The sequence below is a fragment of the Myotis myotis genome, unplaced genomic scaffold (genome assembly GCF_014108235.1).
Source record: "Myotis myotis isolate mMyoMyo1 unplaced genomic scaffold, mMyoMyo1.p scaffold_m19_p_2, whole genome shotgun sequence".
Taxonomy (NCBI): Eukaryota; Metazoa; Chordata; class Mammalia; order Chiroptera; family Vespertilionidae; genus Myotis; species Myotis myotis.
Genome location: NW_023416324.1, coordinates 99,371,504 through 99,515,682, shown reverse-complemented (window position 1 = coordinate 99,515,682; position 144,179 = coordinate 99,371,504). Strand labels below are relative to the sequence as shown.

Below are 144,179 nucleotides of genomic sequence, written 5' to 3'. Positions count from 1 at the left end.
ATAGATGGTCTAATACAGATGGTCAACAGGTACATGAAAAGATGCTCAACATTACTAATCATCAGAGAAAGACAAATCATAACCACAATGAGATACTACCTCACACCTGTCAGAATGGCTATCACCAATAATTCAATAAAAAACAAGTGCTGGCAAGGATGTGGAGAAAAGGGATCCTTCGTTCACTGCTGGTGGGAATTCAGACTGGTGCAGCCACTATGGAAGACAGTACGGAGTTTCCTCAAAAAATTAAAAATGTAACTCCCATTTGACCCAGTAATCCCACTTCTAGGAATATATACCAAGAAATCAGAAACACCAATCAGAAAGAACATATACACTCCTGTGTTCACAGCAGCACAATTTACAATAGCTAAGATTTGGAACCAACCTAAGTGCCAATCAGCAGATGAGTGGATAAAAAAACTGTGGTACATCTACACAATGGAATACTATGCCGCTGTAAAAAAAAGAAGGAACTCTTATCATTTGCAACAGCATGGATGGACCTGGAGAGCATTATGCTAAGCAAAATAAGGCAGTCAGAGAAAGACAAATATTACATGATCTCACTCATTTATAGAATATAATGTACAACATAAACTTATGAACAAAAATAGAGCCAGAGGAAAAAAATATTTTATAATATAATAAAAGTAATCCTGATATTTGCAGATTTTTAATATTTCCTACAACTTTTGTGATATTATACTATGTTAGTACAGTTTGGTAATATTATTATATTTAAAATCATTTTTCTTGCAATGTTAATGTTTATTGCATGTAACATTATTATATTTAAAATCATTTTTCTTGAAATATTACTGTTTATTGCATGTAACATTATTATATTTAAAATTGTTTTTCTTGAAATATTAATGTTTGTTGCATGTAAATGGCTAATTATTTTGTATCTACAATTTGGTAATAGATTTATTTTGTATATTGTAAATAAATAAATAAATAAAAACTGAAACTGTTGTATGACTCAGCAATTCCACTTCTAGGTATATATTCAAAGAAACCTGAAACACTAATTGGAAAGAATATATGTTCTTTCAAAACTTCATGTTCCTTGCAGCATTATTTATAAAAGTCGAGATATATGGAAGCAATCTAAGTGCCCATCACTAGATGAGTGAATAAAAATGTTGTGACACATATATAAATGGAATATTACTTGGCCATAAAAAAGAATGAAATCTTACCCTTTGCAACAACATAGATAGGCCTAGGACAGCGGTTCTCAACCTGTGGGTCACGACCCCTTTGGGGGTCGAACGACCCTTTCACAGGGGTTGCCTAAGACCATCGGAAAACAAATATAATTACATATTGTTTTTGTGATTAATCACTATACTTTAATTATGCTCAATTTGTAACAATGAAATTGGGGGTCACCACAACATGAGGAACTGTATTAAAGGGTCGCGGCATTAGGAAGGCTGAGAACCACTGGCCTAGAAGGTATTTGCTAAGTGAAATAAGTCTGACAGAGAAAGACAAATACCATATGATTTCATTTATATGTGGAATCTAAAATAATAAAATAAATGAATAAACAAAGTAAATAAACTCATAGACACAGAGAATTAACTAATGGATGCCAGAAGGGAGGGAGTGAGTGGCTGGATGAAAAAGTGAAGGGATTAAGGAGTACAAAGTGGCAGTCACAAAACAGTCATGGGATGTACTAGTAAAGTACAGCACAGGGAATATACTCAATAATATTGTAATAACGATCTATTAGGGTTATCGAGGGATCACTTCGTAAGTTGCATAAATGTCTAAACACTATGCTGTACACCTGAAACTGATATAATATTGAATGTCCACTGTAATTGAAAGGAAAAATTTTAAGGATATTTGCTGAACCATTACCTGTAATAATAAAAAATGATAAGGAGATTAACTGCCCAACCACAGGAAATTGTTTATCTCGCCTATGGTGTGTGAGAGTATCAGGCAGCTGCTGCACATGGTGTCTGTGGGTGCGGGATTGAAGATACAATAGTAGGTGAACAAGCAGAGAAATCTGACATGCCGATAGAAAAAAATCATGTTTAGAGCATAATAAATGGAAGACATGTGTCAAAATTTTCACTCTGGACTTGGGGAAGTACTTTTGGTTTTCATTTTCTTCTTGATGGTTTTTACCTATTTTCTGTAATGAGTTCTTCCCTGAATTATAATTATAAAAATAAAAGGTGTCTTTACCTAGTGTGATGGAGATAGGTGTGGCCAGCAGATGAGGCTGTTCAGAACACCGGCCTCCTTGCGCCTCCTGGTGGCATAAGCATAGGCAGGACAGCTCCGTGGCAGGAAGTGCCATACCTCCTGCTGTGGCCACTGGCCCAGTTGCTGATTGTTAGCTAGTGAGGGGATTTTCACTTAGATAACCTTTAGGCTACCCCAAACAATGCAGCAATGCTCTTTTATCTCTTGCTATAAGGCAGTGTGGAGTAAGGCGTGTGATCCATTGGAACAGTAATGGCCAGTCCCAGGGCTACACCCTGTGTGGTCCCTGCCCACCCCAGCCTGGGGCTCTCCTATGAGGACATTAGCAAAGGTCATGCAAGCAGAAGTTGAGAAGTTTTGCATCTTAGCATTTGCCTTCTCTAGCTGCTGGCACCTAGTCTGCTGCCTGGGGACACAGCTCCTGCATGGAGGACCTCAGAGGCCAGCGGCAGAACTGCCTAACTGAGCTCACACTGCAGACTCGTGAGCAGATACATGCGTTTGGAGTGGTTTGTTATGGAGCAGTAGACAACTGAGTGGAAAATCTCAGCTTGACCCAAGTCCAGCCACTAGCTAGTGTGTGTATGCAGCTTCACTTGCTGAGCCTGTTCCCGCGTGAGAGCCCAGGCCCCAGGTGTGCACGGAGCAGCTGAGTGCCGTCTCACTTAGAAGGCAGGAGCCAGCCCCAGACCCTGGAGGGTGAAGACCTGCAGTGTCCCGCCCCGCCCTACCTGCCAGCCCCCATCCCTCTGCTGGCCAGCAGCAGGAATGAAACAGCACTAGCGGGCAGAGCTGGGAGCCATAGCCACTTACAGATGCTGGCTCAGCAGAAACCACTGTGGTTAGAGCAGTTAGGGCTGTGAGGTGCAAACAGAAAACTTGAAACGAGTTAATCTCAGCTGAATGGGAGCTTACATCCAGTCCCTGAGGCATTAGCCATATGTGGGTGACATCTATGCTTGCCAGCCCTTCTGGCATGTGCCCAGGCTGCTCAGGGAGACTGGAGGGCCAAGTGGCAGCCCCCATGGCTTCCAACCCCAGGTGAGCATGGGCACTGGGGAGGACAGGAGGCCCCGTGGAGGAGGCAACCACAGCTTCTACCCCACAGGTTACTCTAAAGCAGCGGTTCTCAACCTGTGGGTCGCGACCCCTTTGGGGGTCAAACGACCTTTTCACAGGGGTCGCCTAAGACCATTGGAAAACACATATATAATTACATATTATTTTTGTGATTAATCACTATGCTTTAATTATGTTCAATTTGTAACAATGAAAATATATCCTGCATATCAGATATTTACATTATGATTCATAACAGTAGCAAAATTACAGTTATGAAGTAGCAACGAAAATAATTTTATGGTTGGGGGTCGCCACAACATGAGGAACTGTATTAAAGGGTCACAGCATTAGGAAGGTTGAGAACCACTGCTCTAAAGAGTTAATGAGTTGATAGCTGTAAGGTGCCTGGCATGGAGAAAGCAGCAAATAGGGCAAATCAATACTGGGCGTCTAAATAGCACACTTCCTAGGAGACTTCCTGTGGTGTGGTCTGCGGCCCTGAGGGGCACAGGAGTGGGCAGTCGGTGCCATTCTGTGGACCAGGTCCCCTCCTGAGATAGGCCCTGCCCCTGCTAGTTCCAGAGGACCTATCAGGCTATGTCCATGCGGCTGAGTGCCCTCACACCTGTCCATATTCCCTCAGCACCTCGCCTGGGAACTCTGCTGTGTTGTCTGCCTCCCTGTCCCCACTTGCTCATGACACCTCCCAGGAGACATTTTCTGATCAAGATGCTGAGGAATCCCCTCCCCAGAGAAGAATGAAATGACACAATGGCCTCGAGCCATGTCCCAGCCACTTGGAGGGAGAACCCCAGGCCTCACCAGGTAGCCCCCGCTGTGGGCCTCCTCATTCCTGCATCAGAAACACTCTCCTAAGCCCCCACCAGCGGGGAGCATGCCCCCCAGCTGCCCCACCTTTCTGTGTAGCTCTCAGATCCCCAGCATGTGCACACACCAGCAGTGACACTGCCTGGCCATGTGGGTCTTCCAGCCTGGGCAGCTCCCCCAGGGCCTTTCCAAAGGTCTGCTCACTTCCGCCCAGACACTGGCTTCCGTCACTCACTGAATTCATAGCCCTCCCACCTCCAGCTCTGGGTAGTCTGGGACCACCTCAGGTCAATCCTGAGAAATGCCCTTTTAAGATGGCAAAGTGCAATAATGAGGCCCTATCCTCTCCTGCCCAGATAGTCACATGAGGCAGAAAGGATGCTACCCATGCGCCTGGAGTGAGGCTTGTGCGGATCCAATCTCTTGACGCTAGGAGGTGGCATTCTCACCAGCCCCTAACAGTTTCTCTCTCCTTTACTGCTCATCTCACCAGGCCTGGCCTCCCTGGCCCACCCAGGCCCTGGGAGCAGTGCATTTAGGCCAGCTGTAGAGTGACAAGTGCATGCTGGCAACAGCGCTGGACCTATGCAGCCCCCGAGGTGCAGGCTCCTAAAGAAGCACAGGGCTCTTGGCATGGGCACATCATCATCTGCAGTGGTCTGAGGGAGGAGCATCCTTGGGGAAGCCTTGGCCACCTGCCAGGATAGCTCAGGGCAGCCTGCTCAGGGCCCAGAAGCCCTGGAATGCCATGGAGAAAGGTCACGTGACCCACTGGCCACTGCTCCTATCTTAGTATGAAAAGGGGACACCCCTTCTAAAGCCTCAGTGCTCTTCCTCCCCACCTGCCTTGGGCACTAGCCACACTCTCAGGTTCAAGACTACAGTCCTGCCCCTGTCACTGGCTCTGCTTTCCCTTTAAGGCTCAGCTCTCTGGAGTCTCGCTGGTCTTCTCTCTAGTGAAGCAGATGGGGGCAGGTGGGCATTTGCTGCTATTGCTGATTTTATCAGCTCACCCAGGAGCCCCGGCATCACCAGTCCCAAATCTTGCCCTGCTGGTGGGTCCGTGTCCCGCCCTGTGTCACACTCTGCTCACAGGTCGCAGGGTCATACATGTCCATCAGAAAAGTGATGCCTATGAACCCAGCCTCTGAGTCCACTGCCAGTCATGGCCCGAGCCTCTGGCAGCCAGGAAACCAGGGGAGAACAAAATTGAACTTGGTTATGTCTCTTTCCAGATCTCAGGTCCCTTCCTTCACTCCTCACGAGGCTTCATCTGCCATCCTCTGACCTCAAATTCAAGGCACAGGTTTTCTTTTCTTGAGTTTAGACCTTCAGGTGGCCTCCTGCAGGCTTTGTGGTCTTGAGCATGTCACCAGCCTCTGAGCTACCTTCAGCTGGTCTTTAAGTGAGGACGATGCAGTAATGCCTGCTCTCTGGGGTGGAAGGGTGGAAGAAATGTGCAGTGTCTGGCATAGAGCCTGACATAGGGGTGATTCCTCTCCAAATGCACCCTTTCTCTCACCTTTTCTGGGGACCCACACCTAGGTGCCTGTCACTCCTGGTGAACTCCCATTCAACCCTCCGGTCTCAACTAAAATGTCACTTCTCAAGCCCTACCTGCTGGCTTCCATGCTCACAGAGCCTGGTGTCTGCTTCAGGCAGCAGTGTTGGCCTCCCACTGCACTGACCCAGGGCAGGGTTAGACATCAGTGTTCATGAGCTACTTCTCCACACTTCCCTTAAGTTTCAAATCAGTACAGTGCTTGCCACCAAATTGACACTCAACAAATTTCAGTTGAAAAGTTAAATGTCTTAATTTGGTTTAAAGAAATAACAGATTTGCCGTAGCCGGTTTGGCTCAGTGGATAGAGCGTCGGCCTGCAGACTCAGGGGTCCCAGGTTCGATTCCGGTCAAGGGCATGTACCTTGGTTAAAGGCACATCCCCAGTAGGAGGTGTGCAGGAGGCAGCTGATCGATGTTTCTCTCTCATCGATGTTTCTAACTCTATCTCTCTCCCTTCCTCTCTGTAAAAAAAATCAATAAAATATATTTAAAAAAAAGAGAAGGAAATAATAGATTTTCATAACAGCTATACATAGAGGACCTACCACCCCACACATATTCATACACACTCCTACAAATGTTTACATACATACACATGCAATACCTCATACAAGCTCACACATTCTAGGTTCACTTAAGTGCTGAGCCCACTCAGCCAGCATTTATGGATTGACCCATTAAGTCTGACAGGTCCTAAGCAGCAGAGAAAGGCTGAGCAGCCGTCACAGATTGGAGGAAACGAAGAGGCACAACAGATACAAAGTGGGGACCTGGGCAGGAAAGTGGATGTTTGTTTTCTAACATTTTTCTACTCCCCATAGACAAAGGGCAAAATTAACACAAGGCTGATTAGAATCATATCAGTGTTAGTTTTCTGATTGAGACCATCGTACTCATGCTGTGTGAGATGTCAACATTAAGGGCAGCTGGGTGAAAGGTATAGTGAACCCTGTATTATTTTGCAACTTCTTTATTAAGTCTAAAATTATCTCAAACTAAAAGATTTTTGAAAGAAGAAAAAAAAAAAACAGACTTGGCTGACAGGCTGTCTTCTTAGCAAGTTTACTTTCCAATTGATTCCTTTATAAAGGCCTCAAGCCCTCACAGTACAAGGAGGGGCTGGGCCAAGCCAGTGCCTAATTCTTGTTTGTGGAATAGCCTCCAGCTGTCTGCTAAGAGCAAGAAGGAGAAAAGAGGGTCGAACCCTCGAGACAGCGGTGGTCAGAAATGGCTTCTCAGAAAAGACTCTGGAAGAGGGGAAAGGAATTCTGGGCCTGCAAGACCAGCACCTCCACATCCTTCCCACAACTCCTCCCAGTGCAACATCCACGCCTTGCCTGACCTCTTCCTAGCCAGCCAGGTAGTGTGTGGACAGAGGCAGAGAGCAGGGAACAGAGCCACTCTTCAACCGGGATCTCTGTGAGTTTGGCAGAACTACCTGTATCTTTGGACTCAGAGCTTGCTCCTTGGATATCAGTGCTATTAGTCTCTCCCTATCTCTCTCTGTCTCTCTCTCCCTGTCTCTCTCTGTCTCTGTCTCTCTCTCTATTGAAAGCTTTGATCCTCACACATGTCTTCTGATGTGCAAATCTCCCACTCTGCAGCCAGGCTTCACCTCTAATGTCAGTGAAATGCGAAAATTAAACTGGAATGCATGGTTTTTGAAAAATCAGACAGAGGGCGAAAAACCAGGACTACAGGCTTTATTAGAGGAGAAGCACCTGCCGGGCTGCCTCACAAGGGGAGGACAGCACGTGCAGGGGTGGGCACGCCTTTTGAGGGGCGGAATGGGAAGGGTTAGGGGGCTTAGTGTACTCGGCGCACACTGATTGGTGGCTTACTGCATTGTCCATATAGGACAAGGGCTTAGGGTATTTGGCAGGTGTGGATTGGTGGTCCAATGTATAGTCCATATAAGGTACCTGGTTAGTCACTCACGTATTTCTGGGCTGTAGGTTACATCATACCCTGCCCACCATTTGGGGGAAGGGAGGATCTATCAGTTTTTCCTTTGGATGCAAAGGTGATTTCCCGGGTTCCTGTCCAGGTGGATTCAAAGAAGGAAGCCACAGATAAAAGGTGGTATAGGAAAAGGTGGAAATTTATTGGGAAACAAGCACACACTCCCACGTGGGGAAGGAGAGAGAGACCCACCAAGTCCCTCTTTCTTAGGTTTATAAAGGCAGCAGTTCTTTGTGTTCGAATATCCCCTCTGATTGGTCACTATAGCAGCTTCGGAACTCGAACCTCACGTGGGGTTCCCTTTTTTTTCTCCTGTTTTTTCTACTTCTTGTGGCCTTCCTCTTTATTCTGTGAATGTGTGGCTTCCTCTCCCTTTATTCTGTAAATGTACACCCTTTGGCAGCTCCAAGACCTCTTATTCTGTGAATGTTTCTCTTCTGGCAGCTCTCAGCTTCGCAGCTCTGCGGTTTTGCCCCATGGGCCCCCTAATTCCTAAAACTCTCTAAACCTGCCTATTTTACCCCTAAAAACTCCTTTCATCAGCTCTTTCAAAGAGCAGAGATGCAGGCACAACAAGGCTCAGTCCTGGCTGCTTCTCTCTTCTAGCCAGTGTGGTGCTGAGCACTTAGAAGGGAAGGAGGAGGGCAGACCCTGAAACACTGAGTTGTTAAAATCATGGCAAACCCAATACTTGACCTGAACCCAGCCTTTTAATGTGCCTCTTAAATATGCATCATGGCCCTAATAAATGTAAATCAGTCTGGAAATGACTTTTCAACTGTTCATGATTGATTTATACTTTTTTCCAATTATTTCATTGAGGGACCTAGATTTTAACCAAAGGCTTCAGAATCATCTATGGGGCCAAGTCAAATCACTGTCAACCTGACGTCTTTGGTTTATGGTGGCATACCACAGGACCTCGCCTATAATTTAGAAGAAGCCATCGCAGCATAAATATCATATCTATCAATTACCTAAAGCTTAGTAGGACAAGTAGATAAAACAGATGTCATACTACCTCAAGGGAAGAGATTAATGCACCAACTAAAGAATTATAAAACTTTATAGATAGGATTCAGCAGTTTATTGCACTTAACGAAAGATGATTTGCAGAGTGACTGGGGTTGCTCCAAAATGATGATATGGCATCAGCAAACGCAAAACTGCCTATGTGGTATAGGTAGAGGGTCCCACTGCACTCTATGCTGGCCACCTGCCCATGGGAAGCCCCCTAAGGAGGCTGGCATGGTGGAGGGGTGGGAACCGCCAAAGAACATGCAGCTGTGCAGCCTGCAGAAGGATTAGTGGTGCCACAGCTGTGTCCTCGGGGCTCAGCAGCTGGGACTGCTTCAGACCATCGGGAGGGACCCCAGGCTGAAGAGACAGAGTGTGCAAAGGAGATGGGTGTCCTTTCAGGTTATCTTATGGGCTTTGAAATTATCTATTCATACAAACATTCAAGTTGCATCAACCAAGCAAATTGTAAAAGAGCTGCTTTATACTTTATATTTTCAAAACCCTAGGACCTTTTGTTCCAATGAAATCTTAGCTGGAAGCCTAACATATAAATCAGATGAAAGAAGACTTCTTTAAACAGGGGTGAGGGCCCAGAAACCCACTCATATGGGCATCCTCTGTAACCTGTGAGGAAAGCATGTGCCGGAAGCCAGTTCCAGCATGTCAGCAGGGCTGAATCATCTGGAAATGGCTGAGGGCAGTTCCCCAAACCTGAAAAGGATGCATAAAATGATTGCTTGCTGCCAGATAGCTGAGGGCATTTCAATCTACATGTTATTGCCTCCTACTGGCCAAAAACCTGAATAGCTATAGGCAGTTTTTCCCCAATCTGACAATGGATTCTGTATAGTAGCCCTACCCTTTGATATGTATATCTACCTTGCTTTAGGACAAAGTGTGTTAATAAAGAGCTAGGAGACCTGAACAATGAGAACTTATTTCCTTTATCTAAGTCTTCTCTGACTCCCCATAATGCCTTCCAAAATTATGTTTTGTCTCTGTGCTCTTATTTAATTTACACTCAGCCCTTCTCCATATTCCTGAACCCTTCTGGATGCTGGATTAAGACCACCGGCAGGCATGTAGGACAGTTCCAAATCCCTGGATAGAAGAGGCAGCCCATGTGCACCTGGCTCTGTTCATGTCTACTGGGCAACCAGAACACTTCTGTCATCTGACAATTTTGTAACAAATGATAAACTCTCAGCAATGTTGTGGTGTGAGGTTATAACAACACTCCTGGAGGATATTGTAAGGATGTTTAGCCTGAAAAATATGATCCAAAGCTAAGTTCAATAGTTCATCTATCACACTCAATGCCTGCATTTTATGTTCAGCATAGATCACGTTTCCATAATATCTCAGAATTTAATTTTGGGCTAAATCTTTTAGGTTTACTCATTCCTCTCTCCTCTTACTCAGGATCAGGCATGAGACCATCGAGGGATTTTTCTGTACAGCTGTTTCTCAGCCATAAGACAAGTTGGGATGCACCATCCCAAAACAACTCTCTGCCACCTCCTGGAAAGCTCACTTACTGTGGATATTACCTGGTGAGCAGGGCTTTGTGGAGGTAAGTTCACTCCTGCAGCCCATCGAAAAAGTGTCTTCTCTCTTACCAGGCAGAAGAGTGTTGTCTGTGTGACATGGACTGTTACCATTCTCCCCTTCTTCCACAGAAACAGAAATGTTATCTAAATACATGATGGCTCCGCTAAATGCATTTCCAAGATGCCCTGCAGCCAGCCTGGCCATGAGGGAAACTAGGTGGAAAACACGTGCACTTCCTCCATTTCTGCAAGCTGGAGCATGGGTGTGCAGGAAGCCACCTCTGGCTTCAAACACAGAAGAAAACCATACAGCCAGCAGAAAAGTGGGAAGGAGGGAGCTCTGGCCCCGTCTAGCTGCCATGGATGCCTACCGTGTATTACAGGAGAGATAATAAACTTCTATGTAGTTAAGCCCCTTGAACTCTGAGTATCCTCCTACAGTGGTCCAGCCCTTTTCCTCTTCCACCCACATTTCCACCATCGCCACTAGACTTCCCTCTAACCTGAGCTTCTATGAACAGTCACCTCTTCTTGGATCACAGCTAGAACTTGAGCAGATATTCCTGAGTGACTGACTTCTGCTTCTGGACATAATGATAAAACAGGAATTGGATTTACCCTTCCACCTACATAACTAGAAAACCAGACAAATTATAACTCATTAGAACACAGATATCATAGAACAGTGATTCCTGAGAAAAGGGAACCAAATGAGGCATATTACTTTGCTAGGATTATCATAACAAAGTACCATAGACTGGGTGGCTTAAGCAACTGATTTATTTTCTCATAGTTCTGGAATCTAAAAGCCTGAGATCAAGAAGTTGGCAGGTTAGTTTCTTCTGAGGCCTCTCCTCTTGGCTTGCAGATGGTTATCCTCTTTCAGTGCCTTCACGTGGCTTCCCTTTGTGTGTCTGCATCCTAAGCTCTTCTTATAAGGACACCAGTCATATTAGATTAGGGCCCACCTTAGTTACCTCATTCAACCTTAATAACCTCTTTAAAAGCCCTATACCAAATACAGTTGCATTCTGAGGTACCTGAGGTTAAGAATTCGACATATGAAAGGGGGAAAACATAAAGTGAGCTTAGCAAGTGCCCAAGTCACTGCCTAGAGAGTTTCTAGGATTCAGTACAAGGAAGGGAACCCAACAGAACCTTTGGACTTATTGGGTTATGGAGACAGAGGACTAGGCAAGTAGAATTTGTGAGACAGAGTGGAGACTCACAGAATAAGGAAGCTCTGAAGATCTGCAGAGGGGCCCCTTAAACCCTCACTCGAGTACAAAGCTGCACAAGGATGTGAAGAAACAAACAAGCTGGGGAAAGAACAGTCATCAGGGAGTGCATAAGCAATCCTCAGAATTGACACGGGACCAGGAGTGGCTTGTGCTCCACGAGCAAGAAAGAGTGACCTCCTTACAGAAAAAGCAGTTAAACCCCTCAGTAGGGTGTGGTCTCAGTAAGGAGACTAAATAAGCTCCAGAATAAATCTGTCTGACAAAATTCAAACACAAGTTTCAAAAAAATTAAACTGATTCCAAGAAATGTAACTGCATCTAGAAGAAAGGCAAACCTATTTGAAAAGATGCAACAAACTCTAGTACTCCATTTATAACAATGTAAATTCCTGGGATCCGATAAAGAATCACCAATCATACAGAAATGTAGCAATATAGGATTGAATCAATAGAAAAGTCAATCAATAGAAACAGACCAACAGAGAAACAGTTAAAGAGTTAGTAGACAAAACATTAAAACTACTGTCATAATATAGGCCATAACTTTCTAAAGGTAGAGAAAACCATGAAAATAATGGAAAAAGAACTAAAAGAATTGTAAAACACACAAATTTAACTTATAGAGATGAAAAATACAATATCTGAAATGAAAAATACCCTTTGTGCTCCTAACAGTAGATCAGGTGATTTATAATAAAAGATTAATGAACTTAAAGACAAAGCAGTAGAAACTATCTAAAATGAAACAAAGAAGAACAGAGAATATTAAGAGAGCATCAGTGGGTTATGGGATGATATCAGTTGGCTTAACATACATGTAAATAAAGTCTTAGAAAATAAGGAAAGTGGACAGAAAAAGATTTTGAAGAAATAATGACCAAACTTTTCCCAATTTTGATGAAAGCTATAAATGCAGTGATACAAGAGGCTCAATGAGTCCCAAGCAGAGAGAACATGAAAATACACACACACACACACACACACACACACACACACACACACATCATGCACACACACCATATACCAGTATACACAAATCATAATCAAACTCCTGAAAACCAGTGACAAAGACAAAAGTTAAAAGCCATATGAGAAAAAAAGCATATTAAGAGAGAAGATCTAAATTAAGAATGAGAGAAGACATCTCATCAAGAACAATGCAAGTCACAAGACAATAACACCTTTTGAAGTATTAAATGACAAAAAACATGTCGACTTAAATTTCCAAGGCAGTGAATATATCTTTCAAAACTAAAAGCCAAATAAAGACATTGAGACAAACAAAAGCTGAAAATATTTATTGCTAGCATAATTTAACAAGAATATTAAAGAAAGTTCTTCAAGCATAAGAAAAAATATATCTAAGGGGAATTCAAATCTATACAAAGTAATAAAGAGCACTGGAAATGGAAAATATATGAATAGCATAAAATATTGTTTTTCTCTACTTTAAAAATCACTATGTGATATTAAATTGTTTAAAGCAAAATAAAAATATATGGTGGACTCGTGAGTAGGTAAATATCATGTTTACCTTTTTCCATAACCACATCAAAATCACAACTAAATTATAGAACAACCACTCTTGAGAACCACCTGAAGACTGAACTCCTATAACTAAGGTGACAAAGAAGAAGGCACATCAAGACTGGTCGGAGGGCAGAGATGCAAAATGGGCTGGTCTCCCATCCATGATGGGGCAGTTAAGAATTGGGAGGGTTATATCAGCTGCAGAGGTCCTGCTGAGGGAGGCATAAGAAGTCCCAGTCCCACACTGGGCTCCCCAGCCCAGAACATCAATGCCAGAAAGAGGAGTTCCCACACAGCTAGCTGTGAAAATCAGCAGAGACTCAGTGTGGGTGAGATGGAGGGCTGCTGTAGGCATTCTCTTAAAGGCCTGAACACAGATTCACTTCCTCACAAACACTCACCCTGGAGAAGGGACAGCAGCTCAAAAAGTGCCAGGGACATATGGGAGGAACTGAATTGTCTGGCTTCAGGGCAAGGGCTGAAGGGGCAACTCTCTCTGGATTAAAGAGCAGCAGGGTACCACTGTTGCTTTGTTGAGCCCTCACCCCAACCCAGCCTGCAGGAGCAGGCCAGTGCTATATCTGACTCTCCATTAACCTCAATAACACTGCTTTAACCCCACCCTGGTGATTCTCTGAGACACAGCCCCACCAACTTGTGTGCCACCCTAACCTTCATCAGAGGCTGGTCCTCACAAGTGGCCAGCCTTGGTCTATGCTGTGGACTGTCCTAAAATCTGTTGAAGGTCCACTACTCCAAACAAGCAGTGGCTGGCCTAGGTGTTCCCTGTATCCAAGCACAACACTAGTGGCAGCCAGCCTCAGTTCATAACCACTCCCAGGCATATCCACTCCCAATACAGGCAACTAACCACGGCAGATCACTTGGTGGCTAATACCAGGTGGCCCCTAGCCAGACACAGGTAGCAGTTTACCTTGGCCTGCACTGGAACCCCTCCTACCAGGCATCAGAACACCTGGTGGTTGGCTTCAGACATCAAAAGAACATGACCCAGTTAGCACACAAATGACAAAGGGTAGACTTGGAAGACACCAGTGGTCCACTAAAATGAAACCAGCTCCATGGCATCAGCCCACAAACAACATCCCACCCACTGTGGTCACAGCCAGTCCTTACAGTCAGTCAGCCTGAGGGCAAATCTATCCCACTGAAATGACAACAGCAATCAAGGCTCAAATATAATAGGTGGGTACACATGATCCACACAAGGGACACCCCTGATGCATCCAACTCAGATTATCAGGGAGACTATGCCACTGGGCCCCACAGGACACCTACTATATAAGATCACACTTCTAAGATTAGGGGACATAGCAGATCTATCTAATACATAGACACAAACACAGGGAGACAGCCAAAATGAGAAGAAGAAAAAAAACATGTCCCTAATGAAAGAACAGGAGAATATCCCAGAAAAAATAACTAAATGAAATGAAGGCAAACAATCTACCAGAAGCAGAGTTCAGAACACTGATTATAAGGATGCTCAATGAACTTAGGAAAAGAATAGATGAACTCACTGAGAACTTCAAGAAAGAGATAGAAAACAAAAAGAAGATAGAAAACATGAAAAATAACCAATCAGAAATAAAAAATACAATATCTGAAATGAAGAATACATTAGATGGAATTAACAGCAAACTAGCTAAAGCAGAGGTTTGAATCAGTAATTAGGAAGACAATGTAGTGGAAAACACCCAATCAGAACAATAAAAAAAATTTTTTTGAAAGGATAGTTTATGGGGGCACTGGGACAACATGAAACATAACATCATTTTCATCATACAAGTATCAAAAGAAGAGAAAGAGCAAAGGGTTGAAACCTATTTAGAGAAATAATGACTGAGAACTTCCCTAACCTAGTGAAGGAAATAGACTTACAAGTTCAGGAAGCACAGAGTGTCCCAAACAAGATGAACCCAAAGAGGTCCACACTAAGACACATCATAATTAAAATGGTGAAGGTTAAAAACAAAGAGAGAATCTTAAAAGAAAGGCAATTAGTTACATACAAGGGAGTACCCATAAGACTGTCAGCTGATTTCTGACAAAATATTCAAAGTGGTAAAAAGCAAGAAGCTATAATTGAGATTACTCTATCCAGTAAGGCAATCTACATATATAAAAGCTAAGCAACCAGACGACGGAACAACTGGAATGACCAGAACGACCGGTCACTATGATGTGCACTGCGGCAGCCAACTGGCCTGATCAGGGCCATGATCAGGCCCCCCTAACCTCCTGTGGCTCCTCCCTCAGGCTGGCCCAGCCCCCAAAGCCCCTCCCCCCAGCCGGCTCCACCTCCGATCGGCCTCCACCAACCCCCGATCAGGGGCGGGGCAGCCGGCCAACTGCCCATGGCCTTTCCCCAAGCCAGCCCCACCACAATCAGCCCCCATCCGGGCAGGTGGCCGGACTCACCCATGCATGAATTTGTGTACTGGGCCTCTAGTCATTTAATATTAAAGGAGATATAAAGAGTTTCCCAAACCAAAAAAAGAAACAACAACTGAAGAAGTTCATCACCACCAAACCAGTATTACAAGTAATGTTTTTAAAAATGTCTTTAAGAAGAAGAAGAGAAAACCAATATGATGGTGTAGATAAATGCCTGTACTCACCACCTCCCACAACCACATCAAAATTACAACTAAAATACTGAACAATCATTATTTAGAACTGATTGAAAGCTGGCTAAATGGAAGTCCTACAACTAGAAAAGTAAAGAAGAAGCCACACTGAGACTGGTAGGAGGGGTGGAGACATGGAACAGGCTGGTCCGACACCCTTGTGTGGTGTGCTTTTAATCGGGAGGGAGATCATCTCTGCAGAGGCTGCCTATGAGGAGCAAGAGGTCCCAGCCCTACATCAGACCCCTAGACCAGGATTCCAGAGCTGGGAAGAGAAGTCCCCACAAATACGGGCTGTAAAAACCAGTGGGGATTGTGGCTGAGGGACAGAGAAGCTGCTGGTCCCAGGTGTTCCATTTAAAGGGCCAGAGCACAAACTTACTCAGACTCCCAGCACTGGGCAGCTTTGGGGGACCCAGACACATATGGAGAGGAACTGGATTGTCTGGCATCTGGGTAGGAACTCGGGGACAGCTTTCTCTCAGACAGGGGTGTTTGCAGGGGTCATTGTTTCTATACTGGGACCTCCCCTGTCGTAGGGCTAACTGGCAGCCATATCTGAATCTCCATCACTCTGGAGCACACTGTTTGCTCCACCATGGAGATTCCCTGAGAATCTACCCCATCCAATTTACAGACCCACCCAAGCTTATTTGCAGCAGCATTTCCATATGAATGGCCTATATGGGCTCAGGCTTCAGACTTTTATAAAATCTCTCAAACAAGCTGCAGCTCATGACAGTGAGCCACAAACCTATCAACTAGAGGACCAAGACCAGCACTAGCACCAACCTGCCTTGCTTTATAGCTGGGCCTCACTTGGGCACCTTGAAGCCCAATAAATATAGAAAACAGTGGCCATCTGCAAAATCCCTCTGGGGCTGCTGTGGGGTGACCACAGGCAGTGGCTGACTTTGCACCTCCCTGGAGACCTTGGAGCCAGTGCACCCAGTGGACAGCTTCAGACCATACCAGATGATAACTCTACACATCCACAAGCAACATACTCAAGGGGCAGACTCAGTGAGCACCAAAGCCCCACTGAAGGAAGTCCTGCTCCATAGGGGTGTTTCCTGTATAGCAGTTCTTCCACTATAGTTGCAGTTGGTCCTCACAGCCAATTGTCCTGAAGGTCAACTCCTTCCAGTGACGCCAACAGCAATCAAGGCTCAACCACAAGACTGTGCACACAGACCACACAAAGGCATACCTAGAGTGCCCAGTTCAGGTTACTGGGGAGGCTGAGCCACTGGGCCCTACAGAAAACCTACTACACAAGGTCACTCTACCAATTCAAGGAGACATAGCAGCTCTATCCAATACACAGAAACAAATACAGGGAGGCAGCCAAAATGTGCAGTTCAAAACCATGGTTATAAGGTTACTCAAGGATCTTCATGAGACTTTCAAGGATCTTAGTGAGAATGTCAAAGACATGAAAAAGAACCAGTAAAAATTAATCATACACTAACTGAAATGCAGAGTTATTTATAAGGGATTCAACAGTAGAGTAGTAGATTCTGATAATCAAATCAATGATTTGTAATATGAGGAAGCAAAAAACACCCAATCAGAACAGCAAAAAGAAAAACAAACCCCCAAATATGAAGATAGGATAAGGAACTTCTGGGACAACTTCAAGCATACCAACATTTGCATTATGGGGGTGCCAAAAGGAGAAGAGAGAGAGCAAGATATTGAAAACCTATTTGAAGAAATAATGACAGGAAACTTCCACTACTGGGTGAAAGAAATAGACTTACAAGTCCAGGAAGCACAGAGAGGCCCAAACAAGAGGAACCCAAAAAGGCCCACGCCAAGACACATCATAATTAAAATGCCAAGTGTTAAAGACAAAGAGAGAATCTTAAAAGCAGCAAGAGAAAAGCAATTAGTTACCTACAAGGGAACACCCATATGAATTGTCAGCTGATTTCTCAACAGAAACTATGCAGGCCAGAAGGGAGTGGCAAGAAATATTGAAAGTATTGAATAGTAAGGACCTACAACCACAGTTACTCTCTCCAGCAAAGCTATCATTTAGAATTGAAGGTCGGATAACGAGCTTCACAAACAAGGCAAAGCTAAAGGAGTTCACCACCAAACCAGTATTATATAAAATGTTGAGGGGTATTCTTTGAGAAGAAGAAGAAGGAGAAGGAGAAGGAGAAGGAGGAGGAGAAGGAGGAGGAGGAGGAGGAGGAGGAGGAGGAGGAGGAGGAGGAGGAGGACGGAGGAGGAGGAGGAGGAGGAGGAGGAGGAGGAGGAGGAGGAGGAGGAGGAGGAGAAGGAGAAGGCGAAGGAGAAGGAGAAGGAGAAGGAGAAGGAGAAGGAGAAGGAGAAGGAGAAGGAGAAGGAGAAGGAGAAGGAGAAGATGAAAAAGAAGAGGAAGAAGAAATAAAAATATGAATAATAAAATGGCAACAGATACATACTATCAACAATTAAATCTAAAAATCAAAATAAATGAACAAGAAATCTAATGAACAAAGTAAACTGGTGAATAAAATAGAATCAGAGGCATAGAAGCATGGAATATGCTGATGAATCTCAGAGGGAAGGAGAAAGTGAGGGGTGGCAGGAAGAGATTAATCAAATATCTTACCTATGGACAGATAGTAGGTTGGTAAAGACCTGGGGCAGAGCAGGAGCCAGGTGGAGCGGGGGAATAGGGGAAAAGGGGGGTAAGGGATAACTGTAATATGCTCAACAATAAAAATGTAAAAAAAAGAAGATGGAAAAATTAAAAGGATGATTAAGAAAATATCACATTGAAAAAAATTCTCACAAACAAAGGCAAACAAACACATAATAGAAGCAATAGATCAACCAATAACAAAGCTAGTACACAGGTTAAAAGGCAAAATTAGGAAGATCATATGTAATTACAACAGTAAATTAAGGAATATACACACACAAAAATAATAATAAAAAATAAAACAAAAAAAAAAACAAAGAAAAACAAAACAAAACAAAGGATTAAAGATAATGACCAAAACATAAATGTGGATGGGAAGAGTAAAACCATCAATTAAAAATAGACTGCTATAAATATAGGTTGGTATATTCTACGCACATGGTAACCACAAAACAAAAAGAGATATACAAGAAATAAAGAGAAATGAATACAAAAGAACATTATAGAGAGTCATCAACATATGAGAGAGCAAGAGAATAAGAAAGGAACAGAGAACTCCAAATCAATCAGAAAACAATTAATAAATGGCAATAACTCAATACTTATAAAAATTACTTTAAATGTCAGTTGATTAAATAATCCAATCAAAAGATGAATACATGAAGAAGATGTGGTACCTATATACAATGGAATATTACTCATACATAAAAAAGAATGAAATCTTACAACATGGGTGAACCTAGAAAGTATTACGCTAAGTGAAATAAGTTAGACAGAAAAAGACAAATACCATATGATTTCATTTATGTATGGAATCTAAAAAGCACATAAAATAAATGAAAAAGCAAAACAGGAGCAAACTCAAATATTCCGAGAACAGACTGATAATTGTCATATGTGCGGGGGTTAGAGGGTGGATGAAAAAGGTGAAGGGATAGGAAGTACAAATTGGTAGTTACAGAACAGTCAGGGAGATGTAAAGTACAGCATAGTGAATATAGTCAGTAATATTGTAATAGTATGTATAGTGTCAGGTGGGTTAAAGGCTTATTGGGGGAATCACTTTGTAAGTTATATAAATGTCTACACCTGAAACTAATATAATATTAAATGCCAACTGTAATTAAAAATTTTAAAAAATGTTGTGTGCTTTACATCATATGGAGAAGTAAATGTATGAAAACAATAACACAAAGGCAGAGAAAGATAAAATGGATGTATACTATAGTAAAATGCATAGAAAATGTGTGAAGTGGTAAAATATAAAATGGAAGCACACTATGACAAGGTGCTTGAAAAACATGTGAATTGATAAAACATTTATCTTTAATATTGTGATAATTTAGTTATTAATTATAATTAAAGATATATTTTAAACTCTAAAGTAATCACAAAATTTTAAAACAAAGAGGTATGCTTCTTAAGCCAAAAAGGGAAATAAAATGGAAACATGAAAAATAACAAATTTTAAGAAATTGGGAGAAAAGAGAAACAATGAGTAAATGAACATCTACCCTCCCCTCCCCCCAAAAAAAGAAAACATGGCAAGAATATAGATTTAACCCACTTGCATTACTGTAAATGATCAAAACTCTCCAATATTAATAGGCAAAATTAGTCATATTGGATTTTAAAAGTAACATTTAATTATATGCTGTCTACTGAAAAACTACTTTAAACATAAGGACACAGATAGATTGAAAGCAACAGGATGGAAAATACATCATAAAAGTGAATAAAGAGAAAGCTAACATGGCTATAATAATGTAAGACAAAGTAGATTTCAGAACAAGGAATTTTTTTCAGGGATAAATGGGGTCATTTTTTTAAATGATAAAGGAGCCAATTCACAAAAGAACTTACCAATCTTAAGTGTATGTGCACCTATAACTGACCTAACAACTGAGTTTCAAAATACATGAAGCAAAAATCGACAGAACTAAAGAGAGACCCACAGATCCATAGATATTAAGTGGACAAATTTACTACTGTAATTGGAAATTTCAACAATGATCTCTAGGTAATTGATAGAACAAGTAGACAGAAAATCTATACATACATAGAAAACTTAATCAATCATATCTAATTGACACTCCAAACAACAAGAGCAGAATATACATTCTTTTCAAATGCACACAGACATTCACCAAGATAGACGTGTTTTGTTTTGTTTTTACCATAAAACAAGCCTCAATTACATAAAGTATGTTCTCTGACTGCAATAATCTTAAATTAGCAACCAATACTGAAAAGGTATCTGGGAAATTCCTAAATATTCAGAAATTAAACAACACACTTGTAAAAAACCCTATAGCTCAAAAATACTTAAACAAATTTACAATTTTTAACTTAATAAACACAAATGCACAAAAAATTTTTGTTAGATTCAGCAAAAACAATGGTTAGAAGGAATTTCATAGAATTAAACACTAGTTATAGAAAAGAAAATTCTCACATTAATGATCCAAGTTTCTACCTTAACAAACTAGAAAAACAGGAGCAAATAAATCCAAAGTTTGCAGAAAGAAATAAATAATAAAGATAAAAGCAGAAATCAGTAAAATAAAATGTGAAAATCAATAAAACCAAAAGATGTTTCTTTGAAGAGAAAGCCAGATTAAGGAGGGGAAAAAAGAGTACACAAACTATCAGTATCAGAAATTAAGTGAAGACTTTCTCATAGATCCCACTAGTATTAAAAGAATAATAATAAAGTACCCTATCTAACAAAAGAGAAAAATGGTAATTAGCTGTACCTCCACTACCCTTCCCATTGGCTAATCAGGGTGATATGCAAATTAACTGCCAGCCAAAACGGCGGCCGGCAGCCAGGCAGCTTGAAACTAACATGAGGCTTGCTTGCTTCAGTGACAGAGGACCCCAACGTTCCCTGCCTGCCACTGCCGGCCTCTGAGCTTGCAGTTTGAAACATTGTTACAAATATAGAAGCTAAACAAAACCCCAGGAACCTGCTTTCAGCCAGCCGGGATCTCAGAGCTGGAGTTGAAACAGTGTTTCAATTATAGGACCCAAACAAACCAACCACCTGCTTTCAGCAGCCAAGCCTCAGAGCTAAAGCTGGCCCAGAATAAAAAAAAAAAAGGAAAAAAAGGAGTGGTTGGGAGCTTCAGTCACCCGCCAGCCTGAAAACAGCCCTCAGCCCCTCACCCAGACTGGCCAGGAACCCCAGTGGGGACCCCCACCCTGAAGGGTGTGTGACCAGCTGCAAACAGCCATCATCCCCTCACCCAGGCTGGCCAGGCACCCCAGTGGGGACCCCACCCTGATCCAGGACACCCTTCAGGGCAAACCAGCCGGCCCCCACCCGTGCACCAGGCCTCTATCCTATATAGTAGAAGGGTAATATGCCTCCCAGCACCAGGATCAGCCGAGCCGTGAGGCCTCCCGGCACCAGGATCAGCATGACAGGGGGCAGCGCCCAAACCCCCTGATCACCCTGTGGCTCTGTGTGTGACAGGTGGCAGGGCCACAACCTCCCTATCCACCCTGCTCTGTTCGTGATAGGGGAAGGTGCCCCAACCCCCTGATCAGCCCTGCTCTGTGCCTGATAGGGGGGAGCTCTCCAACCCCCTGATCACCCTGTGGCTCTGTGTGTGACAGGGTGTAGCACCCCAACCCCCTGATCGGCCCTGCTCTTTGTGTGACAGGGTATGGCACCTCAAACCTCCCTCCCCCCCCCATGGACCCTGCTCTGTGTGTGACGGGGTAGAACCATAACCTCCCTATCATCCCTGCCCTGAGTGTGACAGTGGCGGCGCCCCAACCCCCTGATCGGGCCTGCTCTGTGGGCGATAGAGGGCGGCGCCTCGACCCCCTCTCCCCCCATGGGCCCTGCTCTGTGTGTGATGGGGTAGAGCCATAAACTCCCCATCGGCCCTGCCCTGAGTGTGACAGGGTGCGGCGCCCCAACCCCCTGATCCGCCCTGCTCTGTGCATGACAGGGGGCGGCGCCCCAACTCCCCAATCAGCCCTGCTCTGAGCCCGACCAGGGACCAGGGGCTGCACCTAGGGATTGGGCCTGCCCTCTGCCACCCGGGAGCAGGCCTAAGCCAGCAGGTCGTTATCTCCCAAGGGGTCCCAGACTGCGAAAGGGCACAGGCAGGGCTGAGGAACCCCCCCTCCCCCAAGTGCACAAATTTTTATATACCGGGCCTCTAGTTATAAATAAAAATTGATGCCAACAAATTTCATAACTTAGATTAAATTTACAACTGTTGTGAAAGACACAAAATACTATACATCACTCAAGAAGAAATAGCAAAACTGCATAGAGATATCTACTTAAAAATTGGATCCACAATTTACAACCTTCATTAAAAAAAGTATTGGCTTCACTGGTTAATTTTATCAAACATCTAAGAGAACACCACCAATTTTAAACAGACTCTTCCAAAAATATTAAAAAGGAGGGGTTTTTTTCCAACTCATATTATGAGGCTAGCATAACACTGATACCAAAACCAAACAAAGACTTTGGGGGGAAAAATAAAGCTATGGACTGATATCCCTAAGGAACACAGATGCAAAAATTATTCTTTTAACTTAGTGAAACAAATACAGCCAAGTATAAAAAGAATAGTGTATCATGATCAGGTGGTGTTTATCCTAGGAATGCAGGGTTTGGCATTCAAAAAGCAATGTTAGTCACCATGTAATAAATCAATATTCACCACATAAGAAACAGTAGGTGTGAGTGACCTCAGCATCGCAGCAGCATAGGACAGTCCTCCTTTTTGTCCCCCCCTTTAGAAAATAAAGTAAACATCCACCCATGAACATAAACCCCTTGTGGAGTGTGGGACCCAGAACATATGCTAAGGACCGAGGTGGCGGGGGAGGTGTCTCCCAACCTGTGTGCATGGTAATAGGCAGACAGGCCTTGGTATGGACTGCAAAATCAGAGGAGCCAGCAAACGTACCTAAACCCCTCTCCCCACTGTTGTGGAAAAAACCTGGAGAATGCTCACCTGCTCACCTGGGCAGATAACCAGAAATGAAAGAGAATTTGCAGAAGTCCAGCCTTCCAGAGGGGATATTCCAACATGCCAATGGAGAAAAAAGCTATACTGATAGCTATAGTTGCTTGATAAGAAAATTTTTCTTAGCCCTAGCCAGTTTGCTCAGTGGATAGAGTGTTGACCTAGGGACTGAAGGGTCCCGGGTTTGATTCAGGTCAAGGGTATGTATCTCAGTTGCAGGCTGTGTGCAGGAGGCAACAATGGATGTGTCTCTCTCACATTGATGTTTCTGTCTCTCCCTTGCCCTTCCACTCCCTCTAAAAATCAATGGAAATATATCCTCTGGTGAGGATAAAAAAAAAACAACTGTCCACCACGCCCCACCTCTCCCCTCAGCCAAAGCAATGCTGCACCCCCAACTCAGACTCTGAAGGTGGGGGGAGGGGGGAGGGAGAAGGGGAGGAGAGGGAGTGCCTGGCTTCCTTAGTGGGGCTGAAAGCAGCTGGAGAAACCTCTTTCTCTCCAACAGCACGGAAGAGTACTGAGGTGGGGCTTCCAGGACTGGGGAAGGTGCTCAGGACTTCAGTAGGAAGTCTGATCAGGGTGCTCTGGGAGTCCCTCACCCTGGAATCTATCTATTCGCCAGGTCTGCAGGCACCACCAGCACCTAAAATGCTTAACCAAATCTCCCACCACTCTGCAGCTGGCTCCTTGTATGCCCTCCCAAGTACAGTGGCAACAGCGAGTACAATAAATAAATGCTATCAGAAAAACAAACCAGGATCTCTGGGCTAGGGAGAAACCACAAAATTAGGTTCTAGTGCCACCATCTGGAAAATGCGGAAGGTGGGGAAAAAATCCCATCTGAAGGCAACTAGAGAGATCAACCAAAGGACTTGTATGCATGCATATAAGCCTAACCAATGGACACAGACACCAGGGGGGTGAGGGTAGGAGTGGGGGTGGAGTGGGGTGGGAAGGCAATGGGGGGATAAGGACACATATGTAATACCTTAATCAATAAAGAAAAAACCCCCACAAAAACAGTAAAAAGAAAAAAAAAGATTTAAGGAGGTGACTGCTACTTCAAATGAAACAGCAACAATGTAAAATCAAGGACGTTTTGTTACCAAAACTTGTGACCAAAGTTCTTACCAAAAGGAAACATTTCTCCAATAATCAAGCTCAGAGCATTTTGCAATGTGGCTGCTAATTCAAAATACATGTTTTGAAGAAACTCAGTGAGTTAAAAAACACACACACACACACAACTCAGACAGCTCATTGAGATTAGGAAGAAGAGAAGAAGACATGTGAACAAAATGAGATATTTATCAAAGTGATAGAAATCATAAAAAGGAACCAAACAGAAATTCTGGAGCTGAAGAATTCAACAGATGAAATTTTTAAAATGCCATAGACAGCATGTGGGGGAGAGTAAAGCAAGTGGAAGACAGAATGTATGAGCTGAAGAACAAAATTTTGAAGTAACCCAGTTAGAGCAAAACAAAGAAAGACAGGATGTAAAAGAATGAAGAAAGCCTTATGTGGTCTATGGAATTTCAGCAAAAGAACAAATATGAGAATAATCTAGTTCCACAAGGAGAAGACAGAAGGCATGATAGAGAAAGAACTTACATCCAAATCAGAAAGAAAAGAGTAACACTGCCATTGCTTGTAGATGATATGATTTTATTTATAGAAAAGTGTGAAGATTCAACCAAAACACTGTTGGAACTAATAGACAAATTCAGTAAAGTTGCAACATGTATATCAATATACAGAAGTCAGTTTTTTTTCTATACACTAACAAAGAAACAGCTAAAAAAGAAATTTAAAAAAACAATCCCACTCACAATAGCATCAAAAACAACAAGTACTAAGAATAAATGTAACAAAAAAAGTGAAAGAGGGGGAATTGAATGAAGTTGGCGGGAGGAGGAATCTAATGGTAGTCAGATGGTACAAACTTCTTGTTATAAGATAAAGAAGTACTGGGGATGAAAGTGCAGATGATGCTAAGAGTAAATCCTAAGAATTCTCATCACAAGGAAAAAAACTTTTTTCCCCTTTTCTTATTTTATATCTCTATGATATAATACATGTCAACTAAACTTATTGTGGTAATCATTTTACAATATATGAAAAATCAAGTCATTATACTATACACCTTAAACTTACACAGTGCTATATGTATAAGTTTATGTCTCAGTAAAACTGGAAAAAACTGAAAGATCTAAACAATAAAAACTACAAGTCTTTCATGAAGAAATTAAAGATACAAACAAGTAGGAATTTATTTCATAGTCATAGGTCAGAAGAATTGTTAAAATATTTATACTACTTAAAGCTATCTATAGATTCAATGAATCCCTATCAAAATTCCAATGGCATTTGTTCACATAAATAGAAAAAATATCCTAAAATTTGTATGGAGCCAGAAAAGGCCTTCCATAACTAAAGCAACCATGAAAAGGAGAAAAGCTGAGGGCATCCACACGTTCTGATTTTAAACTATATTATGAAGTTATGGTAATTAAAACAGTATGGTACTGGCACAAAAATACACACATAGATCAATAGAACAAAATAGAGAGCCCATAAATAAATCCCTGTATACATAGTGAGCTAATATTTGAGAAGGGAGCCAAGAACACTCAGTGGGGAAAGAACAGATGGTGTTGGGAAAACCAGATAATCACATGAAGAAAAATAAAATTGAATGCCTATCTTACACCAATCACTAAAATTAACTTGAAATGTATTAAAGACTTAAACATAAGACTTGATACCATAAAACACGTAGAAGAAAACATAGTGAGGAAGCTCTTTGATATCAGTGTAGACAATGTTGTTGTTTTTGTTTATTTTATATGACACCAAAGCACAAGCAACAAAAGCAAATATCACCAGTGGGACATCAAACTAAAACACTTCGGGATAGTAAATAACCAACCCCCCAACATGAAAAAACAACCTATAGAATGGGAGAAAATATTTGCAAACCATATATTGTCTAAGAGGTTAATATCCAAAGTAGATCAATAACTCATACAATTCAATAACAAAAAACAAACAATCTAATTACAATATGGGAAGCATAGCTAAATAGACATTTTTTAAAGAAAACATACGGATGACCAACAGGACATGAAAAAATGCTCAACATCACTAATCATCAGGGAAATGCAAAGCAGAACCATGAAATATCACTGCACACCTATTAGAATGGTTGCTATGAAGAAGACAGGATTGCGTGCTGGTAGTGAGGATGTGGAGAAAAGGAACATTTATGTACTGTGGTTGGGAATGTAAATTGGCTTATTCACTATGAAAAATAATGTGGGCATTCCTCAAAAAATTAAAAATAGAACTACCATATGACCCAGCAGTTCTGCTGGGCATCTAGTCAAAGGCAGTGAAAGGAGGATATTCCCATGTTTACTGCAGCACTGTTCACAGTAGCCATGATATGGAAACAGCCTGTGTGTCAATGCATAGATGGATAAAGGAAATGTAATGCGCTGGCGTGCACACACACACACACACACACACACACACACACTGAATATTATCCAGTCATGAGAAAGAGGAAATTCTGCCACTTGCAACAACATGGATAGACCTTTTGAGCAGTAAGCTAATTGAGATAAGTCAGACATTGAAGGAGAAATCCTGCATGACACCGTTTACATGTGGAATCTAAAAAAGCCGAAGTCCCAGAAACAGAAAGTAGAGTGGTAGTTACCAGGGGCTGGGGGTTAGGGGAATTGGAAATACATTGTTTTAGGGTACAACTAGCAACTAATAGACAAATAAAATTTTGAAGCCTGATGCACAGCATAGAGATTGTAGAGAACAGTACTGTATAACAAACTTCAAACTTGCTAAGAGACCAGATCTTAACTGTTCACACCACAAAAAAAAAAAAAGTGAACGTGATCGGGGTGTTAGGGAACCTGAAGTGACCATTGCATTGCAGCAACTAAGTGTGCCAAATCAGCACGCTGTGCTCCTTAATCTTACACGATGCTATATGTTCATTATCTCGAAATAAAAATAAACTTTAAGAAAAGTAACTAGAAAAGACAAAAGCATATGGTCATTTCAAGAGACACAGAGAAAGCATTTGACAAAAATCCAGCATCCATTCTTAACTAAAAACAAAACTAACTCAAAAGCTAGGACAGAAGGGAAGTTCCTCACCCCAGGGCCTCCGTGAAAACCCCAGTGTAGACGTACCAGAGAAAAGCGAAGGCTTCTCCCCGGGGAACCAAGCAAGGGCTCTGCTCACCACCCTCTCCACACTGTCCTGGGTGTCCTCACAGGCCTTGAAGAGAAGGGAAAGGCAGGCCATGGAGGACAACGAGCCCTGACACGCTCTGCCCCATGTGGGCCTTGACGTGGGCGAGGCCCGCTGCAGCCCATCTGGTCATCCTGCCACCATCTCAGGGCACCAGTCACCCGGCCTCTGCCCCTTCCGGCTGGCTGTGTCTGTTCACTCCGCAAACGCCCGCTGCCAGGAGTGACCCCTGGGATGGAGGTGCACGTGGTCCGCAAGGCCCCTGCCCCAGCGGGCCGTCTGCAGACACACGGTCCCGGCCGGAACACACGGGCACGTGAGAAAGCCCCCACTGCCAGAGGCCGGGGGCGGGAGAGCTACTTCCCGGGGGACCGAAGAGCACACGCGTCCCTGGGGGAGCCCACGGCACAGGGGACGGCGGACTGGCTGCAGTCACTGTCAGCACCGTGGTTTGAAGCGAGGGCCTGTGATCAGGTCACTGTGGCTGCTGTGAGGACGGGGTCAGCGGAGGGCAGGGGAGCAGAGAGGCTGCTCAGGGCCGTGGAGGACGGACGACAAAGTGTCCACGCCGCCACACTCCTCTGCCTGCATCTCCTCCTCTGACCCTCTGAGGTGGGCTTCCGTCCTTGGGCCCGGCTGGCCAGACTTGCTGTGGCCACGGCAGTGCAGTGCGAGTGATGGCTGGCCAGGGGACGCCTTGCACCCTTCATCTGAGAACAAGCACAGGCTCTCCTGTGGGTGTGCCCTGCTCCTTGGAGCAGCTGATTGCAGCCTGGCCCTGAACAGCAGGTCTAGCCCATCTGAGAACTTGTAGGAAATAACACATACATCGTGCTGCTGTACACATTTTGGGGATGCCTTATGACTAGTAACAGCTAGCTGATAATCACTGACTCCTGTCTCTTCCTGTCATAGCCAAGATTCCTAGGAAAGTCCTTCTTTCCCCTGTGCACTCAGCGCCCCCACCCCCAACTGAGTCGTCTCCTGCCCCTCCTTCCTCCAGTGGAACCACTGTCTCACTTATGTCTCTGGTGACCAGTGACATTATTCTTGAGAAATCCAAGCTCTACACATCTTTCTGTTACCCTGGATTCATTCTTAACATGAGTCCTGTCTTGTCTGCTCTGCCTCTTCTCTCCAGATGCCCCTGTCTTGGCTTTCCTCCTCCCTCCCTGGCTGTCCCTTCTGTCCTGTTGCAGGCTCCTCTCCCCTGGCCTGTCCCTATATATTTTTTTCCTCTGAATTCGGTGGGGGCACTTTTCCTCTCTTCACATGTGTGCCCAGTGATCTCACACTCTCCTGGGCCCCGAGCCCATTTGCACATAATATTGACCCCTCTGAACCCCGCGCTGGCCTCCCCAGTCATTGCCTCTTCATTCCACCATCTGCCCCTGCCCCTGGCTACCCTGCCCAGGTCATAGCACAACCATATACCCAGATGAACAAGCCAGAGGTGCCCTCCTACCCATCACTCCAACATCCTACCAGGCCCATCCCACAGTCCTGTCTCCCCAGGACCTAATATGTCTCCTATCCTCACTCTCCTGAGCCCAGCCCACATCATTTCCATTGCCTCGAGCCCTCCACCAAGCTCCCCAACCTTCCCCCTCCCAACTCCTACCTGCAATTCAATCCACTTTTATAGGGTGCCACAGGGACTTATTCCCAAAACATAGATGTGATGATGTCATACCCTTATTGCAACTCTTTAATGGTTTCCCATCACCTTCGAGTGAAGTCCAAAACCTTTCACACCAGGTACAAGGCCTTCCTGCCCCAGCTTTCCTTGCACCCCAGCCTCACCCAGGTCAGAGCCTGGAGTTTGTGCTCCTGGTCACTGTGCTCTGCCTGCAGCACAGCTCCCACTCTCTTCTGGCTGACGGGCACTCTTCAGGCCTCACACAGACCTCCATTCCCCTGGAAAGTTTGCTTGAGGCCCCAGCGCTCCAGGCTGGGTATGCCATCCTGAGCCCCAACAGAGCCTGCGGCAGGAAGCCTGCACTGTGCCTGCTGGATTAGGCTAGTATTTTAGGTTTTTTTGTTTAGGATTTTTGCATCATTTCCTGCATAATCACCCTTTCTTAGAATGTCCTAGTTAGGCTTTTAAATGAAAGTTATACTGGCTTTGTAAAATGAGTTTGGAGTGTTTCCTTTACCTATTATTCTTGGGGAATGTTTTCCATTGCTGCTGTAACAAATGACCACAAACGTAGTGGTAAGAACAATACAAATGTATTCATCTTATAATTTTGGTGGACAGAAGTCTCCCTTTGGTCTCATCAGGCTTCTTTCCTTCTGGAGATTCCAGCAGAGAACCCATTTCCTGCCTTTTCCAGGTTCTGGAGGCTTCCCCACACCCCCTATCCCGCCCCCTCCCCTGCACTCTCTGGCTGGTGGCCCCACCTCCATTGTCTTGTCCACAGAGTTGCATCTCTGATTCTGCTTCTGTCTCATTTTCCTCTGACCGCAGTGGGAAAGCTCTTAGCTTTTAAGGACCTAAATATTAGACTGGGCCCACCTAGGATCGCCTTCCCATCGCAAGGCTGTAACCTAAACCACATCTATAGAGTATCTTTTGCAAGGTAAGGCAACCTATCCATAGGTTCCAGGGATTAGGGAATGGGCATCTTGAGGTGAGGGCATTGTCTTACCTAAAACAGGGAAATTTTATGAAATGAACAGCTTTCTTTTTTAAATGTCTGGTAAGATTCTGGGAGAGTTATCACAGCCTAAGGAAATTTTAATTATGGGTTGCCTTTTATTATGACACTAGAGGCCTGGTGCACGAAAGTCATGCACTGGGGGAAGGGGGTGTCCCTCAGCCCAGCCTGTACCCTCTCCAATCTGGGACCCCTCGGCCTGTGGGATCAGGCCTAAACCAGCAGTTGGACATCCCTCTCACAATCCGGCACTACTGGCTCCCAACTGCTCGCCTGCCTGCCTGCGTGATCACCCCCTAACCACTCCCCTGCCAGCCTGATTGCCCCCAACTGCCCTCCCCTGCTGGCCTTCTGTGGCAGCCATCTTGTGATGACATGGGCACAGCCATCTTATGATGACATGGTGGCAGCCATCTTGTGATGACATGGGCGTGGTCATCTTGTGACCACATGGGGGTGGCCATCTTGTGATGACATGGCTGCAGCCATCTTGTGCGAGGGCATGATGGTCAATTTGCATATTACCGCTTTATTATATAGGCTTTTCCATTAACTCTTATAACAGTAAGTCAATTTTTAAATTGAATTTATCATTTCTTCTATATTTTCAAATGTTTTGACAATTTAATGTCTACAAAATCTGTAGTGATTTTTTTCATTTCCATTATTTTGGCCTTTTAACTTTTACTTTTTATTTTTGAGGTATAATTTACATTTAGTAAAAAAATTTCTATGTGTAGTTACTTAAGTTTTCAGAAATGTATGTAGCCAGGTAACCACCACCACAGTAGATATGAGATATTTTCACCCCCCAAAGCTTTCCTTGAGTGCTTTTCAAGTCCATGTGCCCTGCCCCTCCACAGGCCTGGCAATCATAGCCGATTTCTATCCCTCTAGTTTCACTTTGACAAAAATGTCACCTGAGGAGGAGTCATAGGCTATAGCTTTCTGCATCTGGCTTGACTTAGCATGCTACTTTTGGACTTATTCATGTTCTGCATGTATCAGTAGTTTGTCCATTGTATGATGAACTACAACTTGTTTATTCGTTCATCAGTTGATGGACATTTGGGTTGTTTCAAGTTAGGCAGAGTATGAAAAATATCTGCTATAAACATTTAAGTACAGGTCTTTGAATGGAGAGATATTTTCAGTTATCTTCAATGCACTTTTAGGACTATAATTGCTGGACTGTATGGCATCATAGGCAGAACAATGGCCCTAAAGGTCTTCATCTCTGGACCCTTTGAATGTTAGGTTACACGGAAAGGGGAATTAAGGTTGCTAACCAGCAGGCAGGGGAATGATGCTGGTGGGCCCAGTAAGTGGGGGAGCAAGGAAGAGGAGAAAGTCAGACTGAGACATTGCTGGCTTTGAAAGGGGGTCCAAACATTTTTGAGAACAGTGGCTTTGTAGTATAGCTTGATATCTGGTATAGTGATCCCTCCAAAACTGTTCTTCTTTCTCAAGATTGCTGCAGCTATTCAGGGTCGTTTTATTGCAGATGAATTTTTTGAGAGCTTGTTCTAGGTCTTTGAAGTATGTGGTTGGTATTTTAATGGGGATTGCATTGAATTTATGGATTTCTTTGTGTAGTATGGACATTTTAATGATGTTGATTCTACAAACCCATGAACATGGTATATTCTTCCATTTGTTCATTTCTTTCTCTATCTCTTTTTTCAGCGTCCTGAAGTTTTCTAAGTACAGGTCCTTATCTCCTTGGTTAAATTTATTCCTAGGTATCTTAATTTTTTGTTGCAATGGTAAATGGGATTGTTGTTTTGGTTTCTCTTTCTGTGAGTTCATTATTGGTGTATAGAAAAGCCATAGAATTCTGGGTGTTATTTTTGTATCCTGCTACATTGCCAAATTCATTTATTAAGCCTAGTAGTTTTTTGATAGAGTCTTTGGGGTTTTCTATGTACAATATCATGTCATCTGCGAATAAGGACAGTTTTATTTCTTCTTTTCCAATTTGGATGCCTTTTATTTCTTCTTCTTGTCTGATTGCAATGGCTAGTACTTCCAGTACTATTTCAAACAGGAGTCGTGAGAGTAGGCATGCCTGTCTTGTTCCTGTTCTTAGGGGAAATGGCTTTAGTTTTTGCCCATTGAGTATGATGTTGGCTGTGGTTTTGTCATATATGGCTTTTATTATGTTGAGGTATGATCCTTCTATTCCAACCTTGCTGAGAGTTTTATCAAGAAAGGGTGTTGGATTTTGTCAAAAAAAATTTTTTTTCTGCATCAATGGATATGATTATATGATTTTATCCTCAGTTCATTTATGTGCTGTATCACATTTATTGATTTGCGGATATTGTACCATCCTTGCATCCCCAGAATAAACCCACCTTCATCATGGTGTATGATCTTTCAAATGTAATGCTGGATTCAATTTACTAGAATTTGTTGAGAATTTTGGCGTCTATGTTCATGAGGGATAATGGGCTGAAATTCTCTTTCTTTGTATTGCCTTTATCCACTTTTGGGATTGGGGTAATGATGGATTCACAGAAAGAGCTTGGCAGAAGAACAGACATATAGACCAGTGGAACAGACAGAGAACCCAGAAATCAACCGGAACCAATATGCTCAATTAATATTTGACAAAGGAGGCAAGATCACACAATGGAGTCAAGACAGTCTCTTCAATAAATGGTGCTGGGAAAATTGGTCAGATACATGCAAAAAAAATGAAACTAGATCACCAACTCACACCATACACAAAAATAAACTCAAAATGGATAAAGGACTTAAATGTAAGATGGGAAATCATAAAAAGCTTAGAAGACCCCATAGGCAGCAAAATATCAGACATATGTCATAGCTATATCTTTACCGATACAGCTCCTAGGGTAATGGAAACTAAGGAGAAAATAAACAAATGGGACTACATCAAAATAAAAAGTTTATGCACAGCAAAAGAAGCCATCCACAAAACAACAAGAAAGCCCACTGTATGGGAGAACATATTTGCAAATGTTATCTCCGATAAGGTTTTAATCTCCAAAATTTATAGGGAACTCATGTAACTTAGCAAAAGGAAGATAAACAATCCAGTCAAAAAATGGGCAAAGGACCTCAATAGACACTTTTCGAAAGAGGACATATAGAAAGCCAAGAGACATATGAAAACATGCTCAAAATCACTAATCATCCAAGAGATGCAAATCAAAACAACAATGAGGTACCATCTCACACCTGCCAGAAAAAGTGCTGGAGAGTATGTGGAGAAAGAGGAACCCTCCTTCATTGCTGGTGGGAATGCAGACTGGTGCAGCCACTGTGGAGAAAGTATGGCATTTACTCAAAAAATTAAAAATGGAACTGCCATTTGACCCAGTAATACCACTTCTAGGATTATATCCCAAGAAAACAGAAACACCAATCAGAAAGGATATATGCACCCCTATATTCATAGAAGCATAATTTACAATAGCTAAGATTTGGAAATAGCTTAAATGCCCATCAGCAGATGAGTGGATTAGAAAACTGTGGTACATCTACACAATGGAATACTACACTGCTGTAAAAGAGAAGGGATTCTTACCATTTGCAACAGCATGGATGGAACTGGAGAGCATTATGCTAAGTGAAACAAGCCAGTCAGTGAAAGAAAAATATCACATGATCTCACTCATTTATGGAATATAAAGAACATTATAAACTGATGAACAAAAATAGATACAGAGGCAAAGAATCATCCAACAGACTGTCAAAATACAGCGGGAAGGCTGGGGAGGGTTAAGAGGGGTAAGAGATCAACTGAAGGACTTGTATGCAGGCATATAAGCATAACCAATGGACACAAGACACTGGAGGGCTGGGGTGAGGGCATGTGCTGGGGGGCCTAGGGAGGCCAGGGGGAGATCAATGGGGGAAAAAAGGAGACATATGTACTACTATTTGTAATACTTTAAACATTAAAATAAAATTTAAAAATTTTTTAAAAAAGAAAATGGACTCCAGGTCAGGAGCCAAGGAATATGGGTAGCTCCCAGAAGCTGGAAAACGCCAAGAGGGAGTCTCCCCTCTAACACAGCCCTGTCCACGCCTTGATTTTAGCCCTGTGAGAATCATGTTAACTTTCTGACTCACAAAACTATAAGAATTTGTCTTATTTTAAGCCATGTAGTTTGTGATAAATTTGTTAGAGCAGCTGTAGAAAATTAACACATATGGTAAGGATAAGAAACTGCCACAGTGGTCGAATCACTTTGCATTCCTAGTTAACATAAGAACTGTACATAGACCACTGGATCTGCCCCTCTCCCAATTGACAGGCCACTAGTGTTGCATTTTAGTTCTTTATCTATTTCTAACCATGAGTCATATTCATTGTTTTACAGTCATTCATTTAGATTTATCCACGTAATGACCACTTCCATTACTATATATTCCTTTCTGCATCATTAATTTTTTTAACACAACTTATGGTATTTTCTCATATACTCAGTGTTAAGAACTACTGGCCTAGACTGCAGTCTCTCATGAGTCACTTGCTCCCTGTAGTTTCTCTTCCAATACATCTTTCCCATGAGCTCTGGAGAAATAGCTGACCATGTGAGGTGTAACTTTCCATGGCTCCTACTGCCTGGTGGATTGGTCTTATAAAGTCTTTCCTGACTTGTTTCCCATCTCACTCTAAAAACCTCACCTTCCTCCTACCCCACATTTCCCCTATACTCTTTATTCATATCTGGCTACCTTCCGGAGTACACAGATTTTATCAAAAACATGTTATTCCTTGTGCCTGGATTAACTTCCTCCATTCCTACATTTGAAAAACTACTTCCAATGTTTTAGGACCCAGTCATTTCCCCAGATGCTTTCTGTGCTGAGGTAGAGGCAGGAGCCCTCAGAGTGTGCTCTATGGCAGATTTGCTCTGCCTTGTTACTACTGTTGCTCCACAAGGGCATGGAGAGCCTCCCAGCCCAAGAGGAACATGGGGACTAAATTGAGCCCATCTTCAAAATGGAGATAATAATAATGCCTGTATCACCTTCTCCTTTGTGTTATTTTGAAGCTGAAATCACAGCCTGTGAGCTTTAAAATCCAGGGCAGTGTGTACAAAGATTAGAGGTTGATAGTGAGAAGCAACTCTGTTTCACATGTCTTATGGGAAAATATAAATAAAACATGTCTAGCTTTATTTTGTTTCCAGGAAATTCATCAATTTAAGCATCAGTAGATGGTAACTCACTTTGTAAGGAGATTTTGAACATTACAGTGCAATTGTTTTAAACTTTTTTTCTTTGTAGTTTAACTCTTTTATATATATACTAGAGGCCCGGTGCACAAAAATTTGTGCACTGGCGGGGGGAGGGAGGTGTCTCTCAGCCCCACTTGTGCCCTCTCACAGTCTGGGACCCCTCGGGAGATAACAACCTGATGGCTTAGGCCCGCTCCCGGGTGGCAGAGGGCAGGCCTAATCCCTAGGTGCAGCCCCTGGTCGGTCTCAGAGCAGGGCCGATTGGGGAGTTGGGGCGCCGCTCCCTGTAATGCACAGAGCAGGGCAGATCGGGAGGTTGTGATGCCACCCCCAGTCATGCTCAGGGTAGGGCCGATTGGGGGGTTGGGGCACCGCCCCCTGCCACACTCAAGGCAGGGTTGATGGGGAGGTTGCAGCGCCACCCACTGTCATGCACAGAGCAGGGCCGATCAGGGGGTTGGGGCGCTGCCCCCTGTCACGCGCAGAGCAGGGCCGATCAGGGGGGTTGGGGTTCCGTACCCTGTCACACACAGAGCAGGGTGGAGCAGGGGGTTGGGGCGCCGCCCCCTGTCACTCACAGAGCAGGGCCCATCAGGGGGGTTGGGGCTCCGTACCCTGTCACACTCAGGGCAGGGCTGATGGGGAGGTTGCGGCTCCACCCCATCACACACAGAGCAGGGCCCATGGGGGGGTTGGGGCACCACACCCTGTCACACACAGAGCAGGGCTGATCAGGGGGTTGGGGAGCTCCCCCTATCAGGCACAGAGCAGGGCCGATCAGGGGGTTGGGGCGCCTTCCCCTGTCAAGAACAGAGCAGGGTGGATAGGGAGGTTGTGGCCCCGCCCCCCATCACACACAGAGCCGCAGGGCAATCAGGGGGTTTGGGTGCTGCCCCCTATCACGCAGCTCCAGGGGCCAGGAGGCCTCACAGCTCAGCTGATCCCGGTGCTAGGCGGCCTTGCTGCTCTGCTGATCCCAGTGCTGGGAGGCCTGGCGGCTCCGCTTGACACAGGGTCAGTGAGGCCTCGCTGCTCTCCTGATCCCGGTGCTAGGAAGCCTTGCTGCTCTGCTGATCCCGGAGCTGGGAGGCCTCGCTGCTCAGCTGATCCCGGTGCTAGCAGGCCTCGCTGCTCCGCTGATCCCGGTGCTGGGAGGCCTCGCAGCTCTGCTTGACACAGGGGCAGTGAGGCCTTGCTGCTCTGCTGATCCCTGTGCTTGGAGGCCTCGCTGCTCTGCTGATCCCGGTGCCAGGAGGCCTCGCTGCTCCGCTGATCCCGGGGTGTGAGGCCTCACGGCCCCGCTGATCCTGGTGCTGGGAGGCATATTACCCTTTTACTAAATAGGATAGAGGCCTAGTGCACAGATGGGGGCCGGATGGTTTTCCCTGAAGGGTGTCCTGGATCAGGGTGGGAGTCCCGCTTGAGTGCCTGGCCAGCCTGGATGAGGGGATGGTGGCTGTTTGCAGCTGGTCACATCCCCTTCAGGGTGGGGGTCCCCACTGTGGTGCCTGGCCAGTCTGGGTGAGGAGCTGAAGGCCGTTTTCAGGCTGGTGGGTGACTGAAGCTCCCAACCTTTTTTTCTTTTTTCTTTTTATTCTGGGATTTATTTACCTTCTATGGCTGTTACTGGAACTGAGAGCCGGCTTTAGCTCTGAGGTTCAGCTCCAGCTCTGAGACCTCGGCTGCTGAAAGCAGGTATCTGGTTTGTTTGGGTTCTATAATTGAAACACTGTTGCAACTCCAGCTCGGCAGGCTGGCTGAAAGCATGGGGTTTGTTTAGCTTCTATAATTGAAACACTGTTGCAACTCCAGCTCTGAGGCCTGGCTGGCTGAAAGCAGGTTTCTGGGGATTGTTTAGCTTCTATAATTACAACATAGTTGCTTAGAGTGCAGCTCAGAGCTGTGCGGCGGCAGGCGGGGATCCTTGGCTTCCTCCATCACTGGAGGAAGCAAGCCTCCTGTTAGCTTCATCTGCCTGGCTGCCGGCCGCCATCTTGGTTGGCAGTTAATTTGCATATCGCCCTGATTAGCCAATGGGAAGCATGTTGGAGGTACGGTTAATTACCATGTTTGTCTATTATTAGATTGGATACACTAGAGGCCTGGTGCATCCAATTCATGCACAGGGGGCAGGTGGGTGATGGCTTAGGCCTGCTCCCTGTGGTTCTCTGCTGTCTGCAGGGCCTGCTTGGCCGCTCCTGGGTCGCCATTGGTGACGGCCAAGCAGGCCCGCTCTCAGTGGCCGCCCCCCGGGACCGGAGGACTCCAGCAGGGCTGAGAAGACTGGGCGCTGCCATCTTTGTGTGAGAGTGATGGTTAATTTGCATATTACTCTTTTATTAGATAGGACTAGTGGCCCAGTGCATGAAATTCACGCACATTAAAAGGGAGTAAATTAGAGGAAATATTTTAATGTTGCTATTTGCCCTTTCTCTGTAATAGAAATGTCAGAGATGAAAGAAAATTAGTAAAAATATATATGAAAATCTTCATCCTGTCTGGAACACGCTGCCAGACCCAGAGTCAGGTCTCCGCCCACCCGTGTGCACTTTGAAATTGCGCAAGACCCATAACCGGCTAGCCCCACCCCCATTGGGTGAGACCCAGACCTGGCCAGCCCCACCCCCGTCAAGGCCCGCTGGGTAGGGGGTACAGCCTCAGGGCCCCTGGCGCACCCTCAGGTCCCCTGACCTGGTGCCGGGGCAGGGGTCATGGCCTGAGGTCCCCCAGCCTGGTGCCAGGCGGGGGAGCGCAGACTCAGGTCCCCCGCCCCAGTGCCACGCAGCCTCAGGTCCCTGCTGATTGCTTGTTGTGGCTCATTACGGGAACCTCACCTCCAATGTGGGTGCAGCCATCTTGTTACGGGAACCCTGCCTCCGCTGTGGGTGCAGCCATCTTGTGATGGCTTGACAGAGGGTCAATTTGCCTATTACCTCTTTATCATATAGGAGGCCTGGTGCACAAAATTCATGCATGGGGGGGCCCCTCAGCCTAGCCTGCACCCTCTCCAATCGGGACTCCTTGGGAGATGTCCAATTGCTGGTTTAGGCCCGAGCCATGTGGGATTGGTCCTAAACCAGCAGTCGACATCTCTCTCATAATCCTGGACTGCTGGCTCCTAATCGCTCACTTGCCTGCCTGCCTGGTCGCCCCTAACTGTCCCCCCCGCCCCCACCAGCCTGATCACCCCTCACTGCCTCTGCGTGCTGGCCTGATCACCCCTAAGTGACCCCCTGCCAGCCTGGTTGCCCCTAACTGGTCGCCCCTAACTGCTCCCCTCTGCCGGCCAGGTTGCCCCCAACTGCATTCTCCCTGCTGGCCTGGTCACCCCTAACTGTACCCCCCCTGCTGGCCTGATCTCCCCTCACTGCCTCTGTGTGTTGCCCTGGTTGCCCTCTACTACCCCCCACTGCTGGCCTGGTTGCCCCTAACAGCCGCCTCCCCCCGCCAGCCTGGTTGCCTCCAACTGCCCCCCTGCTGGCCTGGTCGCCCCACACAGTCTACTTGTTCAGTCATTTGGTCGTCCCTCACTAACCCCCATGCCAGCCTGGTTGCCCCATGCAGCCTACTTGTTCAGTTATTTGGTTGTCCCTCGGGCTGGCCCTGGGTGGCTGGGCAACTAGCATCTGAGGCTTGCCTGAGCCTTGGGCTGGCCCTGGGCAGCTGCGGGGTTGGGGGGACTGGGCGCCGCCATCTTGTGGCTGTGGGCACCGCCATATTTGAGGGTGTGGCAGTCAATTAGAATATTCCCTCCTTATTGGCTGTGGGTGCCACCATCTTTGTGATGGCATGAGGGTCAATTAGCATATTCCCTCTTTATTATAATGCATTCGGGGGTTCCCCTTAGCCTGACCTGCGCCCTCTCGCAGTCTGGGAGCCCTTGGGGGATGTCCAGCTGCCGGCTTAGGCCCTCTCCCCATGGCCAGCAGTCAGACATCCTTAGCAGTGCCATGGAGGCATGAGGCTCCCCCCACTGCCACTGTGCTTTCCAGAGCCCAGCTTTTGGCTGAGCGGTGCTCCCCCTGTGGGAGCACCAGAGGGAAGCTTCTGCGTTGAGCGTTTGCCCCCTGGTGGTCAGTGCGTGTGACAGTGACCAGTTGTCCTGCTGTTCAGTCGATTCACATATTAGCCTTTTATTATATAGGATTTTTAATAGATTTCAGAGAGGAAGGGAGAGGGAAAGTGAGACAGAAACACCAATGATGAGAGAGAATCATTGATCAGCTGCCTCCTGCACACCCCTACTGGGGATCAAGCCCATAACTGGAGCATGTGCCCTTGATCAACCTGGGACCCTTCAGTCTGCAGGCTTATGCTCTAGCCCCTGAGCCAAACCAGCTAGGGCTGTAGTGTTAACTCTTTTAAAATAAAGTCGTATACAAAATCCCGAATGGATGGACTACATTAACATTCACATGGTGTCTGAGCACACGTCTTCTTGACAGCGAGGCTTGAGTGAGCCCCCTGCTAAGTGAGAATCGCAGGCAGCTTTCTACAACCTTTTTAACTGGAAACTCAAATGACTTCGAACATGTCAACCTCCAATCTGGCATTTAAAAGGAACTTCATATGAGTTTAGGACAGCTGTTTCATACAGTTTAATATGATATGACTACAAATAACCAGCATGCACACCACATCCCCGAGCTTCGGGGATACATCCTCCTTTGCTCACACTGGGTGCTGTGGCATTGGCTGGGCTCTGTACAACAGGTCACTTGCCTGCAGGGACGCCCCCGCCTCTCCTGCTCTCACCTTCCAGAACTTGAACATTATTTATCCTGAGAAGAAGTTCAGAGCTTTTTCTGTGATAATTACTTTACTACAGTTGAAAAAGGCTGAGAGATATTTGTGAATTTCAAATATAAAAATGGGAAGTAAAGTATTTGTCCAGATAAATTGTGCTAAAAAAATGAAAGGTTTTATTTGCAACTTATACAACTTCATAAAAAAAGCACTGTTCAGAATCTAACATAGGCTAACTTAAACATTTTGTTGCCTGAAAAATACTGGTAATATACTTGTTTTAAAATAGTTCAGACATACAATTAAATGAACTTTGATAAAATGTTTCTTAAGATGACAGCTTGTAAACAGAAAAATTAATGTAATTTAAACACATTTTAGTAAATATGCAGATATATTTTATTTGTCAAGAGTAAATGTCAGTTTTATTTAGAATATTTAGGTACAAAAAATAAAAAATTATATACCTATGACTGTTAAGAAAAAGTTAATTGTTCTGAGACTACTACTAAGGCACTGATATGAATTATCTAAATGTTTATATCTTTAATATTCAGATGCTCATAGCTATTTTCTTAGAAATATTTTTAGTAAGGTAATCCAATCTTATTTTTCCCTTGGAAGACAGTTTTAAGCAACAAATATGTAATACATCCTAATAAAAATACTGTGATAACACCGATTCAAAAGTACTTATCACTAGAAAAAGGGTTTATATACGTGGGTGTTTTTACTTTTAAACTTTTTTTTTCATCATCATACATCAGCCACAAGAAAGTGTACTGAAGCATGGAAGACCATCGTATTATATAAAATTTTATACAAAAGCTTAGGATCATGTTACTAACTGGATAATTATATCAAAAATTAAAAAGTTCTATAAAACTATTGAGAGGTTAGAGTTTTAGGTACATAATACATTTTAAAACATATTCTCAAAATTTTACCGTTAGTGCACAAAACACAAGCTTCACCTTAGAACGCAAATGCAGTCAGCCTGATGTGAGCGAGCTCTCTGCCAGGGCAGTGGCAGCGGCGCTCTGCAGAGACAGGAAGTCGGCAGCAGAGGCAATGATCTCGATCCATCACAAACCAGCAGCTTAAGACTTCACAGCAGTGGATGCATAAGTTCTATCACCCACTCTGCTTATGTATTGACCTCATACTTGAAAGTATTTTTCCATAAAAGACAGTAACTGTGGCCATTTGCCAGATATAAAATAACTGATACAGCAAATAAATTGAGCAAGAAAATCACAGCATATTTCTAACTTTTTAATAACTTCTGCTTGTGATGACCTTCTGTGATCTGGAACCTTTGTTTTACATAAAATTGGGGCTGAAAAAAAGAGAGAGAAAAAACTTTTGATTGGTACAAATATAAAATCAACTAAGAAATAAAAATTATTAGAATCAATGGTTTTACAAAGCTTTTCCAGAAAGAGCAAATATACATCTAATGTCTATAGGATATCTAGTTATGGAACTTTGGAAAGAAAGGGAAAAAAAAACCCCACCAAAATTTATTTTCTTCTGGACGAATTCTGAAACTATGGGCTTGGACCTGATTTTGTCATCAACAGCTCATACCAACGATTCTCAAGTGGAGCAGGGTGATAATTTCCACAAGGTAAGTGTAAACTGTCTTTCATATATGAAATAAATATGGGGGAATCCAATTTTAGTAACACTGGATTAAGATAAAAAGATAAGTAAAAGGTCCCAGAGCTTTGTAATAAAAAGCAAATTATATTTATAGTTTGTCTTTTAAAATTCAGTGCTTGAATAAACATAGCTATTATTCATCATATTATGCTTGCTATGGACCAGGCACTGTGCTAGGCTCTGGGGATGGATACATCCATGAACAAAATAGATCCATGCCCTCATGGAGCCAATGTTAAAAGTTCATACATGAGAATTCTTCTTTCTTCCCCCCAAAGCAATAATATCCACAGGTCAATTAAATATACCAAAACCCTGTGGATTACTTCTCCACGGTTCAAAAATAGAAAGCTAGCATGGATTAGCATCGTTTTCCTAACTATTCTCAAGTGGAGTTACAATGATCTGAAAATGCTGGGTTTGAAATCAGACCTGGTTTTGAAATCAACAATGGAAGGGTTGCTCTGTAAGGACGTAAGGAGGACAGATGCTGCTAGAGCAGCGACAATTGGAGAAACCGAGGCAAAGACCACAATGGAGAATTTGCAACAGCACAAACAGGCAAACTGACAAGGACATATTAAGTGGGAGAAATAAAATGAAGGACACAAAGTACAAAAGAGGAATAAAACCTTATTTTCTAAAACTTTGGTAGTTTCGATTGTGACACATACCCCAACCTATAAGCCTTGAGAATATCATCCAAATGCTACTCATGCCGCCCCATTGTACTGGGACCCTCTCTACCTTCCTCTGCATCATTGCGTCCACCATTGGTTTCATAAGCTCTGACATCAAAGCACAGGAGTTCACATCGATAGCCTGGTTCCCTTATTAAAATAAAAATTCTCACAAAATCATTATCAGTAGTATTTATTAAAATAAAGTGAACCTAAGAATTAGTATTTTTAAATCAAATATTATTTGACATCTTTGATTCCACAAGAAAGCATACAGCTTCCAATTAGATAAGAAATTTAACATAACTAATGGTAGGTCAGCAGTGTATTAGAGCCACAGGCTTGGCTATAAAATAAGAGCAGCCGACTTTTCCCCCCAAGTAATTGATGTATTTTACATTGTGATGTGTTTTTATTTCATTCATTCTTTCATTTTGCCAAATATTTAATGAGCACCTAATATATGCCAGGTGCTATTGTAGATGCTAGGGAAGCAGCAGTGAACAACAAGCTGACCACAGGAGGCAGGCAAGGAAAAGGAAACAGACAGAAGCACAATAAAGATCAAAGAGGGCAATGAGAGGGAGAGGGAAGGGGCGAGGCTACCCGAGGTGGGTGGTTGGAAATGGCTTACTTCTTACGGTCTTTGTCCTTCTTCAGGTTGCTGCCCATAAAGGTCTGGTTCTGGTATATCTCGGAGGTAGCTTTCTTTTTAGAGAAAGAGATTATTTCTTCTTCCAAAAGTCTTCTCTTCTCCTCAAGCTTCATTCTCTCTTCTTGGTGAACTCTTTTGAGGTGCTCGAATTTGGCCTGCAGCTGGGAAACAAGGTACAGCTCTTAGCAGTGACACAGAATGGCTGCAGCTGGGCAGGGGTGTCCTCCCACTTAGAGCGCACTTATATTTCATGCTAATGAACACAACAACTGCACAAGCCAGCAGCTGCACAGGGGTGTCCTCCTGCTTAGAACACACTGCTAATTCACGCTAATGGACACAACATCTGCACAAGCCAGCAGCTGCACAGGGGTGTCCTCCTGCTTAGAGCACACTGCTAATTCATGCTAATGGACACAACATCTGCACAAGCCAGCAGCTGTGCAGGGCTGTTCTCCTGCTTAGAACACACTGCTAATTCACGCTAATGGACACAACATCTGCACAAGCCAGCAGCTGCACAGGGGTGTCCTCCTGCTTAGAGCACACTGCTAATTCACGCTAATGGACACAACATCTGCACAAGCCAGCAGCTGCGCAGGGGTGTTCTCCTGCCTAAAGCACACTGCTAATTCACGCTAATGAACACAGCATCTGCGTAAGCTGCCTCGTGGCTCAAGTTCGTGCTTCAGAAAAAATTTAATTATGAATTTGCCTTAGCAACTTTAATTTTAAATAAGTTCCCATGCAAAAAAAAAAATGCATGAACAAAATATAATGAAAAACCATAGCCTCAGGAACAAACCTGTTTTTAAAACACGACCTTTTCTTGAAGTTTTTATTTTCTTGCTCTAGTTTCTCCACAAAGCCTCTTCAATTAGATTTTCTAAAATCTATGCTTAATAAAGGCAAAGAACACAAATTACAGAAGCAAGTTATAAAAAAGGAAAAAGAAACCCTTATTTTCCAAATTAAGTTATCATTTGTAGTGAGGAAGCTGTTAAAAGTTATACTGAAAAATCTATTTGGGAAGTTAAGTGTCAACTGTCAATTAAAATCAAGAACCTTAAAAATTGATTCTATTTTTCCACAGTCACTGACCTTCTTGAAATTTAAACTAAATCAAGAAACCCTAAATTCAGAGAAATAATACTAACTGTAGTATGTACCCCATAATGGAAAAACATAGTCTGTATCTAATAGAAATAAAGTAAAACCATAAATTTATGTTGAATAACTCAATGCAGCCATGAAAACGAGTTTTACAAAAGTTTGTAACATTATAACATGAGGTTTCCCTGGTTAATTGGTGTTAATCTGAAAACAAATCTGGGCACTTCAGTAGACTCCATATGAATCCGCTGTGTGCCGTGTATATAAGCACAACATTCTAAATCTTGATTTAAAAAAAAAAAGATACCTTTTCTTTTCTGATCTCCTACCCTGGTTAAACAAATGTTAAATTAGTCTTTTTAGTTTTAGGCAGCAACCTAGCATTCAATGAAAAGTAAAACTTGGCTTCCAAAAAGATGGCATATAATAGCTGAGGAAATAGAAATACGCTACTAGTAACCAGAGGCTGAGGGTAGAAACTGGAGAGAGCTAAACCCCACCCTAATAAACAGTAAATGTCCCATATATGGAGCAGTGTGTCCTGAGCCAGAAAACCTGATGGAGGCCTGAGACGAAGGTGGGAGAAGCTGAAATAGGTGAGTGACCTGCTGCCTTAGATCCTTTCTGAGGGGGCCATTTCAGAGAAGCACAGTACTTGGTGCTGGCTTATTAAATGGTTTCTGCTTCTATAAAAAGATGTGTGTGAGAGTGCACATGTGTTTACAGGGCGGAACTCATCCAGCTGTCACTCCCATCAGTGGTATAAAGTCTACAGCTCTCTGAGCACATGTGCGTCCCTTGTAAATATGGGAGAGGAGCGGCGTGGAGGCTGAAACAGACACTGAGGCTACAGGGGCAGATCTGTATTCTTGTGAATAGAGACAGAGAACTGATTACTTAAATGGGTTCTTTATAAGCCTACAGAAATATCTCTAAAGGTTTATATATAGAGTGCTTCATATATTTCATTCCTGAGGTTGATAAAAATTCCAGGAAAACTGTAACAAGAAAAATGTTTTAAATGGGGGAGTGGGAAAGGTGTGAATGGGAACATTATTCATATTATGTGGCATTCACAGCTTTGATAGCAACAATCTATTCCATGTACATGAAGCACTCACTCATGGTTCCATTAGTCACTGCAACAGGCATTTATTCAAACGTACTTTCAAATACTAATAAAAAAGTTAAAAACAGTACACCTTTTGTGCTCCTGATAACTACTCACCAATGCTCTTAAAACTATCACCAATATGGTACATTGCTGTATCTTTTGTCAACATTATTTCTAAGAATGTCATACATTCTGATGTTCAATGATCCTTTTAAACTTATCAATTTTTAGAAACAAATGCTAAAGACAGCATTCCTCTTTGATTGAACTAGATCAGTGATGGCGAACCTATGACACACGTATCAGAGGTGACATGCGAACTCATTTTTTTTATTTTTCTTTGTTAAATGGCATTTAAATATATAAAATAAATATCAAAAATATACATCTTTGTTTTACTATGGTTGCAAATATCAAACAATTTCTATATGTGACACGGCACCAGAGTTAAGTGTTTTCCAAAATGCTGACATGCCGAGCTCAAAAGGTTCGCCATCACTGAACTAGATTATCTTTACTGTGAGTTTTGTGCCTCCCAGTGGCCTTTTTGTAATGACTGCCTGGAAGGCGAGATGCCTGTGCTCACTGAGAAGTCACCTTGGGCCTCAGTTCTCGGCTGCACCTATGGTGAACCCCTCCTTCCTGCCCTGTATTATAAGTCTTCTTCCTGTATTCTCATGTTCTGTATTTTTACTGGAGCTGTATTTTTACTGGAAATCATATAGAAGACTTTTGAAAATAAGGCCTAAATTAAATGAAATATTAACGACAGAGTAGACATATATAAAATGGGGAAGTAGTAATGATGTAATGATGGTTATGTGCTTTATTGGAGGGATAAATAAAAACTGTACTTTTTTTGTAGTAGGGGAAAAAGAATGGGAAATCGTATAATACATAACATGCCTCACTAGTACATTCAGAATGATGTAATAAAGATGTAAGTAAGACAACATTCAGACATTATCTTGAGATAACATTTGTTCTGTGCATCTCCCTACTCTAGTTGTCTATTTAATGTTCACAACATTTTCAATTAATTATATAATAAAATTGTTTTATACAAAATATAAATTAAGAGGTATTTGTTTTATAACATTGGCAAGGATATTTTAAATAACAAGGTCTCCTAATATGGAATTAAGTAATGTTTTGGGATACCAAAATTATCTTTTTGTTGGTGACTGCCAGTATCTTATTGACATAACTAACTTTAAAATGTTGGCAGTCAAGTATTGGGATCAAATATCCCAGTTTACCCTGAAGAGACTTGGTTTACATCTACTTATTGCCCCAGTGTAATTATTAATAAGCCTCCTTTCCCTCTAAAACCATTGTAATTAAGGCAATAACGTATCCTGTCTTCCTCAGCCCTGGAGTAGATGATTCTAGTCTCACGGAGTAATGATGATTGACTAGACGCCCTTCTTCAGCAAACTGACCGTAACTCTGTCAAGTATCAATAACAGTGGCTTAACAGCATGAAAAGTGGTCATGAAACAAGCAGGCCAGTAATCTACTGTCTCTAAAACTACATAATTAAAAGTTTAGAACTCCTGTGACAACTGATTGTTGGTGCTTTAGTTTCAAATTAACTTCGTTTGTTTAATACATACTCTTAAGCATTTGAATCATAAAAATAAAACTCTACAAAGCACCTACTAACAAACAGTATTCCTCTTTTTCTTTCAATCATTTAGTCACCTGAATTTTTAACATCCTTTTAAATAATAAACATTTAAGCAAAATATTTTTATGTGGAATTTTAAAAATTAAAACTTATCTATACACCACTTCTACAACTTTTCTCCTCACTGGAGAGACAAGGAATCCTAATCTATGAGAAACTCTTGGAAGAATTTCACTCCACTACCACCTTAAAGACTAATCCACTGATTAAAAGAAACACCAGCATCCTTATTTCCTACTCATCACAACTCCTTCCTCCTCAATATTTGTATTTTAAAATACCTACAAAGTAGGGACTAGTTTAAAAGAGAACAAGAAACTAAAGAAACAGAACACCCAAATGCAATGAGACCTGTGATTTAATTCTGGTTCAAAAACAAAAATCACCAAACAAAAAGAAATAATAATAGACAATCTTGAGACAACTGGGGAAATTTGAATATGGATTAGCGATTAGGCGAGATTATGGCATTCCCATTAATATTCTTAGGTGTAAATTGGTACTATGGTTATGAAGAAAAATACACCTAAGCTTTAGAGATGCACACTGGTGTGTCTAGAGATAAAGTGCCATGATGTCTCAACCAGCGTTCAGATGACCGGGAAAAATACACCTGCATGTACATACACATAGATACCCGCATACACACACATGCGCAACATACGCACATGTAAAATAAAAATGGCAAAATGTTCCCTACTAAATCTAGGTGTGGGAGGGACACAGGTGTACTCTGGATTCACTTTTTTATTATCTGAAATTTTTCAAAAGACCAAAATTCAAATTATAAGTAGGATATATTAGATTATTTTACCAAACCATTTACTATTTAAACATCAAGTACTGTAAGTGTACCTGACATAATAAATTTGTAAAATTAATTATAAATAACTCTTCAGGGACTCTTGTGTTATCAAGATCACTTGTATTAACATTTTTGTCTTCTAGAAATTTTTTTGCAGCTCACCCTTTTTGAGCCTCATTTGAAAATGCGGCCATTTACTTAAAAGTAGCCATTGCAATTAGGTCTACAGATCTATAGAAAATAGCTTAACAAATAAAATTAAAATTGTTGCTTGAAGAATGAGAAGCAAACAGAACTAAAGGAATTCACTGCTGATGTTTAGCTGTGCCAAAGGTCATTTAGACCAAAGGTCATCTAAACTCTCAAAAAGGGCTTTAGCAAGCCAGAGCTACACATTTCTGGCTCCTGGTTAAGATACTTAAAATACTTCTTAGTAAACTGGTGCATTACAAGTTCTTGATAAGCCACTTCTAAAGGATGACCATTTGCTCATAATGGCCAAAATTGATTTCAGACTACAATTTTTTAAAAGACTAGGTGCATAAAATAGCTAGTTTTTAAAGAATAATAAGTAGTCTCCAAATGCATCTCAACTAAATTGAGATAAATCCCCCAAATTAATAGGACACCTAAAAAAATGCAAATCCCAACAAACTAGTGTACTTGCCTCTCTTTCAGCTTCTTTTAGTATGGCTTCTTTCTCCTTCACCCGGTGCACAAACATCTGCTTCATTTCATCTTCCTTCCTCTGACGTTCCCCATAAATTTCGTGTCTTTTGGCTTCATAGGTCTCTTGAAGACTAAAAAGTTTTTATAGTAATCTGATGTTAAAAATGTGGTGTAACAAACTTGCAAAAATTCAAATATCTCAGGTTAAGTCTCATAACTATAACATGTGCCAATATCCTCCCACATACAGCAACCTGAAACATGAGATTTCCCATAGCAGGAAACATACAAAGCCATAGTGCTACAGCTAACAGAGAGCACTAAGAGTTTGAAAACTGATTTATCAAATCCTTCACAGTAAGTACTCACATTTTACCTCAAAGGAATTCCTTTCAATCTTTGCTAATTGGCATTATTGTGTCTGGAGACCTCCAAGTCCTGACATCATCTCTGACTCTTCCCTTGTTCTTATCTCCATATCTGATCACCAAGGCCTGTGAACCTGAAACATCATCTAAATCTAGTCTTCTTTTGATTTCTACAGTTTTCCTGTTACAGGCCAACTTGATCTCTGTGATTTTCTGTCTTCACTACTACAATAATATCCTAATTGATCTCTGCATTTTTAGTTCTCCTTTCTTGAACTTAGTTCTTCTTGCCACTCCCAAGATTTTTCACCAAAACCACAGAGCTCACTACCTTTTCCTCTGCATTAGAGTTTATCTACAGAATAAAGTCCCACCTCCTCAGAGAGCACTTAAGGAACTTCACAATGTGACCTAATTCCACCTTCCCAGATTCATTTCTTCCAAACAAACCCAAACCCCCTTAGGTCCCAGCCATACTGGCCTATTCACTCCCTAAAGCATGCTACATGCTTCAATCTGCCGCACCTCAGCTTGCACCTCCTCTGCTTCCGATGCTATTGCCCCCTCCTCTACCCAGCTCTTCCTTAAGGCCAAATTCAAATGCAACTTCCACTCTTAAAGTCTTCTCTGATCTTCCCATTTGGAACTAGCTGTCCCTTCCAAGCATTCCCATGGTATTGTGTTCACACCTCTTCCCTGTCATTAATAGCCACCTGCCTCTCCTCTAACAGACAGACCATCTTTATATTTGTAACCCCATTCTGCAGCAGAGCTCTCTAGACATTTCAGTGTGTTCGTAAATGTTCATTTAATGACAGAAATTGTCAGGATGTTGAGCCAAATTTAACCGAGCAGAGCAAGGACTGTCCAAAAAAAGTATGATAAATTGCCCTGGCCGGTGTGGCTCAGTAGTTGGAGCATCAGCCTGTGCACAGGTTTTGGGTTTGAATCCCAGTCAAGGGCACAGACCTGGGTTGCAGGTTCAATCCTGGCCCCAGTTAGGGCTCCTACGGAGGCACCCAATTGATGTTTCTCTCTCTTTCTCTTTCCTCCTCCCACCTTCTTTTCCACTCTCTCTAAAAAGCAATGGGGGGAAATGTGATAAATTAAGAAATTTTAGGAAAAGAACCCAAGTCAGTACTTCCGGAAGGAGCAAGCATGTTTAGGCCCTATGCAGTATAACTCTATACAGCTGGGGTTTTGTTTGTTTGTTTTTAAACTTTTACAAATTGATTTTAGAAAGCAAGGGAGAGAGAATCATTGCACATCGGGAGGACACTCTTTTTTTTTTTAAATAAACACTCTTCATGGTTAAAGAAAAAAAAAAAGAAAAGAAATTTTACCAATTTAAAATACTATAACTGGAGAAGTAAATATTTTAAGTATAGAATTCTATAAGTTTAAGGAAAAATAAAGAAATGTTGCATAGTAGTTACCATGGCTGCCAGTGAATGTGTGGTACACATAACAGGCATTCCAAGGAAGACCACATCCTGAACACTGTCTGATAGCCTGGATGGACCCAGAGAACACCATGCTCAGTGAAATAAGCCAGTCAGAGAACGACAAATACCATGTGGTTTCACTCATATGTGGAATCCAAAGAACAAAATAAACTAATAAACAAAATAGAAACAGACTCAGATAGAGACTGACAGCTGTCAGATGGGACGGGGAGGCAGGGCTAGGTGAAAAAGGTGAAGGGATTAAGCAACAACAACAACAAACACAGACAACACTATGGTGATTGCCAAGGGAAAGGGGGAATGTGGGGAGATGGGAGAGGGTAAAGGAAAGGAGGATAAATAGTGACGGAGGAAAGACTTTGGGTGGAAAACACACAATACAATATACAGATGATGTATTATAGAATTGTACACCTGAAAACTACATAATTTTATTAACCAATGTTACCCCAGTAAATTCAATAAAAATCAAAGAAAGAGTAAAGCTTATAAATGTACAAAATGCTCTGGATAATCATATACGTACTTCAAATTCAAGGAGGCATGCTGAAATTAACTTTAACTAAAAGCATTTTAGTTTTTAACAGGTTTCTTGTTTTTCTGTATTTGTTCTGGTAGTATTTTAAAGAAGCCTCTAAATCTATCAGGTTACTTTCACCATTTTCAGAAACCTCACCACATTCTGCTGGTCTTACGCTGGGCTGGTAGCCTTTAATGACAAACTTGGTTTAAATAATGTCTTGAATTCATAGCAAATGTAAGTTTTTAAAAATTCTTCTTAATCTACTTATATAAGCACTTGGAGTTGCTTAGGAGGAAAATAAATCTACCCAGTAAAAAGACCTAACATCTGTTGATTAGTTGTTAGCAGTGAGTTACTTTCTGGGTTCCTTTCAGTAATTCCATGGCAACTAAGGGCAACCGGGAAGAACATGCATTAATACTCTGCTTTACAGGTAAGAAAACTAAAGAGAGGTACAGTAATCTGCTCAAAGTAACACAGTTGGGATACGAGCCAGAGCCAACCTGCTCGAAAGCCATCCTAACCACCATGACAGACTACGCTGAAGTCTTAGCAAAAAGATTACAGAGATGGGTGCTCTACATTTCCACCTCACCACAGCGCTTTCCCAATGGACAATCAATACTAACAATAGCCTAGGTGGTCATCACACCCTGACGCATCACGCCCTAACGTCGTCCGTCACAAGATGGCCATCACAGATGGCCGTGCACATAGCAGAGGCGGGGCCTGGTGGAGGAGGCGAGTCGCAGCAGAGAAGGGCAGCTGTGGGCAATCAGGTCGGCAGGGGAGGACAGTTCAGGGTGATCAGGTCAGCAGGGGAGGGCAGCCGTGGGCAATCAATCAGGCCGGCAGGGGAGGACAGTTGGGAGCAATCAGGCCAGCAGGGGAGGTGAGCTGGTGGCGATCAGGCCAGCCAGGGAGGGCAGTTGGGGGCAATCTGGTCGGCAGGGGAGGTCAGTTCGGGGTGATCAGGTCAGCTGGGGAGGGCAGTTTAGGGCAATCAGGCCAGCAGAGGGGCAGTTAGGTGTCAATCAGGCCGGCAGAGGAGCGGTTAGGGGGCAATCAGGCTGGCAGGAGGTGAGTGGTTAGGGGCCAGCGGTCCTGGATTGTGAGAGGGATGTCCCAGGGGGTCCCAGATTGGAGAGGGTGCAGGTCGGGCTGAGGGACAGCCCCCGCATGCACGAGTTTCGTGCACTGGGCCTGTAGTGTAAATTATAAAGCTAACTGCAAGTACAGAAGTCTTTCAAAAGGCGGTAAAGAAACCCTTAGAGCTGAAAGGAAATGGTTTATAAAGTTAGTGTTATAAAAGTAATACTACCATTTTTTACTATCAAACAAAAATGAAAAATAGTTTCTTGCTATACTATTCTAGTAGCTTGTTGTCATGAATGTTTAATGTAATGTATTACTATAGTTGCAAATATCATTGATTTAAAGCAAAGTTGAAGACCAAACAGGAAGAAAAAATGCTCAGATGCTCATGTTCACCAAGAAAACCACTGCAGTCCCTGCACTTTGTGCTCCATGTTGGTCCTGGTCCTCATAAACGTGATGGGCTTTTTCTATTTCTACTGTTGACTAAATACTTACAAGTTCACTATTTACTTATAAACACTTTCAAAGACACAAAATTGTATGACATAAAAGATTATGTGAAACACTTAAGCAAGTCTAAAATACTACCCACCCTTCCACTCAAACTTTAGGTCTCTTACACTTCAAGGTCAGTGATTTGTATACACATGTTAAAGGTGATTGACTGTAGGAGCAAGACTAGTTATGTCCATCTAAAATAACTTGGGGATTTAAGTAGGTTTATAAAAGCATGTTTCATACAGCTTAAATAACTGAAGATCAGTTAATTAAGATGCTAAGAACATAATGCCAATTACTTGAACTTCATAATAAACGGATAATCAGTGCAGGCAGATTAGGACACTAACTATGACCTGGCAGAAGTACTCAATAAGTGTAAATGAAAAACAAACTAAAAGAGTAGCTATGAAGAGGGCTAGTAAAGAGAAAGAAAGGCCATCCTAAAAGGTTCATGTAACTATTTTTTTTACATAGTAGAGGTCCGGTGTACAAATTTATGCACAGGTGGGGTCCCTCTGGGTGGCCTGTGGGGATTAGGCCACCTGCAGCTCCTACCTACTGCACCCACTCATCCCAGCCCCATTGTGCCTGCCGCAGGCTCGCATCCAATCAGTCCCAATCAGTAGAGGCTTGTGCCACCGCCACAGCAGCATTTGCCAGCCGTGCTTCGGCGCCCTCCCGAGGGGGTATAAAAGAACAAAAGGACAGTTGCAGTACTGAGGAAGGAATCACTAAGAAATTATTTTTTAAAAAATTAAGTTAAATGAAAAAATAGCAAAAAGTTTCAAAACATATAATAGAGAACTGAAATGCATAAATATGTCACAATATATATTTATATACTGTATATGAGGCCCCTAGAACCATAAGAAATGCAAAAAATTCACTGTTAACACATTCTCAAATTACCCTCTTAAAAATCAAATTGCTCCCCTGTGGGGCGTGTGCCCCATGTAGGGAACCACTGTTCTAAACATTCCCTTTGAATCTATAGATCTTGGCCTATGTAGTCTTCCAACTATTGCTCTTTTTGTTTTAGATGGAATGGTCTCCATTATTTTCAAAGAACTGGAAAGGAAGCAACTGGATTGTACTGCACTGCTGCACTTCCACAGCAAAAACCTGATCCTCAACTTCAACACAGCTGACCTCTTCTTTTTTTCTTGAGACCCTCTTCACTTGCTGGTTTCCCTCCTTCCTCTACCAAAGGCTTCTCAATCTCTTCTGCCTCTCCAGCTAACAAATATTAGAGAAACTCAAGGCTGTTTCCAAGGCACCTTTCTTTCCAGATGTACTTCTCTTTCCAAGTAATATCATCCATACTCATATATTCAATTAACCATCTTAAGCTAATTTCTTTGGTCTAGCCCTCTCCTCTGAGCACCAAATAAATATCCAAAGTGCCATTTGACATTCTCACTTGGATGTTTCAGAGGAAAATTAAAGTCAACAGGTACAGCCCTAGCCGGTTTGGCTCAATGGATAGAGCAGCCGTGGGCAAACTACGGCCCGCGGGCCGGATCCGGCCCGTTTGAAATGAATAAAACTAAAAAAGAAAAAAAAAAAGACCGTACCCTTTTAAGTAATGATGTTTACTTTGAATTTGTATTAGTTCACACAAACACTCCATCCATGCTTTTGTTCCGGCCCTCCGGTCCAGTTTAAGAACCCATTGTGGACCTCGAGTCAAAAAGTTTGCCCACCCCTGGGATAGAGCATTAGCCTGCAGACTGAAAGGTCCCAGGTTCGATTCCGATCAAGGGCACATGCCTGGGTTGCAGGCTTGATCCCCAGTAGGGGATGTGTAGGAGGCAGCCAATTAATGATTCTCTCTTATCACTGATGTTTCTATCTCTCCCTTTCTCTTCCTCTCTGAAATCAATAAAAATTTTAAAAAATAGAAAAATAAAAAAGAAATAAAGTCACAGGTACAAACCTCAGCTTATGATTTCCATCATGCCAGTTACTGCTGTCCTCCCACCCCTCCAAAAAAGTTAGTCTTCCTCCAGAGACACCTACCTTAATGAATGGTACAAACATCTAACTGTCCAATGAAACTATAAATACAGAATAGAAGTCTTCCTCTAGCATCTTCTGGCATCCCCTACCTTTTTAATCTTATTATAGCTAAACAATCACTAAGTTCTTTCAGTTTCATCTTTTAGATACTTTTCTAATTTCATTGCTGTTTCTTTAGTCCCAGCCACATCTCCTAACTGGTTTCTCCTAAGTATCTTTGTACACTCCTTTAATACCTTCCTTATATTACAGCTAACAGTTATTTTTTAAATGTAAACATGTTATTACTCCTTCAAGGACTTTGCCTTTCCCTTAGGACAAGGATAAAATCCTCCCCAGAGCCTCCATGGTCTTACTCCTGCCTACCTGTCCTCTCAATCTTATGCCATCCCCACTGTCTCCTTTCCGGAGGCCATTTGCTCTCTGCCTTCAGATCTTTACACATCTTGCTCTGCTTTCCCCATGTTATTATAGCTCAAAACAATAATTGCCTCAAGGAAGTCTTCCCTAAGTTTCTGGATTAAACCAGGATACCCTCCCCCCATTATACACTGTCTGCCATTTAGTGCACATTTCACAACTGGGATTTGTTATGCAATTAGTTGATTTTTCCCACCCCAACAAGAACATAAACTAAACATGGTCAGGACCAAGTGATCATAGTCAATATATCTGCAGCACTTAGTCCATAGCCTTGAAACAGTAGACACTTTAAAAATACTTACAATTTTATACAATATTATTCACAGTTGAATCCCAAAGTAACTTCTTCCCAAGTCCCTACTCAAACTCTTCACCCAAATCCTATATAATAGAGGTAATATGCAAATTGACCATCATACTCTCACACAAGATGGTTGCCCCATGTGGACACAAGATGGCTGGCAGAGGAGGGCAGATGTGGGCAATCAGGCCAGCAGGGGAGGGCAGTTGGGAGTGACTGGACCTGCAGGGGAGGGCAGATGGGGGCAACCAGGCTGGCAGGGGAGGGCAGTTGTGGGCGATCAGGCCAGCAGGGGAGGGCTGTTGGGGGCGACCAGGTTGGCAGGGCAGGGCAGTTAGGGGTGACTGGGCCGGCAGGGGAGGGAAGTTGGGGGCGACTGGGCCAGCAGGGAAGGGCAGTTGGGGGCAACCAGGCTAGCAGGGGAGGGCAGTTGGGGGCGATCAGGCTGGCAGGGGAGTGGTTAGGGGGTGATTAGGCTGGCAGGCAGGCGAGCAGTTGGGAGCCAGCAGTCCCAGATTGTGAGAGGGATGTCTGACTGCTGGTTTAGGCCTGATCCCCGAGGGGTCCCAGGTTGGAGAGGGTGCAGACTATGCTGAGGGACCAACCCCCCCCCCCGCCCCAGTGCACGAATTTCGTGCACAGGGCCTCTAGTATTTAATAAGCAACTTAAGTCTACCAGACCTGAGGCCCTGAACCTAACTGTCCCATATACCTGGGCTCCTGAGCATTAAAGAGAAAAAAACAACATGATATAGAAAAATGTTAGTTACATGCAAACAAGTGGTTAGAATAAGATGGAACTTGGGGACATTGTAGAAAATAGATCTACCTTTCATCTACCTTTCATCTAGTGCCAACATTCCACATTTGTGTGGAAATTACCTAAAAATCGGTACAGCGGTCTGGTTGGGTTAAATTTAACATGTCCCAAACCTCTCAATTACCACACACAACACCCAAAATCTAGCCCTTCCCCAATCTTGCTCTTATCAATAAACATCAACACCATGAATCCAGTTTCTTAGGTCACAATTAGTGGCTAGAGTCACCCTCAATTCCCCTCCTTCCTTTATGTCCTATGTCCAACCATCAATGAGTCCTATTAACTTTACCTTCAAATCACATATCCTAAGTATGCTTCTGACAATCTCTACTCTACTCTTCAATCCAAGCCTCTACTTCTCATGCCTGGACTACTACAGTACACTCCTAATTTGGTTTCCTCACTTCCACTTCTGAGCACATTCCACACTCTCTTTTCCACACAGGGTCAGTGTCTTCCTCCCACTCCCACCTCAGAAGCTCTACAAGGGCAGGGTCTTGGTTTAATTCCACAGACCTTACATGCCCAGTGACTAGTATCATCCTGGGCAGAGAGCAGACAAACAGTTAAGTATCTGCTAAATGACTGAACTTAGGATGTTACTTTAAATGCAGATTCTTGGGCTCCATCCCTAGAAATTCTGAATCTGTGTCCCTTAGTCCCTTACCGATCCACCAGGCAACCTGAATCCAATTCTTGGAGTCTTTCAAGGCTGTTCTACTTGCTCTCACTCAGGATCCATGTCTCACTAATGCATACAGAGACCTCTGAATTGACCCTGAGATTTGAAAGAATGAAAGACGAAGCCTCTTTTGGAAAACATTAGAGCAGTGGTTCTCAACCTTGGCTGCACATTAGAATCACCTGGGAATCTTTTTAAAATCCTGATTTCTGGGCCTCATCCTCCGGAAATACTGTTTCTTTGTTATGGGGTGGGGCCACAACATTAATAATAAAGAAACAGAATTTCTGGAGGATGAGGCCCAGAAATCAGGATTTTAAAAAGATTCCTGGGTGATTCTAATGTGTAGCCAAGGTTGAGAACCACTGCATTAGAGGAATCAACTCTAGGTGACTTATCTTCAATAAAGAACATAATCCTTTTACCAGAACTGGCCCAGAACTGGAAGTATAGCATTCCTGAATAGGTGAGCAGGGATTAAGTACATAAAATGCTTCCAAGAACTAAAACACTAATTAAATCCATAGATTGAAAAAAATTTAACATCATTTATTAAATCTTCCCAAAAGTCATTTGCAATAGCAGCATCAATTTAATTTATTCTCTTCCTTCCTTTTGTTTACTATGGTGCAATTACTAATAGCCAGAAAAATGACTGAAATATAAATAATCAAAAGGAGAAGAAATCCTTAGTTTTATAACAGAGTTAAAATAGTTTAAAGATCTCATGCTTTCCTCCTGGAATGCTCTGTCAAATCTGAATTAGTGTATTTACGATTAGAGTTTCATGTTTACATATCTTAAAAAAAATGGGATGCAGCAGCATAAAAAATTACATTTAATGTTCATCATAAGAAGGTCATCAGGTTCTAAAATTCTTGTAAGTACATTGCAATATTTAAGACACAGTCTAATTTCTAACTCCCTATAAGTACTTTCATTCTTTCTTTATATTTTCCTAAATTTAAGTCATTCTAAAAACATTCATCAGGATAAAAACCAACAGTTTTTAAATTTATTTAATATGACTCCCATTTCAACTTTCTTTTATAATAATAAATATGCTTTTTTTTCAGATAAATAAAAAACAAAATCAAATTAAAAGTTTTTCTTTAGTTATTCATTTCAGCACATACTGAAATAATAAGCTTTTGCCATATGTTCTTCCTTTTATGTGATGACTTAGAAACCCTTAAAAACAAGAAGGCTTTAAGTGACCTAAAAGCACAATAATTAATATCAAATGGTTCTACTTCATATTGGGAGATTTCTGAAAAAGACATTCTCCATCCTTCTGGATAAATAAAAAAGTATTATCCCCACTTACCTGAGAGGCTTGTTCTCTGGGCCCACGTCAGTAAAGCCCATTTCCTCCAGTTTGCAACGCCTGTACAGTTCATAATGCCTCGTATGGGTCTGTTCTCGCAGATCCTCCATGTTTGTACAAATGAGCATTTCCCGAAGCTTTACAAAGTCACAGTGGTTTTCATTTTCCACTAGCCAGAAAAACGAGAAACAGCAACACCAGTTTTTTTTTGTTTTGTTTTTTTATATATTTTATTGATTTTTTACAGAGAGGAAGGGAGAGGGATAGAGAGTTAGAAACATCGATGAGAGAGAAACATTGATCAGCTGCCTCCTGCACACTCCCTAACTGGGGATGTGCCCGCAACCAAGGTACATGCCCTTGACCGGAATCGAACCTGGGACCCTTGAGTCTGCAGGCCGATGCTCTATCCACTGAGCAAAAGCAGTTAGGGCAACACCAGTTTTTAATTACGGACACAGAATTAGCATTTGTTGAATGAGTAATTAAATGAAAATATCTGAAATAACAAACAGGAAAATGATAAGTCTGATACATCTGTATAAGTAGCCAAGGAAGAAACTCTTGCATAAGACACTGAATTATAGGCAACATTAATCTGATGGCCAGATTTGCTTTAAATTTAGTAGCCAATGGATAAACAGGAAATAGGAAAAGAAACGTACTATATTATGTTACCACGTGCTCCAGTTATTTCACTAATATAGTGCTAACCGTTTACAAAACATCTTCAGGATACTTCACATAGTGCTTAAAAAATATGTAACATCAGCCCTAGCTGGTTTGGCTCAGTGGATAGAGTGTCGGCCTGTGTCTTGACGGGTCCCGGGTTCGATTCTGGTCAAGGGCACATGCCCGGGTTGTGGGCTTGATCCCCAGGAAGAGGCATGCAGGAGGCAGCCAATCAATGTTTCTTTCTTCATCATTGATGTTTCTATCTCTCTCTCCCTCTCTGAAATCAATAAAATTTTATTTTAAAAAAGAAGTAACATTATTTCACTTCAAAGTAGTAAATTCTGCATACTCAAGAATCCCCTCTGTGCATACTATCAAATTCTTTTGATACAAATGCCACATTTACAATCTTGTGTTAGACAGTTAATAAACTTAAATGTTCCCTCTATGTTTATAGTGACCAGAAAACCACAAATAAGTTACTGTTTAAATACAACTACTTTTTAAATATTTTTATCAAAAATGGGTGTTGGATTTTGTCAAATGCTTTTTCTGCATCAATTGATATGACCATGTGGTTTTTTTCTTTCAATTTGTTTATGTGATGTATCACGTTTATTGATTTGCGGATATTGTACCATCCTTGCATCCCTGGGATAAATCCTACTTGGTCATGGTGTATGATCTTTCTGATGTACTGCTGGATCCGATTTGCTAAGATTTTGTTGAGGATTTTGGCATCTATGTTCATGAGGGATATTGGCCTGTAATTCTCTTTCATTGTGTTATCTTTACCTGGTTTTGTTATTAGGGTGATGCTAGCTTCATAGAATGAGCTTGGAAGTGTTCCTTCCTCTTGGAATATATCCCAAGAAACCAGAAACACCAATCAGAAAGGATATATGCACCCATATGTCCATAGCAGCACAATTCACCATAGCTAAGATCTGGAAACAGCCTAAGTGCCCATCAGTAGATGAATGGATTAGAAAACTGTGGTACATCTACACGACGGAATACTATGCTGCTGTAAAAAAGAAGGAACTCTTACCATTTGCAACAGCATGGATGGAACTGGAGAGCATTATGCTAAGTGAAATAAGCCAGTCAATGAAGGAAAAATACCACATGATCTCATTATCTCATTACCATTATAAACTTTTGAACAATAATAGATACAGAGGCAGAGCTGCCTCAAACAGACTGTCAAACTGCAGAGGGAAGGCCGCGGAGGGTTGGGGGGCAGGAGGGAGGGGGGTAAGAGATCAACCGAAGGACTTGTATGCATGCATATAAGCATAACCAATGGACATAAGACACTGGGGGGTAGGGGAGGCCAGGAGATTGTCAAGGGCAGGGAAAAAAAAAGGACACATATGTAATACCCTTTGTAATACTTTAAGCAATAAAAAAAAAAAAAGAAAAGGGAAAAAAAAGAAAAAATAAATATTTTTATACATTAAAAATGTTTAATTTTCAATATTTAAATTCATTATAAAATTTGTCAATAAAAAGCAGCATTGGGAAATCAATACTTGTAATTACCATTACAAGTAAATGAACCAAACAGTTCTAATTACTTACTATTATAATGCTAAATAAATTCTAAAATTTTTTTAGTTGGCTGACTGGTTTATTTTGGAAATAGTTGGCAATAGCTTGTAGTAAAAAATACATAAATTTATAAGATAACTTACTATACCCCAGAATTACCTGGTAATTAGTTTATGTATCATGTTTACACACTGTCATTTACACTCAAATTTTTGTTCAAAATGCCTAACCAGTGTGTCCTACCTTCTGCATATCTTGGTGCACCTGAGGTAATGGCGAGGCTCTGCCTGGTCTCTATAGAAATGACTAACAATGAGTCATAATAAAAAATAAGCATCACTTTGTCCAGCCCGCATTGCTCAGTGGTTAAGTGTTGATCTATGAACCAGGAAGTCATAGTTTGATTCCTGGTTAGGGCACATGCCCAGGCTTCGGGTTCGATCCACAGTGTGGGACATTCAGGAGGCAGCTAATAAATGATTCTCTATCATCACTGATGTTTTTATCTCTCTCTCCCTCTCCCTTCCTCTCTGAAATCAATAAAAATATATTAAAAAAATAAATAAGTATCATTTTAAAGAATGCATTAAATGCAACATTGAGACTATTGGGTGACATAAATATTTCTAGTCATTGTTTATCTCATTTACCTTGTACAACACCCCAAGGGTACTGGCGAGCTTTGACCAGCTTATTTCCAACTTTTACCTCATCCATACTTCCCACAACAGCAAATGGCAAATGTCCCTGGAAAGAAGCCACAATATCAATCACATCTCATACCAGTGTTATAAATACTAGAACAGTTTTATAAAAATAACATAAAATTAACTCTTTGAGTGCCAACCAATACCCTAGGAACTATGCTAAAATTGCCAAGGCATTTTGAGTTAAGGTTTTGAAATTATTTTTCCCACATAAAGAGTGAACTACTAGCATCTAATAGTGAAACTGCAGGAGGAGCACAATAGCGCTCCTGGCACTTTTGGTGAAAGACAGGAGGAGCGCAATCGCGCTCCCTGGCACTCTAGGGGTTAAATAGCAAATTTCTTAAAATCAAATAATCTACTATGCTTCAGATTTTAAAACTTGACCGTATATATATTTAGTGTGCGCATAGATATATACTATTAAACCAAAATAATATTTACGTCCCAAATTACTGCTAAATACAGAAAATGTTTCTGAAATTTAGAGAAATGAGAGATTACTACGAGCAAGAAGATACAGCCCAAACTAAAGATGAATCGAGCAGACTGGAAAACTAGCTTAAGTAAGGAGAAAAACAAACTTATTTGAAGAATAGTTTACTGCTTTTTAGAGAGAAAGGAAGGAAAAGGGAGAGACACAGAAAAAAAACACACAAAAAAAATCCATGTGAGAGTGCAACATCTATTGGCGGTCTCCTGCAGGCCTCCCTACTAGGGATTGAGCCCGCAAACTGGGCATGTGCCCTTGACCAGGAATTAAACTGGCAACCTCCTGGTGCACAGGACGATTCCCAATCAACTGAGCCACACTGGCCAGGGAGGTAAGGAGAAAATGTTGAGCAAACATACAAAAGGTAGATTTAGAGTCATTGAGCAGACTGATCTCTCTGAAGTTAAGGATTAATACAAGGAAAAGACAAATGTAAAAAATATTAAGTATTATGTTTAATATTTAATAATTGACATTATTAGTCTCTTAATTGTGCCTTTCTGAAAAATTATTCCAGATGGACATAGAAATAAAATTAGATGTAGAGACACATAAGAATTAAGATCACTTACATTTATATGTCATTTAAATTAATCAGGCTTTTTTATATTTTTAGTTTTAAGTATTGTAAAGTAAATGGGAGTATGAAAAGTCAGAAAAGGGAAAAAAAAGAAATGGAATGAACAGTTAATCGAATGTCATGATGTTGACAGTGCATAAAAGTTGTATCCTCTCAACAACCCTTAAGATAGGTATTATTAATCCCACTTTATAGATAAGTTAACAGTCTTTGGGGAGGGGAGGTTAATAACTTCCACAAGAATATATGGTTAAGTCTGTCCGACTCCAAAACCCATGATCTTTCAAAACATAAGCCGATATTTTAAAGATTTGGAAGCCTGAAGCAAGTAATAAAAACTTAGCTGTCTTCAATTATAGTAAACTAAAGGTTATCTGAATATTTATTATGTACTTGGGACACTGCAAGGGAGAATGAGCTTAAACACCAGATCAGAAAGATCTCCTTAAAGATTTTAAGATTCTAAAGTATCCAAAGGAAGCTATCAAGCCTTCTGTTTTTAAAGACAGAGTTGAAAGGTGTCTTTAAGGCAATTAAGGTATCTTTAAGGCAGCGGTTCTCAACCTGTGGGTCGCGACTCCTTTGGCGTCGAACGACCCTTTCATAGGGGTCGCCTAAGACCATCCTGCATATCAGATATTTACATTACGATTCATAACAGTAGCAACATTACAGTTATGAAGTAGCAACGAAAATAATTTCATGGTTGGGTCACAAGATGAGGAACTGTATTTAAAGGGCCAGACGGTTGAGAACCACAGCTTTAAGGTATCTTTAACTATGGTTCCACAAAAGGAGTATCCCAGTCTCACAATGTATCATTTGATTTACATGAAAATATAGAAGAAAGAAAATATGCTAAAAAATATAGGCTCATTATACTTTTTTCAACTCCAGAGAACAAAACATTTTCCTATACTGGACTTTTTGAAAATTCACCTTGTTTAGTGTCTTTTTGGAAGACATAAGTGAAAATATGTTAGCAGCAATGTTATCTATATATTACTTTTTTCACATATAAAACATGTAATATTCAGTTAGGAGCTCACATTCATTGAGGCATTGATTTTAGCAACAGTTTCATCATCTGTCGGGAATTGGTATATCTGGACACCATTGCTGACCAATTCACTCATGAGCTTGATCTTAAACTTCTGTAATTCCGTTTTAGAAATTGCATCTGCTTTCGCAATCACTGGTATAATATTCACCTATTAAGAATAAAGAAAAACAAAATCTGGTAATTGAAGATTTATTTTTTAATCCTTCAGTTTCTGTATTCAAAACCACTAAGTCTCTGAGAAATTTCCTTAACCTAGATTAGGGGATAGGTAAACTATAGTCTAGCTCATTGCCTGTTTATAGAAATAAAGCCTTATTGCCCTGGCTGTTGTGACTAAATGGTTAGAGCACTGGCCCTCACACCACAGGATTGCTGGTTCGATTCCCCATCAAGGGAATGTACCTGAGTTGCAGGTGGCAACCAATGGATGTGTCTCTCTCACATTGATGTTTCTCTCGCCTCCCTCCCTCCCTCCCTCCCTCCCTCCCTCCCTCCCTCCCTCCCTCCCTCCCTCCCTCTCCTTCCTTCCTTCCTCCTCTTCCTTCCTCTCTCCTCTTCCTCCCCACTCCTTCCACACTCTAAAAATTAATGGTAAAAATATCTTTGGGTGAGGAATGATGGAAGGAAGGAAGGAAGGAAGGGAGGGAGGGAAGGAGGGATAAAGGAAAGGAGGGAGGAGAAAGACAAAGAATGAGAGAGAGAAGGGAGGGAGGAAGGAAAGAAGGAACTTACTGGAATACAGCTGGGCCCATTTATTTACTTACTATCTACGGCCACTTTCAGGCTACAATCAGAGATCATGTGGCCTAAGAAGCCTAAAGTGTTTACTACCTGGCCCTTCACAGAAAAAGCTTGCCGACCCGACCGAGATTAATCTTTCACCTGAATTTCGGTTTAAAAATCTCACATTTTCTTCTCTCAAAATCTCTTACAGTCCTATCATACACAAATAAGAAACATGTAACATTAAGTCAAACCTGCCTGCTAATTCACTAATTTTTTATTTGTTAATAATATAAGCACTAAATAACTAGATGATTGATCCCATACAAAATTATGAAACAGGTTGTTTCTCCTTCTGCCTCTCATTTCAACAGCTCCCTTTCCCCAAAGAATCTATCCAAACTGTGCCTCATCAGCAGTGACTCCTACCTAGATGTTAAAGGAAGAAAATTTTATGACCAACTGAGAATGTTCCTAACTCAAAGGATTAACTTTCTCAGCATTATTTGAAGTCCTATCACCAGCCAGAGACAAAGAGATCTGGGGTCATGAAGGCCAACAAACTTGTAAAAAGTTAATTCTGTAAAATTAATGTCACCATAAAAAATGGATGCCTACACAAATTTAGGGGTGTGTAGATTTTTGGGGTTTTGGTTATTTATTTATTTAGTTTGTTTTTAGTGAGAAATTTCAGGCTAACTAGTCACATGTGTCAAGAAAGTGAAATATCAATACAATTTCCAAAATAACAATGAAAACTACAAATCATAATTTCTACTCTATTCTTAAATTTCTTTCTCGTCTCCAGTTTCACACTGATTTACTGGTATATTTGGATTCATTAGTCTTAAATATGGAAGTGAAAACTTTTCTAACTATCCATGAAATAAATGACAGAAAACTTACCAACAATTGTGGGTAAAAATAGCTTTTATGTTAAATTAGTCAGAGTACAGTACATAAAAAGTTGATGCAAAGTTCAATATGATGTACCTAAATATTCAATAAATTATGCTAATTACTTATATAATTGCATCCACAATAAGTACAGAAAGCAGGCTGCAGTATAAGTGCCCAATGTTAAGCTTTTTGACTGTAATAAAAGTGCCTGACCTTAAGCTTTCAATTGCTAAGGTATCCATTTCAAAGACATCAAACTTGAATAAACATATTGCCAGGAATATGACAAAGCTACTAGCAAAACACCAGTAAGGAACCAGGCTGTCCGACCCATGAAGTTCCCCCTTTAGATAGCCTGAGCCACCTAAAGAACTGACCCACATCTCCCTTTCCACACTCTAATTCCCACTCTTAGGCTTTACATTCACCAAAAAGAGCAAACCCACAACACCCGAGATACCCCACCCTTAAACCCTAATAAACACAGAGTTCTAGGTTTGTACTCCCTCCTTTTCTCTCTTCTCCTGATCTCCTGTGTGGTCCTTCTTGGGTGTGCTGTGTACGCTCCAGGAATCTGTAACAAATCTTGTTCTTCTAAGTTCCCTGATGGTTTCTTGCTGAAGTGCATCCTAAGATCATAATAAGAACCACAAGGGCTGGCCCAGCCAGGACACAGACTCTGGTGGTGGTGGTAGGGGTGGGAGATGTCTGTGGAGCTCATGCTATGAGTAAATTCAGTCGGAGGAGTACCTTCGGCATTTCTAACCACGAGCATCACTATCAATAGGCTTGAGGACACACATAGACCGAAAGATAAACCTAATGAGTATTTGTGTATCAGGGGGAGGGGAAGCAACATGTTTCACATTGAGGGTAAGATAAGGTTGGTTTCCATGTGAGCAGTGGAGTGTTCTGCTTTTAGGAACAAAAGACAAACTATCAATTTTAATTAATCTTCACATCTGCCTCTTGAGATTACCTCTTTTTAAAACTCCCTAGCTTTTATTTTAGAGGTGAAGAAACTGAGGCTCAGAGGGCTAAATAACTTGCCAAAGAATATATAGCTATTAAGTGACAGAGCTAATATTTAAAAAACAGCCTTTACTGACACCAAATTCTATGATCTTTACACAAACTACATCATGTTGCTTCTGTCCAGCTAAGACAAAGTTGCACACTCTTGCTTTTATGTTCTATTAATAAATATGAACTTCCATATAATCAGACTAAATAATGAAAATAACTGGCTAAGTGGTTACAAAGTCTGGTTAGATGAACCGGCTATCAAATAAGCTTCATCAAATTTTTGCTAAAACCAGGAGCCTGCAACTAGTGAAAAATCGATTGATCTATGCACCAAGACTTCCCCGGCAGGCCTTTATGCTTTCCACTCTGATATCTACATAGGAAGTAGTAATGCCCAGAATGACCTTGCTTTCTGAATACTATTTCATAAAATAACTAGCCAGGATAATGAAAGCTGAATTTCTCATAATATTTGAGGTTACAGAAAATTTTTAGTTATTTTTTTAGTATAAGATAGTAGTCTATAATCACCTTTTAAACAAAAAAATCCAAAGTGAGTTAATTTGTGAATAATATTTTTTATAGATCCCTAAATTTATATATATGTCCTTGGCTCATAAATTCAAAAATAGTTTTTTTTGGTAAAGTTCACATTAAAACACAATTTATAGTAATATATGATAAAACATTTCATCTTAATCTTTGTCAATGAACTTGTCATAAAGTAAAATTAGTGTTAAATAAATTCCACATTTAAAAAATGTAAGTGACCCTTCCACCATGTGAGACTACAATGAGAAGTCTGCAACCAGGAAGATGACCCTCACACAGCCATGCTGGCACCCTGATCTCGAACTTCCAGCCTCCAAAACTAAATTCCACCAGGACCCTGGGCCATAGGATTTTCACTACACAAGAGAAATGAACAGTCCTGGATGTACCCTGTCCATTTACACACTGGCTCTTACAAAGCACCAATGGCATAAAGATTCTAAATAGAATTTTGCAAGTGTTATTAACCAAATGTGAAGAAAGGGATTTTCCGTCATGTGTGCATACCCTATTTTTCCTCTACCCCGATTTTTTTAAAAATATATTTTATTGATTTTTTACAGAGTGGAAGGGAGAAGGAGAGGGATACAGAGTTAGAAACATCGATGAGAGAGAAACATCGATTCAGCTGCCTCTTGCACGCCCCCTACTGGGGATGTGCCCACAACCCAGGTACATGCCCTTGACTGGAATCGAACCTGGGACCCTTCAGTCCTCAGGCCGACGCTCTATCCACTGAGCCAAACCAGTTAGGGCTACCCCGATTTTTTTTTAACATGTTAAGTCCCTAGCAGTTTTGTCATCAAAAATAAAAAATTTTAGCAAGAAAAAAGTTAGTTTTCTACTTGTGGATGCCTTTGCAAGCCCAGAAGAGAGGCCTCAGAGGACATCAAACATGCTTACACCTTGATTTCAGACAACTATCTTCCAAAACTGAGAAAATTTCTGTTATTTCAGCCACTCAGTGTGTCGTATTTTGTTATAGCAGCTCTAGCAGACAAACTAATAAACTATGACTCCTAGCAATAGTTAAAGAGAGAACGCTTGATCTTCCTAGGTACTCAGCCAAGGGAACTAAAAATTATGTGACCACGCAAAAATGTGTGCATTAGCAGCATTATTCAGAGTAGCCAAAACCCAAATGTCCATCACCTGATGAACAGAGAAAATATGACATATCCATACAATGGAATATTATTCAGTAATTAATTAAAAGGAATGGAGTACTGATAGGCATTTTTAAAGAAAATGTAAATAAATTCTCATATTCTGACATACAATTTATTATGAAAAAAGAACTAAAGTTGCCCTAGGCAGTTTGACTCAGTGGATAGAGCGTTGGCCTGTGTCCTGAAAGGTCCCGGGTTCTATTCCAGTCAAGGGCACATGCCTGGGTTGCGGGCTCAATCCCCAGTAGGAGGCGTGCAGGAGGCAGCTGATCAATGATTCTCTCTTATTGATGTTTCTACCTCTCTCCCTCTCCCTTCCTCTCTGAATTCAATAAAAATATATTTTTCAAAAAAGTGCTGCTACTAGCATTTAAAAAAGAACTGAAGTTTTATGTTTATGTTTTTTCTTTGCGTCTCATCTTCCAAACTAAATATCTCTGGAAAATAACCTAAGATTGAAACCTAGCAAATATTTTAAAAATGCAAAAAATGAAAGTTCTACATATATTATCATAAAGGTATTTTAATAATTCAAAATAAATATTACAGCAGGATAAGTTTATTCCTCTTCCAAACCCACCTTGCTGTCAAGGCTCTTCATGGCTAAGAGGTCCAGTGTCTTCAGAGAGTGGCCTGTTGGAGAGATGAAGTAGAGGCATGCATGGACACGAGAATCGTGGTAGTTAAAGAGAGAACGCTTGATCTTCAGTTCTTCTTGCAGATAGGCCTCAAACTGAGCATCTATGTAGTCAACTATTGGTTGGTAGCTGGAAAAATAATTATTTAAATACTGAATACAACATATTCATGTGACCTTAATAAGATATCTATAACTCTAAATTTTGAGATCTATATTTTCATCAATTAATAAATACTTAATATCTATGCAAAACAGATAACTTTAGTATTAAATTGTGCAAAACATGCACGTACAAAGATAGTGCTTTAAACTGTTTTACAGAAATGATATTGAATTTACATTGATTCTTTCTCACATTCATTCATACAATGGACCCCTTTCTGAAAAGGTTCCCACACTTGCCTGAGTTATTGATATTATCCTTTCACTTGATGTGTGCCTTCCTTAATATGTTCATGATTTTCATGCCTTACAAATCTGATTTAAGAAGAAGTCATGAAATTTTACTTTAGTGTCTATTAAGTTATTGATACTCATGCCTTTTCTCAATTAAATAATATGCCATTCCACAGTAATTTGCCCTAGGTTTCCATTTCCAGTAAATTGCAGGATCACTCTTCTAATGAAATGAAAGACACTGGCTTAAAATAGAAAAATCATCTCTTAAAATATCAAAGTACTCAAAAAGTGGTAAGGAGCTAACCAGGTAAAAATTGAAGAGAATATACAACCTGGCCGGTGAGGCTCAGCTGGTTGAGCATTGTCCCATCCCGTGCACTGAGAGGTTGCCAGTTCGATTCCCAGTCAGGGAACATGCCCATGTTTCGGGCTCAATCCCCAGTAGGGGGCATGCAGGAGACAACAGTCAATGTTTCTCTCTCATTCATGTTTCCCTTCCTCTCTCTCTAAAAATTAATAAAAACATTTTTTAAATTGAAGAGTGTATGGAAACTGAGAAAGGTAAGCAGAGGCAAATCCAGCCTGATGCCTGTTTTTATAAGTAAAGTTTTATTGAAACAGCAACATTCACTTGTTTATGCACTTTGGCTGCTTTTGTACTAAGGGTTGAGTAGTATAAATAGAAATTATATGTCCTTCAAAGCTTGAAATATCTACTATCTGGCCTTTTCCAGAAAAAGTTTACTAAACCCTATACTAAAGCATCAGTGCTAGTTCGTCCTGAAGTCATTTGTCAATCTAATTCTTGGGCTTTGCTTCTGAAGAACTTATAAGATGAGAAGGAAGAATCAAAGTCCAAGACCCACACAAGGTGGAAAATCTATTGAGACTGCCTCCCCATATTGAGCTGAGATCCTAAAAGCCTAAACCTTCAGGGTAAGAATGAACTAGATTAAGTCAACATTTCCTACTCTCTCCCCAAGAATCTATAGGAAAGGCTGCCTGGCACTAAATGAAGTAGGAAAAAGAAAAGGAAAGGGAAAAAAGACCCACTGTTGAGTAGTTGTGGCCCAAGGTTGGCCCTGGCACATATCTGCAGCACACTGCCTCTTTGATTCTGGAAACCTCAAGCCATGAGAAAGGTTTAGGGATCTTCGGAGTATTAATGCCCAGAGGGAGTTAATATAAGCAAACACAAATCTGTTCATAGCAAGATATGTTCACCTTAGACCTCAAAGTATCTCTGGAAATAACTTTACAAAGGCAATGAACAACAAAAAAAAAAAAAAAAAAAGAAAAGAAAGAACCAAGCACATGAGAAAATAAAAACCACAATGAACGAAAACCAAAGGAAAAAACAAACATCAGTAAATTAACTGCAAAATTTTAATATACTGAAATTATAAGATACTAGAGGCCTGATGCACAAAAATTTGTGCACTCGGGGGGAGAGGGGGGTTCCTCAGCCTGGCCTGTGTCCTCTTGCAGTCTGGGACCCCTCAGGGGATGACCACCTGCTGGCTTAGGCCCGCTCCCCGGGAAATTGGGCCTAAGATAGCAATCAGTCATCCCTCTGGCAGCCCAGCAGCCCTCAGGGGATGTCCACTTGCCAGCAGGGAGCAGGGCCTAAACTGCAGTCGGACATCCTTAGCGCTGCTGAGGAGGCAGGAGAGGCTCCCACCACCACCGCTGTACTGTTAGCCATCAGCCTGGCTTGTGGCTGAACAGAGCTCCTACCATGTGAGAGCGCCCTGACCACCAGAGGGCAGCTCCTGCATTGAGAGTCTGCTCCCTGGTGGTCAGTGTGTGTCATAGTGACCAGTCATTCCCAGTCCTTCTGCTGTTAGGGTCAGTTTGCATATTACCCTTTTACTATATAGGATAGAGGCCTGGTGCACGGGTGGGGGCCGGCTAGTTTGCCCTGAAGGGTGTCCTGGATCAGGGTGGGGGTCCTGCTTGGGTGCCTGGCCAGCCTGGATGAGGGGATGATGGCTGTTTGCAGCTGGTCACACCCCCTTCAGGGTGGGGGTCCCCACTGGGGTGCCTGGCCAGTCTGGGTGAGAGGCTGAGGGCTGTTTTCAGGCTGGCGGGTGACTGAAGCTCCCAACCTCTCCTTTTTTTCCTTTTTCTTTTTTTTTATTCTGGGATTTATTTAACTTCTATGACTGTCACTGGAGCTGAGAGCCGGCTTTAGCTCTGAGACCTCGGCTACTGAAAGCAGGTATCTGGGCTTTGTTTAGCTTCTATAATTGAAACACTGTTGTAACTCCAATTCTGAGGCCCGGCTAGCTGAAAGCAGATTTCTGGGGATTGTTTAGGTTCTATAATTGCAACATAGTTGCTTAGAGTGCAGCTCAGAGCTGGGCGGCGGCAGGCGGGGAACCTTGGCTTCCTCCATCACTAGAGCAAGCAAGCCTCCTGTTCGCTTCAGCTGCCTGGCTGCCGGCTGCCATCTTGGTTGGCAGTTAATTTGCATATCGCCCTGATTAGCCAATGGGAAGCGTGTTGGAGGTACGGTTGATTACCATGTTTGTCTATTATTAGATAGGATAATTATGAGTAGAGATAAAAGAAACAGAAATAAAAGGCAGCTTAAACCTATGTGCTGGTAATAGTAAAGTAAAACAAGTGATCCTACAGATATGAACCACACAGTGTACACAATTGAAAAATATAATAACCAAAATATAAAACACAATGGATTAGTTTAATAGTATACATTAGACCAGGGCTAGGGAACCTTTTTTCTTTCAAGGGCCATTTGGATATTTATAACATCATTCTCAGGCCATACAAAATTATCAACTTAAAAATAGCCTGCTGTATTTGACCAAACATTTAATTAAATCTCCCTAAGGCCTTGGCAGGGCCAGAGCAAATGATTTTGTGGTCCCGCAAGCCAGATGTTCTCCACTCCTATATTAGACAAAGCTACAGAGAGAATTACTATATTGGAAGATAAATAACAACTATGAAAACAATGTAGAAAGAGGGGAAAATAAAAATATGGAAGAGAGATTAAAAGTAAGAGACATTAATGACACAATGGGAAGATCTAACATATTTCACCAAAGTTTCAGAAGGAAAGGAAACATAAAAAGGGCAGAAGCAATATATAAAGATGATGTCTCAGATTATTTTAAAGAACTGATGGTACTATTCAGACTCAAGAAGTCAAACAAATCACTGACAGAATAAATTAGAAATAAATAATTAGACATCATGATAAAACTGGAGAACAGCAAAAAGAAAGATCTGAAAAGCACTGGAGGAAAAAAAGAAGAGTACTCTAAAGGAGCAGACAGATCAACAGCTGACTTCTCAACAGTAAAAATAAAAGCCATGGGACAAGTGGTATCTATCTTCAATGGGAAGAAAGAAAGTAATTGCCCATCAAAAATTGTATATCCAACTAAAATTTCAACTATGAAAGCAAAGCAAAATTTTGGTTAAAAGGATAATAAATATTGGCCACATCTATACTAATAAAAGGGTAATATGCTAATTAGACCGGATATCCTTACAAACAAAGCCACGGTGGAAGGGGCTGAGCCAGAGGCTGTTACGGGCGATCAGGCCAGCAGGGGAAGGCAGTTAGGGGCCATCAGGCCAGCAGGGGAAGGCAGTTAGGGGCGACCAGGCCAGCAGGGGAGCAGTTTGGGGGCGATCAGGCTGGCAGGCAAAGGCGGTTAGGGGCGATCAGGCCGGCAGGCAGAGGTGGTTAGGGGCAATCAGGCAGGCAGGCAGGTGAGCGGTTAGGAGCCAGCAATCCCAGATTGCGAGAGAACATCCCTCGAGGGGTCCTGGATTGGAAAGGTTGCAAGCTGAATTTTGTGCACTGGGCCTCTAGTCCAATATAATAAAAGTCTAATATGCTAAATGTCTGACCGTTCATTTGGCTTGCTTAATTAGACCTGCTTTCTGATTTAGCTAAACTTTTTCCAGCCCAGTGAAGCACCCCCACTTCTCTTTCAGGTAATTGTCAGCAACACAGCAGTAAATATCAACACAAAGCAGATTATTATTATAGATCCCACAGGGAGAACAAAGGGTAAAATATTTAACTGCAGCAGTGTTTGACTATATTCTGTGCAGTGAAAAAACCTGAAGTCATTTTCAAGGTCCACCATTTCTTACTTCTTTTTAGTTGGGTCAAGTTTCTAAATCTCCATTTTCTGGCTAATGAAAAGAAAATAGGATTCCACCAAGTCTCCTATCTACCTGCTCCAGGACTTCTGTGAGGATCAAATGAGATGAGGCACAGGAAAATGCTTCACAGACATTTGGTTAAAGTGTAAAATGTTTGCACCTGGCTATAAAGCAAGTCGTGAATCTGGGCTGAAGAAACTCCAAGGAGGCTAGTCACTAGGGAGAGGAAGCCGGGCGTTGCTACATGATGTCATTACCTGGTGCCCACAGCGACGTTTCTGGGCTGGGCTGGGCTATGGGCCGCATTTTGTACCATGGGGTGTTGGCAGCATTGGCTGTGATTTGGTGGGATGTTGCTTGGGGTGGTGGGGCCTATGTCCCACTTGGGGAAAGCTGAGTGTTGCTTTGTTGGTACCAGGTCCACAGTTTTGTTTCTTTGTAAATGGCCAGTGCACGTCACGGCAGCTCCTGTGTTGACCGTCTGCCCCATGGTGGTCAATGCACTTTATAGTGACTGGTCGGACGGTTGGAGGGACACTTAACATATTAACCTTTTATATATATAGATGAATAATAAAAAAAACAAAACACCCACAACTATGGTAATATAGAGAAACTCTCTTATTCTAACCAAAAGAAAAAAAGGTAAGCAAGATAATATACGGCTTAAAACACATCTTTCCCTTTGGAGTCAACACAAGACGAGGATGCCCACCAGCAATACTGACTATCCAACAAAATACTGCAGGTCCTACCAAGTGCAGTCAGGTATTTAAAATGAAAGAAAACCCCATGCCTTGTCCCGGAGCATATAGGGTGAGCAGCTGAAACGAGTAACATCCAGCCCAAATTGGCAGAGGAGATTCAGCTGGGAGACAGTTTACAGCCTGGAAAGGCAGGGGACACCTGGAGAAAGGGGACTGTTGGAGACTGCTGGATTGGGCTCCCTAACCGGGCAGCCTCCACTGCTGCTGAAATCTCTCCCGCGGTGGCCGGCTCAGCCACGGAGACCGCGCCATCTTAAGTGGCTGATATCGGAAGCGTATACATCCAGAGACCTTGCAACCACGGCACCCAGAGACTAACTACGAACCCAGAAACACCGGATCTCAAGCAGCGCGAATACGTAGACTCAGACGAGCCCTGCTCCTACTCACAGAAAGGTCAGATTTTGCCTAGATAAAGGTGCAGTTTGTAATTCAGGTTGGAGAGAGGAATGTGCGCGGGGGAAGTCTGTGCCCAACAAAGTCCGAGGCGTGATCTGCAAGTGAGGAAGGGGTCCCACAGGGCTGCTGGCAGAAGGGAACTCTAAAAATCAGCCCATATCTGGACTGGGTGGTAAAGGCAGCCTCGGATTTTGCCAGTGTGCCGGCTGCTTAGTGCCAGGGGAGAGGGGACGTTCGGAATAGACTTTGGGAGAATTGCACAAAGCTGGATGGTGGAGGGTTGCGAGCTCCTGCACCTACTCAGGCTTTATTTTCCTCCTTAAATCTTTGTATTTGATTATTAAACCCAATACATAGGAACATCCAATTGGGATCACTCACAGAGACTGCAGAGGAAAGTTGTTTTTTATAGAATCTGGGAATCAGAGCGGGGAGTAACGATCAAAGAACCAGCTCTGGGGCAGTCGACTCTCCCAAACCAGTATTAAGTGTGATAGGGAAAACAAAACCTAAATACTGGCTAGAGAGAACTTATAGCGTCGGAGGTCAATCCAGAAACACTGCCACACAGGGGCTGAACCACAAACTGACTCTTCTGTAAACACAAATACAGGGAGTCGGGGAAACAAAGAAATATTGCCTGCTTTAAAATCAGGACTGTGGTTTATAACACCGAGGAACAGTGTATCGCAGGGAACTTCAACACTCTCCTGAATACCTGACAGGACTAACGCGTGCCAAAAAGAAGAGTAGAGGAAATAACAGACCTTCACTACTGCACATTTTTATTTTTTTCACCTTTTACTTAAGAAACTAAATTTTTTTTCTTTTTTCATCACCTGATTTTACCTTTTTAATTACTACATTTTTATTTTTAACCAGTATTATTACAACTAACATCTTACCTTTTTATAAAGTGTCATTTTATTTTTTCTTTATTTTATTTTGGGATTAGTGTTCTACATTCTATTTTCATCTTTCCTTTAGCATCACTTTACTCTATCTCAACTTTACCTTTATGCCAAAACTCTCTTCCTCACTTTTCCCCTTTTGTTGTCCTGTTTCTCTTACCCTGTTCCTGATTTAGATTTTCCCTATTCCTTCTTTTTACCCGGTGTTAAAATTTCACCCAACTTATATATCTAATTTCCAATCCCCTGCTCTAAGTCCATATACACCTCTCTCTTCTCTTTCTTCACTACCCAAATTTTTTCTCTCTCTGTCGTTTTGTTGTTGTTTGCTTGATTGCTGCTTATATTGGTTTTTTTAATGCTTGTTTGTGAGATTGTTTCGCTTTTTATTTTTATTTTTTTGTTGTTTTTTTTCTTTCCCCCGGTTATTTTTTTTGCTTCTGTTTTCCCTCGCCTCACTTGATATTAGTTGTTGTTTGTAGTTTGCATTCATCTCTAGGTATCTGTAGCTGGAATTTGTTGGGCTTAGTGGCTGTTCTATTGGAGTTTTCTCCCCATATAAATAGTTTCTTCACCTTTTTTATTTCATTCTTTCTTTTTTCTCTGTTACTTTTTTTTCCTTTTCCCAATTTCATTTTTGCACTCCTTTTTTTTCTCTTTTTTCTTTTTCTCTTCATTCTTCCTTATCCCCTAATTCTCTTCACTCTGGTGGTCACCTTTATTTGGGGTTATTAATATCGTGAATACATTTGTGTGCAGTGCCTTGTGCATTGTGCCTTGTTGTGTTGTATTTTGTGCCTTTAAATTAAAGCAGCAGAGAGAGAACTACATAACCAAACACCTGGAGAAGAGAAATCATGGGGAGACAAAGAAACAGCCCGCATATGAAAGAAAAACAGGCATCACCAGAAAAGGAAATAAACGAAATGGAGGCAAGCAACCTGTCAGAGAAAGAATTCAGAGAAACGGTCATAACGTGGATGAAAAGAATGGAAGACAAATTCAACAATATCTGTAAGAACCAAGAGGAAATGAAGAAAAACCAAGAAGAAATGAAAAACGACATCACTGCTATAAAGAACTCAATAGAAAGCATCAACAGTAGACTAGAAGAAGCAGAGGACCGCATCAATGAGCTAGAAGACAAGGTAGGAAAAAATACCCAAGCAGAGCAGCTTCTAGAAAAAAAAAATTCAAAAGCAGGAGGAGAGCCCAAGAGAACTTTGGGACAACACGAAACGAAACAACATCCGCATAATAGGGGTGTCAGAAGGAGAGGAAACTGAGCAAGGAATATAAAACCTGTTTGAAAAAATGACAGAAAACTTCCCTGATACAGAGAAGAAAAAACTCACACAAATCCAAGAAGCTCATAGAGTCCCAAACAAAATGAACCCCAAAAGACCGACACCAAGGCACATTATAATTAAACTGGCAAACACCAACGGCAAAGCAAGAATCTTAAAAGCGGTCAGAGAGAGACAGAAAGTTACCTACAAAGGATTCCCCATCAGACTAGCGACTGATTTCTCAACAGAAACACATCAGGCAAGAAGGGAATGGAATGAAATATACAAAGTCATGCAAAGGAAGGGTCTGAATCCAAGAATACTGTACCCAGCAAGGCTATCAATCAAAATTGAGGGTGAAATAAGGAGCTCCACAGACAAGAAAGGACTATGGGAGTTTATTACCACCAAACCAGCAACGCAAGAAATGGTAAAGGGTCTGCTGTAAAAAGAAAGAATAGGAAACGAAGAAGGAACACAGGGGTAAAAAATAAAAATGGCGACAAACAAGTATCTATCAATAACTTTAAGTGTAAATGGATTAAATGCCCCAATCAAAAGACACAGGGTAACTGAGTGGATAAAAAAATATGACCCATATATCTGCTGTCTACAGGAAACCCACTTCAGAAAAAAAGACGTACACAGACTGATGGTGAAGGGATGGGAAAAGGTTTTTCAGGCGAATGGAAATGAAAAAAAAGCTGCGGTAGCAATACTTATATCTGACAAATTAGATCTCAAAGTGAAGGACATAAAAAGAGATAAGGAAGGCAACTTCAGAATACTAAAGGGAGCAATATAATAAAAAGAAATAACTTTGGTAAACATATACGCACTCACTATAGGAGCACCCAAATACATAAGAAAACTTCTGGAGGAGATCAAGGGAGAGATTGACAGCAATACAATCATAGTAGGGGACTTTAATACCCCACTATCACCAATGGACAAATCCTCTAAACAAAAAATCAGCAAAGAAACATCAATCCTAAATGACTCACTAGATCAGACGGAATTAATTGACATCTTCAGAACATTTCACCCCAAAGCCACTGAATATACATTCTTCTCAAGTGCACATGGGTCATTTTCAAAGACAGACCATATATATTGGGTCACAGGCAAAGTCTCTTCAAATTCAAAAAGATAGAAATCATATCAAACATCTTCTCAGATCACAATGGCATAAAATTGGAAATCAACTACAATAAAAACAATCCGAAAAAATCAAAAACATGGAGACTAAATAGAATGCTATTAAACAATGACTGGGTTACCAGAGAGATAAAAGAAAAATAAAAAACATCATGGCAACAAATGACAATGAAAACACAACAATCCAAAACATATGGGACATAGTGAAAGCAGTCTTGAGAGGAAGTTCTTGCTCTACAAGCCTACTGCAAAAAACAAGAAACAATGATAGTAAATTATCTAACCCTACAACTCAAAGAGTTAGAAAGAGAGCAACAAGAAAAGCCCAGTGTAAGCAGAAAGAAGGAAATAATAAAGATCAGAGTGGAGATAAATGACATAGAGACCAAAAAAACATTACAAAAGATCAACAAAACCAAGAGCTGGTTCTTTGAAAGGATAAACAAGATTGATGAACCTCTAGCCAGGTTCATCAAGAAACAAAGAGAGAGGACCCAAATAAAATCAGAAATGAAAGAGGAAAAATAACAACAGAACCCACAGAAATACAAAGGATTGTTAAAAAATACTATGAACAACTCTACTCCAACAAACTAGACAACCTGGAGGAAATGGACATATTCCTAGAAAAATACAACTTTCCAAAACTTAATCAGGAGTAATCTAAAAATCTCAATAGGCCAATAACTATGGAAGAAATTGAAGCAGTCATCAAAAAGCTTCCGGCAAACAAAAGCCCAGGGCCAGACGGCTTCACAGGGAAGTTTTACGAAACATTCAAGGAAGAACTAAAACCTATCCTCCTCAGACTATTCCCAAAAATTCAAGAGGAAGGAACAATTCCAAGCTCCTTCTATGAAGCCAGCATCACCCTAATACCAAAGCCAGATAAAGACAAAACAATGAAAGAGAATTACAGGCCAATATCCCTCATGAATATAGATGCCAAAATCCTCAACAATATCCTAGCAAATCGGATCCAGCAGTACATCAGAAGGATCATACACCATGGCCAAGTAGGATTTATCCCAGGGATGCAAGGATGGTACAATATCCACAAATCAATAAATGTAATACATCACATAAACAAATTGAGAGATAAAAACCACATAGTCATATCAATTGATGCAAAAAAAGCATTTGACAAAATCCAACACCCATTTTTTAATAAAAATGCTCAGCAAAGTGGGAATAGAAGGATCATACCTCAACATAATAAAAGCCATATATGACAAACCCAGAGCCAACATCATACTCAGTGGGCAAAAACTAACACCATTTCCCCTAAGAACAGGAAAAAGACACGGATGCCCACTCTCACCACTCCTGTTCAACAGAGTACTGGAAGTATTCGCCATTGCGATTAGACAAGAAGAAGAAATAAAAGGCATCCAAATTAGAAATGTAGAAGTAAAATAGTCCTTACTTGCAGATGACATGATATTGTACATAAAAAATCCTAAAGACTCCATCAAAAAAAGTATTAAACTTAATAAATGAATTTGGCAATGTAGCAGGATACAAAATTAATGCCAAGAAATCTATGGCATTTCTATACACCAATAATGATCTTATAGAAAGAGACACTAAAAAAGCAATCCCATTTACCATCACACCAAAAAAACTAAGATACTTAGGAATAAACTTAACTAAAGAGGTAAAAGACCTCTACTCAGAAAACTATAGGACGGTGAAAAAAGAGGTAGAGGAAGACATAAACAGATGGAAGAACATACCATGTTCATGGATTGGTAGAATCAACATCATTAAAATGTCCATACTACCCAAAGCCATTTATAGCTTCAATACAATCCCCATTAAAATACCAACAGCATGTTTCACAGACCTAGAACAAACTCTCCAAAAATTCATCTGGAATAAAAAAAGGCCCTGAATAGCTGCAGCGATCCTGAAAAAGAAGAACAAAGTAGGTGGGACGTCAATACGAGATATCAAACTGTATTACAAAGCCACTGTTCTCAAAACTGCCTGGTACTGGAACAAGAACAGACATATAGATCAATGGAATAGAATAGAGAACCCAGAAATTGACCAGAACCAATATGCTCAATTAATATTTGACAAAGGAGGCAAGAACATACAATGGAGTCAGGACAGTCTCTTCAATAAATGGTGCTGGGAAAATTGGACAGATACATGCAAAAAAATGAAACAAGACCACCATCTTACACCAGACACAAAAATAAACTCAAAATGGATAAAGGACTTAAATGTAAGACGGGAAACCATGAAAATATTAGAGGAATCCAAAGGCAACAAAATCTCAGACATATGCCGAAGCAATTTCTTCACCGATACAGCTCCTAGGGCACTGGAAACTAAAGAGAAAATAAACAAATGGGACTGTATCAAAATAAAAAGCTTCTGCACAGCAAAAAGAAACCATCAACAAAACAACAAGAAAGTCCACTGTATGGGAGAACATATTTGCCAATGTTATCTCTGATAAGGTTTTAATCTCCAAAATTTACAGGGAACTGATACAACTTAACAAAAGGAAGATAAACAATCCAATCAAAAAATGGGCAAAGGACCTCAATAGACACTTTTCAAAAGAGGACATACAGAAAGCCAAGAGATATATGAAAACATGCTCAAAATCACTAATCATCCGAGATGATTATATCATTAATTAAAATGATTAAATCATTTTAGATGATTGTACATCAAAACGAGGTACCATCTCACACCTGCCAGAATGGCTATCATCAACAAATCAAAAAACGACAAGTGCTGGAGAGGATGTGGAGAAAAAGGAACACTCGTGCACTGCTGGTGGGAATGCAGACTGGTGCAGCCACTATGGAAGACAGTATGGAGTTTCCTCAAAAAGTTCGAGGAAACTTTTTGACCCTGTGATCCCACCGCTAGGAATATATCCCAAGAAACCAGAAACACCAATCAGAAAGGATATATGCATCCCTATGTTTATAGCAGGATAATTTACCATAGCTAAGATTTGGAAACAACTTAAGTGCCGAACAACGGATGAATGGATTAGAAAACCGTGGTACATATACACAATGGAATACTATGCTGCTGTAAAAAAGAAGGAATTTTTACCATTTGCAACAGCATGGATGGAACTGGAGAGCATTATGCTAAGTGAAATAAGCCAGTCAGTGAAAGAAAAATACCACATGATCTCACTCATTTATAGATAATTAAGACCATTATAAACTGATGAACAAAAACAGATACAGAAGCAGAGCAGCATTAAACAGACTGTCAAACTACAGCAGGAAGGCTGGGGAGGGTGGGGGGGGGGTGTAAAGATCAACCAAAGGACTTGTATGCATGCATGTAAGCATAACCAATGGACACAAGACACTGGGGGGTAGGGGAGGCTTGGCGAAGGTCAAGGGGAAATAAAAGGAGACAAATGTACTACTCTTTGTAATATTTTAAGCAATAAAAAAACGTTAAAATAAAATGAAATGAAATTAAAGAAAAATAAAGACTATCATCTTTAGACATGATGGAGTAAATGGGACTGGATTTACTCTCTCACCTTAAACAGCCAGAAACTTGGACAAAGTTTTTCAGACAATGGACAATAGGCAATATAAAACTATGATCACAAAGGTGGGAAGTAAATGAAGAGAGCTCAACAATTTCCTCAGATTATTGCCTGGAGACAGGTTTCCAGGGCATAGGACAGAAGAGAGAACAGAGCCTGGCCAACTCTGACTGGAGAGATATAGACAGCAGTTCAGGGAGGCTAACACAACTAGCATTTGTAGGCAAGAACACTGGGAAAAGGAACTACACTAAGAGAAAGCAATGCTGGTCTGGAGAGGGCCCGTCTCGCTTTGGCAAAGCCCTCATTTGCATGTGCATGTACATGAGAAAAGCACTCAAGACTATGGCCTTCTCCAATATCTAATCATGGTGGTGACAACAAATCTACACATTTGTCAAAATTAACTGAATTGTACACTGAATAAAATCAATACATTTTATTTTTCTATGTAAATTATATAGCAAAAAGACATTTAAAAAGGAAAAAAAGGACTGGAAATATAAACGTCAGTGTACTATCACATACACAGGAAATCTAAATATTAGAAGTGAATTATTGTAATTAATCAGAAAATTTACAAAAGTTGCCATATTGAAAATTGATATTTCTATACAATATTTCTATAGAAAATGAAATACTTTTAAAAGGTACCATGTAGAGGTCATCAAAAATGCCCAAAATCTCTATATAGAACATTATTTTAAAAACTAATATTATTTAAAGTAGCATGTCACAGGCCTTTGCCTCTGCCACTGGTGTGTTTCTTCCAAAAAGCACACACAAATCATTTCTTGAAATTTAAAGCGAACACACAAATGCGCTGAAAAGGCTAACATAAGTTACATAAGAGTCAATTATGCAAAATATTTTCTCTCTAAAGCAAACTTTAGAAAAATAGGAAATTACCTCTAATAATAAAAATATATACATTCCCAAAAAAGGAAAAAAAGAACAAAAGTTATTGCTTTACTGCAATCTACTTCCCCCCTTTTTAGTTTAAATTTCAGATTTAAAATAAATCTGATTACAGAACCTATAATCAATCTTTATAATAACACAAGAGAAATAATAACATAATATAAAATAAAAATTTCATTACCAAACCTTCCCTGTAATGCATAATAAGGTACCTGGCTAATTTGATTAGAATTTCATAAAAAAAATTCATGCACCATGGATTTGGTCATTTATATTTGCCATTGTATGTCTTATTGTCTTTTTTTTTACCCTCACTGAAATAAGTCTTGTCTGAAAATAAGTACAAGTCACTTAAAATACACTATATTGGCATATATCAGAAAATAATTAAAACTATTTTTGCTGAAACAGACATTTTAATAATGTAATTCAAATTATTCTAAAGAAATTAAATAACCAAATATAGAAATGTCGATTGTTAGAATAAAATATTGCTTAATGATTTAAAAAACTAAGTCTGGGAGGCTAAGATATGGATTTCCATAGTAGAAAATCAAATCATAGCTCATGGGGCAAGAATACAAATGTCCTGAATTAAGAAAAATTTGTTTTATTACAAGAAGAAAACATGTACCTCTCTTCTTTGTTTATTTGATCACCAAATCCCACTGTATTCACAATGGTCAATTTCAATCGAACATTACTTTCTTGAAGTTCATATGTTTGAGCTTTAAGTCTAACATGTGGGCAAAAATGTGAGGATTCATGGTCTTCAAAATTAGTATTAAACAATGTATCAATCAACGTTGATTTTCCAATTCCAGTCTCCCCTGAAAGAAACAAAGGTATATCTTCACAGGTGCACAGGATGGATGAGAAAAAAAATAGAACTATAAACTCTTAGAATGGTTTTAAGGATTCCAAATGTTTCAAATATTTCAATAGCTGAGTTGTCCAAGAAAGAAATATATGCTAAGGGTGGTCCACTAAGTCATTAGCAGAACATAAAAATGAGTAAGTTGCCCTGGCCGGTTTGGCTCCGTGGATAGAGCGTCAGCCTGCAGACTGAAGGGTCCCAGGTTCGATTCCGGTCAAGGGCATGTATCTGGGTTACGGGCACATCCCCAGTAGGAGGTATGCAGGAGGCAGCTAATCGATGTTTTTCTCTCATCGATGTTTCTGACTCTCTATCCTTCTCCCTTCCTCTCTGTAAAAAATCAATAAAATATATTTAAAAAAATGAGTAAGTTACTCAGAACATTGAAGAAAGTACTGAAATGTTTAAAGAACAAACAAAAAAATTAAAGTAGTACAGCTAAAAAAAACCAAACTCACAGAATTTAAATAACTGAAAAATATCTGTGATCATGATCTCAAATTGATAACATGAGCACCACACACCGTACAAGAATGAAGTGAGCGCAAGGAATATGAAAGAATAATTTAGAGGAAGAATCTGGCACTTACCAACACAGAGAATATTAAAACAGAAGCCTTGCTGAATGGATCTGTTGACCAGCTGATCAGGCAAACTCTCAAAACCAACATGGCCAGACATAGTTAAAGAACGAATATTTTCTCTTTTCTGCAGAAGAAAAACAGCAATGATAAAAATAAAACTTTTACTGAAATAGGATGTAAGCAAACTTGAAAGAATAAAAAAAAAAAAACCAAAGAAACTAAAGAATTTATGACCAATATACTTCCCCAAGATACAACTGATTTAAGTAAATCTGTGAGAAATGTGTCCAGACCCTCATAACATAGTTCTTCTCTTCATATAATGAGTTCAGCACTATTTATAAACATTGAAATATTTGATTTCCAAAATAGGAAAATACCCAAGTAAACTATGGCATATTCACTCATAAAACAGAATGTTTAAAGTCATTAAAGATGTTTGTGATACATTTTTAATAACAGTTTAATTATTTTTGCCTTTGATCAGGTTTTTATTCAAAATTAGCTATCCAAAGTGATTTGACTTTTATGAAACAAATTTAAATTTATGTTGCAGGTCTCTTTTCTTCTGTGGTAGGTTTCTTTTCTGTGGGTTTCTTCTCAGTTGCCGGTTTCCTGGTATCTGCAGCCTATTTCCCACCAAAGGTTTCTTCTGCTTCGTAATGGCAAGACTTTCTCTCCTTCCTTTCCCACACCACAGGCTTCATGCCGGGAACCCCCTTCTCATCTGATTTGGCCTGGAGAAGACTGGTGTTCTGGTGCACGGTCTGGTCTTCGCACATGGGTTTAGCTTCAACATGATTCTCAGGTTTGTCAAGGGATTGTTCCTTATGACTTTGCAATGAATTTTCTTGCGTAGTGCTCAGAGGAGGTTCTTTGGATCTCTGGGCTTTTCAAGATTCTGCTCAGGTCTGTATTGAGCATCCTGTGCATGGAAGGTTGTAGTTACTCTTAAGGGAGACAGCTTTACACAGTGCCACAGAGGTCATCTAATGTTCAGTCCAAATGCAGACATAGCCCACATGTTCACCAGGAGCAAGTTTCAAAATGTTCTATTTGCTTAAATTAAGCAGAGTAATTCTAGGAATGTTTCTGAAGGCTTTGATGATACCATTGTCTGCACTATACATGAGGAAAGGTCCCCTGCCCTAAATATGACAATGATTTCTCATTTTGCCCTTGCCAGCTCTCATTAGCTGAGAGGCATAGACCTTTTTAACATCCTTCCAGACCTTAAGTTTCTTAAAAAATAAATCTGCCTCCTTGGTCTTCTTGTAGCCGTCAACATTACCTTCAACCACCAAAGGAAGTTCAGGAACTTCCTCAATATGATGACCTTCAGACATGACCGGCGCTGGGAAGGACACAGCAGCCACGGCAGAGCAGATGGCATAGCACTTAAATGTTGTGTTCACTCTGTGGTGCATGTGACGCCAGATTTTTGTTGGTACAAACAGGTGGTGGCCCCATGACACATATTTCCAAAAGCACCCTGTGTAGAACAAGGAGTCCCACCACATCAAACTCTGTGAATTCGAGTCACAGCTCTGCCAGTACCTCAAGACTCTGTATACTGGTTTGATGACCTGCCAATTCACTGACCACTGACAGCACAGGACTGTCTATTGTTTATGCATAAGTTGATGTGAACAAAGCCCACAATATCTGGTTGAAAGGGAGCCTTGAACACAGTAGGCAAAGTGACATTTTTGCCAGATAATTTCCCCCTTTTGGAGTACACTAAGTGCATGGAGAGAAGGCTACACTCCTCTCAACTCAATGGCTCCCACAGAAAAAGGAACACTTTAATTCTTATGTTAAGAAGTTAAGTGAAATCAACAAAACAACAAGAAAGCCCACTGCGTGGGAAAACATATTTGCCAATGTCATATCTGATAAGGGCCTAATCTCAAAAATTTATAGGGAACTCATACAACTTAACAAAAGGAAGATAAACAATCCAATCAAAAATGGGCAAAGGGCCTAAATAGACACCTTTCAAAAGAGGACATTCAGAAAGCCAAGAGACATATGAAAACATGCTCAAAGTCACTAATCATCCGAGAGATGCAAATCAAAACAGCAATGAGGTACCATCTCACACCTGTCAGACTGGCTATCATCAACAAATCAAAAAACGACAAGTGCTGGAGAGGATGTGGAGAAAAAGGAACACTCGTGCACTGCTGGTGGGAATGCAGACTGGTGCAGCCACTATGGAAGACAGTATGGAGTTTCCTCAAAAAGTTAAAAATGAAACTCCCATTTGACCCTGTGATCCCACTTCTAGGAATATATCCCAAGAAACCAGAAACACCAATCAGAAAGGATATATGCACCCATATGTTCATAGCAGCACAATTCACCATAGCTAAGATCTGGAAACAGCCTAAGTGCCCATCAGTAGATGAATGGATTAGAAAACTTGAGCCAGCTGGCCTGGAGGTCAAATCCCCCTAGTATCAACTACAACAATCAAGGCTTAACTACAACAAGACTGCGAACAAAGACCACTAAGGGGTGCACCAAGAAAGCATAAAAAATGCGGAGACAAAGAAACAGGACAAAATTGTCCATGGAGGATATAGAGTTCAGAACCACACTTTTAAGGGCTCTCAAGAACTGTCTAGAAGCCGCTGATAAACTTAATGAGATCTACAAGAAATCTAATGAGACCCTCGATGCTATGATAAAGAACCAACTAGAAACTAAGCATACACCGACTGAAATAAAGAATATTATACAGACTCCCAACAGCAGACCAGAGGAGCACAAGAATCAAGTCAAAGATTTGAAATGCGAAGAAGCAAAAAACACCCAACCGGAAAAGCAAAATGAAAAAAGAATCCGAAAATACGAAGATAGTGTAAGGAGCCTCTGGGACAGCTTCAAGCGTACCAACATCAGAATTATAGGGGTGCCAGAAGATGAGAGAGACCAAGATATTGAAAACCTATTTGAAGAAATAATGACAGAAAACTTCTCCCATCTGGTGAAAGAAATAGACTTACAGGTCCAGGAAGCGCAGAGAACCCCAAACAAAAGGAATCCAAAGAGGACCACACCAAGACACATCATAATTAAAATGCCAAGAGCAAAAGACAAAGAGAGAATCTTAAAAGCAGCAAGAGAAAGAAACTCAGTTACCTACAAGGGAATACCCAGACGACTGTCAGCTGATTTCTCAACAGGAACTTTGCAGGCCAGAAGGAAGTGGCAAGAAATATTCAAAGTAATGAATGCCAAGAACCTACAACCAAGATTACTTTATCCAGCAAAGCTATCATTCAGAATTGAAGGTCAGATAAAGAGCTTCACAGATAAGGAAAAGCTAAAGGAGTTCATCACCACCAAACCAGTATTATATGAAATGCTGAAAGGTATCCTTTAAGAAGAGGAGGAAGAAGAAAAAGGTAAAGATACAAATTATGAACAACAAATACACATCTATCAACAAGTGAATCTAAGAATCAAGTGAATGAATAATCTGATGTACAGAATGAACTGTTGATTATAATAGAATCAGGGACATATAAAGGGAATGGACTGACTATTCTTGGGGGGGAAAGGGGTGTGGGAGATGCGGGAAGAGACTGGACAAAAATCGTGCACCTATGGATGAGGACAGTGGGTGGGGAGTGAGGGCGGAGGGTCGGGTGGGAACTGGAAGGAGGGGAGTTATTGGGGGGGAAAAAAGAGGAACAAATGTAGTAATCTGAACAATAAAGATTTAATTATAAAAAAAAAAGAAAACTGTGGTACATCTACACGATAGAATACTATGCTGCTGTAAAAAAGGAGGAACTCTTACCATTTGCAACAGCATGGATGGAACTGGAGAGCATTATGCTAAGTGAAATAAGCCAGTCAATGAAGGAAAAATACCACATGATCTCATTCATTCATGGATAATAAAGACCATTATAAACTTTTGAACAATAATAGATACAGAGGCAGAGCTGCCTCAAACAGATTGTCAAACTGCAGCGGGAAGGCCGGGGAGGGTTGGGGGGCAGGAGGGAGGGAGGTAAGAGATCAACCGAAGGACTTGTATGAATGCATATAAGCATAACCAATGGACATAAGACACTGGAGGGTAGAGGAGGCCAGGGGATTGTCAAGGGTGGGGGGAAAAAAAGGACACATATGTAATACCCTTTGTAATACTTTAAGCAATTAAAAAAAAAAAAAAAGAAGAAGTTAAGTGAAAAAAGTACAATACAAAATTATAGCTATAGTTCTAGCACCCAGTAATGGTAGAGTAATTATATCACACTCACCTCCCCGTTAATAATAATTATAAATCAATTTTTTTTCAAGGAATTGGAGTGCAACCAAAGGTTGACAGACACTGAAGGGGAGACTCTTGAGAGAAGGAAACTATATAAGGTAAGATGATACTTACTAGCTTTTCTCCTGAGAGTACTGCTCAGTCACTGCTATACAAAGATAGAGCTTAACATGCAAATGGCAGTCTTACTGGGTTGACAAGTCAGTTGGAGATAAGGGCGTGTGAAAAAAATTCCAGAAGAAATTCTATATCCAGGGAAAATATCCTTTACAAATGAAGGCAAAACGAAGACATCTTCAGAATCTGAGAAAATTCTTTGTAAGCAGACATACACTATATGAGATGTTAAAAGTTCTTCAAGAGAAAGGAAAATGACAATGGAAACTCGGATCTGCAAAAAGGAATGAAGACTACAGGAAAGGTAAAAATATGAGTAAATATGAGAGAGTTTTTTGCTTTTTTAAATTTCTTGAAAATATAACTGAATGTTTAAAGCAACAACAATTATTACAGGGTTTATAATACATAAAGCAGCAGAACATATAATAATGACAGCACAAAGGATAGGAAGGAGACTAGATCTGCACATGTATAGGAACTGAACATGTAATGTTTCTGTGCTTAATATCTGCATGTGACTAGTAAATACCTGTTGCACAGCTCTGATATAGAACATGTCCATCATCACAGGAAGTCCTATTGGTTCATGTCATACATGAACTACTATAGCACACTTTGAAGGTAGTGTGTGTCAGTTAAAGCCTGCATCAATTACTATTTTAAAAAAATTTTAAAAAACAGAGGTATAGTAAGCCAATAGAGGAGATAAAATCCTATAAAATAAAAGGATAATATGCAAAACCCTAACGGCGGAACGACCACTCAACCAGCCACCATGAGGCGCATTGACCACCTCTTGGTCCCTTTCCCCGGCCGGCAGGCTCCAATCACCCGATGGTGAACAGGGAACCAGGGGTGGGTGGCAGGGGACGTGGGTGGCACCAGGCCAAGGCCCCCGCCCCACCAGTAACCCCCCACACAAACAGCAACCCGTGGCGGGGTCAGGGCCAGTGAGTAGGCGGGAATGGCCCATGTCTTGGTCCCTTCCCCTGGCCATCAGACTCTAACTGCCCAATGGCAAACGGGGAAACAGGGTGAGTGGCAGCAGGGGGCAGGGCTGGTGAGCAGGCAGAATGGCTAACCTCTCGGTTCCTCCCCCCAGGCGGCAGCTCCAATCAACTGATGGCAAACAGGGAACTGGGGGTGGGTGGTGGCGGGGGAAAGGGCCGGCTGCAGGCAGCTGGGGAAGATGGCTCTGATTGCATGCTAGGCCAGGGACCATACCAATGCACGAATTTCGTGTGCCAGGCCTCTAGTGCAATCATAAAAATACTCGGTTAATCCAAAAGAAGACAGGATAAGAAAAAAAATTAAAGAAAAAACCTGGAACAAATTTATAGGCTTAAATCCAGCTCTATCTATAATTAAATTAAATGTAAATGATCTAAATCAGCGCTGTCCAACAGGAATTCCTGTGATGATGGAAATATTCTTTATCTGAGCTGTGCAACAGGTAACCTCTGCTAGTCACATACAGACATTAAGCACTTAAAATGTAACTAATAGAATCAAAAATGGCGGCCGACAGGATAGCCGTGAGGGAGAGAGTGTGAGTGAGGGAGCAAAAGGGGAGTGCGTGGGCATGTGGGGCGTGTGTGTGTGTATGTGAATGAGAGACAGCTATATTCCACAGGACTTTGGGGGCCTGGCAGACCAGGCTCCCCTAGCTGGGTGGCCTCTCTTACCACTGAAATCTCTCCCAGGGCGGCCGGCTCCGCTGCAGAGGCCATGCCATCTTGAAGGGGAGAGCTGCTGTGACTGGGAGCCCAGCCTCACCTCCACCCAGGGAGCCTTTGGACACCACCCGGGACCCTGTATCAACACCGGCCAGGGACCTGCTGCCTCGGCTGTGAACCCACAAACACCGAGATTCCAGCTTCCCCGGCCGCAGGCTCCTAAAAAGTTTGTCTGGGGGAAGACAAAATGGCAGCCAAATGGGCAGGCGTGTCCTGCGCCTTCTCAGAAAGCAGATAGAAGAAACAGCTGAATCGAGTAACATCCACCTGGAATTGGCAAATTAAACACAGCTGGTGAGACAATACATGGCCAAAAGGACAGAGGATACCTGGAGAATGGTAGGATCGGGGATCTGGGCTGGAAAGAGAAACGCACGACCATCGGGATGAAAGGGTCAGAAGGAAACTGCGCTGCACCAAGTCTGCATCCCGTGGGAACACATGTAACCCTCGACTGTGAAAGGGGGTCCACAGGGCTGCTGGCAGTGGGGGACTTTAGATCTTAGTCCACAGCCATGGGAGGATGCACCCAGAAAAGCAGCCTGAAGTTCTATACTGGCCATGCAGTGCCAGGGGGAGAGAATCACTCAGCAGCATGGTTGCTCTATCTTTATATTGATTGCCCTTACTTTTACTTGCTAAACCCAGTGCATAGGATCTTTCAATTACAAACACTCTCCGAGGTGGACATGGTTTGGTGGAGGCTGAGGAGCAAAGCAGGGAGAGGTGACCAGGAATCCAGCTCTGGGACAGTCTGGTCCCTCCAACCCTAAACAGCCATTTTTCTCTGGAAGAGCTAGCCCCTCCTAGTGGCCTCAGAAACGAATAAAGCAACACTGCCACCTAACCCGTGTCAGAAATAGAGGCTTCTCCGAAACCGGTTTGGCTCAGTGGATAGAGCGTCGGCCTGCGGACTGAAAGGTCCCAGGTTCGATTCTGGTCAAGGGAAGGGCATGTACCTGGGTTGCAGGCATATCCCCAGTAGGAGATGTGCAGGAGGCAGCTGATAGATGTTTCTCTCTCATCGATGTTTCTAACTCTCTCTCTCCCTTCCTCTCTGTAAAAAATCAATAAAATATATTTAAAAAAAAAAAAAAAAGAAATAGAGGCTTCTGTAAATATGACTGAAAGCAGGGAGACAAACAAAGTGGGCAGATTGTCCTGCATGCCTAAACCCAAGCTTGTGGAGACAGATACAGAGGAGTGGTAGATTGCTGGGAACTTCAACAGGTCCTGACTACCTAGCAGGAAACTGAAAAGTGGCAAACAGAACAGTAGAGAGGGGTCTTAATCCAGCCCCCATGAGACATTAAAACTCAGCTGAAGCAAACAACACTTCACTTTAATTTTTACCTTTTACTTAAGGGAAAGAAAAAAATTTGTTTTATTATTTTTACTTTTTAACATTTTATTTTTTTGATTAGTGCTCTACATGCTATTTTTATTTTTTATCATTATTTTACTTTATCTCATTTTGCCAATCTTTTCATCCTCACTGCTCCCTTTTTCATCCTGTTTCTCCTCTCCTGTTCCTGATGTAGTTTTTTTCTCTCCTTTCTTTTTGCTCCTTGTTAAAAATTGATTGTTTTTATCTGCTTTATTGATGTGTTCTGTTATAGTAGTCTCTGTTGGCTAACTCATATATCTTATTTCCTCTCCCCTGCTCAAGTCCATGCACCAGTCTCTTTTCTCTATCTTGGCTAGCCAATTTATTTATTTATGCTTTTGTTTTTCCTTTCCTCACTTGCTCTCTTTTTCTCCAAATTACTTAATTAGTTTCACTCACCAAACTCAAGCCTATTTGCTCTTTATTCTATTCTCCTTTTCAAAAATATGGCGAATATACAGTTAGATTAACGAACGGGGGAAATTTATTTATTTAATTAATTATTTAATTTATTTACCATTTTGTTTCTTACTTTTCTTCTTATACACTCATTCTCCTTCTACCTCCTCTATACTGAACCATAGCCATTCCCCCATTCATTCAATTCCTTTACCTTACTTTCTGGAAATAAGCTCTGCCTCTTCAGATTCAGTCCCCCCCCCCTTTTCTCTCGGTGTTTGTTGTTTGCATTTTTTGGATTATTTATTTGCTTCGTGAAGTCATCTCCCCAAATATGTATGTTCTTTCCCCTTCTTTTTCTTTTCATTCTTACTGTTTGCCCTTTTCCCAATATCATTTTTGTGCTCTTTTCTCTCCCAAAATTCTGTTTTCTCTTGTAGTCACCTTTATTGGGGTTATCAGTGTGGTGAATACATTCGTGTTTTCTTCCCTCTGTGTCATGTCTTGTGAAATTGTACTTTGTACCTTTCGGTCAACGTGGTAGACAGTGAACTACATAACCAGACACCCTGAGAGGAGCAAAAATGGGGAGACAAAGAAACAGCCCACATACAAAAAAATGGAGGAATCACCAGAAAATGAAGTAAACAAAACGGAGGCAAGCAATTTGTCAGAGAAAGGATTCAGAGAAATGGTCATAAGGATGCTGAAAAGGATGGAAGACAAATTCAACATGTGTAAGAATCAAGATGAAATGAAGAAGAAGAACGAAGAAATGAAGAATGACATAGCTGCAATAAAGAACACAATAGAAAATAACAACAGTAGATTAGAAGAATCTGAGGACCATATCAGCAAGATAGAAGACAAGGTAGGAAAAAACACCCAAGCAGAGCAGCAACTGAAAAAAAAAACAAAACTTAAAAAGCAGGAGGAGAGCCACAGGGAGCTTTAGGACAACACAAAATGAAACAACATATGCATAATAGGGGTGCCAGAAGGAGAGGAAACTGAGCAAGGAAGCGAAAACCTGGTTGAAGAAATGACAGAAAATTTCCCTGATATTTGGAAGATAAAACTCACACAAGTTCAAGAAGCACACAGAGTTCCAAACAAGATGAACCCAAAAAGACCAACACAAAGACACATCATAATTAAATTGGCAAACACCAACGACAAGGTAAGAATCTTAAAGGCTGCCAGAGAGACAGAAAGTTACCTACAAGGAATCTCACATTAGACTATCAACTGATTTCTCAACAGAAACACACAGGCCAGAAGTGAATGGAATGAAATATACAAAGTGATGCAAAGCAAGGGATTGAATCAAAGAATACTATATGCAGCCAGGCTATCATTCAAAATTGAAGGAGAAATAAGGGGCTTCATAGACAAAAAAGGGCTAAGGGAGTTTATTACCACCAAGCCAAGAATGCAAGGAAGGCTAAAGGAACTGCTGTAAAAAGAAGAAACAGGAAGGGAAGCAGGAACACAGGCATCCTATTGAATAATAGAGAAACATGGAAATTAACCATAACTTCGCTACCCTTCCCATTGGCTAATCAGGGCGATATGCAAATTAACTGCCAACCAAGATGGCGGCCGGCACCCAGGCAGCTGAAGCGAACAGGAGGCTTGCTTGCTCCAGTGATGAAGAAAGCCAAGGTTCCCCGCCTGCCACTGCCGGCCTCTTTGCTGCAACTCTAAGCAACTATGTTGTAATTATAGAACTTAAACAATCCCCAGAAACCTGCTTTCAGCTGTCAGAGCTGGAGCGAGGAGGACCGCAACAGTGTTACAATTAAAGAACCCAAACAAACCCAGATACCTGCTTTCAGCAGCTGAGGTCTCAGAGCTGGAGCCAAGCCTCAGAGCTAAAGCCGGCTCTCAGCTCCAGTGACAGCCATAGAAGGTAACTGAATCCCAGAATAAAAAAAAAAAGGAGAGGTTGGGTGCTTCAGTCACCTGCCAGCCTGAAAACGGCCCTCAGCCCCTCACCCAGACTGGCCAGGAACCCCAGTGGGGATCCCCACCCTGAAGGGTATGTGACCAGCTGCAAACAGCCATCATCCCCTCATCCAGGCTGGCCAGGCACCCAAGCGAAACCACCACCCTGATCCGGGACACTCTTCAGGGCAAACCAGCCGGCTCCCACCTGTGCACCAGGCCTCTATCCTATATAGTAAAAGGGTAATATTCAAACTGACCCTAACAGCAGAAGGACTGGGAATGACTGGTCACTATGACACACACTGACCACCAGGGGGCAGACTCTCAATGCAGGAGCTGCCCTATGGTGGTCAGGTCACTCTCACATGGAAGGAGCTCTGTTCAGCCACAAGCCAGGTTGATGGCTGCCAGTACAGCGGTGGTGGTGGGAGCCTCTCCTACCTCCTCAGCAGCGCTAAGGATGTCCGACTGCAGTTTAGGCCTGCTGCTGGCAAGTGGACATCCCCCGAGGGCTGCCGGGCTGCCAGAGGGATGTCTGATTGCTATCTTAGGCCCAATCTCCCGGGGAGCGGGCCTAAGCCAGAAGGTGGTCATCCCCTAAGGGGTCCCAGACTGCGAGAGGGCACAGGCCAGCCTGAGGGACGCCCCTCTCCCACGAGTGCACACATTTTTGTGGACCAGGCCTCTAGTCTTATCTAATAATAGACAAACATTGTAATTAACCATACCTCCGCTACGCTTCCCATTGGCTAATCAGCAGGATATGCAAATTAACTGCCAACAAAGATGGCAGCCGGCAGCGACGCAGCTGAAGCGAACATGAGGCTTGCTTGCTCCAGTGATGGAGGAAGCCAAGGTTCCCCACCTGCTGCGGCCCAGCTCTGAGCACCCGATGCAACAATGTTGCAACTATAGAAGCTAAACAAACACAGAAACCTGATTCAGCTGCCAGCGGGCTCAGAGCTTAGAGCTTAGAGCGCCAGTGATGGCAACAGAGTTTCAATTACAGAATCTAAACAAACCCAGATACCTGCTTTCAGCTGGCAACGGCCTCAAAGCTGGAGCCGGCTCTCAGCTCCAGTGACAGCTATAGAAGGTAAGTAAATCCCAAAAGAAAAAAAAAAAAAAAACAAAAAAAAAAAAAAAGCCTGGGAGCTTCAGTTGCCCGCCAGCCTGAAAACAGCCCTCAGTCCCTCACCCAGACTGGCCAGGCACCCCAGTGGGAACCCCCACCCTGAAGGGGGTGTGACCAGCTGCAAACAGCCATTGGCCCGTCATCAAGGCTGGCCAGACACCCCACCCTGATCACCCTTCAGGGCAAACCAGCCGGCCCCCACCCCTGCACCAGGCCTCTATCCTATATAGTAGAAAGGTAATATGCAACCTGACCCTAATAGCAGAAACACTGGGAATGACTGGTCACTATGACACACACTGACCACCAGGGGGCAGATGCTCAATGCGGGAGCTGCCCTCTGGTGGTCAATGCTCTCCCACATGGGGAAGCTCTGCTTAGCCACAAGCCAGGCTGATGGCTGCCAGTATAGCGGTGGTGGTGGGAGCCTCTCCTGCCTCCTCAGCAGCGCTAAGGATGTCTGACTGCAGCTTAGGTCTGCTGTCTGCTGGCAAGTGGGCATCCCCCGTGGGCTGCCAGGCTGCCAGAGGGATGTCTGATTGCCAGCGTAGGCCCAATCCCCCAGGGAGCAGGCCTAAGCCTGCAAGTGGTCACCCACGAGGGGTCCCAGACTGCGAGAGGGCATAGGCCAGGCTGAGGGACCCCCTATCCCCGAGTGCACAAATTTTTGTGCACCGGGTCTCTAGTAAAGAATAAAAAAGGTGATAAACAAGTACCTATCAATAATAACTTTAAACATAAATGGATTAAATGCTCCAATCAAAATACATAGGGGAGCTGAATGGATAAGAAAACATGACCCATATATCTGCTGTCTACAAGAGACCCACATCAGAACAAAGGACTCACACAGACTGATAGTAAGGGGATGGAAAAAAATTTTTCAGGCAAATGGAAATGAAAAAAAAGCTGGGGTAGCAATACTTATATCTGACAAATTAGACCTCAAAATGAACGCCATAACAAGAGATAAGGAAGGCCACTTCATAATACTAAAGGAAGCAATTCAACAAGAGGATATTAATTCTGGCAAACATACATGTACCCAATACAGGAGCATCCAAATACATAAAAAAACTTCTGAAAGGTATCAAGGGAGAGATCAACAGCAATACAGTCAAAATAGGGGATTTTAATGCCCCACTGACACCACTGGATAAATGCTCTAAACAAAAAATCAGCCAAGAAACATCAATCCCAAATGACTCACAGGATCAGATGGAATTGACATCTTCATAACATTTCACTCCAAAGCTATAGAAAATACATTCTTCTCAAGTACACATGGGGACATTTGCAAAGATAGAGCACATATTGGGACACAGGCAAAGTCTCTTCAAATTCAAGAAGATAGAAATCATATGAAGCATCTTCTCAGATCACAATGGCATAAAATTAAAAATCAACTACAATAAAAATAATGAAAAAATAAAACAGTTGGAGGTTAAATAGCATGCCATTAAATAATGATTGGGTTACCAAAGAGATCAAAGAAGAAATAAAAAGCATCCTGGTAACAAATGACAATGAAAACACAACAAAATCTATGGGACACAGTGAAAGCAGTCCTGAGAGGGAAGTTCATAGCTCTAAAGGCCTACCTCAAAAAAACAACAAAAAATGGTAATAAACTATCTAACCCAGGGGTGGGCAAACTTTTTAACTCAAGGGCCACAATGGGTTCTTAAACTGGACCGGAGGGCCAAAACAAAAGCATGGATGGAGTGTTTGTGTGAACTAATATAAATTCAAAGTAAACATCATTACATAAAAGAGTACGGTCTTTTTTTTTTTTTTTAGTTTTATTCATTTCAAATGGGCCGGATCCGGCCCGCGGGCCGTAGTTTGCCCACGGCTGATCTAACCCCACAACTTAAAGAATTAAAAAGCCCAGAGTAAGCAGAAGGAAGGAAATAATAAAGATCGGAGCAGAAATAAACAACATAGAGACAAAAAAAACCCACAAAAAAACAAAAACAACAACAACAAAAGATTAATAAAACCAAGATCTGTTTCTTTGAAAGGATAAACAAGACTGATGAACCTCTAGCGAGGCTCACTAAGCAACAAAGAGAGAGGACTCAAATAAACAAAATCAGAAATGAAAGAGGTGAAGAAACAACAGATCCCACAGAAATACAAAGGATTGTAGCAAAAACAAAATACTATGAACAACTCTACTGGAACAAACTGGACAACCTAGACGAAATGGACATATTCTTATATAAATATAAGCTTAAAAACTCAATCAGGAAGAATAAAGAAACCTGGATAGAGAAATCAAGGTGGCGGCATAGGTAAACACCAGAAATTGCTGCCTCGAACAACCACTTCAAAAATACAGCTAAAAGACAAAACGGACATCATCCACAACTACAGGAAGGCTGGCTGAGTGGAAATTCTACAACTAGAAGGAAAGAGGAAAGCACACTGAGACTCAGAGGAGGTGCGGAAGTAAAGTGTAGAGGTATGGAGGCACACGCAGAAAGGGCTAGCAACTGAGGACGTGGCGCAGGTGGAAAGGGCTGGCAGCTGAGGACAAGGTGCATGTGGAAAGGGCTGGAAACTGAGGACACGGTTGTCTTTTTCAATCGGGAGGGAGTCCCAAGCTCCTGACTGTTCTGAACTCCAGTTCCAAGCGAGTCTCTGGTGACCCAGAGTCATAAGGGGAGAAACTGAACTGTCTGGCATTGGTCAGAACTCGAGGGCGGCTTTCTATTAGAGGTACCTGCAGTGATTACTGGGACACTGAGAAGCGGGGCCTCTTAGGGTACGACTGAGGAGCAGCCATAGCTGCTTGCTCCGCCCTGTTGATACCCAGAGGCCCTGCCCCACCCAAGCTGTGTGCAGAGGCTTTTGCATATGAAAGGACTGGCCCTTTGCAATCTGAAATATACCTAACAAACTGCAGCTGGGTCAGAGAAACCCAGAACTTCCAAAAGAAGGCCCAAGGTCCCACAGCAGCTTTCATTGTTTCACAGCTGGGCTCCTGCTGGGTAGCCTCAGGCAGAGGCTAAATTAGCACCTCCTTAGAGATCCAAGAGCCAGTGTACCCAGTGGTCAGAGTGGGACCATTATAGCTGGACATTTGTAAACAAGGATCTGAAGTCCTGCCAAGAAGAAGTGAATGTTCACCGCGTGACTTGCAAGCGAGTCACACTGGGTCAAGATTGCACACATCTTGAGTTCCCAGAACATTTACCTCCCTGAGAAAAGATAAGATTAAAAAGTCGTGGGTAGAGCAGAAAAGGGAATGCACAGCTGCAAGCTGTCTTCAATGCGCTATTGTAATATAGAACAAAACAAAATTTTGTTGATTAACTGCTGACACACTAACCTCGTGCGAAACCCCAGTAAAAGCAATGGTTGAGGGTACAGAGTTTGCTACATGCCTGAGCGAGCTGTAGCCCTATGCCCGGCATCAATCGCCTGTGTGCTCGTCTTACCTCTGCGTCTTAGGTTCATTAAACATCCCTCAACAGACCACCCAGATTACAACTCCTCAGATCCATAAGGAACACACTCAGGGGACAGACTCAGTGAGCACCAAAGCCCCACTGAAGCAAGTCTTGCCCCAGAAGGGTGTCTCCAGCACAGAAGTTCTCCCACTGCAGACACAGCTGATTCTCACAGCCACTTGGCCTGGAGGTCAATTCCTCCCAGTGATACCTACAACAATCAAGGCTGTGCACAAAGCCCACAAAGGGGTGCACCAAGAGTGTCCACCTCAGGTAATCGGGGAGGTTGAGCTACTGAGCCCTGTAGGACACCTAGCACAGAAAGCCACTCTATCAACACAGGGAAGCATAAAAATGCAGAGACAAAGAATCAAGTCACAAATGACAGAAACGGAGGAAAGCAAACTACTGGATATAGAGTTCAAAACCACACTTTTAAGGTTTTTCAAGAATTCTCTAGAAACCATCGATAAACTTGGTGAGACTCTCAAGAAATCTAGCGAGACCCCCGAGGTTATGAAAAAGGACCAACTAAAAATTAAGCATACACTGACTGAAATAAAGAATATTATACAGAGTTCCAACAGCAGACTAGAAGATTGCAAGAATCAAATCAAAGATTTGAAATATGAAGCAGCAAAAAACACCCAACCGGAAAAAAAAAAAGAAAAGAAAAAAGAATCCAAAAATATGAAGATAGTGTAAGGAGCATCTGGGACAACTTCAAGCGTACCAACATCCAAATTATGGGGGTGCCAAAAGATGAGAGAGAGCAAGATATTGAAAACCTATTTGAAGAAATAATGACAGAAAACTTCCACTACCTGGTGAAAGAAATAGACTTACAAGTCCAGAAAGCGTAGAGAACCCCAAACAAGAGGAATCCAAAGAGGACCACACCAAGACACATCATAATTAAAATGCCAAGAGCAAAAGACAAAGAGAGACTCTTAAGAGCAGCAAGAGAAAAACAGTCAGTTACCTACAAGGGAGTACCCATATGACTGTCAGCTGATTTCTCAACAGAGACTATGCAGGCCAGAAGGGAGTGGCAAGAAATATTCAAAGTGATGAATACCAAGAACCTATAACCAAGATTACTTTACCCAGCAAGGCTATCATTCAGAATTGAAGGTGAGCTAAAGAGCTTTACAGACAAGAAAAAGCTAAAGGAGTTCATCACCACCAAACCAGTATTATATGAAATGCTGAAAGGTATCCTTTAAGAAGACGAAGAAAAAAAAGGTAAAGATACAAATTATGAACAACAAATGCATATCTATCAACAAGTGAATCTAAAAAGCAAGTGAATAAAAAATCTGAAGAACAGAGTAAACTGGTGAATATAATAGAATCAGGGGCATAGAAAGGGAGTAGACTGACTATTCTCGGGGGGGAAAGGAGTGTGGGGGGTGCGGGAATAGACTGGACAAAATCGTACACCTATGGATGAGGACAGTGGGGCGGGCGGGGTAAGGGCAGAGGGTGGGGTGGGAACCAGGTGGAGGGGAGCTAATGGGGGAAAAAAGAGGAACAACTATAATAATCTGAACAATAAAGATTTAATTTAAAAAAAAAAAACCTGGATAGGCCTATAACTACTGATGAAATTGAAGCAGTAATCAAAAATCTTCCAGCAAACCAAAAGTCTGGCCTAGATGGCTTAACAGGGGAGTTTTACCAAACATTCAAAGAAGAACTAAAACTTATCTTCCTCAGGCTATTCCAAAAAATTCAAGAGGAAGGCACACTTCCAAGCTCTTTCTATGAAGCCAGCATTACCCTAATTCTAAAACCAGAGAAAGACAACTATAGGCCTGATGAATATAGGTGCTAAAATCTTCAACAAAATCTAGCAAATCGGTCCAGCATTACATTAGAAAGGTCATACACCATGACCAAGTGGGGTTTATTCCGGGGATGCAAGGATGATACAATATCCACAAATCAATAAATGTGATATACCACATAAACAAATTGAGAGACAAAAATCACATAATATCAATCGATGCAGAAAAAGCATTTGACAAAATCCAACACCCTTTCTTGATAAAAACTCTCAGTAAAGTGGGAATAGAGGGATCATACCTCAACATAATAAAAGTCTTATATGACAAACCTACAGCCAACATCATACTCAATGGGCAAGAACTAAAACCATTTCCCCTAAGAACAGGAACAAGACAGGGATGCCCACTTTCACCACTCCTATTAGACATAGTACAAAAAGTGCTAGCCATAGCTATCAGACAAGAAAAAGAAATAAAAGGCACCCAAACTGGAAAAGAAGTAAAACTGTCATTATTCACAGATGACATGATACTGTACATAGAAAACCCTAAAGACTCCATCAAAACACTACTTGACACCGAAACCGGTTTGGCTCAGTGGATAGAGCATCGGCCTGCGGATGAAGGGTCCCGGGTTCGATTCCGGTCAAGGGCATGTACCTGGGTTGCGGGCACATCCCCAGTGGGAGATGTGCAGGAGGCAGCTGATCGATGTTTCTCTCTCATCGATGTTTCTAACTTTCTATCTCTCTCCCTTCCTCTCTGTGAAAAATCAATAAAATATATTTTAAAAAAAAAACAAAAACACAACTACTTGACTTAATAATGATTTCAGCAAGGTAGCAAGATACAAAAGTAACACCCAGATCTATGGCTTTTTTATACACCAATAATGAACTCACAGAAAGAGAAACTAAAACAACATTTCCATTTACAATTGCACCAAAAAAAATTACGATACCTATGAATAAACTTAACTAAGAAGGTAAAAGTCCTGTACTCAGAAAACTACACGACACTGAAAAAAGAGATAGAGGAAGACATAAACAAATGGAAGAACATACTGTGTTCATGGATTGGTAGAGTCAACATCATTAAAATGGCCATACTACCCAAAGCAATTTATAGATTCAATGCAATCCCCGTTAAAATACCAACAGCATATTTCACAGACCAGAATAAACTAGCCAAAAATTCATCTGAAATAAAAGAAGACCCCAAATAGCCACAGCAATCCTGAGAGAGAAGAACAAAGTTGGAGGGATCACAATACCAGATATCAAGCTATATTACAAAGCCACGGTTCTCAAATCTGCCTGGTACTGGCACAAGAACAGACATAGAGACCAATGGAACAGAACAGAGAACCCAGAAATCGACCCAAGCCATTAAGCTCAGTTAATATTTGACAAAGGAGGCAAGAGCATATAATGGAGGCAAGACAGTCTCTTCAATAAATGGTGTTGGGAAAATTGGTCAGATACATGCAAAAAAATGAAACTAGATCACCAACTTACACCATACACAAAAATAAACTCAAAATGGGTAAAGGTCTTACCAGGTGTACTGGTTAATAATAAAACATGATAATTTCAAGAGAAACATCAAAAGTGCTTTATTCAAAGTAATGTCCACGGCTAGCTACACATTTCCCCCATCTTTTAGGTAATTTGTGGATACTGTCCCAATAGAATTTTTCTTGTTTTGAGGCAAACCATTCAGAGACCCAATTTTCCACTTCTTTGTATGTTTTGAAGTGCTGCTCAGAAAGTGCGTGTGCCATCAATCGGAACAAGTGGTAATCTGAAGGAGCAAGGTCTGGTGAATACGGTGGGTAGGTTAATACTTCCCAGGCAAGATCTTTTAACGTGTCTTTAACTGGTTTTGAATTATGTGATGGTGCGTTATCATGAAGCAAAATTACTTTGCTGTGTCTTCTGGTACATTCTGGTCGTTTCATGATCAAAGCGTGGTTCAAATTGATTATTTGCTGTCAGTAGCGATCAGTACTAACAGTTTCACCTGGTTTTAGAAGCTCATAATACACCACATCTTTCTGATCCCATCAAACGCAGAGCATTGTCTTCTTTCCGAAGTGATCTGGCCTTGCAATCGATGTTCATGGTTGACCTGGATCAACCCATGATTTTGTGCATTTGGGATTCTCAAAATAAATCCACTTTTCATCGCCAGTCACAATTTGATGCAAAAAAGACTTTCTTTCGTGCCATTAAAGCAACATTTTACTGATGACTTTTCGGTTTTCCATTTGTCTTTTGTTCAGTTGATGTGGCACCCATTTTCCTTCCTTTAAAATCTTTCCCACTGCTTGTAAACGATTGGAAATTGTTTGCTGAGCAATGTTTAATCTTTCTGCAAGTTGTTTTTGAGTTTGACATGCATCTTCATCCAATAATGCTTGTAACTGCTGGTCTTCAAACTTTTTCGGTTGATCTGAATGTTCTTTGTCTTCCACATCAAAATCATCACTTTAAAACATTTAAACCAGTGTTCACAAGTATCTTGAGATGGAGCATGTTCACCATAAGCTTCCCGAAGTATATGGTAACTTTCAGCAGCACTTTTCTTCAAATAAAGTAATGAATTAAAACTTCCTGCAAATGCTTTCTTTGGCACGAAATTTAACATTTTTAAGCATAAAAATAGTTATGATCTATGTTAATACCTTCAGCAAATTTGACATATGAAGTTTTGAAGCTTGCTGTCAATATAACACAATAGCATACATATCAAATCGCATATATATCAACATATGTGTAATTCCATCTATTGAAAATAATCCGCAATCACCGGTACACCTGGTAAATGTAAGATGGGAAACCATAAAAATCTTAGAAGAAGAAACTAGAAACACCAATTAGAAAGGATATATGCACCCCTATTTTCATAGCAGCACAATTCACCATAGCTAAGATTTGGAAACAGCCTAAGTGCCCATCAATAGATATGTGGATTTAAAAACTGTGGTACATCTACACAATGGAATACTACACTGCGATAAAAAAGGAGTTTTTACCATTTGCAATAGCATGGATGGAACTGGAGAGCATTATGCTAAGTGAAATAAGCCAATCAGAGAAAGATAAATACCACATGATCTCGCTCATTTGTGGAATATAATGAACAACATAAACCGATGAACAAAAACAGATCTAGAGACAGAGAAGCATCGATCAGATGCTCAAACCTCAGAGGGAAGGTAGGGGAGGGGGAGGGTAAGGAGGGAGAGATCAACCAAAGGACTTATATGCAAGCATATAGGCCTAACCAATGGACACAGACAACAGGGGGGTGAGGGCATGATTGGGGGGGATAGGGGGTAACGTGGGGATAAGGACACATATGTAATAACTTAATCAGTAAAAAAAAGTTTAAAAAAAGATTATATGATGTGTTGTCTCTCCCACTTACTTCCACAAATATTAAAGACAGGAAGTACTTTAAAAATTAAAAAAAAAAATCTTAGAAGACTCCACAGGCAGCAAAATATCACACATTTATCATAGCTATATCTTTACTGATAGAGCTCCTACGGCAATGGAAACTACGGAGAAAATAAACAAATGGGACTACATCAAAATAAAAAGCTTCTGCACAGCAAAAAGAAACCATCAACAAAACAACAAGAAAGCCCACTGTATGGGAGAACATATTTGCCAATGTTATCTCAGATGAGGGTTTAATCTCCAAAATTTAAAAGGAACTCATACAACTTAACAAAAGGAAGATAATAAACAATCCAATCAAAAAATGGGCAAAGGACCTAAATAGACACTTTTTGAAAGAGGACATACAGAAGGCCAAGACACATATGAAAACATGCTCAAAGTCACTAATCATCCAAGAGATGCAAATCAAAACAACAATGAGGTACCATCTCACACCTGTCAGAATGGCTATCATCAACAAATCAACAAGCGACAAGTGCTGGCAAGGATGTGGAGAAAAAGGAACCCTCGTGCACTGCTGGTGGGAAGGCAGACTGGTGCAGCCACTGTGGAAACAGTATGGAGATTCCTCAAAAATTAAAAATGGAACTCCCCTTTAACCCAATAATCCCACTGCTGGGAATACTAGTATATCCCAAGAAACACCAATCACAAAGGACATATGCACCCCTATGTTCACAGTAGCACAATTTACAATAGCTAAGATTTAGGAACAACCTAAATGCCCATGAGCAGATGAACAGATTAGAAAACTATGGTACATTTACACAATGGAATACTACACTGCTATAAAAAAGAAGGAATTTTACCATTTGCAACAGCATCGATGGACCTGGAGAGCATTATGCTAAGCAAAATAAGCCAGTCAGAGAAAAATAAATATCACATGATCTCACTCATATGTGGGATATAATGAACAACATAAACTGATGAGCCAGAGATTAAAGAACAAAAATAGAGCCAGAGAATAAGAAACACTGAACAGACAGTCCAACCTCAGAGAGAAGCTGGGGGGGGGGGGGGGGGTGGGAAGGGGGGGGAAAGATCAACCAAAGGACTTGTATGTATACATATTAGCATAAACAATGGACAGGGACACTGGGGTGGTGGGGGTTTGTCCTAGGGGGAGGGAGTGGTGGGCGGGGGGGGAGGGGTGTCAATTGGGGAAAAAGAAGACATGTAATACTTTAGACAATAAAAAATATATAACTAATACAACTGAGGAAGTAACTTTAAAATTTTATTTAACTAATTTAAATATAAATAGCACATGTGGCTAGTGGCTACCATACTGGACAGTGTAGGACAAAACATTTAAATTAAAAGAAGGGAATTGTCAAGTTGGATAAAAGAACAAGATCCAACTATATGCTGTCAATATGGTAACTGAGAAGCTAATTCTAAAATTTATATGAAAATCTAGGATTTAGAATAGTAAAAACAGTTCTGTAGAAGACAGGATTGAAGGACTTATACCACCTACTCAAAGCTACAATCATCAAGTGTGATATAAAAAGGGCTGAGAACTTCTGAAGAAAGAGGTTTGAGGCATGGAGGGGATTCCAGTTCTCCATTGTTGTATGGGTACAAAGGAGCCACATAGCAAATACCTAAGAATGATGAGGAACTGATAGCAACTGGCCTGCCAAAAACTGAATTCTGCCAACAAACTGAGTTTGGAAGGGGAGCCTCCAGATAAAAACCCAGCCAGCCAACATCCTGAGTGTGAGACCCTGGACAGAGAAGCCAGTTGTTGCTGTGCCTGGCTTTCTGACCTCTAAGTGAGCTAATAAACAGGTGTTGTTTTAACCAAGTAAATTTGTGGCAATTTGTTATGGAGTAAAAGAAAACGAGTACACTGTATTTTCTTTTGTGCTCTTTAATCCCTTTTAGTCATGTAAGCATATTATATTTATAATTTTAAAAAGAGAGAGTGAAGAAACACTATGCTTCCCAGTCATTGAAAGTATTCAAGAAGATTCAAATAATTCTTGTTATCTGATAAGCATATGCAAAAGTTGAACTAAGTGGCTGCAGAATTCCTTGTGGCTCTAAGGCTATATAATTTTTTTAAGCTAAGAGGCTTTTTATTACATTAATAATTAGGATTATGCTAATATGTGTATCTCAAAATAATCCCGAGTATTTAAGGCATGCTATTACAATAATCATATGGCTAACAGAGAGGGGTAGGAACCAACACATTGAAATAACACACCTGTATCAGACATCAAAATCAATGGCAAATATGGCTCCAATTATTCAAAGTACCAGACGAAAAGCTGAAAAGCTTTGTAAAGCTATATAATTTTAATGTCATGAAAACAAAAGAAGCTCTTCAAAAATATGGGATGGGTCACCATGAATTATTTGAAGAGGGGCTAGAGAAAATGAGGAGTAAGCAATCAGCACTCAATAGGTTAGTCTAGTAAGATTACTATGACAATAGTTTCAGCAAAGCAGTGTGTCAGTAGGCACATTAAGAGTAATTCAAAGCCTTTGAGGAGATAAAATAAAGGTGAAATATACTATTATTACCAATGAGAAAAAAAATTAAAAGGATGGCAGTTTGGTGGTCTGATTATGACTTATCGAACCCATGAGGACTTTAGCATGTGAAGAGAAAGAAGGAAAAATAAGAAGAAACATAACTGGAACACAGAACTAAAGGCAATTATTTAATTTTATCGAATTACCCAGGCTTATATTTGTAATTTTCTTTTTTAAAAAAACTGACAACTTCTCTTTCACCAAGTTAAATTTATCCATCCTTTTAAATATAAATTTTATTAGGAATTACTGAAACACATCCCTGCTATACTGCCCATTTAGGACTTTAAGACCCTGGAAACATTAAGGTCTGACCTCACACTCAGGAAGGCATCTGACAGCTGTCCCGTGACTTCCCACACTCTCAAGAACTACAGGACTTCTCCACATCCACCAAGTTCTGCAAGTATGCCCAGCAAAAGCAGTGCTAGTCTACAGTTAGAATTTTAATTTGCTTAATGTCAAGTAGGATAGAGACACTGGACACATAGCAATTATCCACTCCATCATTGATTTTTAACTTGAATAAACATTAAAGTTATTTCACATTCAAGGTAAGTATAAACAAAAGTCTCTTAGTTCTCTGAATAATTATCTTGAAATCACAGAGATAATCTGGAGTACTTTATGGATCTATTTCAAAGATATACTCACTCTCTGTTCATCATCAGATACTTGCGAGGACATACAAGACTTTGTTGCCATTGGAGACTGAAAGAGCTGAAAAAAATTAATAGAAAATATACATATTACTTCAAAAAAACCTACATCTAAATAATGTATTTACATTAAAAAGAAATTCTAATAGTCATTATTACCAAATTTTGACTTGTAATCTATACAATTGACTCATGTTTAAAACCTTCTTGCTAGATAGATATCTGCATAAATAAAGAATATATAAGTCAACATATAACATACATTCATGCACTTACACACAAATTATTTAAAAAATTAGCAAATGCCCATTTACATAAAGGAAAACAAAGAATATCACCTTTATTTGAAAGACTTTATTGGATTAAAAAAAGGAAAATAAGACATTTCACTTAAAAACTACTCTAGGAGCCAAGAGGCACTCAAAATTTGTTATAGTCCTCTGTAGCATGCCAGGGGAAATAGATATGTTAATGCTCCAATTTCAGTATAGTTAGAAAAGCAGGTATTTTTAAATGTCCCTTGGTTATCCAATTAAAATTGAAATAATTATCATTTATCAAACTCCTATTATATGCTAGCTTATTAAATACATTTTCTTACTTAAACCTTACAAAAGATCTGAGTTTTAACATTCCCTGCATGAGAAAGCTACAATTCAGAAAGTAATCATACAGGCCAGTAAGCCAGGTCTAATCTGACTGCAAAGCTGTTCCTTCTACTGTCCCAAGGGGTAAACCAAATACATATTCACTGTGCTTGAAACAGTCAGGAATAGGAATGGGGGAAGACAGGTGTGAGAGAAGTTCTGTGAATTTCAAAGCAATGCTGCCTTAGAGGCATTACTATTCTACTACTGAGTGCAGCACACAATACTGAGGAAACGTGTGCATTTTAAAAAAGTAATATTAATATGGACATAGTAAGAAAACATGTAAACAGTGCCAATAAACTCCCTTCCTACCTTTGATTCCCTAATCCCTCAGCAATTCTGCTCCCCAGAGGCCACCAGCTTATGTCTCTCCTTCCAGAGACAGACCATACATGTAGAAACATACATGAATATGCAGGTCTCCTTTGTTTACAGGAGTAGCCTATTGTTCTATACTGTTTTTTGGTTTGTTTGGGGGTTTTTTTTGCTTAATCTGTCCTGGAGGCCATTTCACTAGTACCCAGATCTACCTCACTGTTTCTATAGTGTAGCATTCTGTTCTGTATACTAGAGTATATGTAAAAGTTTTACCTTTATTTAAGCAGTCCCCTGTTCTTTAATTACAATGAACTATGCTACAGTGATAAAAGGGAGAACCATACCAACTGCAGCAAGGGAGTGGTGTTTCTAACACCTCATCAACCCCCATCTCATCCCTCCACCTCCGTCCCCACCCCACCCCCACCTCCAGGTGTGAATGCAATCCCACTCAGACACTCAGGTTTATTTCATGACTGGATATTACAGAATGCTAACAACCACCTTCCTCTGGTACATATGGGTAATCTAAGCTATTGAAGGTTAGACTTGTTAAGTAATCACTACATAGTATACAGTGTTTCCAAATCCTAAGTAGCTAACTGAACACACTGTTCCAACATGAAATGGCTCTTAGCAGTTGGAAGATGCCACTATATGAAAGTACACCTACTGGCTGTGTTTCACAATTTAAAAAGTAAAAGCACATCAGATTGGCCTAAGATTTTGTTTTTAGTAACTATACAAACACTTCACCTTACTTCCTCCAGCCAGCCCCTGCAATTCTAATAAGCCCCTTCACTTTAGTCACTGTGTTGGCATAAGCAGGTTGAGTTCCTCTTCTACACCAGGACAGAAAGGTAAGAGTAACTAGAAGAGTGTAGTAGTTAATGGAGATTTAGAGAAAGAGGTCACTAAAGGCCAGAGCAGTTTCTAGGAAGACAATGATATTGAACTGAGTCAGAAAGGTGGTATAGCATCAGATGAGGTGGCATTTAAGGTAGAAAAAAAACCCCTGAGCACCAGGAGGAAGCAGAATTTCATATCTGGAGAAAGTAAATAGTGACTATGGAATTTGGAAAGAGAAGACAGGGTTCATTGGTCTCCTGCTGCAAAGTTATGAATAAGGTTGAGAGACAGATTAGGGACACTAAAGATCGGTATCTGACTAAAAAAGTTTGAAGTGTCCAGTCCATCTAAAGCAAGGGTGGGGAACCTTTATTCTGCCTAGGGCTATTTGGATATTTATAACATCTTTTCAGGCCATGCAAAATTATCAACTTAAAAATTAGCCTGCTGTATCTGGTCAAACCTTTAATTCACTCCTCATGCCTTGGCAGGGCCAGACCAAATTATTTCATGGGCCTTATACAGTCCACAGGCCAGACATTCCCCATCCCTGATCTGAAGAGGCTGACTTGTGGTAAAGGCAAAACAGTGCCACAGAAAATGTCTTTTTAGGAGCCCTGTTCAGAGCCTTGCATGAGATAAACTGAATGAGAGAGCAGAACACTCCACAATCAATGTTACTTCCTAATGTAAGGTGCCATTTGCTCACATCAGTGATGGAAGTGAGGTGCCACACATCTAATTTACTGAAGACTGTGCTATTTTTACTTATCAACTATACAACTTTAATTAAACTTTTAAAAATTACAGTAATAAAATAGTTTTTAATATAATGGGCAACATATTACTTGGGTTTTGTGAAATGCTGTTCAGTAAGCAGTTTGGTTGGTAAGTACCAGTAAAATTTGCATAGAACACAATGATTGGTTTTGTGCTCATCTGTCATTAAACTTTGACTAATAGAACCTGTGTTACATTTCTGTCATTTATGTAGGTTCATATCAAATATCCGCTTTTGTTTATTCATTTCTGGTGTTTCTGAATACCTGCCAAAAAGCCTATTTTAAAATCTCTGTGGATAAATGTTTGGATGAGGAAAAAATAATGAGTCACATAAAAAGTATTATAAATAGTTGCTTTTAATATTTTCCACTGGTACTACTTTACTAGTCAAATTTCCAAAACAACTTTTAGAATGAAAACAGTTTTTAATAAATGTCCTGTCCCATTTTTAAAGGTAAAATAATAAGCGGACCAGATATTTATGTTTACTAGAGGACCGGTACATGAAATTCATGCACTTGGGGGAGTCCCTCAGCCCAGATTGTGAGAGGGCGCAGGCCAGGCCAAGGGATCCCACTGGGGCACGATCGGGGCCAGGGAGAGATGTGGGAAGTTGGCCAGCCAGGGAGGGACCGCAGGAGGGCTCCAGGGCATGTCTGACCCATTTCGCTCAGTCCCGATCAGCTGGACTCCAGCAGCAAGCTAACCTACCAGTTGAAGCGTCTACCCCCTGATGGTCAGTGCACATCATAGCAAGCAGTTGAGTGGCCTTAGCATATCATTAGCATATTATGCTTTGATTGCTTCAATGGCCAACCGGACAACCAGACACTTAGCATATTAGGCTTTTATTATCCTATCTAATAAAAGAGAAGCATGGTAATTGGCGTACGACCGCTACCCTTCCCATTGGCTAACCAGGGCAATATGCAAATTAACTGACAGCCAAGATGGCGGCCGGCAGCCAGGCAGCTTGAAACTAACATGAGGCTAGCTTGCTTCAGTGACGGAGGACTCCAACGTTCCCCGCCTGCTGCTGCAGGCCTCTGAGCTGCAACTCTAAGCAACTATGTAATAAATATAGAAGCTAAACAAAAACCCAGAAACCTGGTTTAGTCCGCCGGGCTTCAGCCAGCAGGATCGCAACATTGTAAGCAAAGGCCAGAAACCTACTTTCAGCAGCGGAGGCCTAAGAGCTGGAGCCAAGCCTCAAAGCTAAAGCTGGCCCAGAATAAAAAGAAAAAAAAAAGAAAAAAAGGAGCAGTTGGGAGCTTCAGTCACCCACCAGCCTGAAAACAGCCCTCAGCCCCTCACCCAGACTGGCCAGGCACCCCAGTGGGGACCCCCACCCTGAAGGATGTGTGACCAGCTGCAAACAGCCATCATCCCCTCACCCAGGCTGGCCAGGCACCCCAGTGGGGACCCCCACCCTGAATGGTGTGTGACCAACTGCAAACAGCCATTATCTCCTCACCCACAACCTCCCTATCCACCCTGCTCTGTTCGTGACAGGGGAAGGCGCCCCAACCCCCTGATCAGCCCTGCTCTGTGCCTGATAGGGGGGAGCTCCCCAACCCCCTGATCGCCCTGCTCTGTGCATGACAGGGAGCGGCGCCTCAACTCCCCAATCGGCCCTGCTCTGAGCCCAACCAGGGGCTGCACCTAGGGACTGGGCCTGCCTTCTGCCACCTGGGAGCAGGCCTAAGCCAGCAGGTCGTTATCTCCCAAGGGGTCCCAGACTGCGAGAGGGCACAGGCCGGGCTGAGGGACCCCCCTCCCCCCCGAGTGCACAAATTTTTGTGCACCGGGCCTCTAGTATAGTATAATGCATAGCCCATGGACAATACTGTGGGGAAGATTTGGGGAGGGGGCAGGAGTGGGGTGAAAGGGATCAATAGAGGGGTAGAAGGGGGACATCCGTGATAGTTTCAACAATTAAGCAAAAAAAGAAAGAAAGAAAAAAATAAAAATAAATAAGCGGACCAGATTTGACCCAGTCCCTTTAGGGTAAACCCTGAATTAAAAGTACCTAGTAACAACTCCCCAGAAGTGGAATTCTGTCTGCTCTACCACTGACCACCTACTTACTATATGAAATCACTATGCTGAGGAATGGGGCCTTGGGGGGAGGAAGACATGGCCCTTGATCTTAAGAACTTAATCTCAGAGAACACAAACTTATAGCAGGCAATCATAATCCCATTCTAAAACACAAAGAAGACTAACAAAATCACTATTCCTACACTTGATTACACTGTCGCACAAGTTTGCTTTTCCTGCATTTTTAATTTTAAATACACATATACGACATAAATACAGAAACATACATATATTTAAATCTCTATACTTACTACCTAGAAGAAAAAATATTAAACAGTACCTTTAACTCCTAGCAAAGTTTAGCATATTTATTTACTTATTTATTCATTTTTTTAAAGATGTAGTATGTAATGAGTCATAGAAAAAAGTGCCAGAACATTCTGGGGTAGCTGGAGGAAAATCAGGTTCTTCCCCTTCTTCAAAATTTCAGTGTGGGGAGTATGGGCCAATTATAGGAAAACATATGGTGATTCTTTCACAACAGGACCCTAGAATACTTTCCTTACCCTACTTGGAAACATTCCTTAGAGACTGCGTATAGCCTCTGGGTATAACAATGAGCCTGGGGGAACAGAATTCAGACTTGACTTTAAAAATAGCTTCATTTTAACTTCATTTCCCTATAGTTTCTATCTTTATAAAGTTAAAGAAATAGAATCAAACTTTTCAAATTGTCCCTTGGTGTTTCTTGGAGTCTTTTTAAGACAAAAAAAAAAAAAAAAAAAAAATCTGGGCCCATTTAATGGGTTTTGAGGGAAGGGTTCTTTGGCTTAAAACAATAATTTAAAAGATTACACAGACTCATTCTTTAAAATCATTTTATTACATCTTCAGGTTAAGGAAACTTTAAAAGAAAGTTAATAGTGCTGATCTAAACATTTCCTAAAAATAAATAGTAATATTATCTTATTCAAATTCTGCATAGGATCATTCTAGAATTAGATGCTAATTACAACCCAGGGAAAGAAAGAATTCAACTGAAATCAGTAAGACTTGGTAATATAAGACAAAGCAACACATTGGCCTCCCGTGTGCAAGCCTGCCTGGATCTCCCCCAGGATGGTCTCAGTCTAGGGCAGCTTAGGGTAGTCCAAGTCCCGTCAATATATCCATTTTACCTCAATTTTACCATCCTCTTCAATAAATACAAAACCTAAATCGTAACTAAACAGTCTAACATTCAGCCTCAAAATATCAAGACAAGGAAATTCCTTTTATTTTTTTTAATATATTTTATTGATTTTTTACAGAGAGGAAGGAAGAGGGATAGAGAGTTAGAAACATCGATGAGAGAGAAACATCGATCAGCTGCCTCCTGCACACCCCACACTGGGGATGTGCCTGCAACCAAGGTACATGCCCTTGACCAGAATCAAACCTGGGACCTTTCAGTCCGCAGGCCGACACTCTGTCCACTGAGCCAAACCGGTTAGGGCAGGAAAATCGTGATAATTGTTTATGTACTAGTAAAAGGAGTTTCAAGCTTAACAAAAGCTTATTAACATGGCTGCTTAAAATACAAATGCAAAGCTTACTTTGAAATTACTTTCCCTCCCTTAATTAGAAAAGCAGTATTTCATATTTATTATAGGGGAAAAATACCATTTCTAATTATGTCTTTTTAAGTTAATACTGCAATAAATGTCCCTCATGCAGCAGCCAAAGAGGTCCTCCACTCAGATCTCCCTCCCTTCCAGCAAGAACTTGCCCTTTGGCTATGAAGAATGCTGACAGCTTCCAGCTGCAGAGCCTTCAGGGTCTGCACAGTACTCAACCCAAGACCAGCTCTTCCCAGGAAGCCCTTAGCCAAAGACTGAGCACAGTGAGGGTGTCAGGATGTCAGGACCTGGCCCCTTCTGCCCTAAGCAGGCAAACCTAACAGTCAAAGCTCTCCACTGGGTTAACCCAAACTTCGCCAGATATGCAAGACCTCTGAGGCTCTTTGTGCCCAATTCTGCTTCCTAACCTCTTTCCTTTCACAGCTATCAAAATCTGCACCAAGGCCTGAACATTTTTCCTCTCTAGTCTAGCTTCTTCCCCCTTTCTCTTCCGCAGGCATCACTTCTCCCCAGTGTCTACCCTTAAGCAATCTCTAACACTCCTAACTCCAACATCTGCTTCCCAGTGGGTCCAAAGGGACAGTCCTGTAGAAACAACTGTTAATTTCCTCATAATAAATTCCTAGAATGTAGTCAAAGGTATAAACATATTGCCAAACTGCCCCTCAAAAAGGCTATACCTGCTTACTTTTCCAAAATTAGAGGTGAGGATGCCATTTTGAACAGGGTGGTTAGGGAAAGCATACCTGAAAACACCTGAGGGGTTAAAAGAGAGTGGTGAAGAGGATGTCTGGAGGAAGAGCATTCCAGGCAGAGGGAACTAACAATGGCAGAGATCCTGAGGCAAGTGTGTGCTGCAGTGTTTGAGGAATAGCAATAAGACCAAGCAGCTGGAGCAGAGAGAGGGAGGCAGAGTGGCCAGAGAGAAATGCAATGCCAGAACATGCAGGGTTCTTGTGGCTTGTTGTAAGGCCTTGGGTTTGAAGGGTTTTGTATAAGAGGGACATGATTTCTCTTTGTACTAAAGGGTTTGCTAAAGCTACTATGTTGAAAGTAGACTGAAGAATGGCAAGGCAGAAACAAAACTAGTTAAGAGACTGTTGCGTTCATCTAATCCAGGAAAGACATCATGGCAGAATGTTAGTGGTGAAGAGGTAAGATGGGGTCAAATTCATCTACCTTGAAGGCAGAACCAACAGAACTTGCTGAGGGCTCAATGTGGGATGTAAGGAGATATAAAGAATGGTTCCAAAGTTTTTGGTTTGAACAATAGGAGGAGGGAGCTTCCATTTACTAAAACTGGGAAGACTGGAGGAGGAGGAGGAGGAGTGGGGAAGATCAGGAGCTCTCTTTAAAACATGTTAAATTGGAGATGCCTATTAGATACTGAAGTGAAGGGACCGAGTATGTAGTTGGATAAACAAGTTGAGAGTGCAGAGATATCTGGACTGAAGAAAACAATTCTGAAGTCATTAATATATGGCTAGTACTTAAAGCTGTGGAATGAGATGAAATCACCCAGGGATTGAAGGTACTCAAAAAACAGAAGGGATCACAGAATGGAGCCCTGGGGGTCTCCAACATTAAAAGTTGGAGAACTGAGGAGCAACCAGTCCAAATGGCTAAGAAGGAGGGTGAAAGAAATCCAGAAAAGTGCAGAGTCCTGGAAGACAGGTTTAAAAAAAAAAAAAAAAAAAAAAAAGCTGTTAGGGAGGAACGAAGAATGTGCTCCTACTATTCTTTTACTTACCATGTGTGGCTGCTTTCAGAAAAAAAGAGCATTGCATAATTGTGACAGAGACCTTGTGGCTCACAGCATTGAAAATAGTTACTATTTAACCCTTTAAATGTTTGCTCACCCTTTATCAAGAAGAATGAGAGGGTGAATGAATGAGGAAAATGCAGTACAATTTTTAGGCAGCCTCTTGAGTTTACGTAGTGATCATGATGTTAGAGTAAAACCACCCAGCATGATTTCCCCCCATCATATTCAGCAGTGAGGGTACAAGAGCAGACTCCTGAGAGTTTAAGTGTGTGTGTGTGGGGGGGGGGGGGGGGGGGGAGGAAGGTTGTCAGGGAAGAATGAAGGAGCAAGAGAGAAAACTGAGATGTGCATGAAAAAACTTATACATGTTACAAGATGGACTTAAAGCTGGTAAAAAAGGAAAAGGCATGAAGGATATGAGGGAAAGGGGAAAGGTTCAATAGATTAGGTCAAAGAATTATGGGACTTGGAGTTATCTGAGGGAGTAAACAAACAGGCAAAGTAGGAAGTATGGTCAGAGTGAAATGCCTGATTAGGAGGGGTTGCAGTTATTGGGTAATGACAAAGTCAAGTTATAAACTACAACAAAGAGATGCTACAGTAGAATAGAGAGCACAAGGTATTTTAGGAGAGGAGGTCAAAAACTGAAAGGCAGAGAGTAGAACCAAGATGGCGGCATAGGTTAACGCCAGAGATTGCTGCCTTGAACAACCAAATCAAAACACACCTAAAAGACTGAACGGACATCATCCAGAACCACAGGAAGGCTGGCTGAGTGGAAATTCTACAACTAGGAGGAAAGAGAATATCATACCCAGACTCAGAGGAGGCGCAGTGCTGAAGTGAAATACTCAGGTACGGAGTGCACGCGGAGCGGGCTGGCAGCGGAGGGCGCGATTGGTGCTTTCAATCGGGAGAGAGTCTCAGATTCTGAGCTCCAGATCCGGGCGAGTCTCTAGGGACCCAGACTCAAACGGGAGAAGCGGGACTGTCTGGCTTCAGTCGGAACTCGAAGGCAGCTTTCTCTCCGAGGTTTGCAGCGGTTGCTGGGACTCTCTGAGGCAGAGCCTCTAGGGACGGAACTGAGAGCCCCCATAACTGCTCTCTCCGGCCCACCCTGTTGATCCCGAGCCCGAGCGACCCACCCGCCCCGCCCAAGCCCTGCGCAGAGCCATTTGCCAGATAGCCTCAGGAAAAGGCTAGATTAGCACCTCTCTAGAGGACAGAAGTTTTCCCACTGCAGACACAGCTGATTCTCACAGACAGCTGGCCTGGAGGTCAAATCCCCCTAGTATTAACTACAACAATCAAGGCTTAACTACAGGAGGACTGCACACAAAGACCACTAGGGGGTGCACCAAGAAAGCATAAAAAATGCGGAGACAAAGAAACAGGACAAAACTGTCAATGGAGGATATTCAGTTCAGAACCACACTTTTAAGGTCTCTCAAGAACTGTCTAGAAGCCGCCGATAAACTTAATGAGATCCTCAACAAATCTAAAGAGACCCTCGATGTTATGATAAAGAACCAACTAGAAATTAAACATACACGGACTGAAATAACGAATATTATACAGACTCCCAACAGCAGACCAGAGGACCGCAAGAATCAAGGCAAAGATTTGAAATGCAAAGAAGCAAAAAACACCCAACCGGAAAAGCAAAATGAAAAAAGAATCCGAAAATACGAAGATAGTGTAAGGAGCCTCTGGGACAGCTTCAAACGTACCAACATCAGAATTATAGGGGTGCCAGAAGATGAGAGAGACCAAGATATTGAAAACCTATTTGAAGAAATAATGACAGAAAACTTCCCCTACCTGGTGAAAGAAATAGACTTACAAGTCCAGGAAGCACAGAGAACCCCAAACAAAAGGAATCCAAAGAGGACCACACCAAGACACATCATAATTAAAATGCCAAGAGCAAAAGACAAAGAGAGACTCTTAAGAGCAGCAAGAGAAAGAAACTCAGTTACCTACAAGGGAGTACCCATACGACTGTCAGCTGATTTCTCAACAGAAACTTTGCAGGCCAGAAGGGAGTGGCAAGAAATATTCAAAGTGATGAATGCCAAGAACCTACAACCAAGATTACTTTATCCAGCAAAGCTATCATTCAGAACTGAAGGTCAGATAAAGAGCTTCACAGATAAGGAAAAGCTAAAGGAGTTCATCACCACCAAACCAGTATTATATGAAATGCTGAAAGGTATCCTTTAAGAAGAGGAAGAAGAAGAAAAAGGTAAAGATACAAATTATGAACAACAAACATGCATCTATCAACAAGTGAGTCTAAGAATCAAGTGAATAAATAATCTGGTGATCATAATAGAATCAGGGACATAGAAAGGGAATGGACTGACTATTCTTGGGGGGAAAGGGGTGTGGGAGATGCGGGAAGAGACTGGACAAATATCGTGCACCTATGGATGAGGACAGTGGGTGGGGTGTGAGGGCGGAGGGTGGGGCGGGAACTGGGAGGAGGAGAGTTATGGGGGGAAAAAAGAGGAACAAATGTAATAATCTGAACAATAAAGATTTAATTAAGAAAAAGAAAAAAGAAAAAAAAACTGAAAGGCAGATTAATGAAAGGATAATCTATGTGGATACTGAAATCACCCAGAATTATGAATTACGACAGGTCTAATGTTAGAGAATTACAGAGAGCCAATAGCAACACTGTCAAGCATAGGGGGAGGTGAGGTTTCAGAGATGACTGAACAAGGATGGTGAGTATGTAATGTGATAGCTAAGTGAGAATCAAAATTGGGAGTATTCAGGGAGAGAAGAATGACCTGGAAGTGGCAATGAGAAGTAATGTCAACAGCCATGCCTCTAGGAAAGAGTGATGTGATACACAAGCGGTTCTCAACCTGTGGGTTGCGACTCCTTTGGGGGTCAGGCGACCCTTTCACAGGGGTCGCCTAAGACCGTCGGAAAACACATATTATAATTACATATTGTTTTGTGATTAATCACTATGCTTTAATTATGCTCAATTTGTAACAATGAAATTGGGGGTCACCACAACATGAGGAACTGTATTAAAGGGTCGCAGCATTAGAAGGGTTGAAAACTACTGTGATATATATATATATATATATATAGAGAGAGAGAGAGAGAGAGAGAGAGAGTGTGTGTGTGTGTGTGTGTGTGTGTGTGTGTGTTGGGGGGGAGAGGGTATGCAAGAGTTTTCAACAAGATGCAAATGCAATTTAATGGACAAAGGACAATCTTTTTTTTTTAAATGGTGCTAGAACAACTGGACTCCCATATGCAAAAAAAAAAGTGATCCTCAATTCATACCTTCATACCTTATACCATATACAAAAATTAGCTCTAAATGAATCATAGACCTAATAGAAGAAAAGGTATAAACAAAATCTTTGTGCCCTTACATTAAGATTTCTTACTATAACATCAAAAGCATGATCCAGAAAGAAAAAAAAGCTAAATTGTACCTAATAAACTAAAATCTTCTGGCCGAAACCGGCTTGGCTCAGTGGATAGAGCGTCGGCCTGCGGACTGAGAGGTCCCAGTTTCGATTCCGGTCAAGGGCATGTACCTGGGTTGCGGGTATATCCCCAGTAGGAGATGTGCAGGAGGCAGCTGATCGATGTTTCTCTCTCATCGATGTTTCTAACTCTCTATCTCTCTCCCTTCCTCTCTGTAAAAAATCAATAAAATCTATTAAAAAAAAAAAAGAATTTAAAATCTTCTGCTCTTCAAAGCATACTGTTAAGAGAATTTAAAAAAAAAATAATAAGACACATACTTGGATAAAACACTGGTAAATAATTTATCTCATAAAGGACTTATAAAAGTATATATACTTTAAAAACTTGTATAACTCCATAATAATTAGACAATAACTCAATTTTTAAAAATGATTTGAACAGACAATTCACTAAGGATATAGGATGGCAAATAGGCACATGAGATGCTCAATAGCATTAGTCATTAGATAAATGAAAATTAAATCATGAGATATCACTATATATCAGAATTACTTTTTAAAAATTGACAATACTGGCAAGAATGCAGACAACAAGAACTCTCAGTTGTTACTGGTGGGAATGCAAATTTCACAAACATTTGCAAAAGAGTTTGGCAGTTTCTTAATTTAGTTAAACACACACTCAGTAATCCTACTCCTAGATATCATCTCAAGTGAAATGTAAACTTATATTCACATAAAAACCTACATGTGAATATATACAGTTAACTTCATTCATAACTCTTTAAAACTGCTAACTGCCCAAATGTTTTTCAACTGGAGAAAGGATGAACAAAATAAATTGTGGCACAAATGTACAATGGAATACTAGTCAACAATAAGAAGGAACATGCAACACATGGATGAATCTCAGTATAATAATTCATACATATGAAATTCTGGTAAAGGCAAAATAACAGGAACACAAAACTGATCAGTAATTGTCAGAGATTAAGAGAGGGACTACAAAGAAGCACAAAGGAATTTGGGGAAAGGGGAGTGATGGAACTATTCTATATGTTTGTGGTTATGATTACACAATTGTATATATTCATCAAACCTCATAAAACTCTCTACTAAAAAGAGAGTAAATTTCACTGTATGTAAATTATACCTCATTAAAAAAAAGTTAATTCATAAAGATATAACAAAATTATCTACTTAAAGTAATCAATACATGGTAAAGTAGTAGCTAACAAAAGCTTGGACATGGTTAAGACAATATATGTATTATTTTCTAAACAGTAATAAAAAAGAAAATATACAGCAAAATATGCAAATGCAAAATGAGATTAAAATATTTTCTCCAATTGTTCAAATTACAATGCAGTATTAGGTTCTTTTGGCTCTTGCTATGTGGAAACTGTGAATTATAATTCTTTTCAAAACAACAGAATCTCTGTTACTATATGACAAGCAGCATATAGATTCTGCCAAAACAGAGATCTCCTAGAATTAATAAAAGTATGGCTTAAGAAGGATGTTAGAATTAACTATTTATGGATGGCAACAGATGCAAACTGCTAGTGCACTAAGTAACTGCCAAAACCACGGATAAGAGCATGGGGCAAGGAGGTACAATGACAACATGAACAAAATAAGAAACGATTTGTCCAACAAAGTTTGAGAATGTTAATTCCCCACTCCCCCCCGCAAATGGAGACATTACTCAACTCATGGGGTTGGGAGGATATCCTATATAATAAAAGCCTAATACACTAAGTGTATTCTCATGATATAGTGATATCTCATGATTTAATTTTCATTTACCTACAGCCGTCCATTCAACTAATCAAAGTGTAATATGCTAATGATATGCTAAGGCTGCTCAACCGCTCACTATTGACGTGCACTGACCACCAGGGAGCAGACGCTCCAACCAGTAGGTTAGCTTGTTGCTGGGGTCTGGCCAATCGGGACTGAGCGAGATGGGCTGGACATGCCCTGGAGCCCTCCCGCAATCCCTCCCCAGCTGGCCAACCTCCCGCATCCCTCTCCAGCCCCGATCGTGCACCAGTGGGGTCCCTTGGCCTGGCCTGCGCCCTCTCGCAATCCAGGACCCCTCAGAGGATGTCAGAGAGCCAGTTTCGGCCCGATCCCGTGGGCCATTTTGTGCACCAGACCTCTAGTATGTAATAATGCAAGCACTGCAATCCTTGCCATAGTGAATGCACTTTAGCATTTGGTAGCATTCACTTACCCACTGGATGTATTCAGAGCAGCAAAGAACAAATCCATATAAAAATGTATCTTGAATACTTTAATGTTTGCAAAGATCTTTAGAGATCACTAGACCACTAAAAAAGTAAAAATATGAACCAAGAAGTAAAATATGCCTAGAGTTCCCTTTAGTTTTAAATATCCTTTAATAAGTACTGCCCACTACCAGACTCTCCCACCCCAACAGGGGGCAGGCCGCCCGGCCAACCTCCTGCAACCCCTCCCCCCACCCAGCCCCACCCCAGATTGGCCCCCCCTACCCCGATCAAGGGCAGGGCTGGCCGGCAAACCACCCATGGCCCCTTCCCCAGGCTGCTGGCCTCCAATTGGCCCCTCAACCCCAATCGGGGGCGGGCCCCGCCGGCCAATCACCCATGGCCCCTCCTCCCAGTGAACCTCCCACCATCTCCTCCTCCCAATAAGCCCAACCCCGATCTGCCCCAATTGGGGTGGGCCAGCCAGCCAACCTCCCACCATCTCCTCCCAACAAGCCCAGCCCCGATCTGCCCCAATTGGGGCCAGGCCGGCTGGACCCCACCCGTGCACGAATTCGTGCACTGGGCCTCTAGTATACATACATTAAAGAAAAATTTAAAGCTATTTTCTTCATTGCTAAATACAATTGAAAGGCATCTCATGTTATTTTAAGATTGAGTATATAGATAGTTTACAATTGCTAAAAAAAAAAAAAAAATCAAATAGGTATACAGTAGTCCCCCACTTATCTATTCTCTCCATGCTTTCAGTTTCTATGATCAACCACAGTTTGAAAATATTAAATGGAAAATTTCAGAAATAGTAAGTTTTACACTGCACATTGTTTTGAGTAACATTATGAAATCTCACACCATCCCACTCCATCTTCAGGGAAGCGACATCCCTATGTCCAGTGTATCTATCTACACTGTATAAGCTTCCCACCTGTTACTTAGTAGCATCTCAGTTATAAGATTAACAGTATTGCAGTGCTTGTGTTCGGTAAACCTTATTTTACTTAATAATGGCCCCAAAACTCAAGAGTACTGATGCTGGCAATTTGACTATGCCAAGGAGAAGCCATAAAATGCTTCCTTTTTTAAGTGGAAAAGGCGTAGAGGAAAAAAACAGCATATATAGGGATCTTGGAACATATGTACTAGGAAAATGGGAAATATTGTAAATGTAACAAAGCATATGCAGAGCTTGTATATAATGCTGATGAAATATATCAAAGAATATGAAAAAATGGGGAGAAATATTATGCTCATAAGTTGGGAGACTCAACATAGTAGAGATATAAATTCTCCCTAAAATGATATACAGATTTAACTTAATTCCTATAAAAATGCCAGCAAAATTACTTAGTCTAATCTAAAATTTATAATTAAAGACAAAAGAACTAGAATAGCCAAAAAAATTTGAAAAATAGAATTAAGTGAGAAGAATCACTCTACTTTATTTCAAGACTTATTATTTAGTTACAGGAATCAAGACCGTGCTATTAGAAAACCCAGACATACAAATATATGTTCAACTGATTTTTGACAAAAGTGCAATAGAGGACAGACAGCCTTTTTGACAACTGGTGCTGGAGCATGGCTAAAAATGATCCTCAACCTACATCTCACACCTTACATAAAACTTAATTCAAAATGGGTCATGGGCTTAAATATAAAACAGAGTGGAAAACTTTTAGAAGAAAAAAATAAGAGAATACTTTTGGGATCTAGGGTTAGGCAAATAGTTCTTAGACTTAACAGAAGTACAATCCATAGAGGAAAAATGGGAAAAAAATGATTTTATAAAAATTAAAAATGTTTGCTCTGCAAAGGGTTCTATTGAGAAGAAGAAAAAAAAACTACTAAGAGAACACATTTGCAAGTCACATATCAAGGAAGGACTAGTATTTAGAATATATTAAAAATAAACCTCTAAAACCAACAATTTAAAAAATCCAGTTAGGAAATGCACAACAGACCTTCACTAAAGAGAATATACAGATGGCAAATAAACCCATGAAAAGATGTTTAATATCATTAGCCATCATGGAAACACAAGTTAAAACCACAATAAATCACTACATACCTATCAGAATGCCTAAATAAAAGATAGGAACACCAAATGCTGGTGAGGATGTGGAGAACCTGATCTCTCATACATTGCTGGTGGGAATGGAAAATGGGCAAAAATGCTGGGAAACAATTTAGCAGTTTCTTATAAATCTTTAAACCCAGCTACTAGGGGACCCAGCAACTGTACACCTGGGAATTTATCCCAAAAAACTGAAGTCTTATATGTTCATTATTTTACATTACATGTTACTGTACATCAATGTTTATAGCAGCTTTATTCATAATAGCCCAACAATGGAAACCTAGATGTCCTTCAAACAAAGCGTGATTCATCCATACCATAGAATACTACTCAGCAATTAAAAAGAACTAATGACACATGCAACAACCTAGATAAATCTCCTGGGAATTTTGCTGAGTGAAAAAAGTCCAATCCCAAAAGGTTAAGTATGTGTGGTTCTTTAAATAACAATCACGAAATGACAAAATTATAGAAATGAAGAACAAATTAGCGGTTGTTGGAGATTAAGAAAGAGGTGGCGTGGAAATGAGGTGGGTATGAGTATAAAAGGGATCCTTTTGGTGTGGAAAGTTCTCGAAACAATCAATGTCAGTGTCCTGGTTGTGGTCTTGTACAATGGTTTTGCAAATGTTATTACTGAATAAAGCTGAATAAAGGGTACAGGGATCTCTACTGTATGTGAATCTACAATTATCTCAAAATGAAAAGTTTAATTAGAAAATAAAGGTAGCCTTACTACTGAACTGCAAAATAAGTGCAACTGACAAGAAATCCAACGCCAATTAAATGAAGCGCTTTCTTCAGCACAAGTTTAATTCTGAAGATTACTACGAACCAAAGTTTACAAAACACATTTTTCTCACCCACACATGCACACACACACGGCCACTGTAACAAGGCAGTTCCGATAGAAAAACCGAGACTTCTCTAAGTACATCACAGAGAAGGAGCCCTGGGGGGATCAGGGCTGTCGGGGCTCCACCACAGAACCGCGGTGTAGCGGGGACACATCGCCTCGCCTCTCAGGCCACAGTCCCTAAGCTGTTCCTACAGCGGCGCCTTCCGACTCAAGAGACTGCTGAGACCAGCACTCAGACTTTTTGGTCTCAGGGCCCCCGGGGAGCTTTTGTTTGCATGGATTACAACCATTGATATTTGTAGTATTAGCAATTAAAATAAAAATTTACAAGACAAGTGTGCACAGAGACACATCCCATCGGCCCTCTGGACGGTGAGGTCCACATCATGTAGCCTCTGAAAAACAACCAACTCACAAGAAAACAAGCGTGGGAAAGGCAAATAACAGCTTGGTACTGTTAGGAAAATAACTGCGACTACACGTTGAGAACTGCCGGCTTCAAATGAGGTAAAAAGATATAACTGGTTTGAAAGGTATAAAACAGCGGACAGCTCAGTCACCCGGCTTTTAAAGCACGAGGGTGCCAAGGTGCCCCCCAAAAGACGGTGGGGGAATCGAATTTTAGCGGAGGGCGAGGAGGAGGAGCGCGCGCCGGACCCCGAGGGTCAGGGAAAGGCCGCGACTGCAGAAGGTCGCCACCGTTGTAGCCATCGGCTCGGTGCCCCAAACCGTTACAAACACACGGACCGGCGATCACTGTTTCCCATTTAACTTTTGGCGAAGACGGGAAGCCGCGCAAAAACTTGAGCCGCTCCCGCCCGGCGCGGAGACCTGGGGGACCTCACGCGCCGGGTGCGGGCCGCCCGCCGACGCCCGTGGACAGAGGGGGAGAGAGGGTCCCGTTCCCCCCAGAAGGGGAACCGCGGAGCCCGCAAGGCCCGCCGAGGGCGGGACCCGCCACCGCTCGACCGGACGCAGCGGGAGGAAGTTACGTTGGGACCCCGGGAACGGCGGGGCGGAGACCCTGGGAGCCCGGCCCTGGGGGGTCGTCTGGACTCACCAGGTGCCGCGCCTCCTCAGAGCTCATGGTTCCGGCGGGAGCTGGGCGAAGTGAGCGGAGGGCGGCCGGAGCGGCGGTCTCGCCACGGCCCGAGCAGCGCGTCGGCGGAGGGAGCCGGGGGCCGGGAAGGGTTCGGGACGCGGGGCGCGGGCAGGGGCGGGGCCAAGCCCGCGGCCTCAGTGACGCGGGCGCGAGCGAGCCTCTCACAGGGGTGTCCCACGACGTGTCGCGGGACGAGTCAGTGCGGGGCAGTGGCTGCAGGACCTGGGCCGGGAGGGAGAGGGGATGCGGCCAGGACTACTCAGCTGGCGGCGGCCGGAGGCACTCCCGCGCGAGGGCCGGAAGTGGGCGGGCCCGGGGCCGTGTCCGCGGGCGGTCGGCGGGAGCCGAGATTGCGGCCGCGCGGGACCGGAAGTGGGCGGGGCGGGGCGGTGCCGGCGGAGGCGTGTTCGCGCGGGGCGCGGCCCTGTGAGCTAGTGGCGGTGTCTCCGGCCGCCGACCAGAGGTTTGGAGTTCGCGGAGCCGGCACCTGGGAGCGCACCGCGATGGGGCCGGGCTGAGCCTCCCAACGCCTAGCGAGCAGCGCGACCCCGGATGGAGGGCCCGGCGGAGCTCGGCCCCGAGGCGGTGCTGCGCTTCCTCGCGGAGCGCGGGGGCCGGGCCCGGCACGCCGAGCTGGTGCAGCACTTCAGGGGTGCTCTGGGCGGCGAGCCCGAGCGGCGCGCCCACTTCAAGGAGCTGGTCAATGCCGTGGCCACTGTGCGCACCGACCCCGCCGACGGCTCCAAGTACGTGCACCTCAAAAGGAGGTTCTGCGAAGGCCCACAGTCACCCAAGGCCGCGCCCCCTCGGGACTTGCCCCGCATCTCGGTGACCGCAGAGCCCGAGCCCCATGGCGGCGGTGACCCGGAGGGGTCCGACGACCCGGCCAAGTGCTGGGAGAGCGGCTTGTGTCCCGAGGCGGCGTCCCCGGGTCCGGGCCGTGAACCCGGCGATGGAGAGTCTTCCGCCGCCGCGCTTGGGCCGCCCAGTCTGACCGGCGACGGCCGGAGCGGGCCGTCCCTGAACGGCGGGGCCAGGAGAAAGAACTCGCGGCGCGGCGCGCAGCCTCCGGCCCGAGCACCAACCCCCGAGCCCAGCGAGGACCTGGAACCCCAGCCCCAGGGCTGCGAGGAGGCGGACGGAAGGAGCTCTCCCGGGGGAACCTCCACCCCAAGGTCGACTCGCCAGAACCTCCGGGACCTTGTGATGGGCAGCTCCCCGCAGCTGAAGAGTAGCGTCTGTACGGGGGGCAGCAGCACCGGGGGCTGCTCTGGGGGAGGACGCGGCAAAGGCGGGGGCGACTCGGACAGCGCTTCCGTTGCCTCGTCGGCGGAGGAGGAGATCGGCAGCGGGGCCTCGGTGACGCTGGACCCTTTGGAACACGCCTGGATGCTCTCGGCCTCGGACGGCAAGTGGGACAGCCTAGAGGCGCTGCTCATCTGTGAGCCTGGCCTGCTGACCAAGCGGGACTTCATCACCGGCTTCACTTGCCTGCACTGGGCTGCCAAGCACGGCCGGCAGGAGCTCCTGGCCATGCTAGTCAACTTCGCCAACAAACACCAGCTGCCAGTGAACATCAACGCCAGGACGAGCGGAGGCTACACCGCCCTGCACTTGGCAGCCATGCACGGGCACGTGGAGGTGGTGAAGTTGCTGGTGGGGGCCTACGACGCAGACGTGGACGTCAGGGACTACAGTGGGAAGAAGGCCTCTCAGTACCTGAGTCAGAGCATCGCCGAGGAGATCAAGAACCTGGTGGGAGCCCTGGACGAGGACGACGGTGAAAGTGCCTCAGGCGGTGGGGGTGGGCGCTGGAGGCTTTCAAAAGTGCTCCCTTCCCACCTCATCACCTACAAACTCTCGCACGTCCTGGAGGATGGAGGGGATCATCACCATCACCACCACCACCACCACCACCTGGCTGAGGGATGGGCAGGAGGCAAAGCAAAGGACCCAGGTCGCAAAGCCTCAGGCAGCTCTAGTGGGCGAATAAAACCCAGACTCAACAAAATCCACTTCAAAACCCAGATCATCCACACCACACCCTTTTTCAGAGACCCGGAGCAGGCCCTGGAGGAGGGGGAGCAGGAAGAAGAGGATCGATCTCTTAAAGGCCACTTACCCTCATTCAAATTGAGACCGAAGTCCAATGTATTTGGGTAAAAATAATTTTTGTAGAAAATTCGAAGGGTTGTCATCCGAAATACAATACTAGAGGTAGGCAAGTGAGACCAGAAAAGATTAAGGCAAAATTATACATTCTTACTTTGGGGGGTTGGAGTGAGAGAGGGCGGAAGGGGGGGAGTTTCCCCTAGTAGTCTGAGTGAGGTGGCTTTCCAAGTGATTCCTCAAACCTTGACCTAGGCCTCTTTTCTCCATGCCATTCTTCTGCCCTGGAGTCCCTGTTTGTAAAGACTAGAGATGTATCTAAATTGGAGGTACAGAATTGATGACTGAGGGTTTCTTTGATTTAACCATTATTGGATGCCATGCTAAGTGAGGAATATTGCTTGTTTATGATTGTTAAAAGTGGTTACTCTTCCAAAAACAAGATATGCAAATTGTAATGAAATTGGTAACATTTGTTAAGTGTGAAGGAAAACTAATTGCATTTGCTTTTTAAGATTTTGCAAAGGTCAGGTAAGAGTTGAAATGCAAAAATTCTAATTAGTAAATGAATGAAAATGGGAATCCTGTTGGTATCCTACAGTATTGTAAGTGTTCAGCTGTTTTTAAAAAGCAATCTCAGCTTTAATCACTCAACTAAAGAAATAAGCAACATTCACTTTGAGTTAATCTGTAGTATGCTTTCCTCTTAACTATCATACTGCACTCAGTATTAAGGTACGTTATTAATAACTACACAAATTTTTATTTAAAGAAAATACCTTGAACACCCTATGTTACTTTAAAGTAAAATATTGCGTGTGGTTCCGATTCTCGCTAACTTGTTTTGCTATTCTAAAAGTCTAAATTTGCTGAAGTTTTTATTCTGGGGTTATATAACCATTCTTTCTATTTGACATCACCCTAGTTGATGGTGCTTAGACTTGAATTGCCTACAGAACTGTTTCTGGTTTAGATGATTAGCAAAAATTGGCATAAGTGTATGTGAGCCTATGCTTCTCTCAAGTAATAATTAAATCAACCTAAGGTACACTTTTTGTTTTACTAATAAAACATGCTCATAGTCTATACTTTGTAGCAATATTTTGCAAATATTTAAAATACTAAATCCTCTCAATTTTTCATGGTTTCCTTGAATCTAAATAGACATACAGTGAAGTTAATGAGAAGCTGGATAGTAACTCTACCCAGTTAAGAATAGCACTTTATAAAAGGGAAAAGAGATTGTACTATTTCTATATTTAAATGACGCTGGCTATTGAATTTCTTTACATGTAAGTGAAAAATACCAGTCATTAAAATTAAAGACTTACACATGATTGTTAATTACACTCCATTCACATACATTAGTGTGAATATTTTATAATTGTAAAATTTAACTCACAAGCATATTAAATCTATTTGTAACAATATTCAAAACAACTTTTCTGGGAGACTAATTCCACAAGTCCTTCTTTAGTCTTTTTGATCTCATTATTGATGAAACAAGTACCTGCAGCCTATAGAGATTAAGAGGTGAGTTGGTGTGCAGAGTAATCAACCATTATATTAATTGTATACCACTGCAATCTTTAGAGAGGTCTTAGATCTTTAATTTCCCCAAGTCATAGAAATTTGTAACAACTTTATCACACATCTCTAGAGTGAATCTGTTTAAAGATTAATGAAAAATATTCACATAAAATATATAAACTATTATCCATTTATGTGCCTTTATTTTTATTTTAGGATTATGGAAATGGGGGCCATGTACATTTGAGAAGCACTTTTCCCACACATGTGGGTGAAAATCTAATTTTGTATAAATTAAAAGTAGAATCCTTGAAGGTGAAAGCCACTATTTGCTCTGAATCTGGTACACATTACCTGTATCTAGTGCAGAATAAGCTATAACTTCCCACTGAAGAATCTTATCTTTCATTGACATACATGTAAAGCTAAAGTAAACTATAAAGAATATACACTTCAGAACCACCTAAACATTCTATTAAACAGTCAGTATTAAGCTCTTAAATGTGTATGTTACTAATTAGTTGCACAAAAATCTGTAATTTGCTTGATCTTTAGAAATTGAGCTAATAATTCATTTAACTTTCTTTTCACACTAGAGATTTTAACTTTTCTGATAAAATTTACTTTAAATTCTCAAAATCATTCCTGAGGGAAACTACTTGTACATTCCTTGTCACTATGTGCTCATGTAGCATTTTCAGCTATTTAACTCTAATTCCTCTTATTTTTCAATTTCCAATTTGAGGTTATAAAGAGCAAATTATTTGTGTAATTTGATATTTGTGAAGTTGTATTTACCATTAATGGAAATTATGTCAGTTACTTAGATGTTTGTTGATATGAAACTGTATAGTTAGGAAACTCAAGAATGTCCATGTGTTTTTTATAGGTACATTTGAAACTAATGAATGTATGTCATAGTTCTCTTCACATTTATGGTATATAAAATGCAACCAGCTAATATAACTTGAAAATCTGGTACTATTTTATTCATACCTGAAATCTGGGTGTCCAGGATGCCTTGTCTTTTATTTTTTAAATAAATGAAACTTTGGGAGCTTAGAATGTAAAATTTGTAGTTTGTTTTGTCAAAAATAAAAGGTTCATACTAGATTTTTTTCTCTGAATTGTCTAAATATCTCTAGTCCTTTATCATGTTTTATGGTTCATACAATGCTTTTTGACATTTCAGTTTATTTGGTCTCTTCCTTTCCCATGAAGTTATTGGTCATATATCCCTAATCCTATATAATAAAAGCCCAGCTACTGAAACAGTGGAACGACCAGAATGACCAGAGACCAGAATGACCGTGGCCCCTCGCCCCAGCGGGGACCCCCACCCCGATCTGGTGCCCCCAAGGCAGGCCAGCCGGCCCCTACCCATGCACTGGGCCTCTATCCCATATAATAAAAGGGTAATGTGCAAATTGACCCTAACGGCAGAATGACCACTCAACCAGTCACTATGAGGTGCACTGACCACCTCTCAGTCCCTTTCCCTGGCCGAATGGGGAACTGGGGATGGGTATTTGGGGATGTGGGTGGCACCAGGCCAAGGCCCCGGCCCCGCCAGTCACCCCACACACAGAGGGCAATCTGCGGCAGGGGCGGGGCCAGCGAGCGGGCAGGAACAGCCAACCTCTCAGTCCCTTCCCCCAGCCATCAGGCTCCAATCACCTGATGGTGAAAGGGGAACTGGGTGGGGGACAGGGCTGGCTGCAAGCAGCCGGGGAAGATGGCCCTAATCACAGGCCAAGCCTAGGGACTGTACCCATGCATGAATTTCGTGCGCTGGGCCTCTACATGTAAGGAATAAAGGTTGATGGCTATTCCGGGTCACAAAGTAAATGGCAGTAAGATCTTAAGATTGGGTGTTTTCTCACATTTTTTCTACACTTCAAATGGAAAAGTTTTGACAGTGATGGATGAATCAACTTACAGAGAAGGTATTACCTCTACTACTACCTTAAAAAAAAGCCTGTGGCTCCTGCACATACCACCTACCTACCATGAATGCTCCCACCCAGACCAAACCTTCAGAAAGGTATGGAGAATACCTTTTTCTATTTTCTTCAGTATCCATCAATAGTATTGGACATTAATGAATTCACTTCCTCCCCAGCCTGCCTTTGATCTTTATTTTAACAAGATTGGCATCTATCAGATGACAGAGGGATATAGGACTCAGTGTAATTGTCCACCCTTGTTTCCTCTTGGAAGATCCTGTTATGATTGGTGCTTGGTTTTTCTGTTATTGCTGTTGATTTATGACAACTTTTTTCACTATACCTGAAGTACTAGATAAATCTAGTTTCCGTTTCTAAAATGACTTTTTTTCCTTAGAAATATGTATCTGGAAAGGATTCATTGAGCAATCCATTTGAACATATCTTTGTAATTTTTCCTAGTGGAAAATTATTTTTTTATTTTGCTAAATAATGGCATTTAGAGCTTCTTGTAAGTTAATCTTAAAAGTGAATACTCTGCAAACCATTGTTCCTTCAATGATGAGTCAAGTTTTCATGAAATGCTTAATATTAGAGGACTGGAAGATGAAACTTGTGAACTAATTTTTCAAGACATAGCAGTAGAGCTGTTTGTGTTACTATCCACTATTTTTTCTCTGAAGACCATTACTTTCATGTTATCATACTCTTTTCTCAGTCTTCTCTTTTAGATGTCAGTTTCATCTCAGGAACTGGCTTCCCCATTCAGTTATCTATTACTCCACATTTATTGATGAATATGTGACAAGTGCTGCCACCCTTGCACAATGCCTGGCATCTTAAAGGTATTCAGTAAGTATTTTTTTCCTTTTAATGGAAAACACTAAAAAAAACATTTTGTAATGTTACATCATATGGATAATTTCAACAATGTGCATTCATACCAAGTGAATTAGAGGTATTATTCATACAAATGGCTCTAAATGCCAGACAACCACTTTATCTGCAACTTAGTCAAAAGAACAATCTATTCTAATCCTGGAGGTAAAATCAGCTTTATTGGAATTTTACTTTGTGAGCAATTTAAGAAATTTTTTTAAATATATTTTTTATTGATTTCAGAGAGGAAGGGAGAGCTAGAGAAAGATAGAAACATCAATGATGAGAGAGAATCATTGACTGGCTGCCTCCTTCATGTCCCCACTGGGCATTGAGCCTGCAACCCAGGCATGTGCCCTTGACTGGAATCGAACCCAGGACCCTTCAGTCTGCAGGCCAACGCTCTATCCACTGAGCCAAACCAGCTAGGGCAATTTAAGAGATTTTTAAGAGTAAAATTGATATAAAAAAGTTTTACCTTACAAGTTGACTCAAGTACATAATCCCTAGGAGAATCTTTTAACTCTATATTCTTCTTATTTTTCAATTTCCAAATTGAGATTATAAAAATCAATTTGTGGAGTTGTATTTATCATTAATTGAAGTTATGTCAGTTATTTAGATGTTTGTTTATATGAAACTATGATTAGAAAACTCATGTTTCCTGGCTTTAAATATTTTATTGTCAGTATTCAAAAGACTGCTTATTTTGTGAAGCTCCAATGAGCAAAATAAGAGACGATGTTTAGTTTTGCCTAGAGGGCTTTCTAATAGTCATTTAAAGATTGCCATGGACTGTCCCATGAAGTGGAACACTCAACCTTTGGAAAGAATTGGTCAGAGGTTATGTGAGCATGTGAAAAGTTAAAATCGATCATTTAAAGCATCCCTGTGACTGATTGTGTCTCAAGAAACTTTGCTCTAGGTCATATCCATACTGACCAAAGGTTTAGCCAAAACTGGCCTGACTGAGAATGAAGTTAACAAGAGAAATAGGGTCATTTAAGTTTTTGTGTTTTGTTTTTTTAAACACAATTTTATGCTGTTCTGATCAGAGAACCTGGAAATGCCCCCTTTGAATACTCTTCTGGGTCTCTAAGAAACATTGAGTTTAATAGTACAAATATAATTGAGTATTCTTGAAATTTGTCCAGAATTGTCTGATATTGACAAATGTGATCTTCAAGCTTTGTTTAGTCTGTTTTGGGGCTGTTATAACAGAATAACAGACTAGGTGACTTATAAACAATAGAAACCGATTTTGCAGTTATGGAGGCTGAGAAGTCCAAGGTCAAGGAACTGACAGATTCAGTCCCTGATATGAGCTTGCTTAGTGGTTCATAGGCATTCATCTGTTTGAAACCAGACAATCAATGGGTCTAGGCTGCCTATCACTACTTGAGTCAATTCAGCAGAGACAGGGTTGAAGCATATGTGAGTGTTTATTCTAATACTGCTAGCAGTATGGGAGAGCAGCCTGTCATCCACAAAAATCTGCTCTGCAGACCCCATAAACCAGCTGTTTATATAGGGTAGGACAATGATTACATGGGGAAGTTGGCAATGCAGGCTGAGTGGGACTCCATTGTTTGGGCAACAAGGTTGTTAATCTTTCCATGATAATAGGCAGTTCCTGAATAAGATTGGACCACATTCCAAGGTTGATTCCTAGGTCCAAGGTTGACTCCCAGGTCCTGGCAGTGTACAACTCCCAGCCAGGTCAGAATATCCTTTCTTTAACCAACACAAGGTAATCATGGTTAACAGAGCATGAGCATCATTAATATTTCCCATAACCATAGCTATTCCCCAATATTCTATTTTTGCCCCTAACGTATTTGCTGTGTCCTCACATGGCAGAAGGGAGTTCTCTGGGACCTCTCTCTCTCTCTCTCTCTCTCTCTCTCTCTCTCTCTCTCTCTCTTTCTCTTTCTCTATCTTTTAGTTTAAATCTTTATTGTTGAAAGTTTACATATATCTGGGGTCTTTTTTATTAAGGGCAATACCTTCATGATCTAATCACCTCCAAAGGTCCTACCTCCTAATCCCATCACATTGGGGATTAGAATTCAACATATGAATTTGGGGGTACAAGCATTCAGTGTGGATGAAAAAGGGCCACATGCTAACCTGACAAGTTCAGGAAAGGCCTTGAAATCTCAGGGACCTAAAGTAACCACAAAGGATGATCTGAAATTAAACCTTCTTTTAAAAAAAAAAAAAAAAAAAAAAGCAGTTTATGTCCTAGGCTAGAATCTTCCATGACAAAAGTCAATCTTTACCTTAACTAAGCCTGTCGTCTTTTGCATCTATGATAACATACCTTGGGAATGTCAGGACACCTCAGGGTACAACCAATGCACCAAAGCAGAGACTACAAATCCTCTTGTTGTTTTTATCATATTAATTGTTGACTGTTAACTATTCTGTACTGACTTATGTTAAAGATGGATCATTTTACTTATTATCCAATCCCAGTGGTTTCCCCCACTTTGCTTTCTCCAGCCTCCCTAATCTACCACCAATGACTTTCAACTAACCCACTTATGTCTTCTCTTTTGAGTATAATGTGTAAAATAAGGTGCAAAACTGCCATTCCCTGGAGCATTATCTCAGAGATTTTGCTTCTGGCAATTGTCACAGTTTTGTGACAGGCACCTTTCACAGACTCCAGAGAGGTGTTATCAGACAGCCAACCCCCTGAGTCAGAGGGAGAGGGCTGTCCCCCACCTTCATTCTTCTCTTCTCATATAAATGAATTTAAATGAGAGACTTCAGACTATTGTGTTGTGATAAAGCCAATTTATTAAAAAAATTAAAGCATGCACTTACTTCTTTAGTAAGGCAAGCAAATCTATACATCTGGTTTATGAAGTGCAAATGGGCTCTCAGTTAATCTGAAGAGCAAGTGGGGTGCTGGGTTTCTGCCTTCTATACCCTCTTATCTATAAGTTTTTTTTTAAATTCCTCTGCTTAGATATCTTGGTACAGATTAACTCTGAAGTTCCCCCCTTTCCCTTGTTATGGCTTTTTCCACAATTATGAGAAGCACCTGGAAACTCTATCGTGACCAATCAAAGACCGCTGGCTTCACTGAACAGTAGGGCATTCTTCTTTCCCCCTCTAACCTCCATTCTGCTGTCTTTTAGTAATTTCAGGGTGATTTAGCTATGTATTTTCTAGTTGCATTAAGATTCCCCCTCCTCTCCTGCATTCGTTTGTGAGAAGGAGAGGTTTTAACCTTTTGGTCTCAAGATAAGGTCCTGCTACAAGCTACCTACATAGCTTTTTGGCTTTAATTTTCCTGCCTCAGTTTCCCTATTCCAATTTATTAGAAAGAAGGCGATCACCAGAGTTAAGGGTCCTGGTAGAACACAAAGGATACTCAGGAGTCAGACAGCAAGGCAATATCTTTACTTCTGCAGGAGGGTGTGCAACCAACAAAGAGTCTGGTAAGCAAGCACATGGAGCAGGAAGGCCGCTCAGATTTTATTCCTGATGCAGTCTGCCCCTCATGCTAATTGGTTAAGGCTCAATTTCACTTTCTTGCATGATCAGCTAATTCAAAAAACAGGGAGGGGTTGAAATTTAAGAAACCAAAACTTAGAATGGTGGCCTCCTAAGTCATGTGATTTAGAATGATGGCCATCTCTCAAAATGGCTGCTCGTAAGCTAAGGAACTTCCTTCTTTGACAGAAAAGATTACGGGTTAATTCTCATAATTCTCACAATTCCCCCTTTTTTCTTATTTAACTGATTTCACTCTTTTCTTCTAACTCTGTCAGCATTAGTTGATTTTCATGTTCTGCAGTGTCTAGGACAGGGGTGGGCAAACTTTTTGACTCGAGGGCCGCAATGGGTTCTTAAACTGGACGGGAGGGCCGGAACAAAAGCATGGATGGAGTGTTTGTGTGAACTAATATAAATTCAAAGTAAACATCATTACATAAAAGGGTACGGTCTGTTTTTTTTTTAGTTTTATTCATTTCAAACAGGCTGGATCCGGCCCGCGGGCCGTAGTTTGCCCACGGCTGGTCTAGGAGAAGGAGATTGTTTTGTTTTGTTTTGTTTTGTTTTGTCAATGTGGTTTCAATTAACCTTTGGATAAGACCTCTCATACATGGGATGATACAACATCCCATTACTGTCATAACTCCTAACACGGTTATCAAAGAGGTGAATATGGATACCATCATTCCTTTCCACTTCCCAAACCATTGCTCTAGTAAATCAGAGAAAGGATCCTCAACCCCAGGATTCTCAGCTAACTCATTAGCTAAAGTTGTTAATCCCTATAGGGCCTTAGTGATGGTTCCATCTGAAGCTGTGTTGTTAGGGATGAATGTACAACATTGCCCCCCCCTCCCCTTCATTACACAAACTCCCCCTTTTTCTGCCAGAATCATATCCAAGGCCAACCTATTCTCCCAGGTCATCCTGCTGGTAGCATCTAGTATTTCAGCTGTACCTTTAACTGCATCTCAAGGAAAGTTGACAAACCTCTGTTGGTTTTAATAAATATAATTCATCCAATCTACATTTTTGTTGACAGTGGACCACCAGAACAGTACAGATTCAAACCCTGCAGCAATTTGACTTCTAGCCTTAAACTCATTGGCACTCTTCTTGGAACCCCAATGGAATCTATGTAAACACTGGAGGCCCGATGCATGAAGCTGGTGCAAGAGGCTCAGCCCCCACCGCCACCATGGCAGCTGCCTCTGCCTTGGCCCCCGCCGCTGCAGCAGCTTCGTCTGGAAGGTTGTCGGTCTAATTAGCATATTACACTTTTTATAATTATAGATGGGGATTAAAAGAGCCCTCTGAACTCTCTCTTTTCTTCCTAGTCTGTCTGTCCATTGAAAAAGGCTTATGGTATGCCAAAGTGAAAGGGATAGACAATTGTATCAGAGCACAAGTTCCACTCCAATGGCTAGGCAAGGCCGCAAGTAATGGTCCCCAGCAATACCACCAGACATCAGCACGGGTTATTGACAGAGCAGAAAGATTGGCTTCTGAGGATCCTCGACCATTTACATATCCAAATAAATTTCCCATGAACTCCGAATACTGTTCCCTTTCTACCTTGAGAGGCAGGAGGTATAATTTACTTCAGAAGATGAGGGCTGGATCATTTTGGGGAACCCTTGCTCTTTACCTGTGTTGGATGGGAGCAACAGGGAGTCTTACAGGAAGTGTTTCCCCAGGTGGTTTCCTCCTGATACAAGGCAAGCATACATTCCATCCCGTTACTGTTTGAGGCCTATTCAAATGGAAATGGGACCACTTGGGCCTCTGGCCTTCCTGCTGCAAAAGTTTAACAGTTGCTTTTATGTAGGGGGGGTACAGTATATTTAATCCATTCCACCCAGGCATTCATTTTCTTATATCCTTCTTCTATTTGCAAAGTTTGTCTTGAATCCTCAACTCAATTAGGGTCTCTTTTGTAGGATCATTTTGTGGTACAAAGGGATTTTCCCCCAGCTTAGAGGTAGAACGAGTCATGGTGGTGGCAGTGATGATGTCCTTGGGTGGGGCTACCAGTCTCAGAGCAAACCTCCCTTGGGGATCTTGTTCTGTGACATCTACTCCTAAATCTAGTCCTAGCCAATCTTTTGGCCTAGAGGCTGAAATATCCAAGTCATTCAAGTTATTTATAGTGAAGAGCAAGGGATTACACTGTAAGTTCTGGCAAGCATGGGGAGGGGTACCTCTATATAGATGTATTCTAGCCTTTAGTTGACTAAACTTTTTATCTGCTGGTCAGGATATAGCCATCCAGCCCTGGTAGGGTGGTCCACCATACATCATTCCAGGTAGGACAAGGGGATAGACCAGTGATCGGCAAACTCTGGCTCATGAGCCACATGTGGCTCTTTGGCCCCTTGAGTGTGGCTCTTCCACAAAATACCACGTGCGGGCACGCACATACAGTGCGATTGAAACTTTGTGGCCCATGCGCAGAAGTCAGTATTTTGTGGAAGAGCCACACTCAAGGGGCCAAAGAGCCACATGTGGCTCACGAGCCGCAGTTTGCCGACCACTGGGATAGACCATTCGCTCCCAGTGAGGTATCAAGATACATGTAAATGGAATAGGCCTGTAGCTGCCTTTGATAGTTTGGCAGGCATCAAACTGAAGGGTTATGGGCTTATCTCCCTTGGTCACATTAATCAATAACTTAACTGGGTAAGCATGATCCAGATTGTACACATTTACCCAGCCCACATTGTAAGCCCTTGCAATTTTTCAGAGCCCCAAAGCAAATAGAATATGATGGCCATTAAGACAGCTAACAGTTGCTTTAGTGTTAATTTCAAGGGACTATGTCCTGGTATGGCTGAAAAGTTGAGGTGTCTCTACCCTGAGAGGTTGGTGATACACCCTTAACCCAGGTGTGATAGGGTCCAACCTCATTCTGCAGGCAGAAAAGTGGTCTCAGGGGTAAGCAAGGCAAGGTAGGGTCCTTCCCAGGAGGGTTCCAACTTGTTTTTCTTCCAAGTCTTGATTAGAACATAGTCTCTCAGTTAATGGCGATGAACCAGAAACTCACGAGGAGGGTTTTGGGCTAGGAGGCCTTTTAACTTGAGAGATTAGAGTAGAGGAGATACCCAGTACATAGTTCTTAAAAAATTAATCTTTAGTCTCCATTGTAGGAAGATCTTGAGGCCTTCCTAAGTAGGGAAGGCCATACAGCATCCCATAAGGGGATAGCCCTACTCCTTCCTTGGAGCTGGTCTAATCCAGAGAAGTGCAATAGGGAGATATTTAGTCCCGGGGAGCTTTGTTTCCAGCATCAGTTTGGTGATCTGTCTCTTTAAAGTTTGGTTCATTCTTTCTACCCTTCCCAAAGAAGGGGGGTACGAGGGAGTATGACATTCCCATCTTATATCTAACCCATAATATCCTTAATAATGGTGATAGTAAAGTGGATCCCGTTATCAGAATCTATATTTTAATGTCTTCAATCCAATTTGTTAAGTGATCTACTAACACCAGTAGGTATTTTTGTCTTTCTACTTTGGGCATTTCTGTGTAATCCACCTGGATGCTTTGGAAGGATCTGAGTCGGGGAGGTCTTCTCCCTGGGAGTTGCTTCCTCAGGCCTGTTTATTAACCTTTCTGCAAGTAATGCAGCCCTCTTGGACCTGTTTTGCCACTGTCCTTAGAATGACATCGCACATAGCTTGTGGCCCCCTATGGGCCCCTTTGTGAAGGAGGGTCATAAGTTCTCTAATCATTTCCCTTCCATCAGGCAATTCCATTTTTCTTCTTTATCCTTCACAGCTCCTGTTGGAGACCGAGTGTAAGCTGACACGGTCCTTGCACCTAAAGGGGCTAGCAAGGCTGGGACCCTTACCCACACAGTTTTCCCAGACTTGTTTGGATGGCGGTTATCAGTAGAATGAGAGCAACCTTTGTAGAATGAGAACAGCCTTTCATGGCTTATCAAGAAGTCTGTAACTATTTACTGAGATTTGCTGTACCAAGAATTTGTCCTTCTGCTCTGTCTCTCCCTTAGAGATTAAGAGGAACAAAGAATACATTCCTCTTGACAGACCTCCTATTCAGTGTTTTGTGTATAAAAGGCATTGCGTGGTTAATAAACTTACTGCAGTTCCTCGATTGATCTGTAGTTCTCCCGATCCCGCTCTCCTGTCTTTCTTTCTTTTCTCAATTCCCACCTCCCTACCTCAGCCAGGTTCAACCTGTCAGGCTGGCCCTGACAAGCTCCCGTCTGTATTAATTGTCTCTCTTCCTCTGTGCTAAACTTTGGAATAACTTCAAGGAGTAGCAGGACTGGGACCAGAGTTAATATAGGAGTTTCAGATTGTCGTGCTGCCTCTTTAGCAGCCTCATCTGCCAACCTATTTTCCCCAGGCTTCCAGGGTCCCCCCTTTTGATGACCCGGTGTGTAGACAATAGCAATTTCTTCTTGCATCATCAGGTTGTCCAGTACTTGAGTTATTAATTTCAGACCATCCTTTGTGGTTACTTTAGGTCCCTTTTTGAGTTTGCAAGGCCACCACAGAGGCCTTCCCTGAGCAAGTCAGGTTAGCATATGGCCCCTTTTTGTCCACACTTATCAGGCTACCACCTAGTAATGTAGAAATGTAGAAAATTCATAGTCTCTCTACAAGAGACCAAACAAAAACCATAAACAAGCACTAATGGTTAAGACAGATGCACAGGAACAGATTAGAACTAAAATTTTAGGTGTTTGGTATTTTTTTCCATCTCACCTAGAATAAAATTCATTTGGGTTGGGGAAGAATATTTCCTTAGGTCAGAATGGTAGAGTTTCTAAAATGTACAGGGTGTGGTTATGTTTCTATTTTTAGGCTCACCATGCCTTGCCCCAGCACCTTGCCTTGCCCCAGCACCATGCCTTGCCCCAGCACCTTGTCTAAACACTTAAGCACTAATAGAAAGACTCAGACCCCCTTCCACATATCCGTGAGACTGAAGGCCAACCTGAAAGGAAACCAGCAACACAGTACCCATTTTCCTTACCATAAATTTATAAATTTGTAACACTAAATCTGAATTTTGATAACTCCTTTTGGAATAGGCAGAGGCCTACCTTAGCTCTATTACTAAGAGTGATATTTAAATGTATTTAAGAACAGAAGACATTGGCTTATTGTCTGTTAACTATGCATGTACTTCAAATGAACAAAACTTTAATATTAAATCACTTATTTATTAAATTTATTATTAAATTTTAATTGATTTAATAATTTATTTAATTTATTAACTATTTTTATATAAAAATGTATACTCATGGATTTAAACAAATGACAGTATAGAAACAGGGTGAAAAGTAAAAACTACTCATTTCTTTATTTATTTTCCACAGCGTAACTTCAGCTAATGGTTCCTTCTATACTTTAAATTATTTGACGTTTCTTTAATTCAGGCTAGCATATCTCTTTGATTTAAAATAATTTATTCAGTTTTTACTGGGTTATACCTAATGCAGATATCAAAGAAGTAAAACACAGCTAGTATTTAGATTCTTATCCAAAGAACACCTTAACTATAAGGCTTCAGAGGTAAAAGTAGGACTTGTTATAGTTTAGGTTCCCAGGAAGCATCACTCAGGCCCTGGCTCCATCTCAGAGTTCTCCCCACCAGTCCACTGCACCCTTCCCAGAGAGAGATTTGCAAATGAACAGCTGACTATGCCATCTGTGGCCTTCATTCAACTAAGGAGAAGGCTCTGCAATCTCCCAGCCTACTTTCTCCTTTCTGGCTTCCATTCCCCTCACTTGCCTCCCATCCCCTCACCCTGCACCATGCTTTGGACATACCAAGCTCCTTGTGGTTCACAAAATATAGTGCCCTTTCCAGCCATGTTCTTTTCCAAGCTGTGCGGATGACTAGTAGTCGAGTTTCTTCATTGCCTGGAAATCCCTAGTCCCTCCTCCTTGACCAGCTGACAATGTTCTCCTCTGTGCTTTGCTCAACCCATGAGTGTCCCTGTATCATCCATTCCTGGTTTTCCTGACCTCTGTCAGTCCTCATGCCCAGACATCCTGAGGTGCACTTGTGCTTAGGAGTTCTTTAAAGACTAGGGGATAACAGCTCTTCTCGCCAGCCACATCTCTCCCCACAGTCCTTAGATCTCTAAGATAGGATACATCTGGAGCTTCTTTTTCTCAAAGCCTCAAGTGGCCCAGGTGGATAGCTTCTGGCAGGTGCATCTGGTATCTGGTTTAAAAGCTATCCCACCCTGATTACCTTTCCCAATGTCTTACCTCAGAAGCCTAAGTGTTCCGGGATGAAGGTACCCTCCTATATGCACACTGTGGGAAAGTTCCTTCCAGGTGAAGTAATCAACCACTTGAAACAACACCTTCAAAAACAAAATCTCCCAAAATCTATATATATATAAAGCCAGCGACTGGAACGCTGTAACGACCATAACAACCGGTTGCTATGATGCCCACTGTAGCCAGCGAACCAGCCTAATCGAGGGTGGGGCAGCCAGCAAACCCCCCCCACAGCCCCTCCCCCCAGCTGGCCCTGCCCCTGATCACCCCCCACCCAATAGGGGGCGGGGCCAGCTAGCCAACCTCCTGCAGCCCCTCCCCCTGGCTGGCTCAACCCCTGATGGACCCCCACTTCCCCCATTGGCCTTCAGCCCCTCTCCTTGGCTGTCCCCGCCCTTATTCCCCCCCCTACTCCAATAGGGGACGGGACTGGCCAGCTAACCTCCTGCAGCCCCCACCACCCCAATCAGCCCCTGCACTCTTAACAGGGGCAGGGCCGGCTGACCAACCACTCATGGACCCTCCCCCAGGCCGCTGGCCCCTGATCGGCTCTCCCTATCCCATTTGGGGGCAAGGCCAGCCAGCCCACCGCCCACAGCCCCTCCCCACAGCCAGTCCCACCCCCAATTTTCCCCCCACCCCAAACAGGTGCAGGGCCCACCAGCCAATTGCCCTCAGTACCTCCCCCAAGCCTGCCCAGCCCTGATCAGGCCCTGATCAGGGTGGGCCAGCTGGCCAACCTCCCGCCATTTCCTCCTCCGACAGGCCTGGCCCCAATCTGCCCAGATTGGGGCTGGGCCAGCCAGACCCACTCATGCACGAATTCATGCACTGGGCCTCTAGTAACTTCATAAGCAAGATTAGTAAGTTTGTGGTGGAGGGAGGAGAGGCGAGGACACAAGGACAGCCCAAGATGGGGTCTGGACAAAAAAGGGAAGCTCTTGAGGGTCCTGGGATACACTGCAAAGGGAGGGACTGCAAAACTTTCTTCTGGGTGTCATCTTTGTGCCAATTTAATTCTACACAAATATGATGGTTGCTCTTCTGTGCACTGCAGGGCTAGGCATGCCCTGTTGGCCTGCTGGCTCCATGAAGACAGGGGCGAGGCTGCCTTGACACAATCTACAACAGTGCTCTGCACATGATAGTTGCTTAGTCCAAATGTGTTCATAGGAGGCCATGGGAACATGGTCTGAGGCTAAGACAAAAATAAATGTCATGGTCCAGCCTATCATACAAAACTGTTTTGAGGTAATCTCCATTCTAGGGGTGCTCCAGAGAAGGTTGGCAGGAGACAAGCATAAAAGCAGGTAGGGGCCATCTCTTAGAAAGTTTTGAATGTCAGTCTGAGAAGTTTATCCATACTCTGATGAGTTTTTTCAATAGGATAGCAACATGATGCATTTTATATTTTAAGAAAATTGATCTCTCACAATTAATTGCTTTTATAATTTTGAGCAATATTCTGGAACATGAAACATGCTTTCAACCAAACTTGCCCATTTCATAAACATAGTTCAGACTCTTAGTTAGACTGGTTCTTCAGGTTTCCATTTGAAGCCATCTGTGAGCTGTCTGGGGAATGTGTCTGGGGTATGCTCTTCTTTTTCTTTCTGTAAGGAGGTAACAAGTATAGTCTAGAGGTGTGTGATTATGATGATGATTGCAGCCGCCTCTCTCCCTGTGTCCTCCACATCTCTCAGTGCCTCTTGCTTACACACTGAATATCTACTTATTTAGATTTGGTCTACATTGAAATTAAACGCTTAACTAATTATGAAGAGATATTTTGGTAAACAAATGAACAGAATAAAGGAGTATTTAAGGAAAACATTGGTAGGTGAGGACTTGAAATCACCGCAACGTGCCTTTCATTCCAGGCTAACACTACCGTTCTGGTGGAATAGTGAAAAGAGAGTTTCTGAACTGAGTGTAAAGTTGGCAGGATAAACTTTGAGGTCATTTTAGGTAGTATATTCTGGTATATAGATATTGAATCTCATGCCCCAGAAACTTGGCTGCATGTCACTGTCAGCATTCATTAACTCTGGAACCTATGAAGAAGCAAAAATTTGTCAACCTAGTTTAGAGTTTACTAAATAGAAACATTGTACTTATAATATCTTATAATTCAGAAGTTTCATAAATTCATGTTGCTCTGACCCCCAATTATAATTAATTATACTACTTAAAATATTTGTTTAGATAAAATTGACTCATGCAAAATGTAGATTCTTTATTTTCTCCTTCAAAGTGACCACTGTCTCCTGATCTCTGGAAAATTGATCTGCCATTTACATGCCATTTAAACTGAGGCACTGTGTATTTTGTTTCAATAGTTCATGTATAAATTGAAGATAATATAGATATCTTGTATAGCCCATCACACATAGTTGTTTTGATATTCAAAAGATATATCATGTGGACGGTTTAAAATACTATAAACACATAACATGTGGAATTAAAGAAGTCCAGTGTCCATATTCCTTTTTCTTTTTCTCTTAGCATATCAGGCTGTTTCCTCTTCTAACATCATGGTTAAGGTTCTGGTAAAGATGGTGGAGTAGGTAAATGTAGTACTCGCTGCCACCCACAACCACATGAAAATTACAACTAAAACATAGAACAACCATCATTCAGAACCACCTGAAATCTGGTTGAACGGAAGTCCTACAACTAGGGAATTAAAGAAGATACATATCAAAACTAGTAGGAGAAGCAGAGATGTGGGGCAGAATCACTGAACTGGCTGGTCCCACACTCATGTGTGGCAGTTTAAAATCAGGAGGGATATCTTGGGTGTGGAGGTTTCCCTGAGGTGTGAGGGGTCCCTGCTCCAGCCCAGGGTTCCAGTGCTGATAAGAGAAGTCCTCATAACTTCTGGTTATAAAAACCAGCAGGGATTGTGTCTGAGTGACACAGAAACTGCTGGAGTCCCACGTAGTTCCTTTTTTATAAAAATATACCTTTATTTATTTCAAAGAGAAAGGGAGAGGGAGAGAGAGCGATAGAAACATCAATGATGAGAGAGAATCATTGATTGACTACATCCTGCACACCCCATACTGGGGATCAAGCCCACAAGCCAGACATGTGCCCTGACCCAGAATTGAACGGTGACCTCCTCGTTCACAGATTGATGCTGAAGCACTGAGCCACACCAGCAGGGCCCAGACAGTTCCTCTTAAAGGGCCTGTGCATGGACTTACTCAGATTCACTCCCTCTGAGCTCCATGGGTAGGACAGCAGCTTGGAAGGAATGTGGGACATTAGGGAGGGAAGAACTAACTTGCCTGGAATCAGGGCAAGAGATGAAGGGGCACCTTTCTCCAAGACAAAAGTGCTGGCAGAGACCAGTGTTCCACTGTTCCACTGAAGAGCTTTCCCTGCCACAGAGCTGGTGGGCAGGGCACCATATCTGAATCTCCATCAACCTGGCTCACACTTTTTTTCCTGCCCTGGTGATTCCCTGAGACTGTGCCCCTCCCTAATTGCTTATCCATTCTAGTGGCTTTTCCATACAACTGGCCTCTCTTGTTCTCATGCTTCAGGCTTACATAACATCCCTCAGACAAGCAGCAGCTGGCCTCAGCATGCCCTGTACCTCTCAAAAAGTGTCCCTAGACCCAGCACTAGTGGCAGCCTGCCTTGGTTCATAGCTTGACCTCTCCTGGGCACCTCTAAGCTCAACACAAGTAGCAACCATCTGCAGATTGCTTTGTAGCTCAAGCTGGTGGCCTCTGGAAGGGCATAGGCAGTGGTTGACTTTGTACCTCTCAGGAGGCCTCATAGCTAGTGCACCCAATGGTCAGCTTCCACCATACCAGATTACAACCCTATCAGCTCCACAAGGGACACATTCAATGGGTAGACTTGGTGAGTACCAAAGCCTCACTGAAGCAAGTCCTTATCTATAAGGGTGTTTCCTTCATAGCAGCTCTTCTGCTGTAGTTGCAGCTAATCTTTGCAACTGATTGGCCTGGCGTCAATTTCTCCCAGTGACACCAAAATTAATCAAGGCTCAAC

At 41.9% G+C, this 144,179-nt stretch overlaps 2 protein-coding genes and 1 long non-coding RNA gene across 8 annotated transcripts; 2 read left to right on the top strand and 1 right to left on the bottom strand.

Moving 5' to 3' along the window:
• Nucleotides 1-10,100: 10,100 nt before the first annotated feature.
• On the top strand, nt 10,101-10,645 carry LOC118677714. The gene is made up of 2 exons (XR_004974482.1): nt 10,101-10,247; nt 10,354-10,645. It is a non-coding gene; the product is annotated as an uncharacterized LOC118677714 (long non-coding RNA).
• A 29,699-nt stretch (nt 10,646-40,344) lies between these two features.
• On the bottom strand, nt 40,345-124,225 carry SEPTIN10 (septin 10). Of its 6 annotated transcripts, none has more exons than XM_036352850.1 (11): nt 123,872-124,220; nt 106,131-106,196; nt 83,197-83,314; nt 82,364-82,559; nt 68,136-68,322; nt 63,172-63,333; nt 60,993-61,089; nt 58,114-58,282; nt 48,581-48,713; nt 43,171-43,352; nt 40,345-41,530 (listed from the first exon to the last, which is right to left on the bottom strand). In XM_036352850.1, exons 1-11 carry the CDS (start codon nt 123,896-123,898, stop codon nt 41,515-41,517), a joined length of 1,353 nt encoding a protein of 450 aa, XP_036208743.1. In that variant the 5' UTR covers nt 123,899-124,220; the 3' UTR covers nt 40,345-41,514. The 6 variants fall into 6 exon arrangements, with proteins under 6 accessions (XP_036208743.1, XP_036208745.1, XP_036208746.1 ...); XM_036352851.1 differs by lacking the exon at nt 40,345-41,530 and adding an exon at nt 43,997-44,084 and having other exon boundaries at nt 43,217-43,352; nt 123,872-124,225; XM_036352852.1 differs by lacking the exons at nt 82,364-82,559; nt 83,197-83,314 and having other exon boundaries at nt 123,872-124,213.
• Nucleotides 124,226-124,334: 109 nt separating this feature from the next.
• Nucleotides 124,335-128,665, top strand: SOWAHC (sosondowah ankyrin repeat domain family member C). The gene has a single exon (XM_036352849.1). The coding sequence runs from the start codon at nt 124,466-124,468 to the stop codon at nt 126,074-126,076; it is 1,611 nt and encodes a 536-aa protein (XP_036208742.1). The 5' UTR covers nt 124,335-124,465; the 3' UTR covers nt 126,077-128,665.
• The last annotated feature ends 15,514 nt before the right edge of the window (nt 128,666-144,179 follow it).

What these genes read in the sequence shown, in the direction of transcription:
- SEPTIN10 (XM_036352850.1), bottom strand. Translation starts at nt 123,898, where the DNA reads ATGAGCTCTGAGGAGGCGCGGCACCTG. An exon ending in AAATCAATGCCTCAATGAAT is followed by an intron (nt 61,090 to 63,171) that starts GTGAGCTCCTAA and finishes GCTTCTTTCCAG; the next exon opens with GGACATTTGCCATTTGCTGT. An exon ending in CCCTTGGGGTGTTGTACAAG is followed by an intron (nt 58,283 to 60,992) that starts GTAAATGAGATA and finishes TTTTCTGGCTAG; the next exon opens with TGGAAAATGAAAACCACTGT.
- SOWAHC (XM_036352849.1), top strand. Translation starts at nt 124,466, where the DNA reads ATGGAGGGCCCGGCGGAGCTCGGCCCCGAGGCGGTGCTGCGCTTCCTC.